The 126737-nt window shown below is 38.8% G+C and overlaps 2 protein-coding genes across 7 annotated transcripts; one reads left to right on the top strand and one right to left on the bottom strand.

Moving 5' to 3' along the window:
* Positions 1-54327: 54327 nt before the first annotated feature.
* Positions 54328-86395, top strand: LOC104596216 (uncharacterized). The gene is made up of 12 exons (XM_010257283.3): positions 54328-54657; positions 55036-55154; positions 55243-55349; positions 55481-55568; positions 58313-59411; positions 59497-59551; positions 59712-59793; positions 59987-60067; positions 60259-60363; positions 60447-60496; positions 71991-72105; positions 86138-86395. The coding sequence occupies exons 1-12, from the start codon at positions 54525-54527 to the stop codon at positions 86204-86206; spliced, it is 2103 nt and encodes a 700-aa protein (XP_010255585.1). The 5' UTR covers positions 54328-54524; the 3' UTR covers positions 86207-86395.
* LOC104596217 (lysophospholipid acyltransferase LPEAT2) lies at positions 86279-103654 on the bottom strand. Of its 6 annotated transcripts, none has more exons than XM_088895675.1 (15): positions 103021-103647; positions 100962-101142; positions 100743-100802; positions 98087-98250; positions 97936-97999; positions 97521-97589; positions 94828-94923; positions 92648-92692; positions 92480-92536; positions 91655-91725; positions 88323-88389; positions 88095-88145; positions 87099-87209; positions 86970-87017; positions 86279-86721 (listed from the first exon to the last, which is right to left on the bottom strand). In XM_088895675.1, the coding sequence occupies exons 1-15, from the start codon at positions 103485-103487 to the stop codon at positions 86584-86586; spliced, it is 1689 nt and encodes a 562-aa protein (XP_088751801.1). In that variant the 5' UTR covers positions 103488-103647; the 3' UTR covers positions 86279-86583. The 6 variants fall into 6 exon arrangements, with proteins under 6 accessions (XP_088751801.1, XP_088751804.1, XP_088751803.1 ...); XM_088895676.1 differs by lacking the exon at positions 86279-86721 and adding an exon at positions 86734-86862 and having other exon boundaries at positions 103021-103652; XM_088895678.1 differs by lacking the exon at positions 87099-87209 and having other exon boundaries at positions 103021-103649.
* Between the last annotated feature and the right edge of the window lie 23083 nt (positions 103655-126737).

Genomic DNA, 126737 nt, shown 5'->3' with positions numbered 1-126737 from the left:
GCCCTGGCGGGAAAGTCAGGCCACTTATTTACGAAGATCATTGTTTTTACTGTTCACAGCTCAGCTTCTCTCTCTCTCTCTCTCTCTCTCACCCCACATTTCAGTGTGGACTGTGGACCTCCTCTGCTCTCCTCTCCCCTCCTCTCTTCATTGTGTTTTTCTTTTTGCCATTTATGTGCTTGGCGTAGGTTTCTCGCTTTCCCATTTTTTTTTCTTTTTATTTTAGGGGTTTTAACCGTTCAATCCACTCTAAAAATCTAAATCTCCACTTTAAGGATGGATTGCATCTTGACCGTAGATTAATATTAAATCTACGGGCGGATGCGGTTTTATAGGGGGTTACTAATAGTAATAGACTAAGAGGAAACTGCAATTCAGATTTGTGAGGGGGATTTATTTCCTTGGAGCTTCGAGGATGCAAGGAGAATAAGAAGATGACAATGACGTGGGGGCCAGCGTCTACGGCGTGGTGCACTGGTGCGAGGAGAGAACTGACCCTCCCCAGCTCCCCTTCCTAGTTCCTCCACGTTCCACCTAACAACACCTCCTTCCGCTCCAGACTACAGAGTATTTGTGGGACCGCCGGATTAATATCGATGATTGATCCAGTGGTCTACAATGAATCTTGTATTGTCCCATTGTCGTATCATGACTCACGACGAAAACAAAACGTACTAGGTACTATTCCCTCTCTCTCTGTATCAATCTTCCTTTCATACATATCTCGTTTTTTTCCTCTATCTTACGTCATACCCAAGAAGTTGGGTGTCGTCAGTTTTGCATGAAACGAGAGGTGTGAGCCTACTCAGATTCCTGTTCTAGAATCCAGACGAACTACTACGGTGGGAGTTGTATATACGGTGGGGAGTTGGCTGTATCATCCCTCATCAGTCATCATGTGTATATGTCCAAGTGGCCTGGGGTGGCCCACTACCTAAATTTCAATCATTTGGTGACAGATCAACTCCATCTTGGCAGGAGTTCAGATCTTATTATCTGATCGGTCGGAGAAAATAAAAGCCTGGCTGCCTGAGCATGGATCAATGAGGACAAGACAACACAGCAGCTGGCCAACTAGTCTACATTGCAACATGGTTAACAAGTACCTATACATATTGATGAGTAGAGAGAGAGAACTGCTAATCCCAGTCTTCCTGACTAGGCTTTTGATTGCTTTCTCTTATACGCCTCTGCACGGAGGTGATCAAATTACCAAACCACCCCGCGGAAAAGACATGAACATAAAAACACCCTTAATACGGAAGTCAGGATCCAAAATGGCTGAATTTGAATAACTTATTACCTTGTCTCTCACTTTAGTGAACAATTTACTGAAATTTGGGATGATCACCATATTCTCCACTTTTTTTATCTATTAGAATACAAAGCAAGAAGTAATTCGGTTCAGCTACTTCACCTCTTATCATGCGTATCTAATCCGGGCATGATAAATGATGATTTATTAGAATTACTTGTCAAATTTTCCATTTAATTCAATGAATTGGTAAATGGAAGATGTTTATTTAATAAGAGGACTACCCCACGTAGCAGGTTAAAAGCTTTTCAATAGTGAAAACAAGAATCAATTCAATTTTTTTTTTTTTAAAAAAAAGGGTTTGTAGAGATAAAAGGCAACTTTTTGCCCTCAATATCAATAAAAAATAATATTTTTATATAATAATTAAAATGAGATTTTTTTTTTTTGAAAAAATATCAAGAAAGGGCAATGGATTGTGGGTTGTGGGTTGTGGCCTGTGGAACCCGTTGTCTACATATGCATAATGCATCCGTCGGTGGATTGTGGGTTGTGTCTCAAAAGTGATTTAGAAATTCAGATTGTGTCAGTTCGATTTAGACCATTATGGGTTGTGGATTCATTGGGTGGACTCTTTTTGAGAGCGATGTCTCATCTAGTCATCTTGATCACCAAATCAAAAAGGGAAAAAAAAATTGCAAATACGATCCAAAAGCAAAAACAATTAAAAAAGTGTAGAGGAAGACGATCACAGTGTCCACTGCCCTTTCCTATTTTAGTTATTATATAAAAATATTATTTTTTATTGATAATAAGGGCAAAAGGTTGCCCTTATTTGCTAGAAACCCTTAAAAAACATCATTTTGATGGCTCTAGAAACATGAATTGTTTTTGTCAAACAAATTAGGTTTATATGAGCTCCGGACTCCTATTCACAAATTCTTCCTATATCCCTACCCACAAGACACTATCGCCATGTATTGCACACATGCAAATCTATAGGCTGCGTTTGGAAGCGATGTAAATGTCAGACCGGCGTATTATTACACTTCGGTCCAAGTTTACAGTTGTTTGGATGGAATGTAAAACTCCAACGAAGATTAGTGTAAAACGTCCCTTTTGAAAGACTTTTTAATTGGTGTGAAAAATACATCAAAAAAATTGATGTACTTCGTTTCTCCATCGAAGTAAAAGTACTCCCACTTGTAACTCCTCTCTCTTCTCCATCTTCTTCCTACTCCGTCTCAACCTCGTGGTGGTGTCTCTTCGCTACTGCCGCTACTTCTCCGTCCGACCATCTAAAGCCATATCTATAACGTGCCGATCAAACAAAATACTGCTCGAATAGTGATGGACTCAAGGTTTTGTAGCAAGGCTTCAATTCTAGAGGAGATTTGGAGGCCTTTTTACAGGAGGGAGCAAGGTCGTCTTCGAAGCCTTTTGCGGATTTTGAATTGGGCAACATTCCTCAAGCACACAGAGACTACTAGATTATGATTGGGGGTTTCGGTTTTGGGATTTTTAGGGAGATCTTATAAAGCTTTTCCTCAACTCTGCCATGAGAAAGCAAGCCGACCCAAATACATAAAAAATAAAAAAAAAGATAGATGATTAGATATAGAAATCAAAATGTTGTTGAGTAGCAGCACCGACGAAGGTGGTTGATATTTGTCTTGTGCAATGACAACGATGATCAAATTGATGGTTCGATCAGGGTTTGGCTTGGGTGTTATTGTGCGATATCGCCACAAACAAGCTGTTAAAACCTCAAATGTGGAACTGGTGTTAATGAGATGTGGAGGTAGGTGCTTGCATAGGGCTGATATTTCTCTTGGGCTGAAAAGTAATGATCATTAAACCATTTCTTCATCATCAACTAGAAGGGAGATGAGCACCTAGCTTGCATCATTTCCTTCCTATACCCAAAATGTAGGCACGACACTCCTAGCAGAACACAAGCAAATAGTAGTTCCCTTTGCCACATGGGTTGCACAAATAAGGACTCTGAACTTCGTGCCATCTCGCCAATAGCCTTCAAGCTTTGTACTTATGAAGGAAAGTCCTCCAAAAGGTAACTCCACAAGACTGGCAGTTACTAATTGAGGCTCTCAATCTAGAATAACAACTGAGAATAAAGGATATTTAGTAGCTACCAATGACAGATCTCAATCCAAAATAGCAACTAAGAATAAAAGATATTTAGTAGCTACCAATGACAGATCTTCTTCAATTACCAATAAAGGCTCTCACACAGATTTGGCAACCACTTAATTAGAAAGAATTAATCAGCAGAAATTAATTAGAAAATCATTGTACTAGGCTCCTATTCTTAGTTTCTTTATTTATTCTTTCATCATTCTGTATATATATATTGTATCTATCTCAGCCTAGTCAGCAGGTCAAAATAATACAACCATTGTTTTATTTTTTTACTCTCTCTCCTACATCTTTATCTTGGTATCAGAGCCTATGGCATCTCACAGAGCTGATTCGTTTGAAGCTATGAGCTCCAACTCTTCTGGTCTTCAGAATATGACTACTACAGTAGCCATGAATTCTATTCCTAACATTTCTCTGTATCTCACCATCAAGCTGAATGGAGAAAATTTTCTTCTATGGAGAGCTCAACTTCTGCCAGTTCTCAGGGCCTACAAACTAATGGGCTTTGTAAGTACATATAGCTTACTTAGACCCTCAAAGAATACTCAGACACTAAGAACACCACCACAGAGATACTTGCAAAGAATCAACAACCAACCCCGAGTTGCGATTAACTTACATTCTGACCACAATCGCTATGATAAACCCGTAGCATACTAAACGAACCTCAAAATGATTCACCCACAAAAACATGAGCATGGCCGACTATACAATGAGGTCACACCCACAACGGATCGGGAGGACAACGAACCAAACCCGCAACGAGACCCAAGCGTGTACTCAAACACAAGGAACCGATACAAAGAAATGCCTCGCGAATCGTCACGTGACGCCAATGAACATCGGCTTTCGAACGGTGACGTTAGTATCCCCACGTAGGATTAGTGATGATGCACAGAAAAGGCAGTAGCCCTCATGAGTAATGAAGATCTTGAAGATAAGGAAAGCTGATCCCCGAGGATATCTTCATGAAACACATGGCGATGCCTAGTAGCGTATCCAATAATTGCCAGCAAGCAGTATATTTCATTTCCCGATATAGAGCGAATATCCTCGTCTCCTACCTTTTGGGGTCCCAGCGCTCCCTCCATAAATACGAGGGTCCTCTTCATACTTAGGAGACAGAGAAATCATAAGCAACTCACTATAGGCATCTTCAAACACACACAGAACTCTCTCATTCCCCTTCAAGCCCACTTCTCCCTCATAAACCTTCCTTCATCCTTCGAAGAGAGAAACCGCTCTCCCCTACTCCTTACAGGCTTAATTGATGGTTCAGCCAAGGAACCACTAGAGAAAATTCCAGATCCCAATGATGGTAGTAAGAAAATTCTTAACCCAAACTATTCTTCATGGGTACAGTTAGACCAACTTGTTTTAAGTTGGCTTGTTGCATCTCTGACAGAGGGCGTATTAGCCCAAGTTGTTGGACTGTCTACTGCAGCCAAAGTCTGGAGTGCCCTAGAAAGATCATTTTCTTCTCATTCACGATCTAGGGTGCTACAACTAAGGAGGCAGTTACAAAATCTTAAGAAAGGTAATTTGTCCATAAGTGAGTATGTTCAGAAAGCAAAAACTATTGCAGACAATCTATCTGTTGTTTCTGAACCGGTAGCTAAGGAAGACCTTGTTCTCTACGTCCTATCTGGACTAGGTAGCGAAAATGAATCTCTCGTCACTGCTATTACTAATAGGACTGTTGTTGATCAGTTAGGCATCAATGATATTCTTGGTTTACTACTTAGTCATGAATCTTGGCTTGTTCAGCATGATGTTTCCAGTGAAGCTCCCAATGCCAAAGTAGCCGCAAATAATAATAACAATGGAAAGAATAGCAATATTAATTCTCAGTTTCAGAGTAACAAAGGGAATTATGGCCGCGGCAGAGGCAAGGGGTGTGGTAATCAGTCTATACATGGACAAGGTCAAGGAAGAGGTAATACAATTATCTACCAGGTATGTAACAAACCTGGCCACAATGCACTCAAGTGCTACAAACGGTACGACCTCTCGTACCAAGGAGAACAGAACCATACTTCTCCAGATCCTTCGGCTGTGTTTCATAGTGGTATGTCTTCCTATAATGGCTCAACAGCTAATTTCAACCCTGCTTGGTACCCTGATAGTGGAGCAACTCATCGCATGACTCCAGATGTTGATAACTTACAGAACAAGACTGGATTTTTTGGTATGGACCAAGTGAAAGTTGGTAATGGTGAAGGTTTGACAATTAAGAGTATTAGCTCTTCTTCATTAAATTATGATCATTATCAGTTTAATCTGAAAAATGTTTGTCATGTTCCTGCTTTGACAAAAAATTTGATCTCGGTTAGCAAATTCACAAGAGATAATAATTTAATATTTGAGTTTCACCCGAATTTCTTTTTATTGAAAGATCGTATGGAGAGAGTTCTACTCAGAGGACCCAGTAGAGATGGGAGAGTTCTACTCAGTTTCCGGGAGCCATTAATGAAGGAGAAAAGTCAGCTGAAGCACTTGTTGGAAAAAGAGTTTCTTTCCAGGATTGGCATCATTGCCTATGACATGCATCATTAAAAACAGTTAAATTAGTAATTTCTAAATTTACCTTATTCAAGACATGTGAATGAGCAGTTTGCTTCTGAGGCTTGCCAATTAGGCAAAGCACATCGTTTAAATTTGCCAACTTCTTCTAGTAATGTCTCTCAGCCTCTAGAGTTATTTATTTAGATGTATGGGGACCTGCCCCAATTTTGTCTGCAAAAGGCTATAAATATTATGTTTCGTTTATGGATGCCTATTCTAAGTTTTCTTGGATTTATCCTCTTGAAAGGAAATTAGATGCGTTTGATGCTTTGGTTAAATTTAAGAGACATGCTAAAAATCTATTTTCCAATAAAATTAAGATGTTTCAAAGTGATTGGGGAGGAAAGTTTCGAAAATTATCCCCCTTCTTGGATAGTAAAAGAATTTCATACAGGGTCAGTTGTCCTCATACTCATGAGCAGAACGAAAATGCTGAAAGGAAACACCAGCTTATTATTGAGTCCACTCTTTCTCTACTGGCGTCCTCCTCTCTTCCCAAATCCTTTTGGGTCGAAGCAGTAGAAACTGCAGTGTTTCCCATTAACCGGTTGCCTACTCCAACACTTGGTAATCTTCCTAGTGTCGACTTCACTGATACCTTCAGCCATGTTGTTAAGCCATCCACTATTCATACAGTTTTATCTTTGACCACCTCCCAAGGGTGGGACATTAAGTAGCTAGATGTTCACAATGCCTTCCTGAATGGCTTTATTCGAGAAAATATTTATATGAAACAACCCTGAGGTTTTGAGAATCAGACACATCCAAATTATGTATGCAAGCTTAAAAAGGCTCTATATGGTCTTTGTCAAGCCCCTCGGGCTTGGTTTTCTCGCCTCAGTCAAAGACTTCATGATCTTTGCTTCAGAAGCTCTTAGTGTGATCTTTCTCTCTTCATTTACACCAAAAATAATATTTCTCAATATATTTTGGTTTATGTTGATGATATTATTGTTACTGGTACTTTTGCTGCTCATGTTTCTCAACTAATTATGGATTTGTCTCGGAGATTCTCTCTTAAGGATCTTAGATCTCTACACTATTTTCTTGGAGTAGAAGCTCATCGTGACAAGATTGGATTGTTTCTTTCTCAAAGGTGTTGTGTTTTGGATCTCCTACAAAAAACTAATTTCGCAGGATCTAAACCCTTGACCATGCCTATGGCTCCTACATCTCGATTATCTAAATTTTAGGGAGACCCACTTCCTAATCCTACTCAGAATCACAACATTATCGGGGCCCTGCAGTATGTTACACTTACACATCCAAATGTGGCTTATGCGGTGAACAATGCCTGTCAATTCCTTCAAAACCCGACCAATGATCATTGGATAACAGTAAAACGCATTCTACGTTATCTCAAAGGCACAATTGAACATGGACTATTTTTGCATCCAATTCACCTTGATATTTAGTTTAATTTTCAGATGCTGATTGGGTTGGTTTCCCTGATGACCGCCGGTCTACTGGGGGTTATGGTATTTTCCTTGGATCTCATTTAATCTCTTGGAGTGTGAAGAAATAGCCCACCATTGCCCTTTCTAGCATTGAAGCTGAATTTCGCTCCTTAGCTAACTCCACCACAGAATTGTTGTAGCTTCAGTCCCTACTACAGGATTTGGGTGTTCATTAGCCTGTTTCGCCTATAATTTACTGTGATAATATTGGTGCCATGTATCTGGCAGCACATCCGGTGTTTCACGCTCGCACCAAGCACATTGAAGTGGATTTTCATTTCTTACGTGATCATATTCTCTGTAAAAATCTGGATGTCCGATATATCTCTATTGATGATTAGCTGGCCGATATCTTTACCAAACCTCTTGCTCTAGTTCGGTTTGCTTTTCTCCAGTCCAAGCTTCACATGCTTTCCGCCCCATTTCGCTTGAGGGGTGTATTAAGGAAAGTCCTCCAAAAGGTAACTCCACAAAACTGGCAGTTTCTAATGGAGACTCTCAATCCAGAATAGCAATTGAGAATAAAGGATATTTAGCAATTGCCAATGACAAATCTCAATCCAGAATAGCAACTGAGAATAAAAGATATTTAGTAGCTGTCAATAACAAATCTTCTCCAATTACCAATAAAGGCTCTCACACAGATTTGGCAACCATTGAATTAGAAAGAATTAATTAGCAGAAATTATTTAGAAAATCTTTGTACATAGGCTCCTATTCTTAGTTTCTTTATTTATTCTTTCATCTTTGTGTATATATATTATATCCATCTCAACCTAGTCGACAGGTCAAAATAATACAACCGCTCTTTTATTTTTTACTCTCTCTCCTACATCCTTATCTGTACTGAGTGGTTTGCAAAAGGAGGGATGGAGATTTACATCGATGGGTATTCTCCAAACGTGAGCAAAAGGCAGTGTTATTTTTTACATCAATTGATCTGACTGTTCTTAAACTCCATCGGTGTAATTTTGTATTTATACCGCAAACAGACACAGCCGTAATGTCTTATGGGTGGGGATATGGGAAGAACATGTGAGTAGAAAATCCAGGGAGTGTACAAGTATAGGTATAACATAAGCTTACTTGAGTGTGCATAACCTTCTAATGGAGCTTTCTCCCAACAAAGTGCTGCTGGTCATTTGAAAATTTAATTAGGGTTGTAAATTGGAAAAGATAAAATACTTCAAGTAAATACTTAGTTTGAACTAGGAATGGCTTTTGTACTAAACCTTCCCCGTGAGGAGATCAGAGAAGAGGGGAACATATGGGGTCCTTTCGGGCACCCATCCGTATTGATTGTAGAACATTATTATTTGCCTTGGTCTTTATGTGTGTGGACATTTCTATATTTTTCATGTGTCGACCCTACTCTATACGTTTTATATTACATATTAATATTCTCTTAATAATCATGGATTCCTATTTCTCTTCTCTTATGGGTATGCGGTCCCCAACTAGATACTAAACACTTGAAATGAAAAAAAAAAAAATCTACTAGATATTAAACACCACAAGAGGCAGAAATAGATGATGTCTATATTTTCTTCCATCAACAATTTATGTATGTATTCACTTTAAGCAGTCCCTATTTATATTCTTTCTCTTATCTCCAATTCTTAATTCGATTTGATAGAAAATAAGAGAAAAATCTCATACTTGGTTACAAAATAAAATAATTAGAGTAAATAAAAAGTTGAAGAAAAATTCTCAAGGAATTTTACAAATTTTTTTTAATAACTTTTCCTCAATCTTTTTATTTCTCAATTATTTTCTATCAAACCAAATATAACCTAAATGGATGAATCTAGATTATAAATTGGAGGGTAATTGGAATTTCAGGTTAAAAACTTGAAATTCCAGTTTTGGACATTTGGATAGATGTGTCCAATTCATACAAATTAGAACATTCATAAAATTTAAACGCCTACATATTTTGGGAACTCAAACCTTTACCCCAAGAGATTGTATTTTTCAATTCACTAGCCCATAAGAATTGATAATGGATTCACCCAACCTAGAAAAAAAAATCCTTCTCTTAAAAGATTCATCCAATTATCATGTAGTATTAATAAAATTTTAATACATTTAAAATAAAAGGTAAAAAAAAAAATCATTGTGCGACAAAATTATGACTAAAGGCACCAAATGAGTTGACAAATGTATAATAGTAAAAATTCTAATTTTTTATTATTTTCAACATTTTAAAGTCATCATCAACAAACCCTATCTCAACTTTTATGAGGTCGGAAACGTAAGTCCTGTTTCGTCATTCCGTTCTATTTAATACCATTAATATTTTCAACAGCTGTATATTCTCTCTGTATATTTTCCTTTTTAATAAAATTTTATTTTTACTTCCAAAAAAAAAAACATTTTAGAATGGAAGCTATAAATTTTTTTTGGGTTGTAGTAGCATTTCTATAACGAAAATTATGTTATAAAGATTTTTCTACTAAACTATATAATTTTTTTGTAAGGAAAACTATATCAATTTAGCGCATAGAAAATAAGTTGTTTAGGTGGCAAGAACAATTTGAAATATTAACCAAATAAACCAATTCTCAATTCTGATACCATCTCAAGGTGTTGTTCAACCTAGAAGCTTAAGCTATTGGGGGAAGGTCCCTCAATAGGTTTTTATTCTCTAACATAATGAACTTTCAACTCAACTCATATGAGTTTTAATATATCAACATTCTGATTATTCATTCAGATTTGCATGTGACTTCTAATCCACACAATCCTAGTTTCTTAGGAGGGAAACCACTAAGGCTTACTTTGGAAAGAGTACAAATACAAGTATGTATACTGCAAATAGAGGTTTATAAATATAAAATATAAGGTTTTGTATTGTACACATTTGTATTTGTATTCTTTCCAAACTGAGGCTCAGTTTAGAAAGAGTACAGGTACCAATATGTACAGTGCAAACACATATGCAAAATACAATGTTTTGCACTCTACATTATTTATATTTGTACTCCTTCCAAACTGAGCCTAAGGCTGTCTTTGGTTGCAATGCAATTTTATTTGTACTAGACAAATGCATGAAAGTGCAAATGAAAAAAATACAAATTTCCATTTAATTTTGTTTTGGATTTTCCTTTACTCTACTTCATGTCTTAGTTTACTTCATTTCTACTGTAATCAAATAAAATAAATTAAAGTTTGAAACAAAAATATGACAAAATTTACAACCAAACCATTTGCATTGCCATAATTTTACATGAGTACAAATTTATTTGCATTGCAACCAAACACAGCATAAACGTCAAATTACCACATGTGACTACAATCACAGTTCTCATGATATATCACCATATACATCAGTTCCATATATATGGCATGCTGTATCATGATTAGCCCAGTTTATTGCGCAGTCCTTTAGAGGATTGAAGTGTTATTAAGTTTAAGCTAGTCAAGTTAGTTGGCTCAGCAACTCTGAACTTTTCTTTCTTCATTTAAAAGGAATAAAACAAGAGTGGATTACTATTGGGTCGTAGGAGTTACGGGTGTCAATGGACCGGTTTTGGATTGGACCCTGTCCGGTCCAAAATCAATTTGGACGGATTGGACGGACCAATAAGATATATTTGATTTAATCAATCCGGTCCAAAATATTTATTAGATTGGATTGGATCTGGTCCGTTGGTAACAAATTTATATTGGATTGGGTTGGATTAAGCCAATATCAGGTCCATATTGTCCATTGATATAAGATAAGAATATATGTGTCAATGGACCGTGTTTGAATTGAAACCAATCTAAATCAAAATGAATTTGAACAGATATTGAATAGTCCAGACATTGAATCGGACCAGTCTAAATTGGTCCAAAACATTCATTGATTTGGATTGGACCTGGTCCATTTATAATAGACTCACATTGAACTGGATCGGATTGGACCAAAATCTAGGACACCCCTAGTAGGAGTTGATCTCTCTCTCTCTTTCCTTCAAGCACCTTTATTAAATCAATCACCCCTAGTAGGACACCCCTGTGAAATATTTGGGGGTCGGCCCGACACAGCCTACAGCCCAGGCCCGTGCCGTGCCGCGGGCCAGGCTGGCCCGTGGGCTGAGCCTTGGGCCAGGTCAGGCCATGGATCGGGCCAAAGCTATTTATTTAAAAAAAATTAACAAAAAACATAATTTTTTAATTTTATATGAATTTTGTGTATACAATTGCTTATATATACAATAATTAAATAAATTATTTATTTTATTAATATATTATTATATAATTATAATTTATATAATATTATATAAATATATATATAATATGTATGGTTGTGTCGCAGGTCATGCCAGCCCGCGAGCCACGGGCGGCACGGCCCGCTCGGTCGTGCCATGTCATGCCAGTCCGTGGACCTAAAACGCCAGGCCCAGCATGACCTACATGATCATGCCAAGCTTGACACAACCCACAGACCGTCGTGTCGAGCCATGTCAGGCCGGTCCAAGTTCGTACTACCCGATTTACACCTCTAATCAAAACCCACCTTGTACTTATCAAAAAATCCACCTTATCTGAAATAGCCTTTGCATGATTGCATCTTACATGCATCTGCCACTCGGTCGCTAAGATCCTCTATCGACAAAAAACATAATAGAGAAACAGGAAGTCATGAGAAATTATGTATAAAGTTTTATAAAATTTCTTTCCCTAATTTCTCTCTTAAGCCTTATATGACGTTTTTCTAGTGCTTTATGTGACAAGGTTAGGATGAATAACATTGAGAAGTTACCACTTACCAAGATACTATGTCTTATGCTTTATCTCACTAATCTTTATATATGTGGGTTGAGCTTTGTTTCTAGCTTGTCCTCTTTTACTAATACTAGCGGAGGGGTCACTGCTTCGCAGGGGCTGTAATGAACAACATTTTTATTTGCTACATTATAAAAGATAATGGTTTTTTAATAAGAAACTTGTAATTATAAGTACTCAAGTTTTGAAATTCATATAACTGTCCTTTGTTTTTTAAATAAGAAACTTGCTACATTTTTATATGCTCGTTTTTTAAATATTACTTCAACAAAGCATCTTATATAAAAGAATATGATCATATAGTGATAGTTTTGAGTTCTACTTTATAGTTGTCCTTTGTTTCACATCGAGAACTCACAGTTGACCTAGACAATATGACCGTTCGGCCCGAGAACCGTACGGTCTAAGAACCGTCTAGGTAATCGGTTCCATTTTACCCCAAACAGGAGCGGAGCTAGGAAATTGTTATAAGGGGGGCCAAAACATAAATGAAGTATGGATGGGCCCATAGGGGGGGCCAACCATTGAGATGAAGAGTAGGGAGAGGAGAAAAATTACATGGAAAGGTGTTTTTTAGTGGGGAGTTTCTGAACCATGGGGGGCCATGGCTCCCCTGGGTCCCCCCTGGCTCCGCTCCTGACCCCAAACGTAGTCCTTGGCCAAAAATCGTTGAAACAGTCAACGACCCGTTGACCCGGGTGATCAAATCGTCGACCCGTTCAACAGTTTTGGCCATTTTTTATTTTTTTTATTTTTTTTAATTTTTGATGTTAGAGCAGGCCATCTGTTCGAATCATACGGTCAAACCGTCAACCTAGAAACCAGGGGCCAAAACGGTTCCGTTTCTGGGTCATTTTTTCTAGATGTCAATAATTAGACGAAATAACTTTGTAGTCATAGCCATGGGAAGGCTAGACATTGCAAGAGATTTCAAAACCTTGAAAGATAAATCCAAAGTGACCTTAAAAAAAAAATGATGGTAAATCTACCAAATTGGAAAAGCCAAGGAAAAAATCAGAAAATCGAGTCCAAAGTTCTGCTTTGAGATGGAGCTAAACATTTCAGCCTAGGAATTGTCTAGGCAACTGGTTTCGTTTTACCCCAACCCTGGTCCCTGGCCAAAAACCATTGAATCGATCAACGACCCATTGACTCGGTCGGTCGAACTGTCGACCCGTTGACCCGTTCAATGGTTTTGACCATTTTTTATTTTTTAATTGGGAACTGTCCAGGCAACTGGTTCCGTTTTATCCCAATCCCGGTCCCGAGCCAAAAACTGTTGAATTGATCAACGACCCATTGACCCAGGCAGTCGAACCATCGACCCATTGACCTGTTTAATGGTTTTTGGTTGTTTTCCTTTTTCTTTTATTTTTTTAATTTTTGTTGTTAGAATGGGTTGTCCGTTCGAACTGGACGGTCGAAATGTCGACCCTTAAACTGGTGGCCAGAACGGTTCCATTTTCGGGTCGTATGAGTCATATGCTTGAACGACATAACACGTATGGTACTGCTTAATAGACCTCACACACTCAATTTTTTTCCTATAATTTTTGTTGCCAGAACGGGCCGTCCGTTCAAACCGGATGGTTGAACTGCCATTTTTTTAGTTTTTTTAATTGGGAATCGTCTAGGCAACCAGTTCCATTTTACCTCAATCCCGGTCCCTAGCCAAAAACCGTTGAATCAATCAACGACTCATTAACCCAAGTGGTCAAACCATTGACCCATTCAATGGTTTTGGTCGTTTTTTTATTTTTTTAATTTGTGTTGTTAGAACGGGCCATCCATTTGAACCGAACAGTTGAATCAAAGACCCAAAAACTAGTGGCTAGAATGGTTCCATTTTTGGGTCGTATTAGTCATGCACTCGAATGACATAACACGTATGATACTGCTTAATGGACCTCACACACTCAATTTTTTCCCTGTAATTTTTGTTGTCAGAATGAGCCGTCCATTCGAACCGTTGACCCGAAAACCGGTGGCCATAACAGTTTTATAATTTATGTTGTCAAAATAGACCATTCGTTCGAACCGGACGGTCGAACCGTCGACCTGAAACCAATGGCAAAAGGAAAGACCACCTCTATCCCTTTAATAGATATATATAAGATATAAGATGGAAATATATTTTAATGACAGAGGTATAAATAGAAAAATGAAATCAAGGTCCTTTGACGATAACATTGAACCATTCTTATTTTTATTAATGGAAATATATTTTAATGACAGAGGTATAAATGGAAGAATGAAATCAGGATCTTTTGACTATAACATTGAACCATTTTTATTTTTATTAATGGATAAGAAATTATCTTGCTTAATTAAAGTAGGGGTAAGGAAAAGGTTATATGTGCGACCTGCATGATGAGGTACAAAGGGTCCACTAGGAGTACATAATAATGACAAACGATACGGTGTTACCACATTTAACCAAATACCCCGTGTAAATGAGCACGCATGGATAGTTTGAAAGCAAAAATCATATAAACACCTTGACAATATATCATCTACAGCAATACATTGGGAATATATATTGTATTTGTATGTTAAATTCATGAGAGGATATTTAGAGATATCACGTCTCTATAAACAATTATTTTAGGATCAACTTCAGTTAGGGCAAAGTCCATTCCGGCAGCTTTTATTGTCTTGCATTGAGAATATCTCTATACCTGTGTGCTTTATTTTATGGAGAGATATTCCCAATGCAAGGTTACAAAAGGTTGTTAGAATGGTGTGGGCACAGATTTGCCCTGATAAAAGTCAATCTCTTATTTTAGAGGGTAAATTGCATTTTAGTACCCTGTATTTGAGTGTGGTTTCACTTTGATACCCAAGTTTTAAAACCATTGCAATACTTGAATTTCCAGAAACTACCACTTTAGACCCTGTCATTAGCATTCTGTCAGTTATCTAACACATGTAATGTTACATGCAATTTGAAACTTTTAAAATCCCAAAATTACTCTTTAAAAGAAGGCATTGTTCATCATCATCTTCCTCAAGACTAAACCACAAGAACAGTGAATAGAGACCCAAACCCACCACCAATCCACGGGAGCAAACCCCCTTAGTATAAGTGCCATAAGGAAGAGACCAAGTCATCGATGAAGGGTACTCCATGCTATTGATCATCTAATAGCAATTGAAGGGACCAATTCATCAGCTCTGTAACTATAAACATATTTAATGTCTATGGCTATTGATGCTCGGATTGGCCAAGGACAACAAGGTAATTTCACTCCCGAGCTTCAGTGGAGATGATCGAGGGCTTCGAAGGTCCGAAATAGGGGAGGCTGAGGCCAAGGACTATGTTTGAGGTAGAAGGTCTCTTCGGACACTATAGGAGCCAAGGGCTGGTGGTTAAGTGGTGAAGTCCCTTGTAGTCTGAGGTCATGCAAGACAGTAGATGTCAGAGGCCCCGGTGAGAACCCGAGGTAGAGGCTCCAATGGTCAAGTTAGTACAGGGGTTGAAGAAGAGAGGGATCTGGTGTAGACAAAGGCTCTAAAGAGGGTGCTCGTATGCACTAGGAACCCAGGAGGAAAGGTCCTTCACTCAAACTTTTAGTTAGAGTTGGTGTTTTTGAATATCCTCTACTTGGAGGGGGGTACCCTGTATTTATACTTGAACTGCCTGGAGGTTGGTGGAGATGGACGCCCCCGATGAGCTTCGTATGAGGACGGTCAACAGGAGAAGCAGGGACACTAGGGCACTCCGCTATTGGCTCCATACGAGGGGAGCAGGGTAGCCCCCGCCATGCTGGACCAAGAGCCTAGCTGTCGTTCGTGGGTTGGGCCCTCCAGCCCGTAATGGGCTGGGACAGGTTACCCTACATCAGTTGCACCCCACTCCCGAGGCCGAGGCGGAGACTTCGGCTTCGGCCAAGGGGAGTAGCGATGGTGGGTGCCAGTGGGCCTGGTGACTAAGGGGTACCCTGTAGTGGCATCGAATTTCTTGTGCCTTCATTTGGTTCGTCTTTCGTGAGAGGGGGAATGAGGTTGCTGGAGCGCTATGGCCTTCTGAGAAGGTCATGCGGCAGGGCTTCGAGAGAGCCGAGCCCATGCCTTCTCGTACTAGCGGCTCGAAGGTGTGTGTGGTGCTGGTGTTTCAAGCTAGCACGCGGCAACCATGCCCAGCACAGATTTGAAGACTAGGTGGGGCTCCCATGTGCAGAACAGCCTTTCGAGTAGGCTGGTGTGCGTGTCCACCGGGTTATAGGGCCCAAAGCGGCGAGTCACGGTGACTGGGTCCATTGGTTCATCCCGGATGTCATTACGTCTTCCGAGGGTGTGTGCCTGAGGATATGACTCGATTGAGTTGTTGATGCAGAGGTCCCCGCGGCCATTGGATCTGTCGCAATCTGAGTCGTTGCTTGGGCATTGTTTCGTCTTTCGAGGTTGGGCACCGAGTGTCACACCACAATTGGGTTGTGGAAGTGGAGGTTTCTTGGCCATTGGATTCAGCGAGATCTGAGCCGTTCATTCTTCTTTAAATAGGAACCTTAGTGCCAACTTTTCTCCATCATTTGTCTCTAGGAAACCTTGCACTCGAGTGAACCACTACTCCGAGACCTTCGATTTTCCAGCACACCCCGTCTTCCTCCTTCCCTTCATTTTTAGGTAATTCTTTTCACCATGTCTCATTCTGATTCTGGCCCGGAGTGCTATAAGCTTCCGAGTGGCTCGGAAGGGAGTTCTTCAACTTCATCCCCTTCTTCCCCAGGTTCCCCAGTAGTCGCCCCCCCCCCTCGGCGAGAGGTGATGGTGCTAAAGGAGACGATAGCCTCTGGGGGTGCCGAGGGTAGCCGCCGAGGTAGTGACCCTCCCTGTAAGTGTAAGAGTGCCGCATCAGTGACGCCGAGGGAGCCGAAGGGGAGGAGACCCCACATCTCGCCCTAGGGATGGTGGCTGAAAGTGCTGCCCGAGGGGCAGCCAGGTTGGTCTTCTACGTTCGGAGTTCGGCAATACTCTGTACGTGAATCAGATTAAGCCCCTGTCTAGGCAATACTTCATACCTCGAACTTATACCATTAGGGTGCCCGATATAGGTGACCGGTCAAGGACTCCCGAGGAGGGGGAGATTTGCGTCTACCAACACTTCCTCCAATTCGGACTTAGATTCCCCCCTTCAACCTTTGATCTCCGAGTTTTTGAGGTGGTATGGTATCACCCTCAGCCAATTAGTGCCCAACGCTCTTAGGACCATGGTCGCCATACTGGTGGTGGCTTGGCTTCAGGGGATGGAGTTAACGTCGAAGCTTTCCGAGCTATGTTCGTGCCAAGGAAGCATACTTCCGAGGCCAGTATGTACTATTTCCAGCCCCGTAAGAATAAGCCCGTAGACAACCCTTCGTTCGTCCACAATTGGAAGATTAAGTTCTTCTTCCTATCTTGCCCCGAGGGTTGGTCTTTCAAGTCGGGATAGGGAGAAGTTTGTCTGACGGTGGAGAAGAGTGCCCCCTACTTTGAGATGAGGTGGCTGCTGATCTAGCTCACCTACTCGTGCTTTGAGAGTCTGACCCAGCCCTTGGTGGAGGAGGAGCTCCCATTGGTGTTCGCAGGGCTCAGCCCTGATCCCCTCGGTAGGAGAGGTGTTGCAGTTTTTTTTTTTAACACGTTCCCTTTGTCTTTGGCTTGCTGTTGGCACCTTCTTGTTTATTTGCAGAGATACCCATGGACGCCAAGAAGTTCTTGGTAGAGAAGGCGCGGGCCAAGCAGAGGGCTCAGACTCAGAAGAAGGCCAGAGAGAAAACTCCAAAGGGCCCAGCCAGGAGGAAGCCTGTAAGGAACGGCCGGGTTCCTGCCCCTCCACCGAGGGGAAATGCACAGCAAGTCCCTATTAGCCAGGGGGACAAGCACAAGAGGCTAGCGATCGAAGACGACAGGAAGCTGGCAGCCAAAGGCGACAAGAGGCCAACAGATCGCACAAAGGGGCCTGCGTAAGGGGTCAAAGCTGTTCAGACGAGGTCGGCCGAGGCTGGGAAGAAGAGGCCAACCGAGGGGACGCCAAAGGGGCAACCACCGATGAAAGTGGTGAAGGAGTGAGAGATCCATCATATGGATGGCCGAACCCTGCAGAAAGATAGGGCGAAATTTCAAAAATTTCTCTCTCTCCCATGTGGGAATCACATTCCCTATTTTAGAAAAACTACATTTTTCAATGATCAATCTTGAACCAAGAACCAAACCAGATCTGAACCAAAACAGTAGGAGAGGGATATACCTGATACGATGAAACAGTATCCTCCAATGAAGGTGTTCACGCCCAAAGAAGTCTCCGAAGATTGCTCCCACTAAAGATGACACAATGTAGGGTGGAGCAGAATCAGTAGTGTTTTTCCCAAGAACCGAATCCTTCAGCAAGAATTCGATGAAGGCTGTGAGCACGACTTCATATCAGCCTTTCTCCAAATACTGATATCAAGAACTATTATTGATCGCTCCTACAAAACTGGAGATCGAACTGGCAGGTGGCGGCAACTGGAGGAGAACGCAGGGAGAAGATGGCACAGTCACACTGTTATTGTCTTCTCTCTGTGTGATCTAAGATCTTATCTTTGAGATTTTGGGGTGTGATGGGATGAACTGAATGGTTCGCCCCCTCCTCCTTTTATAGGCTTAAAGAGATCAGCTCCTAATCCCATTATGAGTTTCCTGATTCAAATCCTTATTTGAATCTAGACTCTCTTTAAGTGATAAGGATAAATCTTTATCTTATCTACAGATTATATCAGTTCTCTCCTAATCTCATTACGAGGTTTCTAGATCCAAATTCAGATATGGACTCTCTGAGTGGATAGGGATAACTTCCTATCCTATCTGCTGATCCAATCCCAGATCCGCCCCTCTCTTTAATTAGTCCAACTAAACCAGTTCGAAATGGGCTTTATGCCTAATAAGTCTTATGTGCTCAATGGCCTTCCAAACTACTGCCCAGTTGGGCTTCTTTGTATGGCGTGGGACCCAAACATTGATCTACACATCAGCCACATGGGTTCAGCCCAGCCTCTGTTACAAGGCCTGGTCAAATTCACTGAAAAGACAGTGAACCCCTTGAAGCCCATCACATGGACTCCTAATGGGCCCAACACTTACACTAAGTGATCCCTGGGCCAAGCCACCTTATAAAAACCCAGGGACTGTGGGCAAATGCAAGATTATCCCATCAGGTATTACCCTCAATGGTCTTACACTTCACCTCTCAGCCCATAATGATCAAACACTGCCCGACAAGAGAGGACCTCTCCCTCGACTGCAAGGAACAGTGTTGCACTCTCTACTCACATGGATCCCGGGAATTAAAACCTTTTGCAAACATTTTGAAACCATAATATATATATATATATGTATATCCGTATATAAATATATTTTGCAAAACAAATTTCAACGATTGAAATTAGCTACCGGCAGTCTTGGTTTCCATCAGAGAGAGTACATCATTGATCATTACCTTTGTCCGACAAAGGGGCTGATCCTGTCACTATGATCACCCACTCAGATGAATTCTCAGACTGTCCCAACATACCCGGGTTTTGACCCCCGCTAAGGATCTCACTGATTGGCATATCAAAGACAACCCAATCCGACACCTAGTGCAGAATCATAATCAAGTCTAGGGGTCAGGTGTAACTTTCCAGTTTTGCCCACTAATCACCAAGGTCCAAGGCAATACTGGAAATCTGGTCCGGTTCAGGGTTTCAAGTAAACCTACACTGCATGTACCTCGGGCCTTGGTGAGCAGGACGATTCTACCGACGGATTGCTTCGAGATAATGCAGAGCGACCCCCAATTTGTTTACAACGAGGGGCTTTACCACGTGGTCGAGGTACATTCCTTGCCCTTTTCTCTTCGTGATTCCTCGCCCTTTTTTGTTGTGGCATTACTAATGGCACTTGATGTAGGTCTGCCGCCACTTCGTCGGCCTAGGATATCGAATGGGCCTCACTTTGGAGCGCTTGGAGAAGATTAACAAGAAGCTTCAGGTGAAGGCTGCCACCGCCAAGAGCAGCCAGGACAAGTTCAGGGCTGCCCACAAGGATGAGCAATAGCTCTGGGTGACCCTGGAGGATGACCTGAAGGCTGCGAAGGCTCGCCTTAACAAGCTGCAGGAGGCATTGAAGACATTCGAAGAGGAGAGGGCTCATCTCGACAGCCTCTCCATAAAGTCCAGCTGGAGGGTGAGGTGGGCCGAAGAACGAGCAACTGAGGCGGACCAGCGGGCGGCTGAGGCTGAGAGGCGGGTGGCCGAAGCGGTGGAGGCTTTCAAGTGGTCTTTCGATTACCAGCATGCACTCGCCGAGTATGCTTCTGCGAGTTACCTGGATGGGATCGAGGACACTAAGAGGGTCGAACAGTAAATGATGCCCGAGTTCGATGTTGACGGGCTAAAGGTGATCCCCGACTCTCCTTTGGCTTCGGTCGCGATTCTTGATGAGGCTGCCAAAGGCGTTGAGGTCTCTGCTCCCCCTCCTCTAGCCAGTGGTGACGATTAGTGAGGCTCTTCTGGCCTTCTTTTCTCTTTTTTTTTGTGATTATAAATGTGTTCGGCCTAAGAGGCCATAAAACTTTTTGTAAAGGCTTAAAATTGGATGAAGTGTAATGACAAAATCAAGCATTCTTTTTGTACATTGTGCTTCTTTTGTTCTGTGCAATGTGTTTCCATTTCTTTCTTTTTTCTTTATCTTTTACCGAGGGGTCCCTGCCCCTCCCAATGATGAAACCACAATGTACACACGAAAAGTAGCTCATATTGGTTCATTACACGCACGCCTTAGGTTGGTAGGAAGGGTAGGCTGAGGTAGAGCTGCGCGACCGAAGTGCGGCTTACCTGACCTAGTTTCTTCTAAGTGTCCACTTGGGCAAGGCAGAGGTGGCCTACTAAAACGTGGGGAATAATTCGAGGCAGAGCTAAAGCTCGCTGGCTTCCTCCCGTGGTTGCTTTGACAAGGCCGAGGTAACGCTCTAAAGAGGTCTGGGTCTCGGGCCGAGACTAATCGCCGAGTTGGTCGAGGTTGTTGTCTTTAGCTGATGGCGCAAAGTGTAGAAGACCAAGAGGCCAATTGCCGCCTAGGCGGGTGGTGAGGCGAGCGAGGTCTCGGCTGTCTTGGTATATTTTGGCGAGACGTTTATCTATGGTGTTCGCTATTAGCAATACGCCTTAGCGACGGTCCGACAAGAGGGCACGGTCCTCGGGAGAGGCCATGCACCTCTGTTAGTCGCGAAGCTGAGGAGTCTTAGAGGCCTGGTGGGAACACACGCTAAGCAGTGAGCCAAAGAGGAACTTTGCTTCATTCATTCATTACTTCATCAAAATATTATATTCATCTATACTACATCCGAAGGTTCTCCAAGTTCCACGTCTGAAGGGCGGGTCTTCTATCTAAGTTTTCCAAACAGAAGGTGTCGGGGCCGACAATTTGCTTGATCCTATAGGAGCCTTCCTAGTTGGAGCCCAGCTTTCCTACTCCAAGTTCAGGGACCATGACCTTTTTGAGGACAAGGTCTCCTTCTTGGTAACGCCTTTCTTTCACCTTGGAGTTGCAGTAGCGGGCCATTCGTAGCTGGTAGGAAGCCACCCTGATTTGCACTTGCTCTCGGGCTTCTTCTTGTAGTTCTAAGTATGCTCTAAGTGCTTCACTATTCTTGGCCTCGTCATACAATTCGACCCGAAGTGTTGGCTGGCTGATCTCTATTGGAATTACTGCTTCCATACGGTAAGTAAGGCCGAAAGGAGTCTCTCCCGTGGCCCTCCGAGGTGTGGTTCGTTATGCCTAGAGAATGTTGTATAGTTCACCAGCCCACAAGCCTTTGGCTCGGTCCAACCTGATCTTCAGTCCGTTCAACATGGTTCTGTTTGTGACCTCAGCTAGGTCATTCGTTTGAGGGTAGCCCACCGAGGTGTATTGTTGTCTGATGCCGAGGGAGGTGCACCATTCTCGAAACTTTGCATCGTCGAATTGCTTTTCGGTGTCGGTGACAAGAATGTGGGGGAGGCCGAAGCGGAAAATGATGTTTTTCCAGAAGAAGCTCTAAATTGCTTGAGCTGTAATGGTGGCTAATGGTTCGACCTCTACCCACTTGGTGAAGTAGTACACAATGACGATTAGGTATTTCCTGCCCCCTATTGCTTGAGAAAAAGGGCCGAGGAAGTCCATTTCCCACTTGGCGAAAGGCCAGGGACTGCTGAGAGCCAAGAGGGTTGTGGCTAGTTGATGGTAGAGGTTAGCATGTCTCTGACATTGATCGTACCTTCGAACCAACTCGGCTGCATCCTTGTGAAGAGTTGGCCAAAAGTATCTTTGCCTTAGTGTATTTTGGGCTAGGGCTCGGCTGCCGAGGTGGTTACCACAGATGCCTTCGTGAATTTCTCGAAGCACGTATTCGCCCTCCTCCTAACGAAGGCAGCAGAGGTAAGGCAAGGTGAAGGATCTCCTATACAACTTTCCCTCTAGCAAAGTGTAGTGTGTTGCCTGACGTTGGAGTCGCCTAGCTTCGTACATGTCATCGGGCAATTGTCCTATCAATAGGAAGTCGATGATGGGGTCCATCCATGACGGCTCAGCCTCTAGTGGGAGTACTTGGGCTTCTTTTATAGAGGGCCATGGTAGCTTCTCCATGCGGACAGTGCGGCCGAGGGCTATGTCCAAGGTACTTGCTAGCTTAGAGAGGGTGTCAGCTCTTGCGTTCTCAGCTCGCGGTACTTGTCGCAAGGAGAAATGATGAAAGTGGCGGGCTAGCTCTTGAACCTTGGCGAGGTACTTGGCCATGATTTGTTCTCTGGCCTCGTACTCACCGTTTACTTGATTCACCACTAACTGTGAATCGCTGAAGACTTCGATATGGTTGGAGCCGAGGTCCTTGAAGAGCTGTAACCCCATGAGAAGGGCCTCGTACTCGGATTTGTTGTTGGATGCTGGAAAGTCAAATCTCAGCGTGTATTCTATGACGGTGTCATCGGGTGAGGAGGATGAGGCCCGCTCCACCTCCTTTGACGTTGGATGAACCATCAACAAAGAGTCTTCGTGTTGGATGGGCTTCCTCGGCCAGGCGCACCTCTTTTGGTTCATCTTCGAGGGGTTGGCCGAGGGGTCTATTGAAGGTGCACTCTGTAACAAAGTTAGCTAAGGCTTGCGCTTTAATTGCGAACCTCGGCTGGTAATGGATGTCGAACTCAGACAGTTCGACTACCCACTTGAGCAGACGTCCCGAGGTCTCAAGCTTGGCGAGGACGGTCTTAAGGGGTTGGTTTGTGAGAACCACAATGGTGTGAGTTTGAAAATACGGCTTGAGCTTTTCTGGTTGAGATAACAAGGGCGAAGACTAACTTCTCCACCTTGGTATACCTGGTATCGGCGTCGTAGAGGACCTTGCTGACATAGTATATAGGTCTCTGGACTCTGTCATCTTTTACTAAGACCGAGCTGATGGCCTCATCCCCCGCTGATAAGTATAAGTACATAGTTTCTCCTAATGTTGGCCGAGCAAGGAGGGGGGTGAGGCAAGCTTTAGCTCGTCGAAGGCACGCTGGCATTTCTCCGTCCACTGGAAATCTTTCACCTTCTTGATGGTGCGAAAGAAGGGAAGGCAGCGGTCGGCCGACTTCGATGTGAAGCAGTTGGGAGAAACTATTCTGCCGGTGAGCCTCTTAGTCTCCTTCCCGACCGAGGGGTGTCATGTCTAGTCTGGCTTGTATCTTGTCTAGGTTGGCTTCAATGCCTCTTTGGGTGACAATGAAGCCCAAGAATTTTCTCGAGGTGACACCGATGGTGCATTTGCTTGGTTTAAGCTTCATGTTAGACCTACGCAAAGTGCCAAAGGTCTCAGCTAGGTCCGAGGTGTGTGCTTCGGCTTTCAGGCTCTTTACTACTATGTCATCTATATATACTTCGACGTTCCTCCCCATCTGGTTCTTGAACACCTTGTTGACAAGACGTTGGTAGGTGGTCCCTGCATTCTTGAGACCAAACGACATCACTTTATAGCAATATGTGCCATGCTCGGTGACAAACGAGGTCTTCTCCTCGTCCTTGGGGTGCATCTTTATTTGGTTGAATCTGGAGAAAGCACCCATGAATTTGAGTAGCTCATACCCTACAGTGGCGTCAACAAGGTGGTCTATCCTCGGTAAAGGAAAATTGTCCTTCGGGCAGACTCGGTTAAAGTTTGTGAAGTCAATATAGATCTATCATTTCCCGTTAGCTTTCTGCACCAAAACCACATTTGACTACCAATTAGCGTAGTGTACCTCTCGGATGAAGTCGGCGTCGAGTAGCTTGTCAACTTCTTCTCCTATTGCCTTCCATCGCTCCAGTGCAAAGTTGCTCTTCTTTTGCCGAACTGGCCTAGAACTCGGGTCCACGCTCAGCCTGTGAGTAATGACCGAGAGGTCAATTCCGGGCATATCAGCGGCGGACCAAGCAAAGACATCGGCATTAGTTACGAGGAAACTTACCAGTTTAGATAGGCGTTTAGGGGGAAGGTTGGACCCGACGCAGACTGTTTTCTTAGTGTTTACCTCGTCTAGAGGAATCAAGACGAGGTCCTCGGCTCACTGGCACCTCCTTGAGGTTGAGGCCTTCTAGTGATAGGGCCTCCTTGCTCTTGCCCTACAACGCTGCCACATAGCACTGGCGGGTGATCTGCTGGATCCCACGAACAACTCCGGCACCATGCGCGATGGGGAATTTGAGGGCCAGGTGGTAGGAAGACATGGCTGCCCTCAGCACGTGAAGGGTAGGCCTCCCCATTATTGCATTGTAAGGGGACCAACCTTCATTACTAGGAACTCATGCATCCAAGTCACCAGGTCTGCTTCAATCCCTATTGTTATGGGCAAGGTGATCTTTCCCTCCGGTCCGATGACACAACCGGAGAAGCCGACGAGGGGAACGTCAACTGGCTGGAGCCGCTCGAGCGCGAGCTTCATCCTTTCGAAGGTATTGTAGAAGAGGGTGTTGGCCGAGGAGCCGCTATCCACTAGGATCTTCTTCAGCATGTAGTTGGCGATGATTGCTATGACCGTGAGGGCATCATCGTGGGGGACTGTGACCCTCTTCAGGTCCTCGTCTGTGAAGACAAGGGCCCTTGGACAGCTCAGTTCCTTCGAAGCATCTAGGTACTTCTACTTCTTCAAGGTTGGGCCCTAGATGTTCAACTGCCTGGCGTAGGCCTTGCGAGCTGAGGCCATGCCCCCGGCGATGAGTTAATGATGCCTGCCACTTGCTGGTGTTGCTGCTGCTGCTGGGAGGATGAGGCACCAGCCTCTCCTCCCACAAACTGCTTAAGGTGCCCGTGGCAGATGAGGGACTCTATCTCATTCTTGAGATCATAGCAGTCCTCCATATCATGCCCGGTGCCATGGTGGTACTTGCAGTACATTTTGGGATTTCCCCTCCTGGGATTCTTTTTTAACTTCTCAGGCCAATTTACGTACTTCTCCTCCCCGATTTGCATCAGTATCTAGGCACAGGTGGAGTTAAGTGGCGTGTACTCCTTGTAAGCCAGGGCTGAGGTCGGTGGCGCTCCTGTTGTGGTTATGGTGGGGGTTGTCTCTGCCCTTCCTCTTCTTCTCAGGGGTTCTGTTGTGGCACTCAGCTTCCTTTTCCTAATGTTCCCCAGCCGAAGCCTCTTTGGCCACAATATACTTCAGTGCCTCCTTAAGGAACTCCAACTTCGTCTTCGACGAGGTCTTGGCAACCGAGCACTTGAGGGTCGAGCCAGCGCGGAGCCCATTAATGGCAGCGTGCATAGAGACCATGGGGTCGAGGTTGCAAACCTCGAGCTCTTCCTTTTTGAAGCGGTCGATGTAGGACCGTAGACTTTCTCCCTGCTTCTGCTTGATTGACATCAGCGAGACCACACTTTTCTGACACCGTCTGCTGCTGATGAAGCGAGCAAGGAATAGACTGGTAAACTGCTCCCATGAGCCAATTGACCAAGGCGAAGGCTGGAGAACCAACGACGAGCCACCCCCCAAAAGGTGGCCTGGAAGGTCCGGCACGTCAAGGCGTCAGAATACCCATAGAGTATCATGAGCACTTTGAAACCTTCTAGGTGGTTGTCAGGGTCGGAGCTCCCATCGTATGTCTCCAGTGTGGGAGCTTTGAAGTACTAGGGAAGAGGTTTCGAAATGATGTATAGGGTGAAGGCATCCATCCTCCCCATCTGACTGCTTTAGTCGATCGAGGCATCAGCTCGGCTTTCGCGAACTTGTCGGAGCTCGTCCCTAACGGCCCCGAGCTCGGCTTGTAGCTCCGCGATAAGAGGGTTGGCGGGAGCCTGTGCTCCCCCTTTGTCTTCGCGAGCACAATGGGGGTTGGTTCTGACTCCAGAGTGCTCCGAGGCGGGACTACGTGTCTCCCGTTTGGCATGGTGGTCGTTTAGGACGTTGCGGAGGTCGGAAACTAGAGGGGGAGAGGCATGGCATCGGCCCTCGGCCCTGGAATGAGCGTTGCGACGGCCGAAGCGCCCGCCTTCGTCTCGGGTGTTGTCCCTTCTGCGACGGTAGTGCTGCTCGGAGGGCTGGTGGCTGTCTTCGGACGCCATTGGTTCTTCCTCCCTTCGGCTAGGAGGCCTTTCATTCCTCCGAGGTGGGTTGAGGGGTCAGTTGTGGTCCGACTCAGAGGGTTCGGCCCGCCGAGTATCGGCTCAGCTGAGGGCTGGTAGTTCGGCCTGGTCGTGTCGACCCTGGTGTTCACACCCCGGCGGGGCGGTCGCCTTGGGAGGGACCTCGTGCCTGGGGGCGTACTTTCTCCATGCGTTGTGCTAAGTATTCCATACGATCGAGGACCGCCTGGAACTGCTCATTTGTAACCAGGTTCTGAGTGTTCCTGGCTCTTCGTACCATGGTGCTTGAAGTTGGGGAGGTTTTTAGTTCTTAATGCTTTGGGGGATTGTCTTAGCAATGTTTCCCACAGACAACGCCAATTGTTGATGCTCGGATTGGCCAAGGACAACAAGGTAATTTCACTCCCGAGCTTCGGTGGAGATGGCCGAGGGCTTTGAAGGTCCGAAATAGGGGAGGCCAAGGCCGAGGACTATGTCCGATGCGGAAGGTCTCTTCGGACACTATAGGAGCCGAGGGCTGGTGGTTAAGTGGTGAAGTAATTTGTAGTCTGAGGTCCTGCAAGACAGTAGATGTTAGAGGCCCCGAGTGAGAACCCGAGGCAGAGGCTCCGACGATCAAGTTAGTACGGGGGTTGAAGAAGAGAGGGATCTGGTGCAGATGAGGGCTCTAAAAAAGGTGCTTGTATGCACTAGGCTCCCAAGAGGAAAGGTCATTCACTTGAGCTTTTAGTTAGAGCTAATGTTTTTAAATCCTCTACCTGGAGGGGGGTACCCTGTATTTATACTTGAACTACCTGGAGGTTGGTGGAGATGGACGCCCCCGATGAGCTTCGTACAAAGACGGTCGGTCGGAGAAGCGGGGACGCTAGGGCGCTCCGCTATTGGCTCCGTACGAGGGGAGCAAGGTAGCCCCCACCATGTTGGACCGGGACCCTAGCTTCCGTCCGTGGGCTGGGCCTGGGCCAGGTTACCCTACATCAATGACTATAAAGGGGTTTGATACCGGTGCTGGACTAAAGTAGCAGTTTTCGGGAATTTAAGTAGTACAATAGAATGTTTTATAGTAAAGCTAGGTAGGTACTGAAGTAAGACTATCCCCCAAATACGTACAGGGACTAATCTGAAATTTATCCTATTTTATACTTTGCCATGAAAGTAGTATTTATGGACTTGATGTGTATCATGTGTCTGCCTTTTAAAAAAAATGTCTCATGTACTTACATCATGAAAGCTCTTTTTTTTACTTCCCTACTAGCTGGCTGCATTATTGATGAGAAGTTCAGACACACACACCCCTGTCCTATATCATCATGGTTGATACCTTGAGCAATCTCCGATAATGGACAAGAAGCCTTCTTCCCCAAGCCAAAAATAATGGAATAAACAGAATTACGTACATACATGAACATCTCTCTCTTATTTTCACTCTTTAGGCATATTGATGCTCTCAGCTCAGCGGCGGGGGCCACCGTCTCAGGTAGTACCGTAGTAGCCTAGTAGGGCACGAGGGGTCTACGGAAAACGTGGACATCAACGTCAATGGGTCGAAAACGGGGGATTCACAGCTGGCTAGCTGGCAAACGTGGACATCTCCCAGCTGGCTAGCTGGCAAACGTGGACATCTCCCAGCTGGCCAGCTGGCAAACGCTTTCAATCCATTACTCTTTCAACTGGTGAATGACCCTGTACTAAGTAGGGGGAACGGGGAAGTTAGTTATATATATATATATATATATATATATATATATATATATATATACTGCAATCTAATGCAAAATTCTGATTTAAAACGGATAATTTCAACATTATTTGCTGTCAATGGAAATAATAATTATTAACTTCCTCGTATTAAGTAATGTTAACATTACGTGTATAATTATAAATTGATTATTATAAATATAAAAGAATTATTACTATTTTTGTTATTAATTATCAGTATTTAATTTAATTGGCTTTGATAGTAATAGGTAAATATCATTAATTTCTTTTTATCTTTTGGAAAATTGAATAAGAGAAAAATAAAATGGTTAGTATTGAAAGTGAAAAATTATTTGGATTTTTGCAAAAAAAATATTATTGAACATAAAAAACCAATAATTCAAAGATAAGGTCGTTAACCAAAGAGTAATTAAAATTGTTGAGTAAATAATAATTTTAAGAAACTAAATTTATTAATTAATAATCAGTTTGAATTAAAACATGTAGTTTCAGCAAAGATTTTTAAGTAATTAAAATTTGCTATTAAATTATTATTATTATTATTATTATTATTATCATTATTATTATTATTATTAAGTAAATAATTTGTTATAATTAAGATTTTTAGTTAATTCATGAAAAAATAATTTCTGTAATAATTCTTTTAGTTTAACAATATTGAAGAATTCATAGTTTTATAATTTAACTTTCACTAAATGAAATATTGATTGGAGAATAATAATAGTATTAATTATAATTACTTATAATAGTAATGTAAATAATTAACAGTAAATATATATAATTATATTTATGTTGATATGAATTAACTAACTTGATAGAATCAGTTTCTCTGAGATTGCAAACTTGTATGAGTTGCATACACAGAGAAGTTTAGAGAAGTTCAATTAACCTTCACTCAGAGAAGTTCAGGAATAATATTTGTTTAAGCAAAAAAAATGTCTAATTTTTTATTATTATTTCTTTATTTTTGAAAGATTATTTGTATTGTAATATCTAATTAATTATTATTATTATTATTATTATTAAGTATTTAACTATTGATTTTAAAATACTTTATCTGATGTCAAGTATCCAATGAGACTCTACTACCTAATTTATGCTATGAATTTAGAAAATGCACACAAAATAAACAATTATTGAAGGCTCTGTGAGGTATTTCACTTGCATTATTTGCTTACAATTAAACAAATATTATTGAAAATGCACACAAAATAAACAAATTAATAGCTGTACTTAATTAATTAGAAGTAGATTATTATTAGTAATCAATAGCTGGAATTAATTAAATAGTTAGTAGTTAACAACACAATTTCCTTTTTTTAGGAAAGGATTGAAAGTGGCAGCTTCCCACTTCTCACAACTCTGCATGGTGGTGGACTCCCCTTTGCATGTTAGTGGGTTCTTTTCTTGAACTACCACTAATCATAATTTGACACATGTCTAGTGGGCTTTGTACTTGAACTACCACTAATCAGAATTTGACATGTGTCCATTTTCTTTAAATCTTTAGAATGATAGGTGTCTGAATAGAGGAGAGCCACATGTCTGGGGAGGCTTTGGCCTGAAATCATTCCTTTAATATATATACTAGTGAATGACCCCGTACTAAATAGAGGGAAGTTAATTATATATATATATATGAATAAACATTAATGATTTTTATTACCACTTTTTATTATTGTTTATAAACTGCCATTTTTTAAGAAACTCATACAGTCTATGGGTCCACATAAATTGACCCTTATATGTCAAACCTATAAAATTATACGGGTCACTAAATTCAACTTGAACCATTTATTACTTTAATTTAACCATTCTTATTATTACTATTATTAATTTATCTTAGTATTTAATTTACATTTTTTGTTATATAGTAATAATACTAACTAAATTTGTAATTATTTAAATATTTACTTAAAATATTTTTTTTCAACCGACTATAATTATTATATAATAGATTTGTTAATTCATATTTTGCATTTAATAATAAACATTAATGATTTGGCTTAATAATTTTAATGACTGTTAATAAATATTGATTCTTATCTAAGGTTTAATTACTGTATTCGGTAATTATTATGGGGCATGCTTTGAATAAACAATAATGATAATTGATGATTGTTATTTTGTTTTTTATTGTTTACTTAATTAAGTACTTGATGACGATGATGATGATTATTATTATTATTATTATTATTATTATTATTAATTATTTCTATAAATAATTGATTGTTATTAGTATTTACTTAATTCAGTAATTTTCGGCAGGTAATTATTTGATTTAATTTGAATTATTTCATTTTTTAATTATTTTTAATAGACATTTAGGGTAGTCTTTTTATTTGATTTAAGAGACTTACCATGTTTTATCTAGACAATGACCCCATACTAAGTAAGGGGCAACTACAATATCATTTAATTTGAAATTTGCTATTTAATAATAAAAAATCAATGTCCTGTTAAGCAACCCACCCCCAAAAAAGTATCAATTACTTTGAAATCATTAATCTATTTATAAAATAGTAAAATTAGATGGATGTTTACAACAATATCACCAATAATGCTTAATATTTAGGGACATATGAATGGATAAAAAGCATTTAAATGATATCCATTCAAAGAGGCAAAGAAGGAAAAAAAATAATTCAAAGAGCTCCTAAAAAAACAATCCATGCCAAACAACATTTGCAGATGCATCCATCCTCTGAAGTAAGAGATGAAAAATATATGACGACAATCAAATCATCATGTATGACTACAATCAACTGGTAATTTAATCAGGACTCCAAAGCCCATCTAACAGAGGAAACGTGAAAGAAAGGAGAATAATGGGACCATCCTAAGTATGGAAGTCACCTCCAAGTTTGGTGGCAATGCTTCTTTTGGTCGATCATGGTTACATATTTTAAGTCTAAGCTCCCCACAGTGCACATAGACTGGTTAGAATTTATCTTTAGGAAAAAGGTAGGGAAACATGTACATAACATAATGGTATGCTTCAATTATGGGAATTGACAAATAGAAATAGGAAATGTAGGTTGGAATTATAATTTTGGGCATGTTGATGTGTCAAATTCAAGTCAATTAGAATACTCATAGATTTTTAGTTCATTCATTTAGTAGCAACTTGAATATTTTTTTTTATTTCTTGTCTTTATTGAGTAATATAGATTAATAATATATTAATAATTATGAAATCAGTATATTATTATTACTATTATTTACTAATAATATATTCTTATTATGTGTGTATTGATTTTGAAAAAAGTAATATTAAATTATTATTATTATTATTATTATTATTATTATTATGAAATAATTAATTTGTTATAATTATCATTTTTAGTTAATTCCTGAAATAATAATTGCTTTTTATATTTCTTTTTGTTTAACAATAATGGATAATTGAAAGTTTAAAATTTAACTTTTACCAAATGAAATATTTAATGGATAATAATAATAGTATTAATTATAATTACTTATAATAATAATAATGTAATTAAGTAACATTGATTATATATTTATAAAATAATTAATATGAATTAATATAAATACAAAATGATTTTATCCCGATTAATAATTAACATTATTAAAATACTTATTAAATATCATTAATTAATTAACATTCCAAAGTAATATTTTCATTGTTATAATTAAGGAATTAAGTATTAGTAAATAATTATAATCAATAATTATATTTGATCAGAAATCATTATTATTAGTAATAATTAATTATAATTATTGATAATAATAATAATATAAATATATAATTATATTAATTAATATAAGTATTAATTATAATTACTGATAATAATAATATAATTAATTATTTCATATAAATGTATGAATTATAATTTCTGATAATAATTCCAATACAAATAATTAACATTAAGTATTTACTTTCAAAATAATTAATATGAGTTAATATAAGTATAAAATGATTATTTTTGAATTATTAATTATCATTATGAAAATTGTTATTAATTATCATTCCGAATTAATAATGAGAAATATTATCAGTAATTATTTAATATCAATAATTAAGTATTAGCAGTAATTATTATAAGAAATTATTATCCGTAATTAATTATTATTAGTGAGTTATTATTATTAGTAATTAATAGCTAAAATTAATTAATTAGAAGTCATTAATTATTATTAGTACTCCTCTCTTTCAAAAAGTTGACTCATCATCATCGTCATCATCAATGACAACAACTTGATAAATACATAATTTGATAAATATAGGTAAGTATCATTAATTTTTTTTATCTTTTGAAAAACTGAATAAGAAAAAAATAAAATGGTTAGCAATGCAAATGAAAAATTATTAGGATTTTTGCAAAAAAAAAAAGTTATTGAACATAAAAAACCAATTATTCAAAAATAAGGTCATTAATCAATGAGTATTTGAAATTATTCAATAAATAATAATTTTAAGAAATTAAATTTATTAATTAATTATCTATCCGAATTAAAATGGGTAATTTTAGCAAATAATTTTAGGTAATTAAATTTTGCTATTAACATTTTTTTAATAATAATCAGTATTATTAATATATTAATAATTACGAGATCAGTAATAATAACAAGTATATTATTTATTATTAACTAATAATATATTCTTATTATGTGTGTATTGATTTTGAAATCAGCAATATTAAAGTATTATTATTATTATTATTATTTTATTTTTATTTTTATTAAGTAATTAATTTGTTATAAATACAATTTTTAGTTAATTCATAAAATAATATTTTCTTTTATAATTCTTTAAGTTTAAAAACATTGAATAATAGAAATTTTTATAATTTAACTTTCACTTAATGAAGTATTTATTGTAGAATAATAATAGAATTAATTGTAATAATAGTATTAATTATAATTACTTATAATAATAATAATGTAAATAAGAAACACTAATTATGTATTTATAAAATAATTAATATTAATTAATATTAATATAAAATTATTATATCCCAATTAATAATTAACATTATTAAAATAGGTATTAATTATCATTAATTAATTAACATTCCGAAGTAATAATTATCATCATTAGTATTAGTAATAATTAATTATAATTATTGATAATAATAATAATAATAATAATAATATATAATTATATTAACTAATATAATGTTATTAATTATAATTCCTTATAATAATATAATTAATTATTTCATATAATTGTATGAATATAATTTCTGATAATAATTATAATATAAATAATTAACATTAAATATTTATTTCCAAAATAATTAATATGAGTTTTTATTAATATAGAATGATTATTTCCGAATTATTAATTACCATTATGAAACTATTTATTAATTAACATTAATTAATCATCATTTTGAATTAATAATGAGCAATATTGTGAATAATAAATTATAAGTAATTAAGTATTAGTAGTAATTATTATAAGAAATAGTTTTCAGTAATTAATTATTATCAGCGAGTAATTATTATTAGTAATTAACAATAATTATTATTAGTAATTAATAGTTGCAATTAATTAATTAGAAGTAGTTAACAATAATTATTATTAGTAATCAATAGCTGAAATTAATTAATTAGTTTATTAGTTAGCATTAATTAATAACACAGATTCATTTTTTTAGGAAATGATTGAAAGTGGGAGCTTCCCACTTCTCACAACTTTGCACGGTGGTAGGCTCCACTCCATGTTATTGGGCTCTTTTTTTGAACTACCACTAATAAGAATTTGACACATATTTAGTGGGCTCTATGCTTGAACTATCACTAATCATAATTTGACACGCGTCAGTTTTGTTTAAATCTTTGAAATGACATGTGTCTGAATGTAAATGAGCCACATGTCTGAACGTAGGGGGCTTTGGCCTGAAATCATTACTTTAATATATATATATATATATATATATATATATATATATATATATATATATATATATAAGATGTACTCTCAATACCATACCTAAATTAGGAAATTTATAGACAATCTCATGTCCAAATACATGGGTATGGATGATGGATCAATCTAGGAAGACATCTCAATTAATCATTTTTTTTATGCCTAAAGGCAAGTTTATTCATAAATGCTCACATTACAAAGTAGAAAAATTAATAATAGTGAAAACTACATTCAAAAAAGCAAGTTAAGTGTCTTGAGACAAAAACAGGTAACCACGAGCACCAGGAGAAAAATGATCTCTACAACTAACGTTAAAAAGATCGGCTAAATGCCTTTAATAGAGATGAAGCCAGCAAGTGTGTTTCCCTATCAAATGAGTCCGGATCAACTATGCAAAACCCTCAAGGGGTATAGAGAAAATAGGTACCATGGCACCCAATTCATGGCATAATTGAAAACGTGAAAGTGGAATAAGCCCAAGATCGCCTCTTATTACAAAACTTTCCCTAACGCTCTACCACACACAAATTCGACCAAGGCCCAATACAAATAAGAAAAAGAGTAGGGGGAAAACGAAGATTAGAATGAATAGAACCAAAAATCCCAAGCCTGCTCCATAGGCTTGGATCAAAGCCGTCGTCTCTCAAATCTGTCTAAAGAACCTTTCCAACAAACACCAATATGAAGAGAAATAAATGAAAACTCACATCTATATATGTGAGAGAGAAACCCTCCCGCAGAGAAAGAAACCCATCTCAATTAATCACGTTAAAGTTTATTTATTTTTTTATTGGTTTATGTTTTTATAAAGCATATTCTCATATTTAGTAATGTATACTTATCATCACATTCAACCAATTATCTCTTTTACTATAAGGTGCCTTGAATGCAATATAGATCTTATTCAAAAAGAATTCTAAAGATAATTTGGTCCGAATTCAAAGTCCCATTTATTTTATTTCATGTTGATTGTAATGAAATAAAGATTATTGTTATATCTAACAAAATTATGTAACACTTGTGAACGGTATTCCTGAACACACTACACTACACTTATTATGGATCAATTGATTTTGAAAAAGCATATCAACAACTGGAGGGCATTTGGTATGCTTTCATTTTAGAGATGTGGCATTATCTTGCAACCATCTATTTATGATTCTAATCCACATAAAATAAATATCACCCATTTATATCCGCATTAAATATCGTGGCTCTATACATGTCACATGAATTTAATGATTCCTCTTTTTCATATATAATGATGAATCATAAACGTATTTTTATTTAAAATTTTTGTTGACAATGCATTTATAGTCTAATTGATTCAAACAATTTAACATTATTATACGCGCGGGACACTGTTTTGAATTTAAAACAAAAGGGGATTTGTGTCGGCAATTGCAATTTGCAAGCCACAATGGTCACAGCAGATGTGATGCCAAGAAAAACATTTTCAGAATTATTGTACTGGGATAATAAATGCTTGATGTTATTTCTTTTTCATTCTGCTTCTTTAATTTAGATAGTCTTGAATAAGCTCTTCTTTCTTTTTTTTTTTTTTTTTCTCTCAGTCTAAAATGTAGTTATCCATGCCATATAAAGCAAATACTTTGCTTGGATATCATCCAAGTCATAAAAGTCAAATCCAAACTTTATATATAATATATCGTATGTGGTTAATACTTGCTTGGTATACGTATATATTATATGTTCTTCAATTAATTCACTATAAATTTTTTATATGTAATAGAAACTCAATTTGCAGACTTATGGGAGGAATTGATTAACAAACAAGTAAATTAGTTAGTGCACTATTTACTCAAAGGTTGGCAATGTTGTCCTTGAGAAATCAGAACTAACCGGTTCGTGTTGCTTTCTATATAATGCAATCATCAAGGTTTTTAATTGAATCGGACAACAAACCGGTTAGGGGTCCGGTTCTCGAGTCAAACGGTCTGACTGTTCGAACGGTTCACCTGCTTGGATTAACGATTTTTGGCAAAATAACGGTTCTAGGGTAAATGGAACCAGTCACCTCCCGGTTTTTCCGGTCCGATTTTGAAAACCATGGTAATTATATTTTGACAATTTGACCTCTTCCTTCTTAACCATCAAAAAGAGGATTTGAGGCTCAGTTTTAGGGGTGGTAATCATGTGTATAATGTAATTATATGCTGCTTACCGTGTAAAATCTTGTCTTCTCTTATATGTATTTGTTTTGTACATATATATTTGTATTTGAAATCTAGATCTTTCTAAATTGAAGGCTCAGATTTAGGGATATTTTCCCCATCTCCGTTAGGTATCCAACCTCGGGATTAATAGGAATCCCTGACTAGAGTCAAGGTCAATGATGGGGAATGAAGTCCCTGCCCCGCCATATATATATGTGTGTGTGTATTTAAATTATTATTTATATTTTAATTTTTTTTTTATTTTTAAGTAAATTTATTTTTCAAAATAATTATGTTAATTAAAAAAATTGTGAGGATTCAGGTCCCCACAAGAATCCACCTCTGTCATGGATCAGGGATGGAGGACAATTTTTATCCCCAGCAGGGATCAGGATCAATGATAGGAATTTATCACTAAATTGGGGTCGGGATGGAGAATATAATCATCGCCCCAAACCCACCTCGTTGTCATTCCTACTTGGTTTAAAAAAAAGTACAAATACATAATAATACAAAATATAAGGTTTTGCATTCTATGTATTTGTATTTGTACTCCTTCCAAATTGAACTTCGGAAAGAGCAACATTTTTGAACCGTCGTTGACCTGGACGGTTGGACCGTTCGGACCAGAAACCGGTCACTCGAATGGTTCTAGGTTTACCTCAAACCATCTTTCAGTGAAAAATGTTGAAAAATTCAAAAAATTATTGACCCGTTTGACCCGAACAACGGTTAGCGGTTCGGTATTTTATAAATTTTGTTTTTCATTTTTATTTTAAATAAAAATAAAATGACAAATATATCCTAACATCTATTCCTAAATCCTACCCTTTGAAAGTCTTAGGTTTTGTTTTGCCAAAAGCCCCTTGCCCCCTTCAGGCGTTCACTGAAGACGATGGCGGCAATGCACCGGCACCACTCTTCTCAAAATTCGAGCAAGCACCCACTGACAACCAAAATTGCAGCAGCAGCCAACGACCAAAGCTTCAACTTTCAAGTCTTTCTCAACTGCATCTTGAAAGGAATGGCTCCGACGACTATCTTCACTGCGGGTACCGGCGACCATCCGGATCATTTGCTCTCCTTCCCTTCTTCTTGAGTCTTGACTTGCCATCTAAGATATTGAATGGATTACACTGTTGACCCCTCACTCCGTTGTCTTCTAAGCATTTTCTTATTTTATTTCTCTAAGTTCGGAGCTGATAGTGCCCGGTGATGCTTTTGAGATGAATGACTTTGTAATTTTCTGTATTCTTTTAGAAAATTTTCTATATTTTCTAGAATTTTTAATGGCATTTTTTATTATATATAAATATTTTTTTGTTTTTTAATTTATTTATGAGATCATAGGTCGAACCGTTCAACCCAAACGATTGAACTGCCGAACCAGAAAACGATATTCAGAACAATTTCGTTTGCGGATTGGTTTTTAAAATCTTGAAAAAGAATGGAAATACAAATATATAGACTTCGCATTATTTTATATATATTTATACGGTACATACTAATTCAGTGCCCATTGTGAGCATTGAAATGGACTCGCATGAACATCTTATAAGCTTTGTTTGGTGAAAACACCGCCAAAGCCCAAATCAAATGTCTGTCAGTCATTTTAAGGGTTGTCCACTTCCTTGTCCACTAGATACCATTTTGCTCTACGATTAATTTACGTAATTTACGTAATTACACGAACTTTGGTATCTAGTGGAACCTACCAGTTTCACATTAATTTACGTAATTACACGAACTTTGGTATATAAAACAAAGAAACTCAAGCTGCAAACTACAAACTACAAACTACAAACTAAAGGCTTTGGATAGTAAGAATACGTGCCCATTGTATTGTATGGTGTTGCCATTCTACCAAAAAAGCACGAGGGAATAGGGATTATTCAATGCTTGGCATAAGAAAATATAGATACTTCATTTTCTTCGCCATATATTATATACATTTTAATATTGAGGTAAGAAAGGCACACACTTGTATAGCTACTAGCATAAGTTAATTCTAAATCTAAATTCTGACATATTTAATGTCAATAACCTTCATATAAAAACAAAATGTTAATGGCCTTTAATTATTTCATATTAAGAAAACATTATTTGGTTACTGTTACAACATAGTCCATACAGAATAGTTATATTTACATCAGATCGGCCTTTACAAACATTACGAGTCAACTCACGAGTTAGTATATTTGATTTAAGAGTTTTGTGGATTTGATTTATGATTGGCAATCCAGTTTTTATTTGAAAGGATGTGACCAATACCAACTTATTGAAGGTTAAGGAGGTGTTCATTAATTACTTTAGACAAAGCTGTGGATGCTTCTTTTCAATTCACACCATAGTCTTCTCGTGAATTGATTACACTATCTCTCAATTTCTCATTCTTGTCATATATCAATTCACACCATAGCATATTCAAACATTTTCATAAAATTTTATAATAAATGACTAAGATTGTTTATTAAAAACTTTGTTAACAATTTAAAGCATCTTCACCCATCCACACCATGATGCACAATGCTCTCAAAAGTGTAGTGTGGTTCTAATTAATGGTGGCAATTTGGCACGTTTAGGTAGGTTGGGTTTGGGTTGAATTTCAACCCACCCCATTTGACCCGCCAATCTATTAATGACTTATTTAAATAAAATTAAATGCGCTAGGTTCAACCCAAACCCATCTTGACCCAATCCATTAACCTTATAATAACTTAGTTTATAGTACTTAAAACTAAAGCCAACTCCTTATTAACAAATAAGTTAGTCATGGCTTGGTGGTAATAATGTTTGTGTTTTACACAACTGGTGAAAGTTCAAATCTTATTACATGCATATTAATTTTAGGGAAAATTCCTGATAGGTACCTTGTATTTTAGGCCGAGTGCCAATTTAGTACCTGAACTTTAAAATGTGACAATTTAGTACCCAAACTTTTGAAATAAGTCAGGTTCGCTGCTAACCTCCACCATGGCCAGCGGGAGGGGTGGTGTTCTCAATTTGCCACCATGCCACACGCTTGATGCTCCTAATCAAGAGAACTATGGCGGAGGTGGAATAGGAACTTTGGAAGAGGAGAGAAAAAAGGGCGCTCGTTTCATGTCATTTTTCCTATTTTCCATCATTCTGACATTAACCCTAAAAAGACAAAAGTGGAATAAACACAAGAGAGACTTGTTATTGAGCTTCCCGTGTCACGTAGGTATTGCCGGCAAAGCCTGCTAACATGATCACTAATCATTGGTTTTCTGAGGAGATGGATGATCCATTGAGGGCGTCAAATAGAAGCATGCTAGATACACAACGTTATTTCATTTGTTAATATTTCAAACTCAAGATTATAAAATAAAAGTGGATAATCTATAGATTTCGGAGTCTCTACACATTGGGGATTTAAAAAACGAAAACTCTGAAATTTCAGAGAAGGAATCCATGATGACATTATGGATTTGTCACCAGTTCAGAAATAGGAAACATCTCTAAATCCTTCATTTCAACATATTCTTCTCTAATAAATCGAATATCAAATAAAATTCTGGTATGGGTCCTCTTGACTTTTCACCACAAGATTTGGGGGAATCGATGTCCTCTGACTTCTTCACCATGGCTGAAATTGTCGACCATGAGCTTAGTTAATTTAAGGGTTTGAGCTTTTTTATGAAGTCGACTATTGACCATGGCACACCTTATTCAAAACCTATGAGATCATTTAACATTGAGAAGAAAACTTGATAACTGGGATGGCTTCCATGGACTTCAATGACTTTGGTGATGAAAGAGTTGAATGCCACTGTATTTCAACTTTGCTCCAGTCAAGCTTGAACAGGGGTACAAGTCGTGGCATCTTACAGTTTTGGGCAACAATGAAGAAAAAAAAACAGAGCATGGCGAACTGATTCAGTCTTCCTACAAGAAGGAGAAGGAAAGAGAGATGGAAGTCACGGGACTAGTGCTCTCTTCGGTTGGGAGGTCATTGTCTGTTTTTGACTAATTGCAGTGTTAATAAACAAGGGGAAATAAGAAATAACAAGGAGAGAGAGAGAGAGAGAGATTGTTTGTTGGTTCTGAGGCCGTAGAGAGGGAGGAGGGGAGGAACAAAGGAGAGGGAAGAAGAAATGGAACATTTTCTTTTTTACACTTTTTAAAATTTCAAAAATTTTATGAAAATATAATGGGGCAAGTACGTCGTTTAATTTTATCGCACTAGTGAACTGGGGCATCCAAGCGAACTACGATGTGTTCTAATCTCATTAGAAGTGCACCTCGACACATACCAAACGAGTGCAGGAAATCCATTCTCAGTTTGGTTAGTGGGAAGTTGGGATCATTGTTACTTTATTAACAGAAGGTTGATAAAGAAAATTAGATTACATTTGAAGGGCATTTATGTCTTTTCCCATGACACTTAACGGTTGGTTAACAGCATGTACTAAATTGTTGCATTTCGAAAGTTCAGGTACTAGATTGTTGTGCTTTAAAGTTTGGGTACTAAATTGACACTTGAACTAAAGTACAGGGTACCTATTGGGAATTTTCCCTTAATTTTACAAGGAGAATGAAAAGAAATTAATCACTTGGAGCTAGGGGTGAGCAAATGGGTAGGGTTCTACCTGGAACCAAATGGAACCGGCCTTGAACTGACCCTACCCAATATGTTACAGGGTAGGGTCTGGTTCCAACTTTGGAACTAACCCCCACCTAGGCTGGTTCCAAGGTCTAGGGGTTTACCCTACCCCGAACTGACCCAACGAACCAACCTTTGTTGGCCTTGGTGGAACCAGCCTTGTTGGAACTTGCTTTGGAACTGAACTTGCCTTGAGTTACTTAAGTTATTTGATCATTTGTTTTCATTTTAATATTTGAATGTGTACAATAAGTAGTGTAAAAGGTAAGATTTACAAAATTTAAATTTAATTTATAAGTTTTTAATCATATAATGATAATCTACATATTGTGTTATCCAATTTAATCAATAAAAAGTTTTAAACTATATATTATATTTATTAAAAATTAAGTTTTTGAAAAACATGTTTTCTTTTTTTTTGTGAAGGGAGAGAGTAAAGAAAGTACAGGTTCCATGGGTAGACCCTGGAACCAACCCTAGACCACCAAAGCCATAACTGACGTTCACAGGGTATGTTCTGGTTCCAAACACTAGGAACCAACCCCTACAGGGTAGGTTCTAGGTTATGCCATGGAACCAAACTGAACTGACCCATGCTCACCCCTACTTGGAGCCATTTGACTATGTTCAGGTTTCAGATTTGGCTGAACCACTTAGGTTCAAATCAGTCAAACGAACTTGAACCATCTAACTGAATTCATTTTCGGATTAATTACATCAAGAGTGGTTGAACCCTTTGGATTTAGACTAGATCGGTTGGTTGAAACTGAACCAGTTCAGTCATGGGTTGTTTGACCTAAACTGGTATAAATTGGGTTGGACATGGGTACATATATGGGAATGCTCCAACCCACCCAAATCATATCGTGATGGGCCAACCATGCCACCCAGACCCGAGTCAAGTTGGTTCAGACTAGACCGACCCAATCGAGTTGGGTATAAACCATTTGGATTCATACTAGACTAGTCAACCCCAAACTGAACTAAGCTGACCATGCCCATTCAGATTTGGGCTAGGTTGGTTTGGCTTAGATTGGTTCAAATCGAGTCGTTTGTGCTAGAATCATTCAAATTCATATTTGGCCAACTGACTCGAGCTGGTCGGTTTGAGTGGACCAATCCAAATCGGGTTGGACATGGGTTCATATTTGGGATCAATCCGACCCACACTAGATTGAGATGGATCAAGCATGCCATCCAGGCTCATATCAAGTTGATCCAACCCAAATTGGTCCAAATTGGGTTTGATCGGGATGCCTTAGATTATCTGATATAGAGTTAGATCAGGTTCACCCAAATTGGGTCACTCTAGATTGCTAGGTTGTTTGAGTTGATTTAGGTTGGGTGTAGTTGGGTTCTTTGTGCCAAAATCAAATTGGACCAAATTGGGCCATTGAACGAATTGATTGAACCATTTGAATGAATTAGGATTCATGTTGATGTGGATGAACTATATTGATTCAAATTAAAACTAATTTTAGTCAATAATTAATAGAAAATAATATATTAATTATAAATTATTTCATTCAAATAAAGAAAATTAAAGAAAATGACTAAGAAATTTACACTAGTATCATTAATGGTTAACCCCATAGATATTCATAACATGACCCGACCCAACCCATTTAAATGGATCAATGGGTGATTCAACCCATTTCCAACTTGTTAAATAAATGGATGGAGTGGGTTGAGCGGCTTAAATACTGGATGGATTGGATGAAAAATTGCCACCCCTAAGTCCTAATTTCAACTACACCGCAATAAGGCCCAATGAATTTAATGCACCATATAATTTCTCATCCTTAATATTAAACACCCCCAAGAGGGTGATTTTGTTTTCAAAAATCAAAAACATATATAATGAGCAACTCTTCAATCTAGGATTAAAATTCATTTATCCCTTGGTATGATTGACTGGTTATCCAATGCAATTCCTACCTCTCATTATTATTATTATTTTTCTGAAAGCAGAATGACCGAAAACAAGGAAGCACTAGTACGGATATAGGTTTTATGTTAAAATTATTATTGAAAAAGCAAACCTACTTGTAACAGGAAGCTTTGGGTTTGAGACCTATGGATCGTAGGTTTGAGCTTTCCACTAGAATCTCAGAGTGAGCCACCTGCTATGTGCCTATATACGTCACTTTACTTTTCGTCAGCCTAGCCAACTTTTTTTTTTCCTTTTTTTTAGGTATTTTTGGAAACATTACAAATACAAATATATACGATACAGATACATATAAAATATCTATACATTTGCTTACTTCCGAAAATTTCAGTCCTAAACTTCATTTTGCAGTGCATATAAAATATTTATATATAGTAAAAATTAAAAAACTGAAAATCAGTAGTACCGGTTCAGTTATCGGTAGTAATGATTCGGTCGTCAGTAGATTCGAGTCTCGTTGACAAGAGCTCATGATCATCAGACATGTTAAAAAAAATCACTGAATACATTTTGCTATTTGGGCAGATCAGATTGTGCATTGGGAACATCTCCAGTAGGATGAGATCGAATCTCCTCCCCATAAGGGGCCGCCCCACAATGCCCCACAGTGCATCCCTACTGTGTATTGGAAACATCTCTCGATGATAGTACCAAAATTGATGATATCATCATCGGGATATGTTCCTAATACACGACAGGGATGTGTTGTGGGGTGGACCCTTGTGGGGAGGAAATGTGAACTCCCGTAGAACATGCTCTCAATATATGTCTGGAATGGGTTGTGGGGCGAGTGTGGGGTGCTGATGTTATTTTCTGTTTGGGGTACTATGGACTCTTATTCTACTAGGGACTCCAGATCTCCTGCCCACGTCTACCCACAATACACTATTCCTGTGAATTGGGAACATCTCCCCTTACATAATACTATGTAGAAAGATGAGATATTCTTCATGTATAACTGCGATGTTATGTAGGTAGACGTAGGCAGAGCTTTTGAGGATTAATAAGACAGTAATGGATGTTTTCAAATTATCGTCCATTGGTTGTAAGGCCGAGTTGGGCTTTGCTATGGGACAGAGTAACAATTGTCAGCCCAGGGTGAATATATTTGGGCCGTAGTGGGCCTAAAACGTAAGCTTAGTTACTGGATTTCCAATTTTTGTCAGGGCAATTAATTCTAGACACATTTTGTAAATCCTCCGACCGTTGTCACCAAAACAATAACAAACACATTTTCAAATGCAACATCTAAAGCTCTCATTAACTAGATGAGATTGATAGAAACCAAATTAGAAATTGCATTGGACGTACCCAGTCGAAATTTGATCCATTAATATTCAAGCAATCTATATTCATATGCCGAACACAAAATTAAGACATATCTAGATATTATATATTGTTAATAAATTAAACTAAAATGGTCAAATTATTATATGTTATTTAACAAAATGAATTAGAAATGACTTGATACAATACAATGAGTAAAGAAACTTAAAATGACTTCTAGATTTGAACATATAATTCTATATAAAAAATATATATACAACATTCAAGCCAACTTTATTAATATAATATAATATATATATATATATATATAAGAAAAAATTATAAAGAATAAAGTAAAAGGAAGGCTAATGACCTATTGCTCAACCTTATTTTTATATTCGTTTATACCTTCTCATGTATTGGTAGGGTCTTTACTTACCTTCTCTTTCAAACCCAACACAGCCTTAATGTTTTCTTATTGCTATGTTAGGTGCCCCGCCTAGTGTTGCAAATGGTATCCGATTATCCAAATTCAAATTCAAATTTGAACCCAATAATGATAATCCAATTTCATCCATTTATAATTGGATCAAATATGGATCTACCCTTATCCGATCCAATATAATCTGATTCAGTTTGATTTATATATAAATAGATACATAGATGGATAGATATATCTATCATTGAAATTGGTTTCGATGTTGTATTTTTTCACTAAATTGTCATAGGTTCAAGTTTTATATAAGTAATTTTCAATTCATTTTGTTTATAAATATAATACTAAAGTCATTTTTAGCTCATTTTATTAATAATATATTAATATTTTAATTATTTTTAGTCTAATAATATATTTATTTATGCTATTTAATAATATATTAATATATCAATATTTATTGATGCTATTGAATATCCAATTATAATTCGAATTTGATTCAAAACTGCTAGATATGTGAATATGATGCAATTTGAATTTAAACAAATCAAATTCAGATATGCCTATATCCGATTTGATCCGATCCATTTGCAGCCCTTCTCCAGCTGACCACATACTTGTCCTTTATTAAATGAAACATTTTGTTTTACTGCAATCATTTTTTGTTACCTTTTTTTTTAACAGCAATTTGGACAAAATTCAGTTGTTTAGCCGAACTGCAAGTTAGGCCTCGGCCCAACTCACTCAAGAATCAAAATCTGGTATTGGTTGGGATGCTAATATTAAATCCGAAATAGGTTAGACCTGGCTTTTATTTGTACACAAAACACATCTATTCTAGGCCTAAGTATGACATGAGTGTTCAAGGCCAATCACTGAAATAATCAGCAGTAATTTCATATTAAAAATGATTTTTTCTTATTTATCTATTTCTATACTACTATTAAAAGTGTGAATGAGAGTTTGAAACTCTTATTTGACTAAAATACCCCATATTTTTAATTTGGTCTCTCTTTATTTATAATGATGAAAATGTAATTTGAACAATCACTTTTCTCATTCAAATCCCTTTCATTAAGTTGAAAGAATGGTAGGATCCATCCAATGGACGCCATAAAGGTTGCGGAATGGGTGGGCGAATTTCAAAACAATTTCCTACCTTCTCCCAATCTGGGAATCATATTCCCTAAATTTAGAATATAATATTCAAGGATCCTACTTGAACTATAATCAAACCAGATCTGCACCCAAAATTAAATGGGAGGAATATACCTGATCTGGAGAAGCAGTATCTCCCAAAGTTGGTGTTCACGCCCAAAGAATGCACCAAGATCCGTTCCTGCTGAAGATGACACAGCTGTGGATGGAACAGAACCAGCAGGGTGTGTCCTACACACTGAATCCTTCACAAGAATCCTCTGGAAGTACTAAACACTGAATCCTTTTCAGTCTTTCTTGCAAGACTGATGTCAAGAACAGATTTCTTGACTTTCCTTTTCTGCAAAGATCTAATCTTGCAATGGTAGATGGCGGCGGCAGGAGGAGATCTCCAAAACGAAAAGGCTGAACTGCTTTTCTCTTTTTCTGGAGAGTATGAAATCTGATCTCTATTCGCAGGAACCTTTCTTGCGATTTTCCTTGGTTCGAAATCTGTTGTATTTCTCTCCTTCTTGGTTAGTTTTTCTCCTCCTTTCTTCTTGATTAAGAAACCCCTTTTTTTTAGGAGTTATCCCAATCCAAATCAGTATTTGGATAGGGGATAATCTTAATCCTTTATGCAGATAGAGTTAGCTTACTCCTGATCTTATCAGGAGGTTACCAGATTCAAATCTAATTTGAATTTGGTCTCTAAGAGTGGATAAGGCTAAAGGCCCAATCCTTTTACTAACTTCAATCTCAAATTCGCCCCATGGATGGGTGATCATATCAGCCCACCTCGAAATGGGCTTTTGGCCCATTAAGTGTTCAGTGTCCAATTACTTTCCAATCTGCTGCCTAGTTGGGCTTCTTTGTATGGCGTGGGACCCAAGCATTGATCTACACACCAGCCACATGGGTTCGGCCCAGCCTTTAATACAAGGCCCAACCGAATTCATTGAAAAACTCAATGAACCCCTTGAGTCCATCATATGGACCCTATGGGCCCAACACTTACATTAAGTGGTCCCTGGGCCAAGCCATCTTATAAAAACCCAGGGACTGTGGGCAGGTGCAAGATTAGCCCATCAGGTATTATCCTAAATGGTTTTACACTTAACCTCTCAGCCCTTAATGATCAAGCACTGCCCGACAAGAGAGGACCTCTCCCTCGGCTGCAAGGAACAGTGCCGCACTTCCCTCTCACATGGATCCCGAGAATTAAAACCATTTGCAAACATTTTGAAACCGTACATATAAATATAAGTATATTAATTTTGCAAAACAAAATTCCAACGATTGAAATCAACTGCTGACAGTTTGGTTTCCATCAGAGAGAGTGCATTCCCGATCATTACCCTTTGTCCGACAAAGTGGTTGATTCTGTCACTATGACCACCCACTCAGATGAATTCTCAAACTGCCCCAACATACCCAGGTTTTGATCCCCACTCAGGATCTCACTGATTGGTATATCAAAGACAGTCTGATCCGACACCTAGTGAAGTGTCATAATCGAGTCTAGGGGTCAGGTGTAACTTTCCAGTTTCGCCCATCTATCTCCAAGGTCCAGGGCAAGACTGGAAATCTGGTCCGGTTCAAGGATTCAAGTAATCCCATACTGCATGTGCCTCGGGTCTTATCTTGGTGGCTGAGACAGGCCATCCCAACACTTGGTGGCACACCAGCATCAGCCTTGGCATGATAAATCTCCCCAGACTTATCCAACGGCTGTGAACATTTAAAACTAACACGAATCTCTATAAATGTCCAGTTTTAGGGTTTTGCACAGAATTAAACCAAACAACATGAATCAAACATGCACTTTATTTATTTCCACTAAATAACAAAAGTACATTAAATCAGATTGAAGCTAAGGGCAAACATAAACTATCTAACATAAGTCTTATATTTAGCGTATTAACTCACATTAGCATTTATTGAATCATATTCTAGAATACCCCTATTTTGAATTCCATCTCTCTCTAATTGTGAGAGTACAAAATGTAATTTGAACTACTACATTTCTCCTCATTCAAATCCTTCTCTTTAAGTCTTATATTTAGGGTAATAAGTTCCATTATTTCATTGAATCCTATATTAATTAACCATATTATAATAAATAAAAATAAGTGTGATAAATAATAGTTGTTTTATTGATGTTAGAAATAAAATACAAATTTAAAGCTAACCCGAAAATAGAGTTGATGTCTTGTTTTATGGTGATTCAACAATTCAACATTTTGGGTCAAAATTTGTCAGTATTAACCCTTGATGCCATGATTAAATAATAATAATAATAATAATAATAATAATAATAATAATAATAATAATAATAATAATAATAATAATAATAATAATAATAATAATAATAATAATAATAATAATAATAATAATAATAACAACAACAATAATGTAAAAATATGAAAATACACAAAAGTATATATAAAAAATACAAGAAATATATAAAACATTTGGGCACGTTTCTAAGATCTTATATGCATCGTATTAAATAAAAATAAGTATGACAAATAAGAATAATTTTTGTAGACATATAAATATAAAAATTATAAAAAAATGGTTTACTATCATCATAAAAAATTGCCACATGCAAAGCACATATACGCTTACTAGTATTGGTTAAAACAAATATTGTAGCCAATAAAATTCAAGATTCATGTGCTTAAATGTTTATCAACTACGCATAATTTAAAACCGGAGTTGGACATAATTCTTAACAAATCTTAAGTTTAGGGATCCAAAATAGATCCCAATTATATAAAATCCAAAGTTTATGGACCCAAGTCCTCTTAATTTGGGTTGGTATGTTAGAGAATAGGGTAACGGTGTAGTCGTGTACCCCTTTCCACCTTAAGCCTACTTAGAATATGTCTAGTTTGATATGAGGAACTTTTCTTCAACTTTTTTTTCTCTCTTATTTCTATCAAACCAAACACAACCTTAAGTTAACTAGGCATTTAGAATACCTTACCAATAGACTTGTTCATGGGTCGGGTCGGGCTGGACTCTATCTCTATATTAACACGACACATTCATGCCCGAGCTAGAACCCAACCCAATGATTGGGCCTATACATTGAGCTTGACCCCAAACCTCATATAAAGATTGAAGCCCAACCAGAAAAATTGGGAAAATATTTTTTTCTTTTTTTCATTCAATAAAAAATGATTTTATATTAAAAGACCTCAAAACAAAAAATTAATGAAGATCTCACCATGACTTCAAAAAAGAGAAGATGAACAAAGAAAATAACATGTTATATATAAATACATATATTATATAAAATATATTTTTGTTATATAATATATTATCAAGTTGGGATTGGGTCAGGCTTTTTTGAGAAAGCTTGGATATGGCCCAAAAAAGTTGGGCCTGGTGTTTTGGCCCTGAGCCTGAGCGACATGCGTAAATTCATGTCCAAGCCCAACTTAGAACGGGTCGGACCATTGGGCTACCTGGCCCATGAATAGGTCTACTTGCCCAATTTTATACATTTGAATCACAAATTAAGGCTCGGTTTGGAAAGAGTACAAATACAAATATGTAGAGTGCAAAACCTTATATTTTGTATTATTTTATATGTATTTGTACTGTACACATTTGTATTTGAGGCTCAATTTGAAAAAAGTACAAATATAAATATATAGAGTGCAAAACCTTGTATTTTATATTATTTTGTATGTATTTATATTATATATATTTGCATTTATACTCTTTTCAAACTGAACCAAAGAGATTTCCCTCAACTTTTGTTTCCCTCTTATTTTCTATCAAACCAAGCACAACCTTGAGTTAATATAGTATTTAAAATACCTTGCCAGACTTGATACCCTTGAATCTTTGCTTTTCCCATCTCTTAGATCCAAATATCATAACTTTTGAGAATAAAATAAATAAAGTAGTATGAGGTTGGAATAGGAGAGGGAGCAGCCTTCAAATCAAGGGGTTAGGTACCCATTAGGCTTTCTTGAGATCGTTAATGAGCTCCAGGAGTGGGGACGGTGCACGATGCATGTGAGATCCACTGACTTTGCCACGAAGAGTTTACAATCATGTGGGTTTGATCCTATGCCTGGAGTGGCCATCTTAGCCACTAAGCCATTGGCTCAAGCCTACTTTATATTAAACATAGACACTTCATCAACTTGGAGATCCTATGCTTCTCAACATTCTTAACTTTGGGTTGAAGTTTAGTTTAGATGGTTAAAAGAAAATATGAATCCTACTTAAGAATTTTTTAATTGCTTTACTTATGCGTCTAGATATGTCTTTTTTATTTAAATAACCCATTTGGTTATCTTCTTTCAACCAAGCATCATTGACATATATATATTTTTTCAAATGAGACCTACCTTGAAAAACCAAAAGGAGTAAGATGAAAACTGTATTTCCGATGGGCCTCCATCGAACAATGTTAGGAATGGCAACAAGGCAGGATCAGGGCAGGGCAGGGACCATACTCTCCATCCCCTGCTCGGATTTTATTAGGTCCCTGTCCTTGATCCCCATCTTCATTGGGGGTAAAAAATTGATCTCCATCCCCGATTCCTGCTGGAGATAGGTTCCCCATGGGACCTAAATCCCTGGTTTTTTATTAAAATATTTTATTGAAATAGATTCAATTAAAATAAAGAAAACTTTAACATATATATAATTAGGGTTGGGGTGGGACGAAGACTTCACTCTCCATCCTTGTTCCAACTAGGTTAGGGAGGCCAAGTACTTGACGGGGACGGGAATTGCCACCCTAGATAGTCTATAAACAATAATTGGTTAAAATAAATAGATAACCCAATTTTTTTATCCTTAAAAAAACAATTTTTGCGATTCACATAAGCTTCTTTTGGTGCTTGTAGATTTTGGCTGTCTAAGTTGGGCCTCACACGCACCACCTATAAGCTATCTTTGATGAAAAGCCCAAATTTGCTACCAATTAGTCCTTCGAAAGGAATATGCTTCAATCTCTTTAAATTGCTTATCCGAAACACTTCAAAGCAACCAAGAGATTGTTTGGGAGGGCTGATTTAGCTATTTTGAAGCACCCCAGATTTAATAAGGTTGAAGGGGATGCAAATAACAGGGGTAACCGGGTAAACATGGTTAGTTCAATTACAATGCAGAACTTAGAACCTACCCTATAGGGGTTTGTTCCAAGTTTTTGGAACCAGAACTTACCCTATCAAGATTGGTTCAAGGGTCGATTATAGCCTTATTAATTCCTAGGTCTACTTGTAAAACTTGATTTTTCTTTACGCCCTTCCCACACAAAAATGTGCCATATTCTTTAAAAACTTGATTTGAAAAATGGTTCAGCTAATTGAGTATTATCTTAGAGTATCCTTAAATTTTCTCACAACTGTTTACATATTGATGGAGAGAGATGAAAATGAATATTTTACCCATTATTTACTTTCAAAATTTCAAAATAAAAAAGGAAAAAGGGAGAGAGAGATTAAAGATGGAGAAAGGGAGGGAGTGTGTACCATCGGCGCAACCATGATGGTGGAACAGCTTCTTCCTTACCCTCCATATTATTACTCTGTATTTTCTCTCTATTTCCGCTTTAGAGAACTCTAAAACTACAAAAATTAGGCCTTGAGATTGTTCCGGAACGGAGCAAACTGGTCTGAGTGACAAGTGATGAGAAGCGACCGGTTCTTCATCATCTCATGGTGGGTGCAGTAGCAGGGTTTGACAACAGAGATCGAAACTGAGGGGATAGGAACATCGTGAAGCCGAGCTTGGATTTCTTGCCATAATCAACTGAGTCCTTCAAGCAGCAGGGAGCCCAGACCCGAGCCAGTCCCATCACCAATAGCATGGAAAACGAGAAAACCTTGGAGTCCCGTGCAACTTGATCGATGACGGTTTGTTCTCATGAGTAACGAGTGGTAATCAGAGCCACTGAGATTGATGAACCAATCTCAGTCGCCTCCTTGCTTCGACAAGATGGCAATGGCGTGTAGAGTGTTGGCCACCATGGTAGGGCCCTTGTAAGTGACGAGATTAACCTTGGTAATCATCCACACATTGCTGACAGAGGAGAAGACGTTCCTGGGCAGAGGATTTGAGGTCTAGATGAATGACGTAGCGGTTGAAAGGATGGTAGAGAGCTTAGAGGGTGCGCTTGAGCATTACACCGTCACCGACTGAACCAGGGATGGGGTAGGCAAAGCGAGGTGGGGGAGGGAGGGTTTGGAGGTGACGGCATACCTGACCGATGATAGTGGGTTCAAGATCCAGGAACACAGCAAGAGAACATGCATCGCCTAGGTGTTATTCAAAAGAAACTGGGCATCAGTTTGTAAAAGCGAAGCTGTTGTCGGTTCCAATCCTCTATCTCGTACTAAATTATTTATAATGAAATAAAGTTCTCTTTCTTTCTTTCTTTCTTTTTTTTTAAATGGCGAATCAGATGTAGAAAAAGACGATTAGGAATAGAGAAGATGGTTGGTGGAAATGGCAACAAAATCACCTACTGACCTACTACTCCGTTGGAAGTTATACAATGAGAAAGAGAAGACAAAGGATGTCAAAGGGATGCGTGGCGTTTCCCTTTGCTCAAAATTGATGGAGGAGGTAGTTTGGAGGAATGACGAAAGTGATTAGACGGCAGCAAACTTGACCTACAACTCCAGCTATGTTTCCCTATGCTCAAAATTCATGGCGGTGTTCCGTCGATTGAGAAAGCAGCTCCGACGACGACACGACAAACTTGATATGCAACTCCAACGATGTTTTCCTTTGGTCAAAACTCATGGCGGTGTTTCCGTCGATTGAGAAAGTAGCTCCGGCAATGATGGCAGCAAACTTCATCTGCAACTCCGATGATGTTTCTCTTTTCTCAAAATTCATGGCGTGGGGGAGATTAGACGGGCATGGAGATGGAGTGGATTTAGATGAAAAAGTATTTTAGTAATTTTTGTAAAATATATCAATCACCTAATATGTTATATGTGATGAAAAATTAACGGTAAAGGTATTCTAAAGATAGTTTAATAAATTTACCCTTATAAATTTAAGCGACTCTATGGTCAGGTGAGACTATGAATTTTTGAGATTTATGTCAAGGCAAATTCGGGTCTAACCTAGTGGTGCTCATGGTTTATTTAATTGTAATGTGGGCTAATTTTTGAAATTGAATTAGGGTTATTGATTTTTGGAAAGCCAGTAATTAAAATTGATTGGTTAACTAGTTGATCGCCGATTTGACTTGTAGGTTTTTAGTTTTTTTTATTATTTTCAATATTTATTATAGAAAATATATAAATATATAATAAAATACTAAAAATATATAATATCATATTTTAAATAATAAATAATATATTATATATTATAAATATATATAATGCATATTTATTAATTTATAATGTATAAAAATATAAAAAATATATAATATATATAAGTATATATATACTGATCAATTTAATTAACCGCCAATTTTTTGTTTTGGTTAATCAAAATCGAATCGAATCGATATTTTCAATTTTTTTTTAAATACTGAACCAAAACCGAACCAACCAATTTAATTAACCAAATTTTGAATTCGATTTCAATTGATTCAGTTTTTCGATTTTTTTTGCTCACCCCTAATCTAAGATTGTTTCCACCAAAACCGGTTCTTAGAGTCGGTTAACACTTTATTCTGCTCAAAAAAATAAAAAAACAAAAAAATACAAAGGAAAAACGCAGCCTAATCAGACAAAACCACAAGCATTCGATTCAGCCATTTCAGCTGTTATCAAAACGTCCACGAGCTGCGGTTTTCCAAGGTTACGCGGAAACATTCATAAAAGGGAAAAAACGGAAGCATAAATTTTGGCCTTTATTGTAAAAGAGAGATTGACTTCTGACGATCATCAAATGTGGCTAGGATTTGAGAGAATTTAGATCTGCTATCAACAGGAAGTTCCCAATATTTCCCAACCACACTATAGCCGTACATTGGGAAGATCTCGCATGAATGACAAGGAGAATGGTTATTTGGGATAATGTTGGGAGGCTGATATTGGTAGTAGAATCTTACTCGATTTGAGACGATTGGCGTTGAGGTGTCCTAACAAAAGAAGGAAATTAGGGACCACGATGGGCCCGGCCTAAAAAGTTGGCATCTAATCCTTGGATTTTTTTGGAACCTTCATGGATCTCTTATTTCTTCACCATATAGAGACAGTGAAGTAGACGGTTGAGATTAACTGATCAAGGTCCCAGAGCTGGGTCCCATTTCGTCTGACACAGTGGGGGTTTTATTTAGCATATTTACTGTCAGGTCCGGTTGACGGTGATATCTCCACAACCCACGTAGCTTTAATCGCGCCTTAAACAAAGAAGAAGACCTACAATAATAATAAGCGCCATCGTTTCCATCCAACTCCCGACTCGGTATGTGCATCGGTTCGTGCCTTTGTCTTTAAATTCCACTTCTCTCACCTGCTCTCCTCTCCTACTTTCTCTCTCTCGCCTCGTCTAATTGGAGCAAGTAAAAGCACAGCTGTGAGGTCTGTAGGCTGTAGCCATGGCCAGCGAGGAGCGAAGGAAGGAACCAGAGCAAGAATGCCTTTACAAGACGAAGGCCGTACAGTTCTTGGGACGCACTACACCAATAATCCTTCAGAATGATAATGGCCCTTGCCCTCTCCTCGCTATCTGTAAAGTCTTTTTTCCGCTTTCCTTCTTTTTTTTCGCGTTTCTAGCTGATCCCTAGGGTTTTCGTTTATTGTATTCATTTCTGTCGATTCTCGATCTTTTGTTTCGGAAACCTGCATAGCCTTCTACACCAGGAATCGAATTATAAGTTCAGGCACGTAGGATTGAATGAATGGTCGAGCTGATAGTGTTTTCTTTTTTTGTTGGTTTCTCGATTTGACTTCATTTTCAGAGATAAGCGTTATTGTTATGATTTTATTTTATCTGGAATCTGGATTATATGATTTTTACGGAAATTGTGTTTTATCGACTTAGTTAATCCTTTTTTTTTTGGTTGAATTCGTGTTTTATTTTAATGGGGAATGATTCCTGTTTAATAGGTAATGTTCTTCTTCTGAGAAACAACTTGAATTTGAGCATAGATGCATCTGAAGTCTCACTGCAGAAATTGCTTTCACTTGTTGCTGAAAGATTAATTGATTCTAACAGCAATGTGGAAGTAAGTGCCTACTTCTGCATCCAAGGGGTACTGTTGATTTGCATCGGATTGTATCAGTTAGAGTTATTAATATTGACTTATGACGCAGAACAAGGATGCTGGATACGTTGAAAATCAGCGAAAAAACATATCTGACGCAATTGATCTGCTTCCACGGCTTGCTACTGGAATTGACGTTAATATTCAATTCAGGAGGTAGGTCTTCCATTTCATTATATTTGTCCTTTTTTTATCGTTATTTTTTCATTGATTCCACCTTCTTCTTCTTTTGGCCTTATTTTGACATAAATGCATGCCACTTTTATTTTATTTTATTTTCTTTACAGAATTGATGATTTTGAGTTCACACCAGAGTGTGCCATATTTGATCTTCTTGACATTCCATTATATCATGGTTGGATTGTGGATCCACAGGTATGCTTTGAAAGACCTTCATTCTTATGCTATAACTTCTCTTGTTTCACTTATTAACTGGGCTACTTTATCATCCTCCTGTATTTTTTCTTTTGCTTTGTAATGTTTGTAGAATAAATTAAATTGATTAGCTTTACATGCTGAACTTCTCTACATGGTTTCCAACTTCAATGAAATAAATTAATTCAACCAAAGTACTCTTGCTTCTGTGGCATTTGAACATCTTGGCTGAAGTTTTGCTTAAACTTTGATAAGTACCAGTCACACTTTAGTAGGTTTTGATCAATGCAATCAGACCATACATCTTTTGCAGAAAAAATGCATAACTCTGGTCAAAACATGAAACCATTTCAATTATGATCTACGACTATAAAAAATGTGAGAGACGGGGTATCTTTAACAATAAAAAGGGACGGCTTCTCTCCAAAACATAAGAAAACCAGAAAATTGAAACAGAAATTGCAAATGTTAGAGAACCTGAAATATGCATAAACCAATGTATTTACTGTGTTTCGGCAATAGATGATTGATTACTTTATGTTAGTTATGGGCTCATGGATATGAGCCATTTGTTTATGTGCAATAATATGCATCTCTTGCAGTCTTTCTGTGGTCTCTGCCTCTATTTTAAATGGTTTTTTGGACCTTTTGATTGTATAATACTATAATGATTCCCAAGTATGTTTATTGACCAGAGTTCTGAGTATATATTAATGCTTATTCTATCACTTTCTAAAGCCACATCATATATTTCCATCATTAATGTTTCTATACTTTTCATAATTGTGATGTTTTTTTGTGCTTCCATACACTTCCACCAATTTGTACTCACACAACGACCAAAATTTATACCGAAACTGGATTTTAGACCCTTGGTTCTTAATCTTATATTCTTAAAACAAAAAAATGCAACATGATTGTGGCTTTTCAGATGTTGGGATGTTTTGCATCCCAGGTTCAGTCCCAGCCCCCATAAGAAAATAGGTAAAATTTCGTCTAGACAACACGGTTCTCAAAATCTAATAACTTTTAATAGGTTTATCACCATTTGAAGATCTCTCTCTCTCTCTCTCTCTCTGACCACTATAGCATGCTACTACAGGTAAACCTTTTCTTGGTCAGTTGGGTTCTACAATTAACTAAGTTGAGTATTCACATCATCACATGAGTTGCATGGCTAGGTTAGGGCTGTTCTGTGGGTGTAGCTGGTAAAGTAAAACAATGTTTAAGTAGCATCTCTTTCAGAGTAACTGTCATTCCTTAAATGTTTTTTTTAGGTGAAGGAGAGACTTGTGTTGGTTAATAAATTTTATAAGAGCTTTTCTTGTAACCATAGGAAACTTGTATCTTTGTCAGGTACATGGTTGAATTCTCAAATTGTGGAACCCTTTAGTGGTCTGATTTTTTCTTGGATTTTGGAATTTTCTTTGGTAGCACATTTATGGTCTTGAAGGCTACCTATCAGAACATTTATGACTTTGTAGAGTGTAGGCTGTAAATATGTCATACACACATTAGTTTGAATAGAAATAGAGAAGAAAACTAACAGCTTGGGTTGAGAAATGGTGATTAGAAGGCCTGATCCATGAAGTAGTGCTGATAACCACATGTAAACCTATTGATTTTTTTTTTTCTCTTTTGATTCCATTTGTTCTAATGCATAAGGGATGAAAAAAGTTTTGGAAAAATATTTCAACTATTATTTTTGCCCCTTTTATGGTCAGAGCTTTGTTTTCCACATCATTTACATTAAAAGACAATGTGGAAAGCTTTTCACTATAAGGGGTGAATGTAATAGCTGAAAAACTTGAGCCTGAAAAAATTGTGTTTGGTACAAGGTACTTCTGCCAATTGGTTTGGCTAATTGGCTGAAATATGGGTTGACCGGAAAACTCTTTAAAGGCGGAAACCCAAAAACCCAATCTACCAATAGATACATTGATAAGCTCATCTCAGCTCAACATCTGTTATTGAAGATTCTCTTATTTCTGTCCACAAGGTCCATGAGATTGCTGCAGGCACCAACTCTGATACAACCTTGCCCCTCTTGCTCAGTCCCTGAATTGCTAGGCTAATAAAAGTTCTTTTAGGGACTTTAGGAGATATTGAACTCAAGCTTGCAGCCCTTATAAGGTGAATCCATAAACCCCTTGCCAGCCTGCAATGAATGAAGAGATGATCAGCACTTTCTCTGTCCTGATTGCACATCACATATGAATGATCCTCCAGCAGAATCCCCCTTCTTAGCAGGTTTTCTTTGGTTAAACACCTCCCTGGAGTTGTAGGCCATGGTGGGAACCCATTTTTTGTTGGCACAAGAGATTTCCAAATTAAAATACTGGGGAAGTAAGTAATTTGAGGGGCTCTCAGATGTCTTACAATGGACTTAACAGTGAATACCCCATCACCCTCCTATTTCCAGTCCACTCCCATTCATCCTCCTGCTCAACCCTCACCATCTGATTTGGCAAGATCTAAAACAAATTCAGCATACTGTCTAGCTCCCAATGCTGATGACTTCTATGGAGATTGGGCAATCAAACCACATTGCCTTTGTTAATAGATTCAGCTACAGAAGCATCTCTATTAACATTCAGCATATATGGTTGGGGAAACAGCTCCCCTAAAGGTCTCTCTGTGCATCACCTGTTTTGCCAAAATTTGAATCTATTAACCAGCCAATTGGTTTGATATCAATGATAAATTTTCAGCCAAAGCTAATTGTTTCTTGTGGAACATTATAGGATTATGATACTTTCAATGCAATTGGGTCCAAGTCATACAACACTCTTATGGGGGAGCTTGTTGCCCTTGAAACAAGAAATACGAGTGAAGAACATAAGAGCAGCCCTGAAGAAGATTGTATTGATTTTGCTGCTGCAACTACTGCAACTTTGGGAGTTCCATCACCATGCATTTCAAGGTGTAAATCTTTTGATGATTCTCCACATTCCATCTCAGGGCATCAGAAAGCAAGGAAGGGAGACATGGAGGAGGAAGCAGAACTGTTGAGAGTATTGAAATTGTCAGAAGCTGAATCGGCAACTTCAGTTGGCGAGTGTCCATCACCCCATGCCAATGGGAGCAATAGGCCTGTAAATTCAGATGGAAGTGAACATATGAAGAGTAACACATCAGAAGCCCTTGCAGATATGCATGTTGGGTGTAATTGTGATGATCCTCAAGTCCACCATCAGCTAGAACCATCTATATCACAGAATTTGAATGCTTCCAGTGGTTGTAACACTGATTTGATATCCTCTGAAATTATTTCAAGAGGATCTGGTCATTCATCTTTTAGTGACAGAATTAACCTTGATCAGTTAACTAATAATAAAGAACTGACAAGGCATTTTGCTTCTGCTGAAATAATGGAGAACATAAGAGATGAGGTGATTGTCCAGAATCAAAGTGAACTTACTTGTTCTATTGACATGGATCCTTCCTCTGCATCCAAAGATCATATGCTTACTGGTGGAGAGGAGCAACAAATTCAACAAACATGTATGCAAGTTACTGCCACATCTGAAGTTCACTGTGAACCAGCAGATGATCAAAGTGGTTGTGAAACAGCAGTGCCATCTTGCCCATCTGCACCAAATGCAGATTTTGATGTTTCTAGTGGTGGAAGCCAGCGTAAGGATAATATAACAAAGGGTGCCACCTCAAGCCTTGATGGCAGTGAGCCCATATATGAAGGAGAGGAATGCATACTAGATTCGGGTCTAAAAATTTATGAAAACCGAGAGCCTATGTATGAAGGTGAGGTGGTTCTTGCTGAGCAAGCTGACAAAGGCGGACAAGATGACTTAAGTCCCAAGGATGAAATTACTCAACAGAAAGGTTAAATCACTTAACACATCATGATCAATCTTTTAATTGTTTGGCATTCGTGTATATAAATAACTTTCTATTTAAATATCTTCAGGGGAACTGATTAGGAACTTCTTAAAAACCAATGCGAGCCAGCTGACCATATACGGGTATTTTGATTTTGTATTTTTTGGAAGTTCATTCCATAAACCTGAGGCCTCTTTGTTCTGCTCTCTCTCTCTCTCTACGAACAGAACTGAAGCCTTTATGTTCTGCTTTACAGCCTATTATTAGTTTCTCCCTTTTATTTTTATTTAATTTCTTTTGCAGCCTATTTTGCCTACAGGAAGGTCTGAAGGAACGTGAGCTTTGTGTTTTTTTCCGTAATAATCACTTCAGCACTATGTTCAAGGTCAGTTATGCCATATTGTTTCCCTTCTTTTTGGAGGGTTTTCTTGTAGTTTCAATTTATTTTTGTTGTCTCTTGTCTACCAAGTACAGATCATTCTTGTAGCTGTTGAATTTTTGAAAGGTAAATCTAGTATAGTACATATTTTGTCAGCATAACTTGCAGGCTAATTGTAAATTCTTGATTCTGTTTGCAGTTTCATGGTGAACTATATCTCTTAGCCACTGACCAAGGTTACATAAATCAGCCTGATTTGGTTTGGGAAAAGTTAAATGAAGTAAGTATGTTTCCATCTTTATTCTCTTTGCCAACGGAATGCAGGGATAAGTACTTCTGAGAGCTATGTGGACCTTTCTAAATGTTTGTTGCCATCATTCCTATTGTCTTTCCACAAAGGGGGAAATTCTCCAGGAGTTATAAATGCCATTTCTTGTTTTCTACTCTTAACTTAGAACTATGCTTTTTCAGGTAAATGGAGATACAGTGTTTATGACGGGCAGCTTTAAGGAGTTTAAAGTAGAAAATCATGTCAATGACCATTGGGATGAGCAAAATGCTTTGGCTAGTACTGCTGTATGGAGCTCTTTGACCATCAGTCATTCTGAAGTTTTTATCAGTGGTTTCCAAGAAATTAATGCAACTTTTTTTTGCCCCAGGACTATATTGCTAGAATAGATAATTCGACAGGAGCTGGTTCAACTTTAAAGTAATTATTCTTCACCAGTCTATCTATTCTTTCCCTTTTTGGAAGGATGAACCATCACTGTTTTAAGTATTTAAATCTTAAATACACACATGAAACCCATCTATGAATGTCACTATGCAAGGGAACTGTCAAATGGTGCCAAGTGCATATTTTATATTATCTTATAAGGGAAATGCTTGCTAGATTCTGATTCCTTCAAAGATTCAGCAAATCTTGAGGATCCAACCAAATCTTGAAAAGAGTTGTCTAAAATAATCTTGAGAAGATTTGCATTGAGAATGAATCTTTTGCATATCATATGGGGTCTACATGCGTTGGCAGTCAAGTTCTTGGGCTTTCTGGAATGGCCTTAACTCACATTTATTTAGCTTGAGGAGTTTTCTGAATACATCAGATTTGTCAAAATCTAATTATTGGCCCATTATGACAGCAACTAGAAGGCCTGTATAGATCTAGAGAGGAAGGAATGGGTTTGATTTTCCTTTCCTCAACATTTCCTCTTTGCTTTAACCTTCTTTTTCTGCCAGCTTTAGAAAGTTTTGTTTAGCTGCCTTTTAAAATCTAATCACACACACAAGGATAAAATTGGCTCAGAGGGTCCTGAATTTGCAGTGGATGACAAAGTGGCGATCATCTTATCTGGTTTTTGTTATGCCATACCTCTAGCCAACAGCTTGGCCTTAGGTAGTCTCCCAATGTTTCTGTTGACACTGTAATTCATCTTTGACTTTGAGCCTTTTGAGGGGACATCAAGAGAAAGTGTGTACACTGTGAACAGTTTCAGATGAATCCTGAATCCCACTGCCAGATTTTTTTTGTTTTTTGTTTTAAGTGAAATAAAATTTATTAAAAGAAAAAGAGGCAAGGAAGGTGATAAGAAATCACCCAAAAGGAGAAAAAGAAAGAAACAATCAAAACCAAACTCTAAACCTTCAAAACACCTCCAAATGAAGCTCCAGTAGACCTCCCCCAACCAAACCAACCTAGAAAAAACTCTTGAAATATGAATATTTTGATGAGTCTTCTGCTTTCTGAAGTGTCTTACAGTGTTGTGAGGTTTCTCAAGTATCTGGTAGTGGCAGATCCCACTGCCAGATTCTTGAATCAGCTTGAACTGGGTATGGTGCACTTTTTTGTGAAGCCTTAGCGCCAATGCTTAATTGTGACCATTGATATTCTTTCAGAACCTCCCCTGCTGAACTACTCATGGGGCCCATTTTATAGCAATCCTAAATCACCACCTATTCTCTATGAACAATAATATCATATGGAGCTGGAAAATTGACCTTGAGAAGATATTTCTGGCTTTCTGCATCATGTATCAGCCCCAAAGCTGATTTTATCCCCACCTCTCAACTTGTATTGCACACCCATAAAGGTCCTATCTTCACCAAACTCCCATCCCAAATGTCAACTTCCATACTTTATTGTGATAACCTTTTACTATGAATTATCCATTCCTTGACTGACTTGCCACCACCATTTACTTGGCAAAGGGATATTGACTTGTCTCAAGCCTTCTAAGCCCAGTTGTCCAGCATTCCAGCTTTTTTTTGGGAAGCAAGCCTTCTCTTAATTGATGACCTATATTACTTGGAAACTGATTGAAGCTTTGGAATCTGACATGGATACAGCGCTCAGCAATCCTGAAAAAAATAATATCTGGGGACTTTTCTCCTATGCTTACTTTTTTTGATGATATATTTTATGCTCTTTAAATGATGAGGTAACTAATGAAAAAGAAATATAAAAATATCTTTTATGTTCAAATTTACCATTCAACTTTGAGGTTCTTTAGTCACATATTATAAATGTTACAGAAAGAAGAATCCTCAAGTGCCATGTCATTATTGCTGTTCATTTGTGTTCAATATGGGTAAAGCACCTATTTTAAAGTGTCCATGTAACATAAACTGATGAAGTGGAACTTTGATTCATCTTGTTAATTGTGCTAAAGGAAATCTCTTGGATGATTTTCAAATTTATTATTTGTTTCTACCACCACCAGGATTCTGAATAGAGAAAGGAGTTGAGTGGTCATGTCTGCTGAAGCATCCTTTATCAAAAGTGAATTTATGATTTGGTTAGTTAAATGGCTGTCAAGGGACATGTCAATCCGTGTGAATGTGTGAGATGGGTGAGGAGATCTTCCAATAGCTTGGCAGATAGCTTAGCTAAGCAAGGGGTTCAAAGAACACATGTTTTGGGCTCATTTGTAAATTTGATTTGGGTCAGCTTATTGAAGCTGGTTTCTTTCACAACTTCTTGTTGTATCCATAGTTTTTATTCTTTTTTTTTTCTAATTAATGAAATCATTTCTGTGTTGCTGATCAAAAACAAAATGATTTGGTTAGCATACGACCTTCCAGTAAGAGGCCAAGCAAGCAATGGTAAAACCTTGGGCTAAGTGTGAGAAAAACAGGTTTCAGTTTGTGAGCTGCCACTTTGTGCAAAAAATTGCTAAAGCTTAGGTCCATACCTAGTCCATCCCTCCCAAGACCCAGATAACCAGGGCCAGCATTGGGTAATGGCTCTATCCAATGTTCCAAAAAGTGGATCTTCTTTTACATTTGGTTCTCAGATTGATTTGTAAACAGATCCTGTCCTCCAAAGGCAGCCCCATGTATTATAATGGCAGTGGTGTTGCATGGACTCTCCTAGACAAGTGCAGGCTCTAAGTTACAATCTGAACAGCTCATTTATATGGCCCTCTAGATCTGCAAATTCTTTGGCAGATTTCTTAGCTAAGACAGATAATGTTGTGGATGCATTCGTGGGAAGAATTACCGCCGCCGGCAGCAGCAGTGAGGGGGGGCCCACACAGCAGCTTATCTTGCCACGTCAGCTCTTCTTGCCAGCTTGCCAATAGTTTACTTATTCCAGTTCTATTCTTACTTATCTAGTTCTGTTCTTACTTATCTATTAGAGATAGGAACTGAGTTCTGTTAGAAGTCTGTTAGAAGTAGGAGTTCTGTTCTTACTTATCTATTAGAGATAGGAACTGAGTTCTGTTAGAAGTCTGTTAGAAGTAGGAGTTTGATTTAAAGTTGGATTGTCCTAGCTTAGTCGAATGGAGTAAGGAGTCTCCTCTTGTAATCTCCTATTTAAGGAGCTGTGATTTGGGAATAAAGTATTCAGTTTCCAGTCAAGAGAAGGGTGAGGAGAGTTCGGGTGGTCTCTTGGACAAATCACCCATTCGGTTTTCCACAATAGGGTTTGCACGCAAGGGAAGGCGCAAGGGGGAGCAAGAGGTTCTCCCCGTGGACCGACCTGTGACGAGATCCTACGCCCGGGCCCATAACATTCTGGTATCAGAGCCTACTGTCATGGGGGAACAGGAGCTGCTGTCTTCCAGGGTCCACGAACTGGAACATAGGCTCGCAGAAACCAGCATGGAGGTTCGTGAAGTCAAGGATGATGTCTGGGAGCTGTGACGCCTGCTGGAAGCATTCCTCTCCAACAAGGAAAGAAGTTTTGAGGGAACCGCCACCACAAACAGTCGTCGTCCGGACTGGGCAGAGACGTCTAGCGAACAGCAGACCGCTGCCCCGACAGCCGCAGTTATTCCCAAGTATGGCTGGCTGGAATTCCCATCTTACAATGGCACTGGAGACCCGTTAGGATGGCTGTATCACTGTGAACAGTTCTTCCGTAATCAGCGCACTGATGACAAAGATAAGGTCAGTCTGGCCGCCTTCCACCTATCAGAAGAGGCGCAACTCTGGTTCTACCGACTGGAGCAAGAAGAACCCGGGCTCAGTTGGGGACAATTTAAATCATATTGTTTCCTCAGGTTTGGACCACCGTTGACAAGCAACCCGCTGGGCGAGTTAATCAACCTCAAGCAAACTGGAACCGTGGCAGAATACCAACGCCAGTTCCAAACCCTTCTCGCCAGAGCAACCTCAATTCGCGCATATCAGCAAGTCGATATGTTCACCGTGGGGCTCGTGGAGATGCAACACCCTCCCAACCTGGTCACAGCCATGAACCTAGCACGCGCCTTCGAACGCAAACTACAACTCGGCCACGGAACCTTCAGTATGGGGCAACCTCCATCAGCATGGGCATCCCCGGAATCACTCGGAATGGCTCCATATTCAGCAGCCAGCCAAGAACGGAAGCCACAGACGAGCACCAATTCCAGATCAGCATCCAGTGTGGGGAGCGGCGTCGTTACACCCCCTATTAAGCACTTGCCCAGGGTTGAGATGGTAGAACGCAGGGCGAGGGGGCAATGTTTTAATTGCGATGAACTCTACTCAGCAGGGCACAAGTGCAAGAAACTTTTCTGCCTCTCGGTGAAACAAGAGGAAGATGAGGATGAACCCCCTTCATTGGAACCCGATCCAGGAGGGCAAAGTCATTCCACCTATCCGGGATTCCTTTGACGGTGTTTCCCGACACCCATCCTGAATTCGAGCTTGAGGACAAGCTCGTAGTCCAAGAGGGGAGTAATGTTGTGGATGCATTCGTGGGAAGAATTACCGCCGCCAGCAGTAGCAGTGAGGGGGGGGGCCCACACAACAGCTTATCTTGCCACGTCAGCTCTTCTTGCCAGCTCGCCAATAGTTTACTTATTCCAGTTCTGTTCTTACTTATCTAGTTCTGTTCTTACTTATCTATTAGAGATAGGAACTGAGTTCTGTTAGAAGTCTGTTAGAAGTAGGAGTTCTGTTCTTATTTATCTAGTTCTGTTCTTACTTATCTATTAGAGATAGGAACTGAGTTCTGTTAGAAGTCTGTTAGAAGTAGGAGTTTGATTTAAAGTTGGATTGTCCTAGCTTAGTCGAATGGAGTAAGGAGTCTCCTCTTGTAATCTTCTATTTAAGGAGTTGTGATTTGGGAATAAAGTATTCAGTTTCCAGTCAAGAGAAGGGTGAGGAGAGTTTGGGTGGTCTCTTGGACAAATCACCCATTCGGTTTTCCACAATAGGGTCTGCACGCAAGGGAAGGCGCAAGGGGGAGCAAGAGGTTCTCCCCGTGGACCGACCCGTGACGAGATCCTACTTCCGGGCCCATAACAGATAACCTGAGAAAATCTTGTATGAGGAATACTCAGACCAAGGAGTAACTTGTAATATTTACTTTACAATCCTCTGTTGCCTTTGGGCTATTTTTTGTCCCATTCTATCCAGTATTTTTTGGTAGTATGGTGCTGTTTTGAATGGAATCAACACTGTTAATCATAAAAAAGGTCTCTCCTAAACAAATTAAATTTCTGTGTCAGAGATGTGTTAGACACCAATACTCCATGGATTCTTGAAGGATGCTTGGATGTGACATTTTTTTTTCTTTTTTTTTCCTTGCTTATTCGACATAAATGAACAGTTAATAAATACAAAATGCCATTTTCCCTATAAAATGTTATAAAATAACAAACACAATGTTTAGACACTTTTCTATAGGTTTATAATTAGACCTTGCAATCGGGTTGGGTGGGTCGGGTTCAAGTTGGGTCAAGGTATTTCGGGTTGATTTTGGGTCGGGTTGAATTTCGGGTTGGGTTGTCAAATGCTAGACCCTAACCCTAAATGTTCGGGTTAGGGTTGACCCATGGGTCAATTCGGGTCATCCCAAAAAATAATTGAAATTAAAAAAATAAAGAAAAATTACATGAAAAATGTCAAAATTAAAAGAATTAACCTTAAAATTCCAAATATAAAAAAAACTTGAACATTTAACAATTTAAAGAGTAAACAATAAAAAGTAAAGACTAAATAGAAAAAATTAAAGAGTGGAAAACTTCTAACAATGCATAAATAATCCCAATTAGACTTGACAATCGGGACAGCGGGTTGACCCATGACCCAACCCAACCCAACCCAGTTTTTTTTTTGGGTCGGGTCGGGTTGGGTCATTTTCACATTCGGGTTGCTAAATATGAGACCCTAACCCTATTTTTCGGGTTGGGTCAGGTCGGGTTCGCGGGTTGGGTCAACTTTTTGCCAGGTCTATTTATAATGTTAAAATTCAATAAAATATGTATTATTTTAATAGTTTATTACTTTTCAATAGACATCCATGAGACCTTACTTCTTTGTCTTGCTGTGTCAGAGTCCTGGATATGCTTCAGATTCTGATTCTCATGTCTGTTGTGTATACGTAAGACTGGCTGTAAGGCTGCCCACATTGCAGCCCAGAGCTATAGCTAATTCTTCTATATCCAGCGTCTTCCTGTTACCATAAATTTGCTCTTGGTTAATATGAAGGCTGAGACAGCTTTAAACCATCATAAAATGTGTTTTCAATATAACAGCCTGTGACATCTGGATGCTTGTGCATTCCTAGTGTGCTGGTGTCAGACATGATACATGCCTGATACATAGTTTTCAAGGCGCCAAGGTGAAGCTAGGCGATAGGGGAGTGCCTTGTTGCCTAGGCGATGCATTTTTTAAAATTAAAAAATATGAATCCTAGGGTAGATCCCTAAGTTTTATAGTAATAAGTAGTGATCTTTAACTAATAATCACCAAAATTCTCATGAAATAAGTATAAACCCCATATCAATAGATAGAAAGTCAACATATTTATTTGATAAAAAAGTTAACATATTTATGAATAGAAAAATAAGAAAGTAAAATACAAACATAAGGGTTGAGCCCTTGTTTTGGTCCTAGGAAGAAGTCCTATTGATTGTTCTTGTGTGTCAATTGGATAAAATCTTCAAGTTATTTTTATTTTTTTTTTGAAAGGTGTAAGGTAAATTTATTCAAAATAGAAAGGAGGATACAACTAAATCCTAGCCAGAGAAGGACTGGCCAAGGATCAACTCAGATTACAGACTCCACAGGGATTGGGACCTGAGTAACTGGGGCACATTCAGGCGCTTTGAATTCAGAGTTTACAGACACCCAAGAAACCAGCTTGCTCACTGCACCCTGCATCAACTCCTTTTTGAATTTGTTACAAAAGATTCTGTTGTTTCTTTCAGACCAAATGGACCATAGGAAAGCTGCTGGAATAGTTCTCCACGCCAACTTTCCTTTCTTCTTGAGACCCCTGATCTTCGAGCAGCACAGAAGGTCTTTCAGAGTGCCCGGCATAACCCAACAGATCCACACAACATTCAGGAAGTTCTCTCACACCTGAGAGGAAAGTGGGCAGTGGAGACAAAGGTGATCTGTAGATTTGGGCAGAAGGCCACAAAGCCCACAAGATACATCAGGAAGCTGTAAACCTCTTCTTTCCAAATTAGTTCTAGAAAGGCACTTATTTAGAACCATATTCCAAACTAGAAAATTAGATTTGGAAGGGCTGATTGGATTCCAGATCTGATTGATAGGAAAGCCCGTAGAGCCTGAACTGCAAGTTTGAGGGCCAATGACTGGATTGAGAAGCAGCCATTACCACTCCACTTCCAGCTCCATTCATCCTCCAAATTGACAATTTGACATCTATCCCCTGAACCAAGGGATTCTCCAAACACCGGAACAGGAGGGGTAAGGCCTCACCAAGGGATTCTCCAAACACCAAACTTACCAATTTAGGTTTTAAAGTCCTAAAGGGTTCAAGACTATGTCACTGACTTGTGTCTTGATTGAACTCAAAACAGATAAGAAAATAACAAAAAGAAACTAGAATAAGAATAACAATATTAATACTATAAATTAGCCCAATACAAAGAAGCCCGAGAAGCCCCTTGTTTAGCCAAAGAGTTTGCGAAGGCATTTGCTGATCTGCTAATCCACTTGAAGTTGACTGACATATTCCTTGTGATCCATTTTACTTTTTTCAAGAGGTCTATGTAGCCCCAAACGGCACTGTTCAGATTCAGCAGCCAATCCCTACCACCTTGGAGTGCACCCCAAGTTGGTTAGCAATTTGTAGGCCTTGTACAGCTGCTTCTCAGTCAAGTCATTGGGTCTACTCATCCTAAAGGGGAGGTGGCATCTCGTGCCTCCAAGGCTGATTGTACTCTTCTTTATTCTCTTTAATAAAATTATTTACTCATTCTTAAAAAAACAATATTAATACTATAAACCCACAATAAATAATTTAGTTTAACAATATTTATTGTACTACTATTAATAAAATAAAATAAAAATGTAAAATATTGTGTGGTGTCTTTCGTATAAATATGTAAGCGTTTGGGTTAGGCAACTCTCCAATAACGCCTTATCGCCTAGGCATCGCTTGACAACTATGGCCTGATATAACACCAGATACTGCATGAAACACTTATAGGTATACTCTAGCATTAACACTTCAAAAATATGTAGAATTTTATGTTCTTATAAATCATTAACATATTGTAAAAAAAATCTGTAGATGTTAGAAACTTAATTAAATTTTTTGGCAATTAATGGTGTGTGTGGGGGTGCATCAATGAACTTAGATGTAGGGAAGAAGATTACACTTCTTAAAAAGAGCTGTTGGAATACCAGTTGGGAGAGGCTAGTTATACTGTGTGATAGGGTTACAGAAATAATTAAAGATGATCTAACAGAATATGAAGATGGTCATGATTGAGGTCATAACCCTAAGAGTGGGCGAGTTGCACATTGGGTTAAGGCTTTGAATCTGTTCTCAGACTTTAAGATTGATGATTTCTTCAAAGCTTGGGGGGCTATAGCTGCCTTACCTTCTAGAAGATAGATTGCAGTGGGGGCCAAGGGAGGGAAAAAGGGACCATAAAGTTACTTGGGAAGTGGTTTGTAGGGCTATAGCTAGCTAACATGTCAGTGTTGAAGATGCTAGTGGGTGTTGGCAGAAGATTGGAAAAGATGACGAGGGACTTCTTGTGAGAGGCATGGGAGGAAAAAGGGACCATAGAGTTAGTTGGGAAGTGGTTTGTAGGAGTAAGGAGTTTGGTGGTCTAGAACTATATAATTTATTACAAAGGAATTTGGCATTATTGGGTAAATGGCGGTGGACATTACCTATGGATAAAGATAAACTTTGGGCAAAAGTGGTGGTAAGTATTCATGGGCTTGCGGCTGATGGTTGGGATACTGCCATACTGGTGTTCATTGTAGGGCTACTTGTGCCTCTCCTTGGAAGGTTATCCATGCTGTTATGCTGTTCTTGCCTTTTGTCAGGTATGGCCATTGTTCTGAAACTGATATAAAATTTTGGGAACATGTTTGGGTGGGGAACCTTCCCTTGAAATTCAAGACTTGACCTTGATTGGGATTTGGGCTTGAGAAGGGGTGTAAGGGATTTAGAGCTAATTGATGTTTTGGACTTGCTTCAGGTCCTTGATGGGTTGTTTTTGGACCCTTCCAGTTCAGATAGTTGTATTTGGACCCTCTCCTCCTCTGGTGTTTTCTCTTGTGGCTCCTTTTTTAAGGTTCTAATCCAACCCTCTAATAGCTTGTGCTTTGCATTTCATGTTAAGGAGGTTTGGTGTAAACCTGTCCCTCCAAGAATTGGAGGCTTTTATTGGGAGGTCTTCCTGGAAAGAATAAATACTTTTGATCTACTTCAAATGAAAAGACCCAAATGGAGCTTATCCCCATGCTGGTGTGTTCTTTGTAAGGCTAATGGAGAAACTTGCTTCCACTTATTAATCTCTTGCCCCTTTGTTAAATCTGTTTGGGAGTGGTTTTTTTCCTTGTTTGGGTGTAGGTGGACTCCCCCACCTAATGTGCAAAGCCTGTTTACCTCTACTTTCTTTTGGTGGCCTAAGAAAAGAGGAAGATTGCTGTGGAGATGTGTAAGAGCTGCGGTGAGGTGGACTATTTGGGAAGAACAAAACTCCAAGATGGCAGAATTTTCTCTGAAAAGGAAAGAAGCGAATAGGGAATTATTGAGAGGATTCTGATTAGAGTGGTCCATTGGGTGAAGACTTTGGAGCTTTTTTGTTGATTTCTCCTCAGTTGATGCTATGAATAACTGGAAGGCTGTGGCTAGTTCAGATTGTAATAAGACTGTTTTAAGATCTCTTTGGACTCCATTGGATAATGGTTTTATAAAGTTAAATGTTGATGGGAGTAGTGCAGGAAATTCAGGTCCTAGTATTGGTGGTGTGTTTAGGAACAAGGATGGAAAGATTATTGGGTTATTCTCAGGTCCAATTGGTGTGGGAGAGAAAAGGGAGGAACTGGCTTCAGTGATTTAAAAGGTGTACCTAGGTGCATAGGCAAGGCGCATTTTAGGGTAGGCGCCTCGCCTAGGTCCTAGGCGCAGCCCTTTCAAAGGGCACATGCCTGGTGCGTCTTGTGCCTTATCCCAGGCGTGCGCCTTTTGAAAATTTGACGTCTTTTTGCATTTTTTTTTTGTCTAGTGGCTGGGCCGGGGGCTTCACCCCTGGACCCCCGTATCACGCCCCTTGAGGCAAGCCCAAACAAGTCCACTTTACCCCCTATTTGGTAATGTTGTTCATTCATTCATCCTAATAAAATATCTTCTTAAAAAGCAATTAAAACTATAAATCATTATTTTTGTGTGAGAACTAAGAATTTAAGACCTAATGTGGACTTGTTTGGGCTTGCCTCGAGGGGTGTGGCACAAAGGCATCTCGTAGAATCAGGAATGTAATATGTTTTACATCACATTAGCTACTTGAAGTAATCCAATTGAGAAAAAAAAGAGATTGTGGGTTTTATATGCTTGAAAATGTTTTATATATTTGATTTTATTTTTAAATTCTCATTTGAATATGCTTTACATGTTATATTTATGTATTTTAATTTTAGATAATAGGTTTTTAAAACATTTATTTTAAAATTTAAGTTTATATTTTTATTAATATTATGTTTAATATTTTTATTTTTTTTGCATTTTTTTGAAACTTTTGGCTTTTTTTCTTGATTTGTTGACATTTTTTATTTTTAGCTTTTTTTTTTTAATTTTTTGCACCTTGAATAAAAAGGTGTGCGCCTCAGGCGCAAATTGACCCCTGTGCTTTTAAAACATTGACTGGCTTCTGGATCTTCAATGGTGAGAGGAAGAAATTCAAATGGTTTACACAAAAGTGTAATTCAGCTGGGTCAAAAGGACTGCTAATGCTTTTGCTGATGTTCTAGCAAAACAAGGGGTGGGAAGAAATCAAATGTTTTGGGCACAACTGTAATTTGTATTATATTTTTAATTCTGGTGAGGAGAGGTAAGAAAGGTTACCTCTCTGCTCTGTAATTCTTCTTGGATTTTAATGAAATGTTGTTATTGATAAAAAATTAATTAAATTTGGCAAGATGTAACTTGAGCATGTGTCTGGGATTTTTAGGAAATAAAGAGTCTGTAGATGGGCATAACGGATAATAGCTACTCTTGAATGAGTGTCATTCTTTGCATTTGCTTAGGCTTCATTATGAGAAGATAACTCCTTAAGAACATGGACTGGTTTCTGAAATCTTGAAGATGCCTTTGACTGCAGTTGACCCTTGGGGAAATGACATGGAATTTATCCATTCTATGCTTAATAACGTTGTTTCATAAAGTGTTTAATGCCTTCATATGAGAAAATCCTTCTTACTTTTTTGTAGTGTTTTTAATATTGCCTGTTTATTGTTTATTAATCCTCTCCTATTTGTGCTGTAACTTTTGGCAGTTCGGATCTTCAACTTGCAATAGCTCTACAACAACAGGAGTTTGAAAACCAGCCCCAGCGGCATAATTCACAACAGCCATCCGTTGGTAGTTCAAGGCTTGTAACTAGCCCTCAGGTAATATCTGGAATGCGCTTTTTGGTTGCTTTCATTTTATTTTATGAGCCTAATCTTGAGCACTTTGAGTTACACATGTTGGATTGTAAGAACCTTTGGTGCCAGTGTTCATTACCTAAAAAAAGAGATTTCAGAATGGATACATATAAGGAAGATCCTAGAAAATGAAAAATTTAGACCAGAAATTAAGAAACTATACAAGCCAGCTGACAGTAATAATCAAGCAGGAAATTAAGAAACTATACAAGGTATAAGATAAAAAAGTTGAAGTTAATTTATTAACAGACAATCTTGAGATACTGAGGAAATTACATTTCATATTTCTCTGATGATCCTCCTGAAAAAAATTTTATCCCAGGTTTGGTTGCTAGGCTCTGAAACTTTAGAGGTTTTCTCTGTTTTGACCAACAGTAAGAAGATGAGGAAAATGGAAGAAAAATAAAATGACAAAACTATGAGAAATCTTTATTTTTCTGTCCTTATGCTTAAATATCTCTCTTTAGGTATCCAAACATGGCCTGGTTAAAGGGGTCAAGCTCAGGCAGAAGGTGGTTATAGACTTAAGTAGTTTGAATGTCCTGGACCTACCTGCATATTATAGCTGGCTTTTATGAAGGTTCAGAGTTAGCAGTCCAGTCCTAGTTTCAAGATATGGTGTTATGTTATGTCAGTTATTGGGACAATTTTTTTTTGGGGGGAAGTTGGTATTTGCAACAGAAGTGCAATTTTCATTTCTGTTGATTCTCGATTAGGGATTGCTTTGTTGTGTGGTTCAATTTTAGCTTCATATGCAAGGCCTTGCATCCTTTGACTCCTTTAATTGAGTGCTGCCAATTCCAAGTTTTTTTCTTCCCTCCATAATGTTGGTATTCTTGTTGTTCATGGGGTTGAGATAATTAGTCATTCAATATTGAATATATGATATATAAAAATGACATTAGCAAACAAAGCTTAAAGTGGAGGAAGCAACTGCTTTTATGGGGCATCTGTCCAGAGTGTGGACATGGATTTGGTTCCACTGGTTTGCAGGTTTCTTCCAGTGTGGCAATGGAGAAACCTGCTTTCAGGACCAAATAAGAACTGTGAGATGTAATTTGACTATTATTTTAGGAATTAATCTAGTTACAGGATGCAGGTCAGGTTGTTGTTTTTGATTTGGAGAACTAGTGCTACTGGAGGCACAAATTTGGTAGGACAAAGTCTTTTCTAAAGCAAAATCCTTTTCAGCATTCAGGAGTTTTGCAAAATGACTGGTAAACCTGCTATGTCATTAGGAATTATGGATAGCCCAAAAGAATATTTTCCTACTCATCCTCATTTTGATGATGCTACAAATATCTTTTGTAGTTTAAACTGGCCAGAGGATATTTTGGTAAGAAGGTAGATATTCTGGGGAAGAGGAAAGGTTCGTGGAAATCCAGTGAAGCAAAAAATAATTGGATCTGGGTCATCACTAAGTTCAACAGTTCTGCTGAGGAGGAGAACATGGTTGAGACTTCCAAGACTGAATCTAAAGACAAGAAAAGTTCCAAGAAATTCAGAGACTTTAGGTGTGGAAGTGGTGTGTCAATGACAAGAAGCATAGTGGTAAGCTACATTCGAGCTCCATCCCAGCTTGAGTTCTGACGAAAATCCAGGGAGGGAGACATCAGCTAGCATGGCTATAAGTGTTTTCAACCAAACATTGTTGGTTTATGGAAGTAGAGCTGATCATCCTGGTGCTGGTGAGCTTGGAAATCACAAAGAAAAATTCAAATGTAATCTAGTGGCAGTGGAAAAAGTAAGTGCAATTTTTTTTTTTGGAGGAAAAGGAAAGATGTGGTGATGTTAGAGAAGGGGATGGGAAGGCTTGTGATTTAAGTAATGAGACTCAAATATCAAGAGTGCAGAGGGAGGGGTGGTGATTCTTGATAAGGAAAAAGAAGATGAGGAGAGGTTGGTGGAAGACAGGTGAGGATAATATTTAGGAGGGGTTAGAAAAGGTAAAGGGAGGGAACAACAATAGTGAAAAAGGAAAAAATTGTGATGGGGAAGGTTCCAAGTTGTATCATAAGAAAAGGAAATTTAGGGCCAAGCCTTTGCAAGATAACATTCAGGGGGTTGCGGATGTTGAAACTTTGGTAGGCAATGATGAATCAAGTGAAGCAAGTGATAATGAAGTGATTATGGATGGGATTCATGAAGTTAAAGGGACTGTCAATCCAGTGCTTTAAAAGGCGTGCCTAGGCGCACCTCTTTTAAAAGGCCCGCGCCTGGTGAGCCTAGGCGTGCGCCTGATGCACCTTGCGCCTCAGCCCAGGTGTGTGCCTTTTTAAAATTTTGCACTTTTTTCTTTTTTTTTTTGAGTCTAACGATTTGGCCGGGGGCTCCGCCCCCGGACCCCGACCACGCCCCTCGAGGCAAGTCCGAACAAGTCTATGTTAGGGTCTGAAATTCTTATTTCTCACATAAAAAATAATGATTTTACAACTTTCATTGCCTTTAAAGAAGATATTTTATTGCAATGAATGAATGAACAACATAAGCAAATAGGGGGTTCTCAGAGCTTTGGTTCACTCGGAGAATGAGATGAAACATACCTTATGCGGTTGGTTGGTATTCTAATACTTTGAACTTTGTATGACTCGAATTCTGTTGGTCTTCTTCAGTTCTTTAACTTTTGAATATCTCGAAACCCTAATAAAATAAGCAGCTACAAATAAAAGATAATATTTTGTGAAAGAAATAGTAGAATGATAAAGTGTAGCATGCCTATATTTATATTATACACTAAAATATAAAAAACATGAAAACATTATAAAACTTTGTACAAGTGGTATATAAATCATTTGGCGTTTGGGCGAGGCGAGCCCCAAAAAGTGACTAGAGACCTAGGCGTTGCCTTGACAACTATGGATTGTGTTCTAAATAGGGAAATACACTGGATAAAAACCACAGAGCTCTTTCAGCAATTCTCCTTTAGTGATCTTTGGAGAAACTGGTTATCAGTAGTAAGTTGCTCCTCCACTAAGATCAGGGCAGCTGTGATGTGGCTTCCCCCATCTGCAGGATCTGTGAAGCTGAACTTTGATGGGAGCAGCCTAGGCAATCTAGGACCCTCTGTAATGGGCGTGGGTGGGTATTGAGAAATCAGAATGGATAGGTAACCCTTCTGCACTTGGGTCCTCTGGGACATGGAGATTCTCTTAGGGCAGAATTACTAGCTGCTGTCCAAGGAATTCTTTTTGCAGACCAGATAGGGGTAAAGCAGTTGATTATTGAAGGGGACTCAAAGGTAGTTGTGGGCTGGCTGAATAACCCCCAGAATGCTGCTTGATGTTACCAAAATGAAATCTAGAAGTTCAAATGGCTGATAAGGAATATGTCTACTTCTATACAGTGGGTGGGAAGATCAACAAATGCTTTGGCGGATGTGTCAGCCAAGCAAGGGGCAAACAGGGAAGACCTTTTCTGTGCTCAATTGTGATCTGTGTTGCTTTTTTTTTCCTTGTATCTTGTTTGGGGAGGCGTGAGTTCGAGGGATGTCTGATCTTTCAATCTCAAACCTTTTTATGATATAATAAAATTATCATCATTTATCAAAAAAAAAAAGTTGTGGGGTGATGTTAAGGTTCAAAGTGTCGACACACATCACCTTTTTTTAGTTTTTTTTTCAAAAATATGGAAGGGGGGAAGGTTAAACATGGTTTAATGTATAAAATAAGAGGTTTTGGGATTATCCTTAAAAAAGCGTTTTGGCACCTTGCCGATACAATATGATACACCTGATATGGGGTGTATTGTGTCGATACTTTGAACGTGATGTTCATATCTTGTTTATGTTTTGTAGGGAGGATGTCTTTTGGTGCTTGTATCTTTTTTTTTTTTGAAGAATGAAGAAAAATTTTATTAAAAAGAAAAAGAGGTACAATTTAAGAGGTGACAAGATGGCACCTCAGCAATACAAAACTACTAAGGACTAAAAAAGACAAACTGCTCACTATTACAGTTCTGAATTTCAACAACATTCCAAAATTTCTCCCCCAAATCAGATCTGCTAATTTGTTCGAATTCAAGGAGCACCAAAACCCAATCTGGCACAAATTGCCCAACCAAGGCCACCAGAAGCTCGATGTATTTGGACTTGCCTTCAAACAATCTCCTTTTCCTTTCATTCCAGAAAGCCCAGCACACAGAAAATGGGATACAGCTCCATACTATCCTTGATTTCCTGCTTCCATTGATCCTTGGCCATTTAGAGAACAACTCATCTGATGTCCTTGGCTGGAAAACACTAACTCCAAATAGGACAGAATAGAACTTCCATATAAAATTTGCACACTTGCAGGAGTAGAACAAATGATAAACAGTCTCTTCTTCTGAACCGAAAAGATAACACTAGCTTACCAAGTTGAAGCCCCTTCTTTTTAAGTAGTCTGAACAGAAAAGATAACTCTAATTAAGTCAACACTAGCAAATTTGCCAGTGTACTTTTTGTCTACCTTCAAATTGCCTGTTAAGATTGCAAACCAGTTTGAAAAAAATAATGAGAGATTTTCTGTGGGAGCCTGGAGATACCAAAAAGGATCATAGGGTAAAATGGGAAGTGGTGTCTAGAAAGAAAGACAAAGGGGGTTTAGGGATTGGAAATATTAGAATAAGAAGTGCAGCTTTGTTAGGCAAATGGTTATGGAGGTTTCCTAAGGAGCAAGAGAGTCTATGGCATAAGGTGATAAGAAGCATTCATGGAATGGCAGCAAACGGATGGGACGCTGGACTCGACCCAAGGGCTTCGCGTTGTTCCCCGTGGAAAGATATTGTTGGTATCTTGCCTTTATTCTATCCTTTCATCAGGTATGATGCTTGTGTGGGTAATAAAATTCTTTTTTGGGAAGACTTGTGGATTGGGGAATCTCCTCTTAAGGATAGATTCCCGAACCTTTATTCCCTTTCTTTGAAAAAATTTCAATTTATCTCTTCTTTTCGTACTTCTGGGGATTCTTGGGATCTGGGACTAAGGAGTGGTTTGAGGGACTCAAAAGTGGAATCAGCAATTGATATTTTTTCTCTTCTAAGTTCAGTTTTTCTAGACCACTCCTCTCCAGACAGTAGAGTTTGGGCAGAAACTTCTACAGGTAGTTTTTCAATGCTTTGGTCCTTTCTCCTAACCCGGTTTCCTCTTTTCCTGTTAAAGAAGTTTGGAGCGCTCTGGTCCCCCCAAAAGTAAGGGCTTTTTGTTGGGAAGTGATTCTCCAAAAAATCAATACCTTGGAGGTGCTTCAAAGAAAGAGACCAAATTGGTGCTTGTCACCTCATGTCTGTATCCTTTGTTTGAGGAATGGTGAGACGGTGAATCACCTATTAATTTCTTGTCCTTTTAGTGCTCTAATTTGGGATTGGTTCTCCTCTCTCTTTGATTGTAGGTGGAATCCTCCCACAAGTGTAGCGGATTTATTTGACCCTAGCTTTTTTTGACAACCAAAGAAGAAAGGAAGGGTGATGTGGAGAACAACGAGGGCAGCTATCTTGTGGGCAGTATGGGAAGAGAGAAACAATAGGATTTTCCAAGGGAAAGAAAAATCAGCTTCTGAAGTTATTGAAGGGATCATCATTAAGGCAGTACATTGGCTGAAAACTCTTGACTTGTTCAAGGATGTCTCTATAGATGATTTGATTAGAGGTGGAATATTTTAGCAAGATCTTCTACTTCATCACCTACCATACAAGCAGTTTGGTCTCCTCCTTTGCAGTGTCATGTCAAACTGAACTTTGATGGCAGCTCTATTGGGAACCCCGGACCTTTGGGAATAGGGGGTGTGTTTAGAGATGCGGAAGGAAAATCTTATCTCTGTATTCTGGCCCAATAGGTGTGGGGGGCTCGCTTAGAGCTGAAGTTTTGGCGCTCCTCCAGGGGCTCAGATGGGCCAAGCAATTGGGTTTCCAACAGTTGGAAGTGGAGGGGGATTCAAAATTAGTAGAGGTTGGATGCAATCAAATAGTTGGGAACGTGGTCCCTTAGACAAACAGGTAAGGGAATTATTGAGCCTCACAAGGGAGCTGGATGCAAAACTATATTGGTCTAGGAAGTCAGCAAATGCTTTAGCTGACTACCTAGCAAAACAGGGGGTGAATCGGGAGTTTTTGTTTTGTGCAGTGTTGTAAGATTTTTGTTATTCAGGGGTCACCTTTTCTTTGGAAGGTGACAGTTGTTTCTTTTGGTTTTATCTAATGAAAGTTACCGTTTCCTATCAAAAAAAAAAAAAAAACTGTCCAAGGCTACCAATCATTCAAAAGCTTCAACTCTAGGAGGAACTGGATTTCCCCATACTGCTTCCACCTAACCTGAATCCAGCTGATCTTTGACTAACCAGGTAAAAAGACTTCGCTGTAAACTTTCCATCCCTATACTCTTTCCAGTTTCCACCAATAGACCATTCCTTGAAGAAGCTGAAACCTCTGGTTAGGGGTGATCATCAAAAACTGAAAAATTGAACTGAAAATTGCAGTTAACCGAACCAGTAGGCTAGGTTTTGGTTAACTAATATGAAAAACAGGCGGCTAACCAAACTGACTGGTATATATACTTATATATATTTATGTTTATTATATATATATTTCATATATATTTTGTATTATCTATATATTATAAATAAATATATATGCATTATATATAGAAATACATTATTTATAGTATATAATATATTATTTATTATTTTAAATATATTTTATTTATAGTATTTATATTGTATATTTATTTATAATATATATTATAAAAACCAAAAAACTAATTAATCGAACCTGTTGAAAACCAAACCGATCAGCCAGTTAGCCAATTGGCTTCAGTTCAGTTTCGGTTCAGAGTTTTCCAAAAACCAGTGTTACTGGTTTGGTTTGGAAACATTCTTCCACTTCCTGATTCAGCAGGGGTCTTCTAAATTTAGGACTCCACATGACCTGATCACCCCTCATCTCATAACATTGACTGACCATAACTTGATAATCAGTCAACCTGTATAACCTTGGGCATAGCTCACACAACTTCCCTACCCCACACTCCTCTTCCTCCCAAAATCATACCCTTGACCCATCTCCCACCTTGTATCTTCTTGTCACGTGTCTGGATGTTGTGTTTTTTTAGATGGGGCTGGTCTTTTGTATCTTCCTCTGTATTTTCTTTTTTATTTTAATAAAATTCTCTTTTATTACCAGAAAAATTACAAATATCATATTGCCATGGATTTCTTTTTTCTTTTTTTTTTCAAAATGTTTCCTACCTTTTGAAACACCTAAGTTATTTTCAGTCTTTTGAGTGCGGATTCAAGTATTGAAACTGGACGAAGGACTTGCTTTTTATCTGGGTTATTATTGGTGACATAAGAACATTTACAAATATGTGAATAAATATGAAATGAAGATTTGGATCTGAATGAGAAAATAACTTTCAAACGTTTATGAGCTTTTATGCATGTTAAATAGTTAGATCATGTGTTTGCAATAAGTGCCAATTATGTTCTTTCTTTTAGCTTCATAATACTTAGGGGCATCAACCCCCTTCCCTCTCACATTCATCATTTCCTCCCTCAATTCATCAACTAGTCTCCAACCTTGATCCTGCCCCTGCCCCAAAACTTGTCTTATAGTTACCATCCTACTCCAACTTGGACTTATGTTTTTCTGGACATTAAGTTGGGCCTTTGAGTAGGGGTGATCATTTGAAGCACTTCTCGGGCCTGCATCAGGCCCACAAATTTTAGGGCCAGGCCTAGGTCCAATACATTAGGCCTGACCCGCACTTGTTTATATATGTAATTTTATCTTATTTTATAATAAATATTATAATATGACACCTATAATACATATTATATATAAATTTTATACACATTAAATAAAAATATTATATATTTAATATTTTATATATAAAAGCCATAGGCCTGGCAACCCGGGCTGGGCTGGGCCGGGCCTGGGCTCAGGCTATAACCATATCACAAGAGCAAAGTCTGGCCTATGCTTGGCCCATGATCACCCTGTCTTTGGGTCTTCTTGTTTTAGATGGCATATTTGCCTTGTGTATTAATAATGTATTGTTTCCCCCAATAATATTTTAACACTAGTAGTTTGTTCTTTCAATGCCATTTTAACCCCACCCAAGAATATTTTAACATTTTTAAACTCATGGTGCTCTTTAAAAGCACCATCACTATTTATAAATATTCTTCCCTGGATTACTCGGATTTCCGTCATTAGAATTTAGTTTTATGACATTGGTGGCTGGATGAGAGAAGCTAATATTTATAATCTCTCTTGATGTGGTTAATCAAGAAATCTTATTCAACAAGCACTTGTAATGATGCAAAGAGCTCTTGAATCCTCATCTAGCAGGTTTATTATCTAGAGAGAGCTGATCTCTCCAGAATCCAACTCAACGAGATGTTCACTCTAGAGGCCAAGGCTCTACTTTGATTTGATAATGAAACTCGAATGGTCCATCTGACTCAATGTTTTAAGAGGCGGATGAGGTGAGGCATGTGGTATATGCCTTGAGGTGAAGTGGAGCCAAATTGCCTTGCCTCACCTACTTTTCATACTCAGCAAGAGGCTTATGCCCTAATTGTGATGAGGTGTATACCTCATTGTATCGTGCCTAGAATTGGTGAGGCGTGTGCCTCATTTATGTGACATTGAATTTGGAAAAGTAAAATAATAAAAATATATTAATCTATAATGTTGGTCAAAATTTAAAAAAAGCTGGCTTATTTATCTGGTTAGACTAAGGGGGTGTTATACAATATGAATGCCTTTTGTTTTCATTTGTTTTGAAATTTCCATATCAGCAAAAAACAAAAACATGTTCTTGAACTTTGTTTTTGTTTTGAAAGGCAAAAACTAATAGGTTTTCTTTCAAAAAACAATTTCACATTTTTTGAACCATCAATAATGGTTTTTAAAACAAAAAAAAATTGTAGTGTAGAATTATATGATTTATGGAACATGATGTTAAATAACCAAATAAAAACATGTTTTTTAAAACCAGAAATTCAATAACATGTTTTTGGTTTCAATTTTGAAAACAAAAAACACATACACAACGGAGAACATGTTCGTTTTGAGAAACAATCTATTTTTAAATTGGATGGTTTTGGTTTGTTTTGGAAACCAGAAAAACAATTCATGTTGTAGAATGCCCCTAAAGAATCTTGTATAACTCTCAACCCAAAGAAATCACATGTCCACATGTGATAATAGTATCTTCATTACAATGTTTTAAGGCCTCCTTTGTTTGCTGGGGTAAGTTGGTTAACTGGTAAGCTGACCACAACCGTTCTTTTTTTGTATTGGGTCCCATGGTAAATGAGGATTCTCGAGGGTGTAACTGATACCTTCCCTCAACTTGGGTTGATCAATTATCCATCTGCTGAACCATGTTGTAAGCGCTCTTGCCCTCTCACCTCTCTCTTGACCTAGGGCTGTCAGCGGTTCGGGTCTGGTTCTGGACAGGGTAGAGCCGTTCCAAACCGATAGTATTGGAATCGAACCAGACCTGATCAGTTCTATTATTTCAAAACTGGTACTGAACCATTTAGTAATTGGGACAATCGGTATAACCCGATTGAACCTGATTTAATACTTAAGACCTATATTTTTTTACAAGAAAAAAATATTTTATTCAATAACCTATTATCAGTAAATGTGACAAACTGGAAAATGTAAAGGGTTTTAGGTTTTAAACGTGCCTAAAATTACAATATTAGATATACAAAATACTTGTATTACATGTAAAATATAATAGGTATATATAATCTGTTTGGGTCTAGTTGGTTCAGGACAGCCAAAACCGGTCCCAAACCGATAATAACCGAGACAGAAAAATTAGAACCAGAATTGACCCATTGGAATGATTCATAGAACTAGAACCGTTATAAACGGTTCGGGTCTGTCGGGTAGACCTGACCCATTGACAATCCTATCTTACCCAGGTAACTGTTAAGTGTACAAGAATGCTGGAAGCATGCTTACCCAAGCAAGGTTTACCTGGGAAACACTTGCCTGGATAAATGCACTTACCCAAGTAAGTAAAAACTAACAAGGCCTAAAAGGTGTGCGAGGCATATGCCTGGATGCACACCTCAAGGCTCAATGCAAGGTGCTCAAAAAAATGCTACGAGGTGTATGTTGGATGTGTGGGTGCCTTTGAGGTATATGCCTCAGATGAATGAGGTGTACACCTCTGGTACACACACCTCAAGAACTATACCTCACGTCTCTGGGTAATGGAATGCCTTGCATCATGTCTATGCATTTTAAAACATTGTTTCATCCATATGTTCATCCAATTACAAGTCATAATGGGACCCACCAATCTATAACTAAAATTGATAATTGTGATTTTTCTATAAATAAAAATATAAAGATAAATAACATAGAAATTATTAATACAATATTATTTTATTTAGATAGAAAAGGTTATGAATGTAAAATAAAATACAAAATAAAATTTAACGTTATATTAAAAAGAATGTGTATAAAATAAGTATAGAAATGTACTATACAAGAAACAAATTGTATCAAAAAATGTATAAGGAAATCATAAATAAGTTCAGTTTGTTGTATTTGTATGAATAAAATAGGACTTGTGCAAATTATGTAAATGGATATTCAGGTAAAAAATTCCAAGCATGAAGTAAATTAAAAAATAAATTTTCAAAAATAGGATTTATGCAAATTAAGTAGATGGATAATTTTTTCAGGTTAAAAAAATTCCAAGCATAAAGTAAAATAAAAAATAAAATTTCAAAAACATCATCATCTAGCCTTTTCCCAACTATATGGTGTTGGCAAATGAATCTTTTTTTTGCTATTTTGTTCTGCTTAATGCCATATTCGTTGTTATTTTTTTTATCAGTTTATCCATTGTTAATTTTGAGTGCTTAAATCATTTCATACTATTTTGACCCATGTCCTTTTTGGTCTGCCCCTAGCCTTCCTAGCTCTTTTAACTTATAACAGATCACTTCTTCTTATGGGTGCTGTAGGTGGTCTTCTATGCACCTTACCAAACCATCTTTTTCTATTTTTCTCATTTTATCACTCTCTCAAACTCTGCCAGTGTGGGCTTATCCTACACTGCCGGTCCCTAGCCCGGATAAAGGAGGGGGGTTGTGGCAGGTTGGTAGACAGCATTTAAAACTTTTGCCGAACTCTTATGGTCATGGATCCAAATTCCAAAATCTCAAAACTATAGAATTCATATTGAAACAAATATATGTGATGTCGTAGTTTTCAAGGTGCTAAGGAGAAGCTAGGTGATAGGGGTGCCTTGTTACCTAGCCACCTATGAAATTCATCAATGTGTGTGTGTATCTTATGTGCATAAAGATGTGAATATGCTTGTATAACATATTTCTTGTGTGTCTGGGTTTATCTATGGCATGAGACAACTTTTTTTTTTTTTTATTTTATTACTTTAATTGCCTTTTTTTATAGATAAAATTCAATTGATTTCATTAGAAGCAAATGATAAATAGTTTGTTACAAGCATCCCAAAATGAGGTGCGAGATGCAGCCTCACTCATTGATACAGAAACATCATAAATTTACTATTGGGCCCAGTACAACTGTTCCCTAGTTGTCTCATGCGCGAGGTGCATGAGACAACTTGAAGCATGGGGCTAGCTTATTGACATGTTCCAAAAAACTCCCCTTGAAATCCATTTGATTTCTCTTTACGAATAAAAACATGTACTCGGGGTTTTTTCTGGTCAAAGTGTCTAACCATGTTTTTTTCCCATGCACATCAACTCTCAATGCAACCCCCCTTCCTGAAGTGGGTTTCATAATGACTGCAGACTGAACTCTTGTCCACTGAATCTCCAACCTATCGTTCCCCTGAACTATCAGTTCCTCTTGATCAAGGGATGAAATAGCTGTGAAGCATACAAAGGAATGAGAATTTGACTCTTTAAATCAGTTTGCTTTTTTCTTTAGTGCATAATTATGTCCTTGTGCACTTGGTTCCATTACTATTCTTAGTGTTGTCCTAGTCTACTAACTCCTACCAATACCATATGTATAGGGTGGGGTGAACAACATGACAGGAACTGCTCATGTTAGTACGTTACACAATTAGTGTTACTCAATCTAGGTTTTCATCCACAATTAAGTCATGCCTGAACAAAAATACCTTGAATTTCTACCTTGGCCCTATGGCCAAATGTGTAGGTTTACTATCATTATATGCTCTATTATTAAAAACTGCTCTCTCCAGATTGCCCCACAAAATGGTATATAGAACCATTTCCATAAAAAACCTATCCCACTGGTTCAGTCCATAATGCATAATCCATCAAGCTGTCCCCTTTCTAACTTCTCATGCAACCCCAGTAAACCAAAAAGCCAGAAATCCAGTGCCATTCCTCTTGAGAGGACTTATGATGTAGAAAAATATGCTGTTTATTCTCTCTACACCATCTTTTGAAGTCATAGGTATGTCTGGCATTTTGCAATTGCCCGAGGGTGTTGGGGGGGGGGGGGGTTCCTTGCTGTTACATGAATTACATTAGCTTCCTTAGGTATTCAAGATTCCTTTTGGGCACTAGAGCAGTAAGGATGTAACATGATGCTATTTTAGATGTGCACTATTGAGGTGTAATCATGAAATCCATCTTTTCATTAAGACGATTGATATAGAAGTTTAGAGAGGAAGAGAGATCTCCATATGGTTTTCATTGATCTTAGGGTCCATTTGGTTTGCAGTCAGAATCAGAACAGAAATGGTCTATTCCCATAGTCTGTTTTGTTCAGACAGGAATGGGAGCAAGAGTGAGATTTCATTCCCAAGGGAGGGGCAGGGAATCGCCATTCCCTCAAATGGGGGAATGCCATTACAGCGGGAAAGGGAATGAGATTCTGATTCCGCCCAACCAAACAGTTGGAATCGGAATAGCCCATTCGATTCCGATTCCAGACCCCTATTCCTGCGAACCAAACGGGGCCTTAGATCTGAGGAAAAGCATATGTATGAGAGGCAAATAGGTGTGGACCTGAATGTAAAGTTCTCTGTGCATATATAGGCACCTTTTTGTATATGCCAAGGGTTTCTCACCCTCTTATATTTATTAATACAATCTTTTTACCACTCGTCCAAAACAATGTTAGAAAACTTGTGGGAAAGACATGAAATTTTACAGTTACAATGGTTTTTTACCAAGGTTTTAACACTTGGTCCTTATTTGCACTAGTCATAGATGAATTGACTAAACATATTCAAGATGTCTTAGTGTGCCTGATGTTTGTTAATGACATGTAATGGAATGTCACATCTGAAGTCTCATATGATAGGCAAATACCACTTTGATTAAAATGAAAATTCTATAAAATAGTTGTAAGGCCAACTGTGTTATATGTAGCAGTGTATTAGTTAATAGATAACATGTCCAGAAAATGAGTGGCAGAAATGCCAATGCTTAGATGGAGGAGTGGTAAAACTTAGAAAGGATATGTGCTTAAAAAGACCATCTACAGAAGGGGCTGAAAGTGCCAAGGGTAGATTGAAAAAGACTTTTGTGGATGTAATAAGAAATGTATTTTTTTTTTATGAATATAATAAGAAATGTTTTAAGCACCCATAATTTAATGAAGGATATGGTACTAAACATAACTGAATGACCAATCTCAAGCCAGGCTCAGCCTGAACTTTAAATTGACAGTCCAAGCTCAAGCCAGGCTCAGGTTGTTTAATTGGGCTCATTTGGTCCAATGTATTAAAAAGTTGTACGATCCTATGTAGTATCATTAGTTTAAACCTTTGAACAGAAATTTTGTTTGTTTTGCATATAAGCATGCATATGTGTATAAGTCTGCCTGGGTTTGGGCAAGGCTCAGGTTGAGCGCACCCAAGTTCTCTCTATTGCAAATGCAATCCTACATTCTACTTTTGGATGAAACTGCTTTTCGCACTTCTCTTGTTCAGACTTAAACGCTAATGTGCCCATCTTGCATTATAATTTTATTACAAGTTATTTTCTACTTTGATTGAATTTGTTTCCCTTGTTTGCAGACGCCAAGGGAAACTGGCAGCATATCTAAGCAGGAATCAAAGTCAAAAGATAAATGTGTTGTGATGTGAAACGAGCGGGTAACGTCGCACTTGTACTGTAAATGTTGTAATCTTGTTCTGATCCCCATTTGTACTAGCACCTTTCTTTTTCTCATTTTTCCATCAGTTTTTTTTTTTTTTCTTTTTTCTGTAAATAGAAAATACATAAATGTTCAATCAAACTCCGTAATGAAGTATTTTACAGGGTTAGATATTTAAGAAGCTCCCATAGTAGAAAAAAATTCTATGGAGCCAATTCTGACACCATATATGACACAGTACTACCCCCACCACGAAAAGAAAAGAAAAAAAAAATCACAAGCACATAAAAAATTAGAAAAATACAGTAATCTTATCCAACTGATCCTTGGTCGAATAAAGCTGTCAATCAAGTAACCTCTACGGTTCTACCTTGCCATCGCATGCCTCCGTTGTGTCATGAAAAGTGCTATTAGCAAAGGATTCTTTCTAAGGGAGGCCATGAAATCATCCTTGCTGATCCTTCCATCGTCGTCTGAATCAAATAACTTGAAAAGTTGATTCACCTATTAGCCAAATATGCAGGCTGTAAGCGTCTCGTTTCTAAAATAGTGAACATTTCATGCTGAAAAGAAAATTCCCAATAGCAGGCACTTGTTTGCGAGTTCGGTTCTGAGACACAACATATCGCTGGCGTGTTCACCTAGCTGCACATTGGGAAGTAACATCTCTTATGATATTCCTGTTGTGTGGCTGGATGAATGTGGCCAGCAATGTATTGTGGTCAGCAGATCCGGATTCCTTGTTTGCTTACCTCATCTTCGGACGTATCCGATATTGCTGGTTTAAGAAAGTCTCCCAGCTGTTACAAGTTCAACAAGAACACGAAAGGTGTTAAAACAAATGGGAAAATACCCAAGGAAAGGAGATATAACCACAATACCTGTTGTTTCAAGATGTAACCACTTCTCAGTGCATCACATTCTGTGAAGGCTAATTCACATACTCGCGAGAAAAGTTGCTGCTTCAGGATATGAGCTGATCCAAAAAAGAACTGCAGGTTCCGCAATCCAGTTTTGGCATGCCAAGCAACAACAATAACAATAAAAAATAACGATGATGATGATGACCAAGATAAAACAATGATGACTGCAAATCGCATTAGCAAACATGTAACTTGAGTCATTGACCAAAACAACACTGGATAAGGAGGTAGGGAGGGAATGCTCTTCTTCAATTAGTTAAACTGGCCAAGTCATCTAACTACTAAAACTTGGTGGTGAAGGTGACTGCTAGGTGGGCTTATATTGGTTTGCTCCTCAATGGAAGGCTCTTGGGTATTAAGACACTCAATGCGAGAAGTAAAGATCTTGGCATCTGGCTTGAACTACTTGTTCAAATGGGTACCTAGATCTGCAAATAGCATTGCTGATTCTATGGTAAAATAAGACCTTGTTTGGTTGCACTTTTCAAAGTATTTTTTTTATACTTTTGAAAGTATGAAAGTACGAGAAGTACATGAATGCGCTTGTTTGACATGCTTTTTACCTGTAAAAAACACAAAGTAAAAATAGAAAAAACATGAAAAGCACAAAATCAGTTTTTGATACTTCGTGCTTTTTGGCCCTCTGACATACTTCATACTTTTTCATTGGCTTGCTATTAGTTGTGAATTTTGTATTTGTTCCTCATTCAAAATCCTACTTTGTACTTAATTTGTTTCTATTAGCGATGTAAGATCTATTGGCACATAATTTGTTACCAATCATGGAAGGTGCAAAAATATCAACGGAGGAACATCATCCATCAGCTGTGTTTATCAGTTCTAAAGATAATGGCAAGCTCTGCACTGCCAAATGAGAGGATATCCATTATGCATCTTTTGTGCCTTTTAGCATATAAGAGTAATTAGCACAGACAGAATACAACAACCAATTACCTGTCGAAATGTAACTGATCCACACTTCTCCACATCTATGAACTTAAAGATCTGAATGGCCAAAACAGAAAATAAATGATAAACCTTACCAATGATGCAGTTCAGGAGAGATTTCATAGCATAATAGTTTAAGGCTTCCAAAAAGGAGAAAAAGGTGGAAAAATCAATTACCAAGTTCTGAGAACTTAGAATAAATAAAAAAGTTTAAAGACCATCCTGGTAACTAACCTTCTCAGAAAGAGGACTTGCTTTTAACTTCAAAACCCTCAAAAAGTCGTGGAATTTGGCACGTCCACTGTGAATACAAAATAATGAGAATATGATGAATTTTGCTTTACTATTAACTTTAATGGCCAAAAGAAAAATGAGAAGTGTATACCTATAAAAAACACTAGCATCTGGCTACTAGTAAGACAAATATACAGAACAACACATACTGTATCATAAATACAAATTCATAAGTTGCCTAGACCCCATACCCTATTTTAGAAGTAAATGACACCTGAACATTCTTAAAGAATGAAAGAGAAGAACTCAAATTCAGCTTAAGAATGGAATCTCATTCTTAAACAAAAGAAGATAACTCACAACCATCAAATATTTAGACTAATTGAGCAATGAATCAATGAGTCACTTGTTCATCCACTGCCAGGTGGCTTAGTATGAGCGCACTCATTTCTTCACTTATTCCCTAGATGTGTTTTTAGCCCATCTCTTCCCCATAAGATATTCTCTTTTTGGCCTTCCTCTAATGGGAGCAGAAAAATTTTATTTGTCGGGGGGATTTGGAGGAAATAGAAGTGTATTTGATGGAAAGTTCAAGTCTCCTAGAAGATTATGCTCGCACATGGATCTCTAATTTCGGACTGGGGTATTGCCAGGTGCTGGAGCCAACACATTTATATATACATTGGGGGTGATATAAGGTGGCCTGCATCCTAGTAGAGTTCCTCCCCACCCCAGATTTTATAAGAATCGTGTCTCCGCTCATGGTGTTGATAGACTCTACAGACATAGTGCTTCTTTTGGTAGCAACTTTGGAGCTCTTTGGACATTTTAATACAGCACATGGCTTGGTTACATCTTTTATATGCAGTCACATGTTGATAGATTTTGCAGACATAGATGGAGCTTCTTTTCGTAGCAATTTTGGAATGCTCTATACATTATTGAAGATGACATACATATGGGCTCAGTTACAATTTTTTGTATTTTTGCATGGTCACACACTTGGGGGAGATGACATGAGTTGTTGTATAGGTGTTCACTCTTACTTCTACATGTAATACTTGTAAAAACTTACTTTTTTCTTTATTAATAAATTCTCTTTCACTATAAAAAAAGATAAAATACCATTCAGTAGGAAAAAAGTTAAAAAAAAAGCATTTTAAGTGCAAGAGTTAAAAATTAATGGGTATGAATTCTGCATCTGTAGTTAATCATCATTTATCTTAAACAACCAATTAGGTGGTAGGTCAAGGAGCAAAGTAACATGTTGAAAGACAAGGAAACTACAAGATGGCTTAGGCCCCATAACTTGCAACCTGTCTTGCATTAGGATGGCCTGGCCCCAGCATCAATACCCCACTTTTAAGGTTTTTTTTGGGGTGTGTGTAAATGAGCTACACAAGTGGGGTAAACCCTTCCCCAAACCTGAGAACCCCTAAACCTGATGGCAAGATTAGATCCCAGGTCTCCACTACGAACAGCTAGAGAGTTCACCAGATAGCCTACTGGCACCATATGTCCCATCATGAAGATTAACTGTGCAAAACATCAGCTTAAATTCTTGTTATCATATATGGGCCAAGAGTTCTGTTTGAATTCTAGTGAGGTGAGAACCAGATTGTTTAAAACATCCGATTATGCTGAATTTTCGTTTAGGCCCTCCCTCAAGTAAGTTGGACAGGGACACATCCAATGATCAGTCCTGCTCATCTTAATAAATGCAATCTTGTAAGTTACAAGAGCCCCGGATCACAATTAGTGGTTGTGTCCCCAAAAATGAGTGATTTCCCTTAACAAAACACTTGCTTTTTTGTACAGCTTGTTGAACAAGAACTGATCAAATCTGTACTAATTTAATTATGTTGCTTCTCCTCTATATGGAATTTTGACTTGGACTAAAACAACTAACCATTGGGAACAGAAGGGCCACATTGCGCCCAACTTGGCAACAGTTTAAACCCTGTGAGTTATTCAATGCAGGAACATAATTTGAAATCTTGTTTCATGTTTCGATGGAGAAGCCTTGCAGTTTTAGTTTCATACTGATATTACATTACATCACATACATATACACCTTACCCAGGGGTTGTATGTAATATTTCCACTTCTTCTGCTTTTCATTAATAAAACACTTCAGTTATTCATAAAGTCATAAAAAAATAATGGATAATATTTAGGTTCTGTAGGGGGTGGAGTGTGCAAGAGTACAAAAGAGAAGAATGCTTAATATGTGAATACATCAAGTTCTATATCCAATCTTTATTAATCTCATCAGATTTAGGTTGTATGTAATATTTCCACTGTGGTGTGGACTTATGGGAGGAAAGGAATGCAAGAATCTTCAATGAGAAGTAGAGGTCAAAGGAAGAATTTGTGGAAACCATAAAGATAAAAGTTGCATGCTGGGTAAAAAATACTTGGCTCCTAACAAAATCAAGCTAATATAATAAGGGTGTGGAAAGAAGTAGCATACTCCTCTAAGAACAAAGAAAGAAAGGTGATGGAAAGGAAGCCCCCAACTACTAATAAAATAAAGCTGAGTTTTGATGGGAGCTCTATAGGAAACCTGGGATTGGCAAGCTTTGGTGGTGTATTTAGAGACTCAAGCAACGTTTTGGCAATGTATTCAGGACCTTTAGGGGTAGGTAACTTAATAAAGGTTGAACTATTAGCACTGCTTCAGGAGCTAAAACTTGCCAAACAAGCAGATTTAAAAAACTTGGAGGTTGAAGGGGACTCAAAACTGGTGATATCATGGACTAAGACTTGGGGTAATGCTCCTTGGATTTACAGACGTTCCCTAAGGGAGATTGAAAGCCTAGAAAGGGAACTTAATACTTCTTTCACATGGATCAGAATGACTGCAAATGGGATGGCCAATTCATTAGCCAAACAGGGAGTTTACAGGCAGCAGTTTCTTTGGGCTTTATTGTAATACTGTTTTGCAAGTTGCAATGACTGTGTTTCTGTTTTTACTGTAATACTGTAACTTGTTCTCTTAATTTAAATAAAATTCCTCTGCTGATAAAAAAAAACAAATTTAACTAAGCATTAGAAAAGACTTTATGCTTGGTTTTCAAGCTGTGCAGCCATGTTTCATTTCAGTGCAAGGGAAGTCTATGTTCCACCCTTTGCCAACATTTAGGGAAGAAATACGCTCTATGGTTCCTCACTTCCTTGATGGTCTAGATGATAAATGATGACAACTATAAAAAGTAAGAAAAAAAGGAAAATCATTTCAGCATTCAATAAGATGTTTAACACACATTGAGCATCAATGTGATACGATTTTATCTAAAAGAAACAAGAGCAGGATGTCAGTTAGATGTTACCTAGGATCTGGGTTCATAGCAAGAAATTTCTCTAGAAATTCCAGAACTTCCAAGGTGCTTAAGTTGAACAACTGTAAAATGAAATAGAATAATCCAAATTCAGTTTTTCTCCTTATTGCAGCAAAGTATAATAAATAAATAATCAAGCATAATATTAATAAGTAACACTACCTAGAAAAAAAAAGCAGGGACTTGTAATAGATATTAACTGTTTGAAAATTTTAATTTTTTTAATTGAAGACTTGTAAAAGGCTTATTTTAAACACGTGGCCAAGTCTTTCAGGCCAAACTTTGTCACATGGATGGTGGGACGAAAACAGGGAGTCACAATGGACCAAACTCATTTTCCACATGGAAAAATCCTCAGTCATGCAGGATCTTCTCTAAGCAACTTGACTGGTAAGCCCATCCCTTTTACATTTGTAGATTATATTTGAGCACACTCTCCAGTTATATTCATGATATAGGTAATAGTTTTATTCATCAATGAAGAGAAAATTGTTTCAGTTGTCTATACCCTTTGATGAAGGGCTTGCAATTCAAACCTAATAATTTCTACTACATAATACTACATAACATAGATAAAGGTCCTTAGTTGATATTGTTCCTGGTTATCCATGGTCTTGGGAGCTATGATAGTGATACCTGGATACCTGGTTATCCATATTGTATCAGATACTTTAATTACTAGTGTAATTCTGTATCTGACACCATGTCCAGCTGTGTCCTCACTGTATCTAGGTAACATAGCTTGGGAGAGGTGGACTGAACACAGACCTAACTTCAGGCATTTTTAGCACAAGATGTCCATTCTCAGACTTGAACCTGTGTTCTCATTGCTTGTGAATCCAACATTTTTCCATAGCACCAAGCAATGGCCTCCTACATGCACATTCCTGGATGAAAATCTAGCTCTAACATCTTAAAGTACAACTGAAGGGAAGTTTTTGGATGTTGAGATATTTCAACAAAAAATAAAAAAAAAAAACTCACCTTTTCCACCCTAGCCATTTCCACCATATAACTTGAGGCCTTTTCCTGCCACATAATAATAAACAAATGCTAAATAATAAATAACAACAACAACAACAAAAGTTTCTTATTAAAATTTTAATTTAACAGTAATGTGAGTAAGCACATGTAACACACTGGATGTTATGCTTACTAATAGATATAGGGCACAAGAATGGGACCACAGTGTAGGAATAATTTAAGATTGAAAGACATGACACTAATGTAATTGTTTCTACTGAAGACATGAATAGAAACTCGGACACATATTGGTTGCAGATCCTCTGAAATGATCGAATTTCTATAATTTCTATGGACATGTTCCCATGCAGAAATTACAAAACAAATTCCTATAAAGACAACTATTCAATACAAAGTAAATCCTAGATGCATGGACTCCCAAGTGCCTGCTCTTTCAAGACCCAGAAGGAAGGCCATCCAATATCATAAAGCAGTTAAGAGAAATGATAGAAATCAAAATGAAAAGAAAAACATGGGGTATAAGAACAACTACAATGCTTCAGTCATTCAGATCAAGTCAGTGAGGGATGACTCACTCAATTGAAGACAGCCTAATTACAAATTAGGCTACCAATGCCAGCTCAAATCTGGAAAGGAAATCAGGGGCTGCCAAACAGTTAAAACTTTGATTTTCCACTTAAATACCTTCTGGTACTTTAAAATCCTTTGTCCATGCATTGATATAACAGTTCATGAAAAAAGAAGTAGAACAAGCTTTAAAAGACAATCATGGACGTCAAGATTAAATAGTAAGAACAAAGGCATCAATAAAGTAGGAATTAGGGAATTTTCAGAAATATGATTTAAAACTCACTTTTTACTTGGAACCTGATGAGGGATAATTTGGTCCGTCCAATGATGACATGACACGTGAAGCAACTGAGTGATATGATGACACTTCAACAATCTTGGACACCTCAGCAGTCCTAGTCACCTCGAGCACCTCAGGTCACTCAACTAAGACTGAGTCCCAAGCAGCTCACTACATCCACCGACCTTCCGAGGTGCCACGTAGCCTCTTTCTAGAAGCAAGCCAACTATCTCCGATCTCCTCAGGATCACGGCGCACGTCAACGGACCTTATCTTCACTCCGCCCAATTCGGATGGACTTGCATAAGCCTTATCAGCTTACTCGAAGTCCATCTTCGGGTGCGAAGCTAACTCCGGGTTTGGCGGGCCGGTGATCTCGGACATGCATCGTGAGGCCCACGGCAGCTTGCCTATATAAAGGCTTCGCCTCTAGCCTCACAAGGTACGTGCGATTTAGCTCTCGTATTCTCATACTTACAAACTATCAGCTCTCTCTAAATCTCCTTTGCTAACTTAAGCATTGGAGTGCCCACACTGGGTAAAACACCATGGAATACTCTGATCTTCTTGCCTTGAAGTTTGACCCGGCCATGTAGCCAGTCCGACATCCGAGCTGCCTTCTAGCAGGGAGCGACCAGATTGTGAATCATCAGAACCCATTAGAAATGGAGATTTGACAAGGACGGAGGTGTCAGCAGTCTTACAAGGAATAAGAATGGTTAATCTCTCAACTATAGGAGTCAAGTGATGGATGGAGACACCAAAGTAATAATGGGTTGGATTAAGAACAATATGGAAGGATCTTGGAAATATAGGCATATCACGAGAGAGGTGCAGTGCCTGGCTAGACAGACAAGGACAACTTGTGTCCAGAGATCAGCCAATGGGTTAGCTGATGTATTAGAGGGACAAGAGGCCAATACAAGTTAATTGTATCAGGCGATTGTTGTCCAAGAAGATTGGCTGTGAAAGAAAAATGTAAAAGATGTTACAGGGAGTAGGTGGCTGGGGCTAGCCTATCAAAGTGTGGTGCATGACACATTTTGATATTGTAACTCATGTTTTCATCAGTCAATAAAATTGTGGCTGTTACTGATTAAAAAAATTCACCAACAAAATTGGATATGATATTATCCCTCTAAATAACAAGGTTAATTTTATCATTCCAACAGGTGCATTGTTCTTTAAAATTTGTAAAATCATTTCAAGATTTAAGGACCAGAATTTGATTGCAGGAACTAAAGTACCCTGCCTATCAAGGGTTAGAAACAGACAAAGAAAGAAAAAAGGCCATCTTAGCAATAAAGCATGTAAAGGGAGCATTTCTTACTTTTTGTGATTTGGCTGCTTGAGCCAGAAGCATTAAGTCGCCATAGGAATGAGATGTTTGGACAACATTGAGTGCACTTGCAATAGCATAGCTAGTCTGCAAAGCATTTCATCAACAATGAACTGATAGTTAGATATTTATTACCCCATAATCTAAATGGGAAATTTTAGAAAACACATCTCAAGAGGCAGCACTAGAAAATAGAAAGTATGATGCTTTCTACAAGGTAATTGAGAATTTAATACTGAAGATACTGCTAATCAAGAGCTTTCGGCCATGCATTTGTAATCCTTGAATAATTTACTTAGCCCATATTAACAAACAGAGATCTTGGACCTGTAGAATAGCATGGTCATGTATATCCACTTCACATTAAACCTAGGAGTTCACCAATCATCATTAGTAATATATTTGGACTACATTTGTGTTACCTAGAATGAAGCAAGTTCCAGAAATATAAAGTAAAAGGAGCATGTATCAACAGTCATAAAAAATGAAATAGGAAAGTTTAAACTAATAAAAGTATAGATGGTTGAGACTTCTTCTTCAGTTCATTTATGGTAAATGTCCATCTTAGCAGCACACTGTATTCTATTCTTAGAAAATAGCTCCAAACCAGTGCAGTTGCACAAACACTAGGTACAGTACCTCCCCTGCCCTAACACATACAAGGAAAAAAGACCATATAATTTTCACTTTGCCCTTACTTGTTTTCCTTTTATTATGTTATATAAATAAAACTAATAAAAAACAAGCACAAGTCTAGAGATATGGGATGGATAAATATATTGAAAAACTGCTGCCTGGGCAGTTCCTAAATATCTACTGGAAGGGGAAATGGCCAGGCATGGAATCTGAGGAAAGGAAGGAACAAAACTTATTTTCATTGGTTGTTGCAGAAACTTAATCCAAAGGAAGCCATTGCTTCATATGGTAACTATACGAGGAAATATTCTGGTCAAATCTCTCCATAGAACATATCAGTATGGCTATGTTGTCAGAATGCAAAGGTTACCAGGAAGAGAAGCCTTACATTTAGAAATTCAATCATCTTGGACCCAAGATTTGAAGCAAAAGTTTTCAAATTTCAGAACTCTAAGAGGTTTTTTCATGAAATTTTTTTGTTTAATTAATAATCTTAATATTCTATGCTACTTTCTATATTTATGTTATTTATTTTTATTTTGTTACAAAACAAATTCATGCAAAGTTTTTCATACTTTATTTTAACATATCCAAAATCAAATTTTCTTGAAATTTCACCAAAATTTAAAATCATGCTCAGTGGGGAAATTGTGGGTATGATTCATCTGTAGAGCTGTGAGGATCTCACCGAAAGGTATGGAAATATTTTCCCAACTTCATAATGCTTACCAGTCACCACCAATGTTTTAAAATGCGGAGGCGTAATGCAAGGCGTTCCACTACCTAGAGGCATGAGGCATAGTTCAGAACGCAAGGGGCGTAAGCCTCCCAAACACAAGGAGGCGTAAGCCTCCTTAAGAGGAGGGGGGTTAGGAGGAGAATGAAGAGGAAGGGGGGATCTCATTTTTTCTTTATTTTTAATAAAAATCTTTTATATTAAGAAGAATAAAAATCTTTTACTCCCTTTCTTTTTCTTTTCTTTCCTTTTCTCTTTTTTTCTTCTCTTTCTTTTTCTTTCCCTTCCATTTATTTTCCTTTCCTTTCCTTTTTTTTTCTTTTTTCTTTTTTTTGTCTATTTATATAAGATTTGCATGAGGCGCATGAGGTGTACACCTCTAGCACGCCTCATGAAAAAAACGCATGAGGCGTACGCCTCAGAGGTGTTAGCGCCTCTGGCAATACGCCTCAGGGCGTTTTGGGAGCGCCTCACCTGGAGGCGCACCTCTAGGCGTACGCCTCCCATGCCTTTTAAAACACTGGTCACCTCACTATAAAAACCAACTTTTGCATGGTCCTTGTTTAATCAGCTTGTAAATGTGTCTAAAGAAATCCATTGCAGTTTTTGATTGGTCTTCTCCCTACTCTTGTGGGAGTTGTAGTCTAAGTGCAACAGCAAACTTTTTAGAAGGGCATTTGAGATGTGCAACTAGAAAGGACATATTAGAAATGAGTATATTGGAGAGGACTTGTGAAGTTGGGAGTAGCTCCAATCCAATTTGCAATAAGATGGGAGAAAATCAACTCAAATGATTTTTCCATGTGCATAACCAACCGATGACTGCAATAGTGAGGAGTAACTTGGTGCAAGTAAAAGAACATAGGGATGACCAAAGAAAACATGAAATGGAGTGGTAAGAAATGATCAAGGACTTAAGACTTGGCAAATGGCTCTTGATAAAGCATGAGGGCAGGACAAGATTTGTGAAACCAGTTCCAAATGGTTGGGACTATGATTGAGTTAAGTAATCATTACTGGTTCAGAGAGACTTCTCCTCATGTATTTCTCAAAACAGCTCTGCTAGATCGTGTATTGATACAATCATGTTACAAAGTAGAATCATCATTAAAGATTTGGTCCAACAGGTATGCTGAAAATAAATGTTGATAGGGCATGATGATGAGAACCTGGTGAGCTTTTCTATATTACCCAATCTTCAAATGGAATTACTTATTCATTTGAGAAGGTTCTCTCTTGTGTGCTTTAGAAATATCTCCAAAGATAAAATAGTAAACATGTTCAAAAAATGAGATCATTAATATGTGCTCACCCTCTCAGCAAAATGAACAGGGCTTTCTTTTTGTCTTTCAAGTGGGGTGACAATAGGAAGGTACTCTACCTGTAAAATCCAGAACAAGAATCCTCAATTAAGAACTCCACAATAATATCAGAAGCCACTACAATGGATCCACAGTGGCTCCACAAATTTATGAAAGAGAAAAGAAATCAAGATGAACTAAAAGAATGTACAAGTCCACTTGGAAGGGATACATAAACAGTGAGTTATAATGATGTAGGAAGCAAGAAGGAATGATCTTGGCATAGAGTATTAGTTAGCTTCAATTTTTTCTAGTGGAAGAACATAAAGAAGATTCAATAGACAATTTCTACAAAAGATTAACAGCTAAAGCAAAAAATGATAAATATATAAGGAAAATAAACATGTATAGGATAAGAGTGTTTACCTCCATAAAATTGTGAAATTGAGTGAACATTCTGAACATGAGCTTTGGCAAAGAAATATGTCCCCTAAACAAAATTCAGTGTCAAATGAAGCAGCCACTAACAATATATCACTTCAGACACAGTAAATTCCACATGCACAAAAAGTCCTACCAAGATTGGTCAAAATGTACATGGGGATAGCGAACAACCACTGGCTGAATTGGTAAACCAGGAATAAACGCACCAAGTTGGAATGATATAAGGACCCTCCCATTAGTTGTGGTACCCTCAGGAAACAACAAAACTCGAGGAAAATTATTGCAGGAAGCCTTTCTCTGTATTCAGATCCTTAAAAGCACATTTCTGTATCAAATAGCTTATAAATTGATATAAAATTACATATTTGACCCTAATTCTATAAATTTAAACATAAGGAAAACACGGCAACATATTCAAAGACTGTTATGCAAGTTTAAAGAGTTTTCCATAGATGTTGACCCTCAAGATGATGCAATAATAAGCATGGTCTGCTATCACAGGAGAAAAAAAACAATGTAATGTAATTTCATTGAAGATAAGAACAAAAGACAAGATTTATATAAGAAATCATAACCGAGACTTTAATCAGTTCTTATACGTGTCTATACTCTTCAAAAATAGATAAACTACAATTTCCTTATTTTAAACATTGAATGGTGCTAAACTGCAATATATTTACAAATTATGCTTACCCCATCAACCTATAGGACAGTTATGTTAAACAAGATAAAACTGTTATTAGAGTAGATATAATAAGATAAAATGAACTGTCATTAGAGTCCAAAAAATACCATGGCTAGACTAATCACAAATAGGTGGATAGAAATGGCATACAGTGCCAAAACTTCAATAAATTATGGTTGCTTAAAAAATGACCTATGATGTATTGAATTTTAGGAGAAGTCTCCCTGAAATCATTAATTTCTCATATCCAATTTAAAGTCAAAAAAGTCAAGAAGTCCCACAGAGAAAAAACTTGAGAGTATAAGAGTTGTTTGAGAAATTCTAATGTTGTAATTATTTGTCTTTAGCCAGTCCCTGATACCCTAGGTACCTTTTCTTGAGCAGTGCTCAACCTTGAACCAGCTTAATTGAGACCCTCTTTGATAAAAAGGATGCTACTATTTAGTATTTACTAATAGCCCATTCCTTAGAGAAATAAATATTAAGTAAAAAGATACAAAGGTGAAACTTTTTTTATTAAGTTACAAGATTCTACCAACCAATAAATGTATAAAACAAGATGTGAAGCCCTGCTCATGAGACAGGGTAGGATGTCCTACTTATGGGCCCAAGATTGCAGGGTTTAGGATAACAGCTGGAGCTAATAGGTGGTTAATAAGATCTCAGAGCTTTTATAGGTTGCAGGGATAAGTAATTTGTCATTGCCACATGCTCTAAGAGTTTTAGGTTGCAGAAATGAATAGAAGACGAGGATTTTAAGTATTGGGATGGTGGTAGAAAGTGAAAAATATTTTAGGGCAGTTACTTCGACGCAAATGGTTGATAAAAAATTTCAAGATCCACATACTAGAGTTGATAACACGAATTTGTAGAAAAGGATCAATATTTTAGACCTTATCAATGAAAAGGTTGATGGAAGAATTAAATATCTTCAATTATGGTTATGGACCTATGGTGCTAAATCTCTCACAAACAAGAACAAAAATAAAAAGCAACCAATTGCAAAAGAGCAAAAGATATATGCTTTAGCTGCCAGTACAATTTCTCTAATTGGATTCTTTAGATTGAAATCATATTTAATCATTAGAATCTTTAGATCAATATGTCTATGTCTACATATAGATGTGGGTTTTGTCTGGCATTGTGTACGCAGACTTACCCCTGCACATATAGAGAGACTGTTTCCAAGATTTGAACCCTGATCACCTAGGTAACAATGGAGCAACCCAACCATTGAACAAAGGCCCACCCTCTGCCAAGATTTGTTGAAATTTGGAATATTTGCACAATAAATTGAAAAGCATGCTGATATATTGAAAATCATAAAATATTGGGCTGACATCAAGACATATTTGGAAAATTTTGTTTCAGGAGATTCTTGTTTCACTTCTTGGGGAAATGAGAAATTTCCCCTATGTCTTGGGGAAATTGTGAAATAAATGAAAACTAACACTATAGAAAAAGCCCTAGAACACAAACCAACAAAAGCGAAACCAATGCCACTCTTTTTCTAATTTGCTTAAGGAATAATTTTGCAAGCATAAATTCCTTGAAGGACTGCTGGGGGAGGGCTGGGGAGTAAAACAGATCAGTACCCTTTCTCAAGAGAGAAAAACAAAAAGTTCAAAGCATCAAAAGTGGCTTGACCTGTCTTGGGAATGCCCAACAAAGAACAGGAAAGGAATGTAGGCAGTGGATAAGAGCCTAGTAAGATGACTAAGGTTTACTTCAAGTCCAAAAATAAGCATAAGCTTGGAAAAGAATTCAGGAAGCCTTGTCCAATGTTGTTCAGTGATTAGAACTTTACGTAATTTTGGTAGTAAACAGAAAAGACGGGCTAGAGAGTTGGTAATATGACTACCATTTGCCAGTAATGCATGATGATTTGACCAAGCCCATTGACCTCTTGGAATTTTTGAAATTGGCCAAAGAATCTTGTAAGTAAAAGCATGGAAAATAGTTAATTACAGTCAGGAAATTATATGTAACATGATAAATTTAGCATATCTTTCTTGAACTATATCAAACAATTGACTGGGGAAAGACAAGAAAGAAGAAACCATAGTAAGGTAAACAGTTCATTTAAGACGTAGAGCCCGTTTACCTTTATTTCATGAACAGCATGCTTTCTTGATGGTGCTGAGAATCTATTGACATAAATAACCTAAGAACATAATACAAAGAGAAAAAACATAATTCAGGCCTTAATCACATCACAGAGCAACAAAATACATAAAGTACACGTGTCTTACATAAATACCAGTGACCATTGGCAGAAACTCTGATAAACAACATACTTGGGGGACCAGAGGCATAAAATTACCTGCATTGCTCTAATAATTGTTCCAACGAAAGGTATGGCATCGTGGGATTCAGAAGCAACAGTTGTTGGAAATAATTCATAAAAAAAGAAAATGGGTTCAATGAATGTTATATGATTAGATACAACAATAGGAGCAGATTCTCTTGGAACAGGTTTTCCTATGCGCTTTATCCAATGATAACTGAAACCAAAAAAAAAAAAAAACGATGCATTAGTTTTGAACCCGAATGGAATTGCATCATTAGGGGACAGGGGGAAGTGGAGAAGTAAAAGCATGAAACCTCCTTAAAATTATGTGAAACTATTTATTCATAGGAAGGTTTTACTCAAATCAATTGAGCCTTAATCTTAACTATTTGAGGTTTTCTGAAGGTGAGAATTTGTGTTAGATACTATAGAGCCATATACTGCAAACCAAGAAAAATAAAAGGTGAACATGGACCCCCATACCAAAGAAACCGGTCCCAAATTTACTTTGTAACACATTAAGGTAAAAGAAAAAAAAAAGGAAAAATACGATAAAGAAAACGCAGAATATATAATATAAAGGAAATTTGACACGAACACATTGAAACAATGTTTTTGAACTATTGTTGACCCGGATGGTCAGACCGTTCGGATCAAGAATCGTTCAGGCAATCAGTTCCATTTTACCTTAAATCCGGTCTCCAGTCAAAAATATTGAATTGGTCAACGATCTATTGATCCAGGCAGTCAAATCATCAACCCATTCAACAGTTTTTGTCTATTTTCATTTGAACCGGATGATCAAACCATCAACTCAAAAATCGGTGACTAGAATGGTTCTCTGGATCAATTTTTAAAACATTGTATTGAAATATACAAGGGGGAGGGGGGCTTAATCCTTGGTCTCCAGGTTGGAAGTTTCTAATATATTTATTATTACAAGTTAGAGAGAGAAAGAGAGGTCCTCAATGGTCCACCCAGGTCTATTTCTCCTATATAATGGGTATGAAGTGGTTAAAATCTAAATATCCAAAACATTTACGTATTCAACGTGCCTCTTAGATGCCAACTGATGGTGATTTAGATTCATTCGTAAGAGAAGAGACCTGGGATCAAATCCCGCTGCCACCAGGGGTTGGGGGGCTTAAGGGAAAGGGGATGGGCTACCCCTGTTGTGTAGCCCATGAAGCGAAAAAAAAAAACGTGCCTCTATGACATTGCCTGGATAGAGTGATTCATGATTGATTTTTCCTCCCCAGATTAATAAAAAGGAGAATAAAATAAGTGGTGCATTTAAAAACAATTCCCAATCTGATATGCCTTTTTTTGGTCTAAGTTTCTTAGCAGCTCGCACAAGTGTTAAGCTCTCTGCAAAACCCTGAAAACCCTTTCGTTGACAGTTCCCTCAGCAAATTTTAGGAACTTCCGAAGAAGAAAGGAGTACGGTAGAGAAATTTAAACACTGAAGATATGTCCACTAATAAAAGACCTCCAAAATATGTATAAGGAACTGGGGGTGTTTATAATACGGTTCAAACCACAAAACCGAATCTAACCAAACCAAATTTACGGTTTCTAAATTGCAGTTGGCGGTTTTGGTTTGATTTATTAAATTTTATAAACTGAACCAAACCATAAACTGCATATCGAAATTTTATATATACATATAATATGAATATATGATATATAAATATTATATATAAGAGAGATTTGAAAAAAATCATAAAATGGTCTAAAGTCTCCAAATCGTATTAAAAACCGCACTAAACCTGTAATAAAACGGTTTTTATTATGGTTTGGTTTAGTTTAATTTCCATACCAAAACGATTTGTTTTGATTTAGAAATTTCTCAAAACGTAATTTAATGGTTTGGTCGGAGATCTTCTCCAAACTACATCGAACCGGACCGTGAACACCCTATAAAGGAACAATCAGGAAGGACAGCTGATCACTAAATCATACTTGTCGGAAACCACTTTATCACTTGGCAATTGGCATAATTTAGAGCTATTATCCACAGGAATGATTAGCTCAACAATCGGATAGAATAAGACCATAGGAATGAAAGGATAAACCCTGGGCAGCGACTTACCCGAAAGAGAAGAGAATAGAACGAGAACAGAGGCGGGTGATCCACATCAGCCTACATCTCCATTTGGGCATCGGGTTCTGCTTATCCTTCCAACCCTGCAGAGCGAATCTGGTGGCGACGTAACCCACCGCAAGAGAAAGACCGAGCAAGACAAGCCGAACAATTGCAATGGGAATACACACCAAAATTTTGAGCCATTCATAGAGACCTTGAATATCGGGGGTATAATTCCGAAACGGATCAACCGGGGACTGGGGAGGAACGGAAAAGCTGCCAGCACCGATGAAATGGAAAGGGTTGTGTTCTTCGGAGGTATCCACAGCGGGATAATTGTAATGAACCGAGGAAAGCGAATCGCAGCTGCCAGAGCCATCGACTTCGATGTCAAGGATTAGTTGGGCTTCGGGGGGTGAGTTTCTGAAGTGTTCGGGTTGCAAAAGAGGAGAGTTGAGTCCAACTTCCGCCATTAGCAACAGTAAGAGGGGGAGAGTTGAGAGAGAGAAGGGAGGAGAGAGTGCGAAAAATGAATATAAATAGATGAGTAAAGAGAGTTTCTTGTCTTCCTTCCGCCCCCCCGAAGATAACGAGACGGCCAATCGCGATTCGCGAACGAATTAAATTCTAGAGAAAGCGGATGCGGCTAACTTTAAGGTTTGGGATCGGATTTATTTATTTATGGGCAGTACTTATTTGCCATTTATTATTATTATTATTTTATACACGTGGGAAATTCCTTACTTTTAGTAGAAAAACACCGGACCAGACCATACCATGACCGTCCGTTCCTTTCTCTTTTTGGGTTGCGTGTAGAGTAGTTAGGGAGGTAGGGGGCCCACTCCATGTCTGATGATCCAATTCCTCGACGGATCTGCTCCTTACAGATCGCGCCTCACACTGAACTCACAGTATGCCTTGATCATGTATAGAAACATTTATGTGCATTTGCACGTGTTAGTCTCTCTGAGATAAAATTATTTACAAGGACAATTTTTGAACAGTTATAAATGGACAGTTTTTAAAGGAAAAGTAAACAACATAGATACTCTCTTTATACGGTTGTATGTTACTTGGATAAGGGGGTAGAAAACATCTAATGAAAATTCTAAAAAGAAGGGACATTTGCTCTTTTACAAGTAGTATAGATTTATAGGAACATGTTTTCAATACAGGGTGAGATGTGATTGTGTTCAGTGAGGAATAGATCCCAATCGACCATGTGTCCAGGATCAAGATTCATAACTAATGGGCTTTGCACCATTAACATGGGACCCGAACCCTACCCACACACCAACAACCATATAGTAGTGAACAATGACCCAAACTAGTAGCCATCGACGGCAAGAACTCCGACGATACACTTCTTGGCCTCTTCTTCTTACAAGGGCTTCCTGTTTTCTCTTTTCAACAAATCGAAGCCTTACACTGACGGGTTTTTTTTAGGCAAATGAAGGTGGGTCAATACCGACGGGCTTCCTGTTGTGGCTGATTATAGCGACCAATTTGAACTCGGTGCAACCCATTCCATCTCTCTTCTTCTTCTTCTTCTTCTTCCCCTCCTTTCTTCTCACCGGAGTATATCTCCCCCTTGTTTGTTGTTATCTCCGTAGCGGTGAGTAGACTTGTTCATGGGCCGGGTAGCCCGATGGCTCGGCCCGGCCCGGCCCGCACCCCGGTCGGGCTTGGTCATGTAATTAGGCCCTCGGGCCTGATCTCGGGCTTAACACAGTAAGCCCGACTGTATTTCGGGCCGGGCTCGGGATTTGTCAAAAAAGCTCGGTCCGAGCCCGGCCCGGCCCGGCCCGACTCAATATTATATATTTTATAAAATACATAATATGTATTTTATATATTATATAAAATATATAAATAATATAATATTTATTAAAATATATATATATATTTATTTTTTTCTTTATAATCTTTCTCTCTCTATTCGGTCGCTTCAGCAATAGTAACAGCATGGGCTAAATTTCGGACTTGGGTCCAGGCCCAGGCTTTGGGCTTTTTATGAGGGCTGGGCTCGGGCCCAAGTTGTAGGCCCGATGGTCGGGCCGGGCTCGGGCTTGGGCCTTAGAAAAATTTATTTATACAGAGTGAAAGCTCGACCCGAGCCTGGCCCATGAACAGGTCTAGCGGTGAGACAATGGATTTTTTTTCTCGCCATTGGTGGCTTGAATGCTAGCTTCTTCTGTTGGTTTAACCAGCCTTGTAGAACACGACAGAGGGCAACGGATCAAATCCAGGTAACTGGACCCACAGATCTAGCATTCCAGTTAGTTAACATTCTAGTTACTTGACGGATCATTTACTCCTGGGTTCCAGTTTCTTCTCACCGGAGTTCATTTACTTGACATTTACTCCTTTCCAATTTTGTCGGTTCATTTCCTAATGTCGACAGACCCAGTGTTCCAATTACTTGCAAGACTATATCTTCTATGAGGAGCAGATACAAAGTTCTTGTCACCCAATCAAAGCGGGGAATGGTGGATTTTTTCCCGCTCACGATGCCGGTGCGTAGGGAGTTGCCGATGGCGATGGGAAGGAGAATCAAGAGTGGCCAGTTCAACCAGCCGAACTATTAGTAATGGAGAAAATTTCCGTTAATTCACGGTTAACACGGATGAGACGATGTATTTGCCACTCATTCGAGGGTGCACTCGTCCAATGCACCCATGGGTGCACAGAACGCGGCCTCCATATTATGATACAAACAGTCTTCGCATTTATACGTTCAACATTGTCCTAGAAATACTTATTTAACCAATTAGGTGCCATCCATTTCATATCATAGTAGAAAATAAAAATAAATAGTATCTTCTTGTTCGATTAATGGCAAGGACCAATTTGACATTTTTTGAAAATTTAGATACTATAATGACATATTTAAAAATTTAGATATTAACTTTACACTACCCCAAATTTCTGAATTTCCCATAATAGGCCAAGAAACAACTGACAGAAAACTGTGATTTTATCCTCACAGCACTTCCCTGCATCCGAATTCCAAAACATTTCCTATGAATAATGGCAAATTTCAACTTCCCCTTTACTTTCTGACGGTTGTGTATCAACATCCACCTTTTTTATATCAAAATATCATTGTCTTCCTTTCCTTAGCACTTTCTGACATTGATGCATTTACTCCACTTACCTAAATGAAAATATACAGTTTTCAAAAATACATTTCAACCAAAAATTCAGAATTGCAAATAAATATATAAAATAGTAAACTTTTCAAAATCAAGTAAAAAAAGCTTATAGCCAGTGTAATAGCAATAGGAAAGGCAAATTAAGAAACAAATTTGCCATTCAAATGGTCAAATTTAGGTATTTGCGAGTTTTCATTAGCTCAGAATAATGGAAGGCATGTAGAAGCAATAATGTCGGAAGGGAGATGTTTCCAATTATTTATAATGGGGTTATTTTACCATTCACAAATGAACATGCCAATGTTCCGTGGTTAGGAAGTCTCTATTGAGATGATAACAGCTACCAACATGTTGATATTAATAATGCTTTCAACATTATCTACAGACGCACATTTGCATCTCCACAATTCAATCAATGACAACATGAAATCAGATTTGGTGCTCACAAAATTGTGTTCACTCTTTTCACATGTATTAATAGAGGTGTAAGTTGGGTTGGGCTGCTCGTGGCCCGACACAACCCAGCATGAATTTGGACTGGCCTGGCATGGCTTGACATGACGGTCCGTGGCCATGCTAGGCCTGACACAATCATGCGGGCCATGTTGGGCCTTGGGTTTTAGGTCCATGGGCCAAACTGACATGGCACTATCGAGTGGGCCATGCCGCCCGCGGCCCGCATGCTGGCACAGCCCAACCCGTAGCCTAGCCCGCGACATGGCCCATATATATTATTTATATATTTTATATATAATTATATAGATTATAATTATATAATAATATATAGTATATAATATATTAATAAAGTAAATAATTTTTTAATTTTATTATACTAATTTATTTAATTATTGTATATATAAGCAATTGTATACATCAAAATTCATATAAAATTAAAATTTTAAGTTTTTTGTCAATTTTTTTAAATAAATAGCTGGCCCGATGCATGGCTCGACCTGGCCCAAGGCTCGGCCCATGGCATAGCATGGGCCCGCATGGGCATGGGTCGTGGGCAATGCCGGACCGAAACCCCAAGTTATCCCAGGGGAGGGCGACACGGCCTACACTTTGCACGGGCCGCCCACGAGCAGTGTATGGCTGAAAAGGGTGTGGGCACAATTTTGTGAGGACTGAATCGACCCTCTGACAACATATAAAAGCGACTGGAGTAGTACTTGTTTGGGTTATGGTTGAGCTGGTGCAGGCGCCATGTGGCATCCTCTGTGGCCGTCTTATCCCTTAGCCATGTCGGCACCACGCAAGATGGATAAGCGCGACCAAGGAGAGTCCTACACGAACACGGGAGACAACTCCATTGGGGATATGGACTTATCCCGAAGACCTCAGCGTGTAACTTCATCCCAACAACCCCATAAGCCTCATCCGAGTCAGACACGGATCTTCGGCTATAAATACTTAACCTTCGCTCAGGGTAAGGGACATTTGACTCTTGATACTGCTACTTCCTGCTTGGACAAACATTATTCTCAATTGTTCAGCCCAACCATCTATCTCACACCACTGACTTGAGCGTTGGAGTGCCTACTCGGGGAACAACTCCTTGAGCCTTTGACCTTTTTCTTGATTTTAGAATCTTAGTGCACGGCTTCATCCTTTCACCTCGGCTTCATCAGTCGGCAGGACTATCTGACTTTAATCTTGGTTTAAGACCACCTTAGATCGGACAACATCAGATTGGTGTCGTCTGTGGGAAACGTATGAAAAGCCATTCCCAAATCTCTTTTCATGCAATCAAGAACCATGCTAAAAACCGCATCCGACCACTATGGAGTCTGATCCCCATCTTGGGGATCTCATTCTCACCACATATGTCCACCTCGGGATCCCCAATAGCAAGTGACGATTGGCCTCGCACAGTTCTAGGCGATGTAGCAAAAGGTCGACCGGATTCTTGCAATGATGGACACACTAAGACAACTAGCACAGAACCCCCAGACCATTCCCCCTGCCATGCAGGCACTTACTATAGCTGATCCTCACTCTGCGGACCCCAAAAAATGCCATCTAGAAAGGCATAAGGTCCGATCTGATCAAGAAAGACAACAACCGTCAAGAAGACTAGACTCTCCAGTCCGGTCTCATGCACGTGATGACCACAACAAATCGCACTGTTCCATTCGGGTTTTGGCGAAAGAACGGCTCATTCAACATTTACCACCACAATTGATCTCGATTGTCGAATCCAGTTTAGTCAGAGACCGTCCTACAATATCGAAGGGAGAAAGGTTCATAGACGCGGCCCCAACCAATAGAGACATCGATATCAAAGAGCTAAAAGAGCGCCTAGTTGAACTGGAATACAGCCAAGCGGACAAAAGCACGACTCCTCCAATAGCCCGAGCCGTCAAACACCACAGCCAGTCAGCAAAAGAACCAGTCTTCGTCCAAGAGATCATAGATGAACTCCCACCAGTTGGTTGGCGACCTCTGCAGTTCGAGAAGTACAATGTGCAAGGCTTTTGTCGCCACCCTCCACGGAGTCGCTAGGACATGGTACACTTCCCTTCCTTTGCAGTTCATATCTTTTTGGGAACAACTGGAGACCTAATTCTTGGAGCAATATGGCCTGCCAAAGACATTGGAAGACTTCGGATAGTCTTATGCAAGTGCGGCAGAGGAAGGGGGAAACCCTAAGAGAGTACTTGGCGAGATTCAATGTCGAGGCCCTACAAGTCCAATCTCTGGACTAGTCTATTGCAGTGACAACCATCATGAGCAGCCTGCGATCTTCCACGTTCAACTTTTCCTTGAAGAAGAACCCCCCTCCCAACCTAATGACGCTCATTAAACATGAACAAAATTACATAAACGCTAAGGAAGCCTAGGCACTACAAAGGAGTGAGAAAGAGTAGCAAGACTGAAAGAGGAGAGATCATGACGAGCGTAGGTCGGATCGAGATAGTAAGAGATAGGACCAACGATCTGACTGAAGACCAAGGACCTTGCCTCCAACATACAAAAACTTCACTCTTTTGAATGCACCTTGGTCCGAGATATTGGTGTAGATCCAGGATTATAGTTTCATCAGATGGTCTGAGAAGATGAAATCACAGAACAACAAAAGAAGCCGAGACATATACTATGACTTTCATCGAGACCACGACCATGAGACGGAGAGCTGCCGTGATTTGTGCCACCACCTCAAAGACCTCGTCAAGCGTGGGTACCTCGGTGGGTTCATAGACATCAAAGAGAATAAGTCAAAAGAGGAAGCATGTCTGCCCGACAAACCTCCAATCCGAGTTCCCCCAGTAGGAGTCATCGCAGTAATCTCAGGTGGAATGGCCTTTGAGGGGAGAGTAGCTCGGCCCGCAAGGCATATGTGTGGCTACATCAGGCCAAAAATAGGGAGCAGAAGAGACAGCGACAAGATGAACTTATCACTTTCACCGAAGACGACCTCAGGGGGGGCCAAACCCTACATGACGACACCCTCGTGATAACTGTTGGAGTGGCTAACTTTGAAGTTTGACGCATCTTGGTGGACATAGGAAGCTTAGCCGACATCCTCTTCAAAGAAGCCTTTGAGCAGCTTAGCATCAACAGGGACCGTCTCACTCCGGTCAACACTCCCCTAGTGGGCTTCTTCGGGGACTCTCTCATGCCCTAAGGGAAGATCACCCTGCCTTTTTTGATTGGGGACGACGACATCACCACCACCATAGCGATGGTTGACTTCATAGTCATCTGAGTCCTCTTTCCTTACAATGCCATCCTCAGCCAGCCCACCTTAAATGCCTTGCGAGCCTCGGTTTCCACATATAACCTGGCCGTCAAGTTTCCAACCCCATATGGAGTAGGCATGGCCCACAGAAACCAAAGGACCGCATGGAAATGCTACTTGATAGCTTGCCGAGGAAGGCCCCATGCTGTCAAGACTCTCAGCATGGAGAACATGGACTTGAGGGACAAGCTCCAGACACAGCATGACCAGCCCGTCGAAGACCTCATCCAAGTGCCGCTCTTCGACAAAGACCTCAAGAAGACGGTCCAAGTTGGACCCCTCCTGGAAGACCGCATTTGGGACGACATAGTGCAGCTATTGAGGAACAATGCCGATATGTTCGCCTGGTTGGTAGCAGAAATGCCAGGGATTAACCTTGATGTCATCACTCACTGCCTAAACGTCGACCCACCTTACCGACCTATCAGGTAGAAGAAGAGGAGCTTCACCTCAGAATAGTGGCAGGTGATCAATGAGGAAGTCTAGAAACTACTCAATACCGACTTTATCCGAGAAGTGACCTACCTGGACTGGTTGGAAAACATAGTAGTGGTTAAGAAGGCCAATGGAAAATGGAGGATTTGCATCAACTTCACTGACCTAAATAGGGTCTGTCCCAAAGATAGTTTCTCCCTATCGAGGATTGACTAGCTCATCAACGCAATGACGGGGCATGAACATCCGAGCTTCATGGATGCATTCTTAGGCTATAGCCCAATTCAGATGCATCCGGACGACCAGGAGAAAAACACCTTCATAACTAACCGAGGGGTATATTGCTACAAGGTAATGCCCCTCGATTTGAAGAATGCCAATGCTACTTATCAGCGATTGCTGAACCAAGTGTTCAATGACCAGTTCAGCCAAAACGTGGAGGCATATGTAGACGACATGCTAGTAAAGAGCAAGAAGGCCAAGTAGCATCTAGCCAACCTCAAGGAAGTCTTCAGCACCCTCAAGAAGTATCGAATGAAGCTGAACCAAACAAAGTGTGCCTTCGGCGTCAGCTCCAACAAATTCTTGCGGTTCATGGTTATGTAGAGGGGGACTGAGGCCAATCCAGAAAATATCAAAGCCATCCTTGACATGCAGTCACCTTGGACCTACAAAGAAGTACAACGCCTTATCGGATGGATAGTCGTGCTCAGTAGGTTAATGTTGAAGTCCGCGGACAAGTTCTTGCCCTTCTTCAAGGTGTTAAGAAAGCTAAAAGACTTCTAGTGGACTGAGGAATGTGAATGGTCCTTCCAAGAATTGAAAAGGTACATAAGTTCACCACCTCTGCTCACAAAGCTGAGCTCAGGAGATTTACTCCTGCTCTATCTTTCGGTTGGAGATGAGGTGGTCAGCTCGGTCTTGGTAAAGGAGGAAGTTCAGACACAGAGGCCAATCTACTACACCAGCAAGGTACTCACAGGCGTAGAGACTTGATACTCAAACCTGGAGAGGGTCGCCTTGACCCTAGTTACCTCGGCAAGAAAGCTCAAGCTGTACTTCCAAGCCCATAGCGTTCGAGTGCTCACCAACCAGGCTCTCAAGCAGGTCTTGCAAAGGCCGGAGGCATCTGTCCACCTAGTCAAATGGAGAGTGGAGCTGAGTGAGTTCAACATTAACTACGTGCCTTAACTCGCCATCAAACCTAGGCACTGGCTGACTTCCTAGTAGAGTGCACCTTTTTGATGCAGGATCTAGCTGAAGTCCCACCAATTTGGACCCTCCATGTGGACATATCGTTTATCCATCAAGGCAGTGGAGTTGGGCTCATCCTCCTCGGTCCGGACAACACTATACTAGAGTACGCCCTCAGGTTCGAGTTCAAAGCATCCAATAACAAAGATCTGATCACCAAACTTCGGCTCACTCTAGATCTCGGTGCTAGGCAAGTCAAGGCTTTCATTGACTCTCAGCTAGTGGTCAACTAAATCCTCGACCAATTTGAAGTAAGAGAACCAACCATGGTGAGATACCTGCAAAGGGTGCAAGAGCTCATCCAACGGCTCGAACACTTCAAAGCTCGCTAGCTTACCATGCACAGACCTTGACCCAACAATCCAGATGGACACTCTTGAACATCCCAGCATTTCAGAAATATCCCTGTTCATCCTCCTTGTTCAGCAAGGTCCATCATAGATGGACCCCATAACTCAGTACCTACAGGACAACGCTTTGCCAACTGACTGAACCGAAGCGAAGAGGCTTGTACATAGGTCAGCCCAGTATTGCCTCATCCAAGGACAACTCTACCGCTGGTCACACACTCTACCCTACCTAAGGTGTCTCCCCTCAACCGAGGCTGACTACGTCCTCAGGGAGATAACGAGGGTATCGCGAAGACCATCCCAATGCCCGAACTTTGCCTCACAAGGCACTTCGGCAAGGGTACTTCTAGCCCACCATGAAGTAGGATGTAGCTCAACTTGTTAAGAAGTGTGACCGTTGACAAAAACACTCGAATCTCCATCATCAGCCAGCATCTCCCTTGACACCCATCACCAGTCTGTGGCCCTTTGCTCAATGGGCAATGGACATCTTCACACTATGGTCGGGCAGAAGAAATTCCTCCTCGTTGCGGTAGACTACTTCACCAAGTGGGTGGAGGCCAAGCCCTTGGCATGCATCATCGCGCATAATGACCAAAATTTCTTCTGGCAGAGCATCATTTTCCGTTTTGGTATTCCTTGAGTCCTCATCATCGACAATGACTCCTAGTTCACCGATCGGAAATTCAAAGCCTTCTGCGTTGAACTGAAAAACCACCAGACTATGGTCGTTCACCGACCACAGAGCAACGACCAAAGTCACCAATCGAATCCTACTCCATGGCATGAAGACCAGATTTGACAAGGCCAAGGGAAGGTGGGTCGAAGAGCTATCGAGCATCCTCTGGGCATATAGGACCACACCATAGATAGCTATCGGAGAGACACCATTTAGCCTAGCATACGGGGCCGAAGCAATGATCCCCGTAGGGATTGGATCCCCTACTCTTCGGATTGAGCTCTATAACGTTGAGTAGAACAGTGAAGATCTTCATACAGAGCATGACCTAGTGGAAGAAACCCGCGACCAAACATACCTTAGAATGACAGCATAGCAGCACCAAATGACCAAGTACTATGACTCTAAAGTTTGAAGAAGGGAGTTCAAGACAGGTGACTTCGTCCTTCGCAAAGTCAGTACCCGTGTTAGGACCATACAGGTTAACCAAAGTCCTCGAACCAAGCACCTACAAGCTAGAAGACATCGATGGGAAGCCCATTTTGAGGAGCTGGAACATAGGGAACCTAAGGATATACTATCAATAGCTTGGTTAATAAAGTGCTCTATTTTTTCATCCAGTTGGCCAACGCACATTGCACACAACGTCTGCCCAAACTCCAACGGCCTAGGCGCCCAAACATGCCACACATGCATCACTACACACACCTTCACACTTTGGTAGTGCAAAGCCGACCTAGAACGACTAGCAAACTTGGCCGACCTCGAACCATTGAAACCTAAAGCGGGAACGATGCCCCCGCCCACAATAGAAAGAGGGTGGCCACTGAACTCCGCACACCCAGTTAACAAATCATGAGAGTAGAGCCAACCAAGGAACACGACTAGCCTACATAGAGCGTAAGGCTCCTCGAGACCAGGTGCCACCGAGCATCCCCAAGACATCGAGAGCTCGGAATCACCTTAGCCAACATAAAGCCGAAGATGTGAAGTCTATGATCTCGGCTGCCCGACACCTTGGCCAAGACAAGATCGAGGCCCACGATCAATCCATTCACCAAGTATAATAGAAAGGAAAAGATGAACACAATTTTTGGCAAAAAAAGCTCGATCTTTCATTAAATTGGCAAAAGTAATTACAAGTCTAAAGGCTTGGCATACCGAGCCATGTACATCACAAACAAAACAAAAAAAAAGAAGAGGAAACAAGCAACTTCAGTGATCGACAAGAGGCTCCTCAGTTTGCTCCTAGACCTCGACAGTGACATCTTCCTTGCCAGGCGTAGGGGGGTCGAATGGGCCTAACCCCTGAACAACTTTGACCACCTCCAAGAAGCAACGCATAGTTCTCTGCTACTAGAAGGCAAACCCCTGCTACTAGGACTCAATGGTGAAGTCGTCCAAGTCGTTCTGATAGGCCTTCGGGGCCTTATACTTAGAGACTCCTTCCTCCGCCCAAGCTACCCTTGCCTCAGCCTCCCTGAGCTCTTTTCTAAGTGCGTCCTACGCCTCCTTCAACTTGTGGACGCGACCCTTCAATTTACGAACGTATCGTCCCTGTCTTCGACACCACACTTTAGCTCAGAGAGCTCGACCTTTAGTTCAGCGTTCTCTGCTTTCACCTATTCGAATTCTGCCTCTCGCACCTCATAAAGGTGCTACAACGTGCGAAGATGATCAACAAGGCCGACGACCAAGCAAGTAGACTGCAAAACAATCAACCATCAATACAATGAACAAAATAGTGAACAATCAAAGAAGGGGAAAGGACTTACCACCGTTATCTGACGCAAGGCCTCTCTCAAGGGAGTCATTGGTCAAACTATTGATCTCTTGCCTAATGACGGGCGTCACCAGGCCTCGGACGAGCTGCTCAAGGACCCCCTCCATTTTGAGACTGTCCCCCGACCGAACACTCCACTATGGCACGTATGCGCCCACTGAGCCTTACGTCACGCTGCACTCTAGCATTCCCTCCCTCGGTGGCGATGGATGATCAAACTGAGGTGTGGCCTCCTCCGGGTTGACAACCACCACCTCCTCTGGAAGCCTTGGCCTCTTTTCCTGTCGAGGCGTACGCTCCGCTGACCTCACCTACTGCCCGGCAACCCGCGGTTATGCACCTGGGGTCTTGCTTGATTGCATCCTCTCTGTCGTGGCCCTTATACGCCGAGCCATTTCCTCAAAACCAGCCATCTCATTACATGCACAATCCATCATGAAATCAATACCAAGGAAAAGATCTTGGAAAGCGAAGAAAAAAACCTAATATAACCTACGGACTAAACTGGTATTGCTCGGAATGTCATTCATCAACCTGTCACAGATCAACATTGAAAATGATGTGTACTCGAACACGTCTATCCTCTCTATCTAACTTATGGTGCCAAACAACCATGAAGAAGAATCTCTCCTTCCATCGCTTTACTGAAGATGGAGCCTCAACAAGCACCTTGTTATGCTACTGAGCTGAGAAATAGTAGTAGCCCTACAGGTGCTTCTTCAGTTGCAAAAAATGGACAAACATCGGCAAGGTAACTTCTAAGTTATGGACCGAGCAGTAGTAGAGAAGGCTGACTAAGTACCTAAAGGAGTTGGGCATCAATTGGATCGGCAGGATGCGGTCCCACTTTAATACCACGACTATACCTTCACTTAGTGGAAGCCTCAGCCAGGCCATCAGGCTATGCTTATAGACATAGAGCTTGCCAAGCTGAGCCGAGGTGGCTTGCTCACCAGCACTCGAGCACCTCATCTCGTACTCCTTGGGAATGTAGTACAAGGCCCTGATTTGGGCTAGATCCCTGAGAGTCAGACAACACAGAGTAGACCAAAGCGGCTGTCAACCCATGGTGGGACGTTGGGCCCCTCCTCAGACACTACCTCGACCTTGACTTCATCGGCCTCGTCCCCCCAGACCACAACCTCTTCCATCTCCATGGCCTAACCCTAAAAACTGTCAACCTCGGCCCCTTGGCCATCGGCCTCACCCTCACGGACCATGAGCGCAGTAGCCTCGACAAGAGTCCCCTACTCGGACTTGCTACTGGAACCAAAAGAAGAAGATGAATAGGAAGAATTAAAGGACGAGGAAGAAGATATCTTACCAAAGTGAAGACTAAAACCGTGGAAAACCGAAGCACCAGCCAAGGACTACTTCTCGCTGAGCTCTAAAGAACACTTTTCACAAATGACAAAGTGAAAATGCTCTTGACCCCTCTTTTATAGGATTCCCAATGGCTCAGATCAAGATAGATCAATAACGTCCATTCAATGCCACCCACTGATAGCTAGGGAAGACAAAACAATGCCTCCGCTTTATGCACGCACATAGCCTCGGGGAAACGAAATGACGCACCTGTTGACCTGTCTCGGAAACGATACGGGCGTCAAACCAGCTGGTCCACCCTAAACTGCTCAACTCAAAAAGACATGCTCAACTAAAGTTAAAGTTCCTCATCCAAGAACCGCAGAGCTTTTCCATGCCACATTGTGGCCGAGCAGTACACTCCTCGACTTCGGAACTGCGGAAGTGGTGTTCGGGTTATGGTTGAGCTGGCTATGGGCGCCATGTGGCAGCCTCTATGGCTGCCTTATCCCTTTAGCCACGCTGGCACCATGCAAGACGGATAAGTGCGACCAAGGAGAGTCCTGCATAGACATGGGAGACAACTCTGTCGGGGATACAAACTTATCCGGAAGACTTTGGCGGGTAACTTCACCCCGAGAACCCCATAAGCCTCATCTGAGTCGGACACGAATCTTTGGCTATAAATAGGTATCCTTCGCTTAGGGTAAGGGACTTTCGACTCTTGATATTGCTACTTTGCCTCTCATGCTTGGACCAACATTATTCTTAACTACTCAACCCAACCGTCTATCTCACATCACTAACTTGAGCATCGAAGTGCCTACTGATGAGACCGAAAAGAACCCTATTTTTGTCCCCTAATTTTCATATTTTTACATCACTTTAGCACTTAAATGGACTCATTACTCTTGTATTTCGATTTAGGGCAGGAAAGAAGGCAATTGGAAGAAAACAGGGCAAATCGGGTGATTTTGCATAGTTTCGGCGACAGTCAGTAATCTGGGCATAACTCTCAATTCCGGACTCCGAATTGGACAATTCAATAAGCATTATAAATATGAAAGGAAGACCCACAACTTTTATGTTTTGGGTTTTGACAAATTCGGCCCGCATCGAGTACGAAAATGAGCCCGAAGTTGGAGCAAGTTCGTAGCCAGGCCCATTTCACAACTGAAGCCCAACTCGCAGAAATACCTTGAAACAGAACTCCCTGAAGATAAGATGTAATCCTATTTCGAAGCAGCCCAACTCGAAATCAAGAGCCAAGAGTCCCAATTTTGAATGTAGTCTCCAAGGAAAGAGTCTTATTAGATTTAATTTTCTGAATGTAATCCTATAAAGATAAGAAGATTGGATTAGATCACTAGATAAGAGATAGGATAGGATTAGTTCAAAGAAGATCATGACTCCCTGAAGATAAGATGATCTCCTAGAAGGAGTTGGAAAACAACCCTCTCCTTTGGCTATATAAAGAGGGGGGCGGACCAGTTCTAGCATCACTCACTCCAAGATCCAAGAGATAATCAAGAAAATCAAGAAACTCAAGAAAGCAGTTCGGCCATGGAGAAGCAGAGCATGGAGATTGCGCAGATCATGAGCAGCTAAGCTTCTTTTTTTGGTTCAAGGGGGGAGGTTCGATTGTGTCATTGTGAGGTTCTGTAGTTAATTTATTTTCTTGCTTTTTAAATCAAGTATTCATTGATTCTTGAGCATATTTTTATTGGATGTTAATGTTAATTAGTCTGACAAACTGAATTAATGTTGATGTTCCTACTGCTATCTATGGTTCGGTGATCCGTAATTGTCACGAATAGTGGTACAAGTAGCAATTAGGTTAATATCTTTTTGGGTCAATTGTTCGTGACAGCCTTTGACCAATGTATTGACATGTTTTAACCTAAAGGGAATCGATGGAATAAGATTCAATAATTGTAGCTATCTCAATTATTGTTATTTTGGTTTAACTGTTTTCACAAAGCTTAATGCTATCATTAATTAATATGAAGCGCTATCGTACCCAGTTGATTAAAGATAAGTGTTGATTGAATGCTGGGTTTGGTCAACTGATTTAAGAAAACACAAAGTTTATTATGGCTATCCTAATAAATCTAAGGTTAAATGCTTGAATTGCAAGACTGCTGAATTTTACCTAGGATCTATGGCCAATTGATTCAACCCGAACCCTTGAACCAGAATTCGGTAAGATTGATTTTCTCTTTGTTTTGTTTAGTTTGTTATTGCTTTCTTATTCTTTTAATTTTAGTTATTAAATTTTCCCACTCAATTATATTATCCATTCGGCTAAGAGATTATTGATTTGCTCCATGTGGGATTCGACCTAGTACCACTTTTTACTGCAATTATTTTATTGTAGGACTAGCATTAATTTTGAGGGCTTCGACAACCCGTCACCTACCTAGGAAACAACTCCTTGGGCCTCTAACTTTTTTCTTAATTTTAGAATCTTGATATACGACTTCATCCATTCACTTCAACTTCACCAGACTATTTGACTGAGATCTTAGTTCGAGATCACATCAAATCGAACAACATCAATAATGATGAGAGATCCAAACTAGTCTACATTATAACCAGCTAGAGGTAAAAGGCCTTCTCAACTATTGGAATATCCTCCCAACAAAAAACCTGTTCCAACATGATGTCTTAGCTGAGCTAGTCAGCTTCTTCCTCTTCTCACTTTGTCATCCAACCAAGCATCTCGAATTCAAACAAATGCAAAACCAGCGGCATACGCCTGCCGCCTGCCTGGCTTGTGGCCTCTCTGTGCAGCCATCATCATATTTTTTGGCTGGCCGCAGAAAAATCAAAGAAGCGAAAGGAGCACGGAAATGAGCCCCGAGGAAATTAAAATGACGTGACACAGACACAATCAATCACCCTTTACAATCTCTCCAAACTCATCATGAATTGTATAACGATACAGACACAAACTGCTCTTGTTGTTTTCTCATCTTCATGTCGTCGTCTGCTTTACAATACAACTCCTCCAATAAAGAGCAGTATTGCATTTATTAGATGAGAGTATGTGCCTACGCAATAACATACGAAATAAATGGGATAAATCATAAGAGAGATGGTTCCGCATTTCTTACACGCCTTCGCAACAGGAAATTGGGAATGATTCATGGATCGGCCTTATGTAGATGCAGTCGGCCCAAAAATCCTGCAGGGATGGGCTCCACAGGGCCCAAGCAAGTTTAAGGAGTAGGTAGAGTGAGACACACAATCTAACATCCGAGTGAATTGAAATGGTGAGAAATGATACAAGGACCTCCAATTTCACAGGGAAACATGGCTCTTGATAAAAACTCAAGCACAATGGCAGGACAGAATCTGTGTAGCATGATAGCATCCCCAAATACTTGGGTTTAATTAGGCTGAATTGAATTCATTGTTTATTTGAACTTGGTTAGAAACAATTGTTGACCACCTCAAGCTTTGCCCAGCCAGGATCTCCTACCTCATCCAAATGACCCAACCCTAAATTTGACCCCAATACCAAAATGCCCATATTAGCCTCCATTGGGCCAAATTCTGGACCTAAATTTTAGTGGGCCTGCCCACAATTGAGTATCTATAGGATTCCCTTGGACTGTGTTTCCACACCCAAAGTTTACCAAATCTTCAATATACACTGAAACTGAAACCATAGAGGCTCAAGCCAAATCGTCCTCTTTTTTATTACTGTGAAATAAAAATCAGCATCCACCCCCCCCCCCTCCCCAATATTCAGTCCAGATGTACATTATTTAATTAAACTCTTTTCCTATTTTTGTGGTGTTGTCTTGGGATGAATATAGCTTTTGGAAGTTACCAGTTGGCATTCCTCTATGTGAGGAGGTGTCTGTTCAAGAATTGAACAAAATTTGTTTTCACACCGTCCTCAATAAGGGTGTCAATGGATCGGTTTTGGATTGGACCCCATCCAGTCCAAAATCAAATTAAATGGATTGGACGGACCAATAAAATATATTAGATTGGAGCAATTCGGTCTAAAATATTTATTAGATTGGATTGAACCTATTCCAACCGTAATGAATTTATATTGGATTGATTTGGATTAAGCCAATATCTGGCTCATTGATATAAGATAATAATATATGTGTTAATGGACCAGGTTTGGGTTAAAACCAATTTAAATCAAAATGAATTTAAACAGATTGGATGGTCCAGACATTAAATTAGACCGGTCCAAATTGATCCCAAACATTTATCTGATTGAATTAGACTTGGTCCATTTATAATAGATTCACATTAGACTGGATTGGATTGGATCAAATCCAGTCCAATTGACACACCTAGTCCTCAGAACACTTGCAGCTATGCATGGTGAATATCTCCTTATAAATGAAAAAAATATAATTATAGAGATGCTCTAAATGCATGGCTGTAAGAACTGATTCCGTTTTCACTGTTAAAACCTGTGGAAAAGGCAAACTATGAGGCCGGTGGGCTTCGTGTTGTGTATATCCATGTAAAGATTAAACTGGGTCTAGCATATAGCGTATGGAACCCCATGGGAGATTGGTACCAAAGTCACATTAGACACATCCAGAATAAAGAAAGAAATAAAGAAAATGTGCATGAAACGATTGGGCCAAGATGAGTTGGCTCCCACCTCAAAGCCTTTTGAAATCCATCGAAAATTGTTGTTGCTATTGCATGGATAGAGAAAACTTGGACCAGGTTAATCCAAACCCAATCTGACCTAAGTCAACGTTCACAATGGGATGGCCCAAGAATCAGCCCATCCAATTTGTAATGAAGTATGGCAACCTTAAAATAAGATGGCTCATTGAGGGTGTATGGGTTCAAGTTTGGACAATTTAATCCATTAAAAATCCGATCCATCTTACTATGATGGCTATAATACAATCCTAGCCAAAATTCAAAAGGGTATGATCCAATCCAATCCAATCCAATGAGAAAATGGTCTATTGGATATCTATTATGGTATAAATACAATCATTTTTATTTATATTGCACACATTTTATATGATAAACTGCTTTAAAGGCTCAAACTATATGTTTAATTGGATTGAAAAACCAGTTGGTTGGTAAGGTCTCCTGTTAGTGGTAGCGAAAGCTTGGGATCTAATCCCACCTGCACCTGGGTTGGGGGGAAGGGGGATGGGTTACCCCCATTGTAACTGCAAAAATGATATAAACCTTTAAAATAAGGAATGTCAAATGCAGCCTAATTGAGCTCGGCTTGACTAAAAAAGCTCACTACTTGATATTCAACTCAAGTTCGACCAAATATTGTTTTTTGTACTCAAACTCAACTCGATTCCATACTTAACATATCCAAGTATTGACTTGACTCAATTACCATAAAGCCAAACTTTAGCTCAAATGCGAGCTTGCGTTCCTGTATTGTACAATTTTAGGGGTGTTCTATTATAACATGAATTGTTTTTCTTGTTGTTGGTTTTAAAAACAAATCAAAGCCCCATTTCATATAAAGCAAATTGATTCTTAAAACAAAAACACAGAAAACATGTTCTTAGTTGTGTGTGTTTTTTGTTTTCAAAACTAAAACCAAAAACATGTTTTTGAACCTGGTTTCAAAAACAAATCAAAGCCCCGTTTCATTTAAAACAAATTGTTTCTTAAAACAAAAACACAGAAAACATGTTCATGGTTGTGTGTGTTTTTTATTTTTAAAACTGAAACCAAAAACATGTTCTTGAATCCAATTCCAAAAACATGTTTTCATTTGATTTTTTCGACACCATATTTCATAAATCATATAATTTCTATACTAAAAAATTTGTTTTTGTTTTAAAAGCTAATATTTTTGTTGGTTTCAAAAATATGTATTATTTTTTAAAACAAAACTAGAAAACAAAAACAAAGATCAAAAACATATTTTTATTTTATGCTGATGTGGTGATTTTAAAAACAAACGAAAGCAAAAAACAATCATGTTGTAGAACAGCCCCTTATTAACGATAAATGACTATTTCTTGTTAAAATAGTTAACACTAATGTTCTTAAAATATTAAATAACATAATATATCGACAGTATTATGAATAAAAATATATTAAAATTTGATACTTTATTAAATACTCAAATCGGCTTGTGACTGCTATGTATTATGAAACTTTGACCTCGACTCGATTAACTATTCAAGCTCAGTTTGAAATCAATTATTTGTGAGTTTTATTTGGGTACTCAAGTAGCTTGTGAGTAGCCCGATTCACTTACACCCCTAACCCACCATGCAACTTGATGATTTGATGTCCTTGAATTCAAACCTACCTAACACCCCACCCAACATTATATTAATAAAAGTTAGTTTAAGAAGGCATTTCTCTCTCTATGATTTCCTGTTGTGCAACTACATATGGTATACCAAAAACCAATATGTACCACAATGCTTGCTTTAATCGTGGAGTAAACATCTGATTGGATTGTTATTAAGCTAACCCAATCCTATAATATGGTAGTTTGTCTACTATGGTCTAATCCAATCCAATTTAATTGCGTTGGGTTTAAATTAAGAATTCGGATTGGCTTCCCATAGACTGTTCCCCACACCAACCCCACAGCACATTGTAGCTGTGCATTAGAAATATCTCCCATGAATGACATAAGTACGGGAGATATTCTCGATGTGCAGCTACAATGTGCTGTGGGGTCCATGTATAGCTAATCTGGACTCTCAAACTAAATCCAATCCAATGACAGCCCTAGGGAGTAGGAACTAGGCCAACATCCACAATAAATGGAGTGGGCTGAAATTGGGGTGGCTTCATTCCAAGTCTATACTGATTCATGTTGCTGCCTAAACATATATTCATGTTGCAGCCTAAACATATATGTGCATAAGAGCTCCTCAATAGCCTAACCACATACATTCTGGATTGTTTTATTCTTTCAAAGATACTAACGCTTGTCACTTGCATGGCTAACCTTGTGTGATTGCATACATAGAATCATCGAAAGACAAACACAAGGAAATAATGTCACTTTTCAGTTGTATTTGGTACCATTGTCATTTTTACCTGAAATGTTTTGGATTGATTAATATAAATTGGCATAAAACTGCTATCTATGGTTGAAACAACAAGCAATCCTTAAAAGTACCCGTGGGATTGAACATTGTTGTTTATAGTTGAAATGTCAATTAGAGATTTCTTGCTCAGATAGGTGAAGTCTAATCATTCTAGCTGAACTTACTCTCATATATGATGTGACAAAACATATCTACCACCAATTTGTATTGATCGGTGCAAAACAAGCAATGTTATCAAATACAACTTTATTTATTTATTTATTTATTATTATTATTATTATTATTATTATTATTATTATTATTATTATTATTATTCTAGGTACATTACAATTTTTGATAAATTCCTGCTAAAGCCCATAACCCACTACCAGGCTACAACCTCCCACCATTCAGACATGTGGGCTTTTCATTTTTTTGAAAAGTTAGACACGTGGCATTTTCTAAGAAGTTGCTACTAAAGCCCACAACCAACCACCACCATTCAGACATGTGGTATCCTATTAATTTAAGAAATAGGATTCAAAAAGTTGGTAGTTTCACTGGTAAACATTCCCAACAAACAGTTATTTATTAGCTTAACACATGTTTATCCTTAGTCTATTAAATACAAATGGTGGGACCCATTAAAAGGTTATCATAAACCCACATTTGTTTTTAAATGATCTTTTTTTTTTCAAAAAGAAAATACTTTATTAATTACAATCTTGATTCAAATTTTAAGAAGCAACCTAGTTTAACTTTTAAAAATAAATAACTCAAAATAAATTTATTAGATAAATAGTAAATACCAAATAAAGTGGGTTATTGTTTACTAATAACATCTCATTTAATATCTTAAATCAAATTAAAAAAAACATAAATTAATAGGGGGTTTCAAATAAAATAGATCAAAATAGATTGCCAATTACAAAGATGCAAGACCTGTATTAGTTTTTTTCTTTATTTTAATTTTTGATAACTAAATAATATACTTGAAACTAAATTATAATCATTCTCTAGTTTTGTAATTAAGCTAAATATGGGCTACCATAGTTGAAATAGAAGGTTAAAAGAGAATAAGGCAGATTTATATGGGACTGGATATGGACCCGGACAAGGGCCATTGGAATGAAACATCGATGGAGGGGAGGAATACCTCCAGCTAGCCTTTTAATGACTCTCCTCCAAGTGGGCAATTAGAGTGGCGTATATGATCACTTTGGTATAGAAAATCTTCACCTTATTTTGAGGCCCACCATTCCATCTAGCAAGTTTAGCCCATTTATCTCTTCTGCAACCTGAGCTGCCAAGTACAATTCAATTTATTCTGTTGGCTTTGTTTATTTGTAGTGCAATTTCATTTGTATTAGTGCAAAAGTATGAAAGATTGCATTTGCACACTAGTGTAGATGAGATTGCATTGCAAAGGAGGAAAGATGACCCTCTCTAACTTTTCCTCCTTGATTAAGAGACAGTCAGGCAAGCCAATGATCACAAATATGTACTTTATAATATAACGGTCCAGACTCAAGACCCCAAGGTTGTTTTTCATTATTCTTATATTCATAGTCTACGTCGTTTAAATTGTTTAATACTTCAATTAAGGTAAGATGGTGAGTGACGCAACAGCACCGAATTAAGTTTCGTACTCAACAACATCCAACTAACGAATATATAAAATTCTTCTTCTTTGGTTTGGTGCAGAGAGAAGAGTACAGATGGATTCAATTTCAAAGTATGGTGTGATAGTTCTGCCCCCACCAACAGCACATTAGATTATACTTTAAGCAGCTTTGGGTTTAAGAAACGATGGCGTCAGATGAGTCACTCATCCCCTCTACAGAAATATAGTTCGCAACAGTAGTAGTTGATAGCTGTTAGGACTTGGGACGAATTGACAATTTAGAAGGGTTGCATCTTCCATGGGCTTTTAATAATAGTGTTTTATGGGCTCCATGGGCTTCCCCTCTCTACAGGTGGAAAGGTGTCTGGACTGTGGACTGTTGAGTGGCAGCATCATCTGTCCATATAACATCCATCCCAAGGACTGAGGAGAATCCCAACTCTGGACTGTTGTATCGGGTTCTGTACCTCGGGCAAACCAATCAATTGTCTGGTTTGATTTCTGCTTTCACCAGTGCGCTCGATCCAAGGGGATAGTTTACAGCTTGGATTGGTGATTGGTGATGTAAACAGCGCGTTCTCGTTCCAGCAAACCATAGGACCACCCTGCCACTCGTTTTCATCACTCGGTGGCCCGCCCCAAATTTGCAGCATTATTATTAAACAATAAAATAAACACCACTCACGTCTCACGGTTTGTTTTACTCTATTCCAATGCGAGCGCTCTCATGGCAGTCTCCTTCAACTTCAAGGGAACGATGCTGTTCATCGTTGGATCCTGAGATCATCTGTGCCGACGTCGACGTGGTTTCGCTGTCAACAATATGCTTGGGATAGTAGTCCTCTGACCTGGCCAAAATTATGGCTACGTGTCGCAGATAAGAACCGTGGGTAACAAATAAACAAACAATATGGGATGGAATCTCTTGAAAATCTATTAGGCCAACTGTCCTGATTTGCCACGTGGGCATGCATCCTTTTGGCCTCGTATTTTAATGAAATCCTCTACCATTTTCCATTGACGGGGATCACTTCACATAATGTAAGAAGCGACGTTGCCACATGGCTATCCATCACATGATGGCCCACCCTGTTGTTTGTGTCTGACAATGGGATCATTCAAGATGCAATTGATCGTCAATGCATCTTGGATGTATTGTAGGCAGAGACAAGAGGACTAGAGGCAATAAACCCAAATGCAGTGCAGGTCCTAGGAGGAAGCATGAGACAATGAAAGGAAAGCCCCATCCAAGTCCAACCCCCCCCCCCCAAGGACACATGAAGTGGGTCCACAAAGTGGGAGCAAGCCGATCCGATGACGGAGATTCTGGAATATGAATATCAAGGATCTGATTCTGAGGTGCACCGACAACCGGACCGGAGCATGAGCGGCAGCGGCAGCAAGCAGGCAGGATCTCATTGCTATTGCTTGAAGCCCTGATCAGCTGATCTTGAATTCTGAGCCAAACTCGGAACTCGTTTGGTATACCCGGATTAGAATAGATAGGGGGGGTGGTGGGGTCAGGGGAGGGTGGGAAAGCGACAACACCATATTATAGTGGGGACCACACCCACCTGTTAAAACCGGCAACTAATGCGACAAATGTACAGCTGAGTGTGTCCCCACCACTCCCAATGTTTCCTTTTTTATTTTGTTCGATACGTCATCGTCTAACTCCAACCCATCCGGCTCGGCTCGGCTCGGCTCGGCTTAGAATTGAAGGCATACTAAGATTAATCATCAATCATCAATCGGAGGCTTCAAAATATACCGCTTACTTACAATAAAAAAGTCGCTTACTTATTAACAAATAATAAAAAAAAGAGAGAGAGAGAAACAGAACAATCAATCAACCTCTCTCTTCTTCTCTGACTTATTCGCTACCAAGCCAATCATTTGAATTTTTGATTCGATTAAAATAACTTTTGCAGTTTTCCTATCGATTTGGGTCGGTAACGGGTGCAAGATCCGGTTTTGCCTTACCGCGTTTTCGGTCCAAGTGATAGTTTGGGGAGGGCTTTCCCGCAGCGGCTATCCTGGCGTTGCAAGGTAGGGCCCACACAGAAAGTCAGGAAGCTGTATTTGCTAAAAAAACCCCGAAAAGCCGAAAACCGCTGTGGTTGAGTCGAGAAATTGACTTTTCGGTGAAGGCTAATCTGGATAGCTTCTCCGAAGCTGTTCAGTAGTAAAGGGCGCTCAATCAACGCACAAGCCCTTCGGGATCTGATCCTCACAAATGGGCGTCTCATACGCACATCCACCGTATATTAGAAACATTTCCCATGAATATTTATTACTAAGTACGCAATGTATGATAGGATGTGCTTGTGAAGTATCAATTGTAAATGTAAAGAACAGATCGGATCTCTTC

The sequence above is a fragment of the Nelumbo nucifera genome, chromosome 1, assembly GCF_055504915.1.
Source record: "Nelumbo nucifera cultivar China Antique chromosome 1, China Antique-T2T, whole genome shotgun sequence".
Taxonomy (NCBI): domain Eukaryota; kingdom Viridiplantae; phylum Streptophyta; class Magnoliopsida; order Proteales; family Nelumbonaceae; genus Nelumbo; species Nelumbo nucifera.
The sequence above is the reverse complement of the archived record's forward strand: the minus strand, read 5'-3'. Positions and strand labels throughout refer to the sequence as shown.

Bases quoted from the DNA above. Each gene is read 5' to 3' on its own strand.
- LOC104596216 (XM_010257283.3), top strand. From the start codon at position 54,525: ATGGCCAGCGAGGAGCGAAGGAAGGAACCAGAGCAAGAATGCCTTTAC. The intron at 55,350-55,480 runs GTAGGTCTTCCA...TTTTCTTTACAG, and splicing joins GTTAATATTCAATTCAGGAG to AATTGATGATTTTGAGTTCA. The intron at 59,794-59,986 runs GTCAGTTATGCC...TTCTGTTTGCAG, and splicing joins ACTTCAGCACTATGTTCAAG to TTTCATGGTGAACTATATCT.
- LOC104596217 (XM_088895675.1), bottom strand. From the start codon at position 103,487: ATGGCGGAAGTTGGACTCAACTCTCCTCTTTTGCAACCCGAACACTTC. The intron at 88,390-91,654 runs GTAACATCTAAC...TTGTATTCACAG, and splicing joins GCTATGAACCCAGATCCTAG to TGGACGTGCCAAATTCCACG. The intron at 86,722-86,969 runs GTAAGCAAACAA...TTTGGCTAATAG, and splicing joins CGGATACGTCCGAAGATGAG to GTGAATCAACTTTTCAAGTT.